This window comes from Psittacula echo, assembly GCF_963264785.1.
Source record: "Psittacula echo genome assembly, chromosome: 3".
Classification (NCBI taxonomy): domain Eukaryota; kingdom Metazoa; phylum Chordata; class Aves; order Psittaciformes; family Psittacidae; genus Psittacula; species Psittacula echo.
This window is the reverse complement of record NC_137736.1, coordinates 18,149,539-18,274,166: the sequence shown is the minus strand read 5'-3', so window position 1 is coordinate 18,274,166 and position 124,628 is coordinate 18,149,539. Positions and strand designations below refer to the sequence as shown.

The 124,628-nt window shown below is 48.1% G+C and overlaps 2 protein-coding genes across 3 annotated transcripts; one reads left to right on the top strand and one right to left on the bottom strand.

Annotated features, from left to right (window-relative positions):
- Nucleotides 1-4,033: 4,033 nt before the first annotated feature.
- On the top strand, nucleotides 4,034-106,615 carry IGSF3 (immunoglobulin superfamily member 3; the record flags this gene model as incomplete). The annotated part of the gene is made up of 10 exons (XM_080612630.1): nucleotides 4,034-4,076; nucleotides 39,152-39,529; nucleotides 72,901-73,311; nucleotides 74,069-74,458; nucleotides 76,112-76,513; nucleotides 80,138-80,542; nucleotides 98,585-98,995; nucleotides 100,410-100,817; nucleotides 103,488-103,913; nucleotides 104,681-106,615. 10 exons carry the CDS (start codon nucleotides 4,034-4,036, stop codon nucleotides 104,929-104,931), a joined length of 3,525 nt encoding a protein of 1,174 aa, XP_080468756.1. The 3' UTR covers nucleotides 104,932-106,615.
- A 1,401-nt stretch (nucleotides 106,616-108,016) lies between these two features.
- Nucleotides 108,017-116,814, bottom strand: ADPRH (ADP-ribosylarginine hydrolase). 2 transcript variants are annotated; one of them, XM_080613214.1, is made up of 4 exons: nucleotides 116,552-116,814; nucleotides 115,538-115,884; nucleotides 110,076-110,436; nucleotides 108,017-109,373 (listed from the first exon to the last, which is right to left on the bottom strand). In XM_080613214.1, the coding sequence occupies exons 1-4, from the start codon at nucleotides 116,623-116,625 to the stop codon at nucleotides 108,986-108,988; spliced, it is 1,170 nt and encodes a 389-aa protein (XP_080469340.1). In that variant the 5' UTR covers nucleotides 116,626-116,814; the 3' UTR covers nucleotides 108,017-108,985. The 2 variants fall into 2 exon arrangements, with proteins under 2 accessions (XP_080469340.1, XP_080469339.1); XM_080613213.1 differs by lacking the exon at nucleotides 116,552-116,814 and having other exon boundaries at nucleotides 115,538-116,094.
- Nucleotides 116,815-124,628: the final 7,814 nt, after the last annotated feature.

Sequence of the window (124,628 nt, the reverse complement as noted above, 5' to 3'; positions counted from 1 at the left end):
CACATCCTCCCCGCTCCCAGTGGTACAGGATACAGTCTTTAAACTGTTCTCCAGCTCTGGCTGGACTTGCTGCCCTCAGGGAGGAAGTTGCTCCTGCAACTGCAGTTAAACCTCCCTCTCCTCATTTTCTGGTATCTCTTTTCCTTGCACACAGGAACAAATCACTCCTCCTGACTTGTGGAGGAATTGGGAACCTTCTTCCTTGCTTGGTTGAGCCCAGTCCCCTTTTTGCTATACTCTGTAACCATTAGCCATGCAGGTCAGTGCTCGCTCCTGAAGGCTGCAAATCTGTCTTGTGCCTTGTTCCCTCCCCTGCTTGCTGATCAGAGAAGTGGGGTAAATACACACTGGGTCCAGTAATTGAGGGTGTGCAGTGTTTTGTCCTGAAGAAGAACCAGCATTCTTATTTCATGACACAAATGTTGCTTTTCTGCCAAACCTCTTTTCTCTGAGGGCCAGACAATCATCTGACTTCACTCTTCATCTGTGGCTCATGGGAAGCCTGTTCATATGGGGGAGCAGCATATCTGGAGTCTGGATGTTGACATCACTTTGATTTCCTAGGGCAAAGAATGTAGCTCTCACTCACAGCTGTTGTATTACAGCAGCCTCTGGCAGCCCAGAGGTTTGGAGACATCTACCCTGTCCCTTGGCCGCACAGCAGCCACCCAGCCTTGCCTCTTGCTTAGGCTTCAGACACCTGCTGTTTGTGCTTCTCCTGCTAGAGAAAGCAGGGCCAACAGGAATCACCTGTGACTGGGTATGAGCACAGAGCAGCTCAGCAAATGACAGCATAGGGAACAATTTTCCCTTTGCCCTGAAAGCGAGCTCCCACTGTCCGGCCTATATCCTTGCCTGCTGAGGCGAGCAATGGGAAAACAAGCCTGAGCACACTTCTGGCAGTCACAGAGCAACAAGAAAGACGATGGTGTGGGTTGCAACCTAACATGTATATCACATATTGAGTCACGCCCATCTGCCTCCAGCTACTGCAGGGATCCCACTGCCAAAGAGCAACCACATGGCCTGACCAAAATGATCCAGCTGCTGCTGAGGGCAGAGCTGCTGAATGATTCAGTTGTGCTGGGAGGACAAGGCAGCCCAGATCTGTCTTCCTGGAAAGCTGCTTTGCAGTAACCATGTGCTTGAAAAGATATTGTCCTTGAGGTGACTGTGGTGTTTGTTCCTGTTCAACCATGTGAATAAGCCGTGCAGATGGACAGACATCCATTGGGAGCCAGAGCCCCACCTTGAGAGCTCAAAATGCTGGAGGCAAGCCCAAGGAATGGCAGGCTGCCTACTTAGGGTTAGAAAAGCCACCCTGCCCAATCCTCAGTTTCCCCACTGATGCAAGAGCGAGTCCAATGTTTTCTCCAAAAGAGTGTTTGTGAAGTCCTCTGAAGAAGGGCGTTCTCATAAACACCACGCTATTTTTATTATTGGGGTCAGGGAGGAGAGCATGCGTAAAGGTGATGAAGCTTTTGAAACACAGGTTCCCATTAATAGTCTTTAAGAGTTCTTATTATAATCTAATTTGACTGAAATTGGATTAATCTTATAATGCTATAATGTCATTTCCATGGTCTTTTTGTATTTTTATTGTTACTATGCATTAATGCAATCTCTTACCAGAGCTCTGAGGAGAGGATGTGAGTTTAGTGAATCGCTGATAACATTTTTGCAGGGCATTTTTATTGCTCCTGTTGGGCTCATACACTGTAAAGTCACACAGTGCCTGGAAATAGCAGGAACATCCCCAAAGTCATCTTGAATTATCTTGTAACAGGCTCCACTGGTGAAAGCAATGTATTCAGAGCCAAGACACCAGGGGTCTGCTCCCAGCTGGTCCGTGACCTGTGCCAGGAGCTCACCTGAATCATGCCACTGTTTTTCTCCGCCTCTTCAGCTGGAAGTGGAAATAATTTGCCCATATAGGAATGTAGTGGGTCTGTGGTCTATATCCCTGACCATCTAAAAAAGCTTCCTTGTATCATCAAGCGTTAATGCTTCCTTTTCATTGAGTTTATCCTGGAAATAAAATGCTTTTTTCCTGCCTGTGTCCTGTATTTCTTAATTTGCTTTTTATTTTTCTTCTGCTATTATTTTTTCTCTAGTTATGCATCTTTTGAAGCATTGTCTTTATTCTGCATCCATTTAAAGATGCTGAAAGTTTTTATTTCGAAGTAGCCCCATGGTGCTTGCTTCATTCATGGGCCTGTCCATGAGGACTTGGAAAGGAGGCTGTACGTGAACAACATAAAGCAAGCTGAGCAATATTCCAGTGGATGATGTTTCAGCCCTCAAATCATCTAAAAGAAAAGGTAAATAGACTGGTATTTTCTATTAGCTCTTATCACCACCTGTTTCTTTTCCAAATCTTACTTGAAGGCAGTCTTGATGTAATTAAAGCTTAAGGGCTAAAGCGTTAGTTTCATTTTCAGTGCAAACGCAACGCTAACCCTTTCTCTCCCGTATGTCTCTGCTTATTCTGTTCCATGGCTCCTCTGTTCAAAGAACATGACAAAGCTGCAAATTAAACCTCCTACTCTGCAAATGGCACAGCTTAACATTATTAGCCCACAGAAAGAGAATTTGCTGGGTCACTGGGAGCTAGCTACCAACGCATCTGTCATGCCAGCCACATTGGGAAGCGAGTCCATATGGTGAGATAGCCAGCTTCTGACTTCTGCTGGCTTCAGCTTCTAAGGACTTGGAATCTTTTATTAGATGGCTTGGAACTGTGCTGGTTTCTGCCTTTCTGTGACACAGGAGGGTTGGGGCTCCTGCATTTGCATCATCAAGGGGATGCACTGGGGACTCCATGTGTAGACACAAGGGTCTCCTGCCAAGGGTTCTTGCACTAGAACAGGACCTCACGCTGCTATTGCTGTCACTTCTGGCCTCTTATTTTTGTGAGCAAACAAGCAACTGGGGGTTTTGTTTGCAAGGATGTTGGAACATCTGTGCCGTGGAGAAGGACTTTCTCATTCCTCTGTTATTTACAAACAAGATAAACCCCAGTCCCCAGTGTTGCCATGTTTGTACATTCCAGTGTTTCCTGGATGTACTTTCAATGCATTTCTGCTGTTGACACACTGTAATGTTGACTGCCTCAGCAGCAACCCAAGCGCAGCAGTGCCTGCACATGGCGAGGGCTCACATCTGGCAACCGAGCGTTAACGTCCGCCCTGGATTCGGGTCTCGATACCAGCGCATCGCAGCGGGACGGTGACGACTTGGTTTAAACTTGCAAAGCCCGGCTGTTATTTTTTGTTTGCGTGAGAACAAAGGAGAGCATTTATGCCATTTCCCAAGAAGCCCGGTTTCCGAGGATCGCCCGAGGACTCTCTTTTCTCCTTAAAACAAAGGAACCCGCTTTACCCCGGCGCTCTTTCCCGAGCCCGGCTCTACCGCCCCACACCACTGACTGTCACAACCACGCTCCGCACCCCTCCTCGACGCCCCCATCCCAGCAGAGCCCGCGTAGAAATAGCACCCCAAGCCCCGCTACCCGCCTCCCTCGCTCACCTCCCGTGTAAGGAGGGGGGAAGCGGTCGCTGGCGGCGGGGCGGGCCGGGGGAGGAGTTAGTCTGCGCGGAGGAAGCGTCGGGCACCCCGCGGCGGCGGCGGCAGCGCCGGGCGGGCCGTTGGGAGGGCAGGTGAGGGCGGCGGGCCGTGGGCACAGCGACCCGCTTATTGTTGTAACTTTTCGGGGTGGGGTTTTTTTGTTGTTGCTCTGTGCGCACAACCCCCCTCTCATCCGCATATTTATTGTTTTTCGGACGAGACGCGCTTTCTCCCCTTCCTCCCGCTTCTCCCCAGGGAGCCGTCGGCGCGGAGCGGGGAGGGGAGGCGCGGCGGCCGCCTCGCTGTGGGGGCGATGCCCCCGCCTGCCTTGGCGCCTCCCCGTGCCGGCCCCGCCGCCTTCCCTTTGTGCCACCGGGCCCGGCGCGACGCCTGTCCCGGGAGCCGGCGCCCCGCGGCGCCCCGCGGAGGGAGGTAAGGGAGGCTGCCTCCCCGCGCCCCGGCAGCCATGCGGACCCTGCGACCGCAGCTCGCCTCCCTCCTCCTGCTCGGTAAGTGGCGGGCGGCGGAGGGGGAGGGATGGGACGGGACGGAGGTCCCCCGGGCGGGGCGGGTGTCCTACCTCGCAGGGCTTCCGGGAGGGTCACCCTGCCGAAAATACCCAACGCCTTACCCCGGGAGTTGTCATTGCCCACTGCGTTCCTGCAGTCGGAGGGAGGAGGGGGAATGAATGAATAAAAAAAAATACATATATAAATGTATAAATAAAATAACTCGATGCTTCCGCTTCACCTACGATGTCCCGGTAACCATCCCCTGCCGAGCCCCGGGGAGCGGTGCTGCGTCCGGCCGGAGCAGGCGGCTGGGCCGTGGGAGCGTCGGGGCCGAGCAGGGCAGGGCACGGCACCTCCACCGCTCCGGGCTCCGACATCACCTTAGGACGCCGGGCAGCCACTGGGGCTGCTCCGTGAGGGAGTCAGGAACCGGCGGCTCGGAAGGGCACGGTAAGGGTAGGGAATCCCGGGTAGGTCGTGAGCTTGCACAGTGAAGGCAGAGGAAGTGCCTGGGGGATAAGGTAGGCTGCGGAAACAAAGTCCTCGGCTCTCGAAGAGTACGTGTAAATGTCGAGGGAAGGCAGTCCCTGCTGTCGTAAAAGGCAGTTTGATTGCTTTGTGCTGTCTCGCCGAACTCCTCCTGCAGTCTCTTCTCTTTCTGCCAGCATTTTGTACCCTGTGAACCGTTAAACGTATGTCTTTGTCCCATCCTGTAAGTACCTGCCCAGGAGGTGACTGTAGGCAGTTCTGTAAAGTAGTCTGGGAGGGACCCCACTGCTGGGTGAGAGGTGCTGTAGCAGTGCAAGATCCCTTCCTACAAATTTGGGAAAAGCAGAATACAAGGCAGTTAAAATGCCTCTTACATCTCTTGCAGTAGCCCATGTGTCTGGTTTAGTATTGAGGAGTTGATAGGAACGTTTATGGTAAATACAGTACAGCACTGTCACACTGCTTTCTGCCTGTGTATGTACAGAGCAGCTTCGAAGTTGTTTTGATTTGCCTTTTCGTTGCTAAGTTTTTCTGCTGGCATTAATGCTATTGAGGGAAGAAGCAGCAAGGCTGCTGTTGTACTGTCTTGAGAATTGTCACATACATTGGCTCTCCCAATTGGAGACAACATCTTCCCTGGAATTGCAGCGTGCTTCCATGTCTCTAATTTGCATGTGTGGTTTTTCATGCTGTCTGTCTTTAGGAAGAGAGAGAGAGAGATGACTCTTTGAAATGGTTTTGGAGAGGGTTCAAAGTTCCCTTAACCAGTAGCTTTCTTCCTTGGCTTCCCTGGAAAAAGCCATCTAAAAGCTAAGTTTATCCAGGGTGATTTAGCTGCATGAGTACAAGTGGTGTGTTGTAGCCCACAAGATGGGTGTAGACGAACGGGAGTTGCTTGCTGCCTTGGTTTTGTGTGCTCAATCTCTCCTGTTGAAGAACAATTGTATCGGTGTGGATTAAGGCTTCCTAATATGGAACGAGTGAGCAAGCGGCTGGTTTCCTGCACGCTGCTCCGAAGCTGATGCAGCAGCATAGCAGCAGAGGGCATCCATCGTCCTGCCGAAGGCTTCCTGCGACGGTACAGAAGTGGACTCACCAGGCCTGGGCTGGACACCTTGTGTCTGTGCTAACCCTACTGCCTGACCAAGGCTGCCCAACTTGCTGAGTGCAGGAGCTGGCATTCTGGGTTTGACCTAAAGCTGGCTCTGGTGTGGCTTTGCCCTCCCCGGGTTGGAGGTGAACTGCGAGGTGTCTTTTGTCACTCGAAGAATTGGTCCCTAAATCCCATGGACATTTCTAGTTCATAAAAGCATTGTGCTGGCCTCCTTGTATCAAATGTGGAGTTGTTGTTAATGGTAGGAAGCATACTATGTGCATGCTTGGAGTTAGTTTTCTTATGGTATTTTTCACCTGGGTTTCTTGAGACAGTTGATCTGCATTTGCCCAGTTGCTGATTTTAACAAAACTAGGGATGTGTGACCGCGCCTCAAAACCTCAAGGTGCACAGAAGTGCTTTAGGTTGCTGTTTGTAAAACTGAGACATCATTTGACTTGATGGGGAAGAGGCTGGAGAAAAAGGCCTTATTTTGTAACATAAATTGCTGACTGGCTAGAAAAGGACTGTTGCTTTCCAAACAAGTAATGTTAGTGCTAGAATACACTCAACTATAGGTTGTGTATGCAGAAAAAGAAATATAACTCAGTTTTTCCTTGTCCTTTTGCAGACTCATTAGAATCACTGAAAGAGGAGTTGTGGTTGTGGAAGGAGCCAGTGAATGATTTCATATAAAATATCAGGTATTAGCTAGCTACAAGAATCCAAGTAACTGCAAAACCAAGGTTTGAAAACCCACATCTGGCATGTGGGTGTAACATTTGTAGATCTCTGCTGGTTTTTCCCCTCTTGCTGCAGTGTTTGTTACAGGGTTCTTTAAACAAGTGGCACTTCATCACAGCAAGTGCAAAATGGGAAAATAGAGCAAGTGCTGTAAATAATCCTCATGCAGCGATGAGACCATTAATACTTGCGCCAGCCAGTGCTAATCTTGTGTGTAGTTTCAAGATTTACCTTCTTTCTTTTGCGAGGATGCAAAGTATGATACTCTTCATATTTATAGTGTAATATATAGGAAACACAATAGGCTTCTGGGGAGTGCTGAATTCATTCGTGTCAGTGACTGGTTTATGAATAGTTCTGCTTTTGAGTCTCTTGCAGGCTCCAGTATACCACCTGTAAATGCAATTTACAGCTCTTTGTGTTCAAACATTGCATATGTATATATATATACATAGACTCATTACCCTCTTCCTCTCTATATGCATAGTAATTGGTGATTTATTTGTGATTCCTAGAGGGGTGTAGAGCCTGCGTAAGGTCTTGAAACTGCAGCTCACTTGTAAATGGTGTGTTGGAGTGAAATAATGATACAGAAGTGACTCTTGAAGAAAGAAGGGGACATCTTGAAGGCCTGTATCCCAGAGGGGAAGGGGTGCTGGCTGGGAAGCAGCAGTGTGCAGTTGACTGCTGCTCAATTGTTTGGCTGTCAGGTGTCAGCTGTCACACCCTCCTGCTCTTCTGCTGCCTCTGTGGGCACAGAGGTTGAGGGGGTCCATATGGGGCTGGCACACAAGCCTAGGTGCACTAGAGCTGAAGGCTGGAGGGATAAAGGCAAAGGGATTGACAGAGTGGGTGTTGCAGACCCAGTGTTTGGGGTTGTTTTTGTTTACCAAAGCTAGCAGCCCAGGAATGTTGCTGGTGCCTCATCTGGTCATCCATGCATTGTTAGCAACAGTGGCCAAGATAGTGCTTTCTCCATCTGTGTCTGCCCAAAGCCCTCTGCTGCAAGCTTTGTTTTGCAAGCCCATCGTGCCACCATCACCCTTGTGTTTGCTGCCTCTAGGTCACTGTGCAGTGCCGCACCTGGACTAATCCCGAGGGTGACGGGGCAGCCTTTGGCTCTGCTTCTTTTGGGGAATGTGTTGGATGGGGTGGCCCTGGCTGCTGCCTCATTTCTGCATGTGGTTCAGCTGGCTCTCTGGGTTTGCTGAGTGCAGCTATTGGTGCTGGGCTGGCAGGCTCCACTCTTACACATCCCCAGATGTAATTCTTCATGGGGAGACTTGCTCCCTGCAGTCTTGGCCAGACTGCCTGACATCCTGAGGCTCCTGCAAATCCTGTTTATTTACACAGGAGGTTTTGGTTTATGCGAATTGTCGTCTTTTAGTTGACCTTCCGTCAAGTTAGATGTCTTTATTAAAGCAGTTTTTATCGTAAATCGAATGTATGCTTTGAACGCTTTTACCAGACCCATTATATAAAGTGAAAGAATAAACAGTGCTGCAGGCCACAGGGAGGGGGTGAAAGAAAGAGGGTCATAATGAGAGCATTGCTTCTGTGTTGGGAGGCGTACTGAATTTTTTGGACCAGGAAACTGCTTTTTCTTCAAAACTTTAAAAGAAAAGTTCTTCCTTTTGTCTCTCATGGCTTCCTTCTTACCCCTGCAAAATCAGTCGTGGATTCAGCCTTTGACCTAAAGGTTATACAGTCTAGTATGAAGCCAGAGGTATTTTAGTTGGTTTAACTTAGATGAATCAGAGTGCTGTAAGCTGAAAGAGTACTCCGTATTGTCTGATTGTTACTGATCTGCAGTCCCTGCCCAGAAACTTACAGCTTTTCAAACAGAATTGGGATTTATTCTTGTTGCTAGGGTTCCACTTCTTATGAATTGACTTGTCTGCTGATATCAAGGACATTTAGGCCCTCCAGCCAGTGTCTGGAAAATTGCAGTATTGAGATTTGCCTCTGGCTTTCAAGTTGCTAAATACTCCTTAATGATAGCCCACTAAATTGGTTTCGACTCCGTTTTTATATTGGCATCTCTTTCCTAGTCATATAAAATCCTCTTAAGGAATAGTTCTCTTGTTAAATGTTAGGAGACATTTAGCATCTGTTTCTTATCAACTATGGAGAGGCTAAAATGGAGCCTTTCCTGACAAGGTAGGGTTTGATCAAATTGCAAGGCAGAGAAGTTGGGTCTGTGGCTGCCTTCAGTGAGTATAGGATGTCTGTGTGCATATATGAGCTCTAACCTGTTGCACACCCTGTGTCCATCAGCATGCTAAAAACATGCTTCCAGTAATGTATGTTAGTAAGCTTTTTGTCATTAGGAGGTTTAATTAGGAAATGGCAATGAGACAAGAGGAAATCTTGCCTTTCTAGCTGCTGCTAAAGTCACATTTCAGTAAATAATTGAACATGAGCAAAAAAACCAAGGCTATCTCAGCTACATGATGGGAAGCTTTTCTCAAAAAGGGAGAGGCTTTGACTCTCAGGACTTGCACTGTTGATGCATACGCGCTTGCACAAACACTAAAAAGCAGAGCAGCTTCTGAAAGGACTTGTCCCAGTCTGGTTCCTGCCTGGCATGGGGAACGAAGGATGCAGGCCAGGGTGCTCATGTGAGGAACAGGTTGGAGGGACTTGCTTCGTTTGAAAACTAACTTGTCAAAATCAGAAAATACATAGAGGGATTGTGGAGGACTCATCTGACTTGAAGGTAGTTCTGTTTTTCACATGGCCCTGCAGATGTTTATGGGTGCCCAAGGGAAGGGGGGCTGCTTTGGAGGTGGGGGGCTGCTGTGGAGGCAAGTGGCTGGAGGGCACAGTGAGTTAATTTGGCTGGGTTTCCCTAGATTGCTGTTCATGCAACGGGGCCTCAGTACCATGGGTCCAGGGTGTGTGACTGATTGCTCAGCTCTGCCGAACAAGTGACATGAGTCCAGTGTTTGACTGCAGCCACTCTCTAAATTACTATCAGCTCCTGACAGAGGCTGCCTGCTCTGCCCTGCGTAGTGTTCAATCTGCAGCTTCTGGCTGAAGCCACTGCTTGCACCCTCCTGTGGCTTCTGTCTGATTTTACCACTGCTGGTGATTCCTCAGTGGTTCCAGGTCTGTTTTCCCACTCTTGCTGGGTGCTGTGAAGTGAGGAAAAGATGAGCCAAGGGAAAGTACTAGGAGGAGAAGGAAGATGAACCTAACTGGTAAGAAAGATAGACGAGAACAGGCTTAGGAGGATGGATTTTACCGAATGCTGGGCCTTCCACAACACTCATAGCTTTTAAAGCGTCAAAGACTCACAAGCACAGAAGAAACAGAGAGGATCATCTGTATTTGTTTTCTTGTTCCTGAGCGGTGTACTTGCCACCCTCTTGGCCGACTTCTTCTTTCCTACCAAGGTATTGATTCCATTTGGGACTCAAAAAAACATCTAGCGCTTCTCCTGGCTTTTTTGATCTTGACAGCTGTAAGCCTTTGCCAGCCAGGGAGGGCTGAGGCTGCTACTGAAGTGCGGGAGAGACACCTGTGCAGTTTATGGCCTCAAAGCTGGCCCCGTTGGGATAGCAGAAATGATCGGTATCCAGAGCGTATGCCACTGGACAGCTGCACAGCCATTAGCACTGCTGAGCATTACACTAATGCTGGTTGTTTGGTTTGAGATTCTGGGTTTGGTTTTTCTGGCCCTTGCAAAACAGCTCATCAGGGTCTGACATGATCGGAGGTGATTTCAACTGCTAAGTTTTGTTTTGCTTTAACTAGTGACAGAAGTCTGGAATCAGTGTCATTTGTTTGGTGTTCCCTACTCCACACACAAAAGCAAATAGCTTTGCTCTAAAGCAAATACATTCCCTTCTGGAGTTGTCATGATTACAGGGAGAAGAGCAGGCAATGGGTGGTGCATCTGGGTTTTTTTTGGATTATTTTGTTTGTTCGCTTTCTTGATGGTCATTTTTCCCTTCCTGCTGCATCCCTGATCTGTCTGCCTGAGGCATATTGCCACTTCTATGGCTTTTGGGCTTTGTATGGAAGTTGATAAGCTTGTTAAAGGGAGCTGGGAGCACAGGGTGGGGTAGATGGGTTTTACTATGGACTCTGTATTGCTAAATACGTATTCTGTGTTTGAGGGGAGCTCAGCACTGACCCACACTGCTGTGTGAAATGGTTTTGGAAGCTTTTAGAGAAATGGAGGCTTGAAGAAAGCCCAAAAAAGCAAAAGAGTTTTTGTTTGCCTCTCAGGGCAAGAAGAGCTCTGATCCCTCATTACGCATGGGTATCAAGATTTGGCTGCTTAGATAAATTGTGATTTTTGACTTCTTGGATGAATCTTTTGTCTCCATTCAGCATCATCACCAGGGATGTAGGAATCTGCCTAGGTTCCTCCAAATCTCTCTGAAAGCATAGCTGGACCTTGAGTAAGAGCCACAGAAGGTGGCAGGTACTTGTTGCCAGAAGTCGTCCAGAGGCTCTTTACTCCAGAAGACTGTACTGCTGGAATCTGGCACTTATTAACTCAAGTTACCCAGTACCTAGAATCTAGCTAAAGGGCTGTGGCTGACTGCCAGGCTGAAATTACCAACCTGGGTGTCAAGCCTTGTTGGTTCCTTCTTGCTGACTTAAAATAGGAGCTCCCAGCGAGCATGTGTGCCAGCCCTTCTTCTAGTCATGATTCTTCTTACAGCTTTGTAAAGTGTTCAAGGTAATTATAGTACTTACTAATATTTATTCCTTTCTCAGCAATTATCTGAATGCATTTGTCTCCGGTGTGCTTTCAAAGTACTCTGCCCCCTCTCACTGTATCATTTCATCTCGCTGCCTCAGTGCTTTCTGCTCCCTCCCTTCTCACACAATCACAGAAAGTCTCAGGGCAGACATACTGACTGCGCATGTATTTGACAGTGCATGTAAACATATTACTGTTTGGAGGCGGGGGGCAGATACAGAAATCCTAGACAAAACTAGAGCTCCTTCTCTAGAATCTACTCCATTTAGCAAAAAGCCACAGTCTCACCGTTTACTCCTTTTGTTTTTCTTGGTCCTCAGTTTCTTCTACCTCCTGAATACTCTGTCAAGCTTTGCTTTTCCTCTCCTGGAGATTGCTGTATCCTGTGTTCCTGTTCTGCTGTCTAATCCCATTATAGAGAAGAGGTGTTTGCTCTGTCTTGCAGGGGACGATTGCTTAACTGCCCTGCAAGGTACTAAGGTGCTTTGTGATGAAGAGCATGGATATCAAGAGAAACTGAGCTGGCATTGTGCCGTCTCCTAGCTTTCTGCTGACTGCCTGTGGCCTGCAGACAGTATCTTGAGAGCTCCTGCTGAAGGGTTTGACCTTTATGCCTGCAGCGTTATCCAGCGCCTACAGCAGGAGTCACAGCGTGCAAATTCCAGTGCTTTCTTCTCGCTGGTGATATAATTTTAGGCAGGTTGCTCTGTCTCTGCTCTCACCTTCTTGAAGTAGAGAGAGCGGTTTAAAAGGTGTCATGGGTGGTTTGTTTGTTGAAGAAGTGCAGTGTTAGGGATGAGGTTTTGCCTGCTGCCATTAAGCAAGCAGGCTGCTTTTTCTTACACATGCTGGGAGCGTAGCGTGGAAGAGATTGTTATGCCCTGATTGATTTTACTCTTGGTGTTAGGAAAGGAAGAAAATTGATTTTTTAGTTTGTGCTTTGTGGTGTTACTTACCTGCACAAGCTCTCTCACTTATCCTACATGAATGGGACTAGCCGCTCCTTGCCACCCCATTGCATTCGTGAGGCATAACCCACATGAATGTAACTTGGAGGTGCTGTGATTTGTTCCAGCCATCAGTGTTACAGCGGCACAGTTTATCTATGGGTCACTGGCATGTAAGGAGCTGTTACATTTAATCAGTCCCATGCCATGAGCTAGCTGGCAGTTAAATCTAATCCAGAGTGTGTAGCTGCCAAATGCTTTAAGTCACCAAGCACTTGCTCCTTTCTGCTGTAAATAAAGCAGACTTGAACAAGATCAGCTTCAGGTGCCCTGCCTGTGAGTGGGGATCAGAGATCAGCTTTGGGTGCCTGTGCTGAAGAGGGTTAGAGGTTGTCCAGCGTCTGTATTCTTGCATGTGTTTTAAGTCTTGCCTGAGATGCCTAGTTTTGTTTTGTTCTTTCCTTGCTTGTGCTGCTTTTACACCCCATCCACTCCTCTTGAATTTTCCACTTGTACCTGCAGTGTCCCTCTGCAGCTGCAGGTTAACCCCTTTCCCCTCCATAGCAAGAACTGTCCAATGATGTGCTTGAAATCGAGTACACCTGCTTCTGTTGCTGAAGATGGGAGAGGTGAGGCTAAAATCTTGCAGCTTCCTCTGCCTTTGTGGGGCAAATCATCGGAGATCACCACGTTTAAATGGAATAACTTTGCAAAAGTAAAGGATGAAGACTGCCAGTTGCTATGCACACAGGTTTGCCCTTGGTTTGCTTTGGCTTGGATGCTCCCAGGGAGCTTGGCAGAGGATCCTTGCTGCCCTGCAGCCACCATGTGAAGAAAGGACAGCACTTACTGCAGCGGTTACTTGGATACTGCAGATATTTAAACCTGATATTTACTGCAGCAGCCTGGCCCTGGTGCTCAGGCTGACTTTTTTTCTTTTTTTCAGTCTTTGCAGGTTAGAAGGTGGCAACAAATGCGTGGTTGGTTTTTAACTGGCGGAGGTGGTAAGGCCATCTGAGACAGCCCTGAGGTGTTGGGGTAGCATAGGGTGGGCAAGGAGTTAGTCTTGGAGACGTCTGTCATCTCTTCTCAGAGGGCTGCCCATGCTGGGCTAGTGCTACCCTACTTCTGACTCTCATCTGGATCACAAACCTGTGTAGTTTAGCTTGTCTCTGTCTTCTGGCTGGCTTGTTTTGGGGAAAGATGTAGGGTGAGAGGGGAGAGCATGAGGGAAGATTTACTGTGTATCAAACACCTAATAGCTGCTCTAGCAGATCCACTGGGATACATTACTAAAAGCATCCTGATGATCTCAAGGTAATGGGTTTGAGCCTTGGAAACCTGCTTGCTGGGAAGGGCAGCCCAGGGCCTTACGCTCGGCTCCTGGACGAAGAGGGCTGGGTTCCTGGCAGGGATTGGAGCCAGGAGTTGGCTTTTTGGGGTGCCGGCAGGTACCCATCCCTGTGTGAGAAGGAGCTGAAGGGCTTTGGCATGACAAAGGAATGACTTGGGAGGCTTGGCCCAGCACCCAGCTACTGCTGTTACCTCGGAAATTTAGATTACCAGCAATTGCAGCTGTGTGGAGACTGGCTAGGTCCCTGAAGGTATGTAATCTGAGGAAAGGGTAATTTTCTTCACAGAGACATCTGGGTGTTGATGGAAGAGAGGGAGATGCACAGAGGAACGTGGCGGTAGCTGAGGCTGGCAGCCTGGCCACTGGCAGCACATGTGGGAGAAGTGCTATGGGTTGTGACTCCCATCCCAGCTGCAGGAGGAGGACCTGGCTCTGCTGCTCCCGTTTCTTCTCACCCCTGCTGTTCCTGAGGTAGCAATATCTGTCTTCCTCCTCTGGGAGCTGGGGATGGCCTGGAAAAGAGATGGGCTGTTTCTCAGCTGAAAAATGATGGGAGCAAGGGTTGGGTGAGAAGGGGGGATCTGTTAGGTCTGGAAGTTGCCAGTAGAGCCGTGGAGACCCCTGAGGTAGGTGGGGGTGATGAGGAAGGGGCAAAAATGAGGATGGACAGATACAAAAGAAATGCATGCATATACATGATCCTGAAAGTGCTGCGTTAGAGGTTCTCTATCGTTACTGGGGTGATCAGCATCAGTTTCTAAATTGGCCTCCATATGTGGATGCGAGCCTTGAGTGTGGGTAGGGTGAAGTGAGGCTTCTGGGGAAGTGTGCTAGTGGGAGGCCAAAAATAAATGATCAAAAGCAAGAATTGAGAAATTAACAAAACTAAACGGATGTATACAGCTCTAAGAAAAGGGTGTCGTAGTTGAAAGCATATTTTTGAAAATCCATTTGCTTAGTCATCTTACAGATAACTTCGCTATTTTTACCTTCTTTGCTCTGATGACACTTTGCTGTCTATAATGGGTTTAGCATCTGCATTCTTTTCTAGTGTACAGGGGAAACGTATCTGTTAATTGAGTTGGCATTGTAGAGCTGCTATACCTCTTGGCTGTGAAATAGTTAAAATACTGTTCTTACAACTGTTTCAAAGGAGTATAGCTGGCATTACTTCCCCTTCTAGCCCTTTTTTTTGAGCCCATCTCCCATGTCTGCAGTCAAATTTGAATAGAGAATATATTGCCTTGCCTTTTCAAATGTAATAAGGAGTGTGCCCTCAAGTCCACCAAACAGAAGTAGTGATGTTTGGGTTCAGCACAGTAATCTACTGGGAAATTAACGTAAGATCAAGGGCATTTGCAGATTTTTATCTCTTTGTGCTTGCAGCGGCTGTGGCATTGCTAGCAGGTAGCTCACAAATGGTGGCTTAGATTACCTCTCTTGCAGGCAGCAAGATTTGCATCTTGGCGTTCCTGTTTGATCTGCAAGTAGTGATGAGAGCTGTATACTCGAATTCAGATTTTCTGAGTTGCAGTCTGCAGTCATTAGGGCAGTGCTTAGACCCCAGAGGCTTTCTTCATGTTTTCATCCTGTTTCAATAACTGTGTCTCTTGTTATCTTGTTCCTGAATGTTTTCTCTTGTAAGAGGAGACTGTTTGTTGCAGTTGTTAAACCTCAAATGTCTTGAGTCTCCCTTAGGGAAGAGGAGGAACAGTTCCTGAGGTTTCTGTGTAAGTGGAGTATAGAAACACCTACGTGTCTTTCCCGAGTATACAGCCAGGAGCTATTACTGGTGCTGTCCTAACCAGCTGGTGGATTCTGGCTGGTTCAGCCTTTGTTTCCTCCCTCTTGCTCACTTGCTGCATTTAGTAAGGGGGTTTAGTAAGGAGTTTAGTAAGGGAGCTGGAGTTTCTGTTTTCTTGGATATATAATGGTATGGGATGCCTCTGGTTGCTTTTGTCAGAGCAGTGTAGCTAGGAGGTGTCAAAGGAAATTATGGGTGTGTTTGGTCTCTTGGCTGGATATAGCCATGCAGATTTTAGTGAAATGTGCATTGAATAAACACTGGGTAAATCACCTGGGATGATCACTGCCTGGAAGCCGGGGTTGGGAGCTGTGCTTGTCTTCGGCAGGATTTGAAACATTTGGATGTGAAGAGTTTTTTGTACCCTGTATTTGGTTCCTATTGATTCAGTGATTTATAGTGTTCTCCTTATGCTCTCTTTAAAGCCAGATGGCCAACCTTAGGAAAGGATTATCTGAGTAGAATTCTCTCTGATGCATTGCCATCAGAGCTACTTCTTTCCCGTTCTTTCGCAGTGCTGGTGTGACCCATTGCCATATAATGTGCTGGGATCAACCCCTGGGCTTGCCAGAGCCCCTCGGGCCTGCCTCAGGAGACAGGTTGGGCCCTGCTCATGCGCCATGGAGGAGACAGCTGTGGTGGGCTTGGGGACACCTCCCCAACTTAGGATGGCCATGGCTTTGGGTGCTGGGGGTGGCTTTTCTGTGCTCTGGGACATGTACCAGAAGCAGCCACGCACCAGCAGTGCCCTGATGTTGCCTTGTGATCTTCTGCAGGGCATTTAATTTTGCTTCCCTGTCTGGAGGTAGTATTTCTTAGCTGCTGTGGGTAGGTACTCACCAAGCCATGCTTGTATGTGCTTAAATGCAGTCTGTGTGAACCCTCACATGCAGTCTGCTGCAGTAAACTGAGGAGGGAGGATGGCATCAGCAGCTCCTTTGGGCTTGCTCTTCCCAGCTTCCTGGCTCTCCCTCTCTTCCTCCCTTCTCCCTGTCTTTGGTCTCCTCCAGCTCTGTCAGTCCCCAACAGTTCCAGACCTGCATGTATGGTATTTTGGTGTCATTGCTGTATCTGTTCAGCTTGTTGTCAATCGCTGTTAAGGCTTATAATCAGTCTAAGAATCTCTGGAGTGCAGCTATTTACAGAAAAACCCCCACCCTTCCAGACTTGCATCAAACAAGAGTTTTATTCTCATTAATTGAATTCCTCTAGAGTCTGATGACTTGGGCATGCTGAAATCAGATAAATAAAAAGCCTCCCTCCCTGGTAGCTATGTAAGCCTTTCCTTAACTCCCTGATCAGAGGGGGCTAGGCTCTGCTAAGTAAGTAGCTGAAGATCAAAACTGCTGGGGAATATATGCACTGGGGGAATATATGCAGGAGGACGCTCAGTGTGGTGTATCAGCTGAGAAAGGGTTTACCTCCATCTCTCCCCCGCTTCCTTTTCTCAGTTGATTGGGGAAGATTTTTTGTTTAGTGACAAATGCTGTTTAGTCACCCTCAGACATATAATCTCTGTCTAGAAACTGGGACTCCATTTTCTTTCAGGCCTTCTGGTAAACCTGCACCCGTACAAAGGGGCAAGTCTGTTCTTGCTGGTTGGGCTGTATCGCCTTTGGAGCATCTCTTGGGCTGTGCTGCCCCAGCTCATCACATGGGTGCTGAGACTTGTTGCTCTGGGAGACAGAAGAGCATTTGGACTTGTGCCCAAGGTGGGGTGTTGCTGAACTGATGCTGTAATCCTGAAAAAATCCAGTTTACAGCTTCTTCCAGACTCCATAATCAAGTGAGACTGCGGTCACTAAGGTCATGTCCCCTTCTCCATTGCATCTGTAGTTCTTGTCTTGGTTCCAACAGCTGGGGCTCCTCTCATTCAGCAAGTGCTGTTGGTTAGTCCAGGATCCTTCTTTCCTGTGCCTAGATCACACATGCCATAGCGAGGTACCTTGCTTGCCAGCCGGGCTTTTGCTTATCTTGGTTTTCAGCAAAACCACTTTCCCCCTTCAGGGTCTTTCTGCTGTCTCCTTTCTCCTGCCATCCCTGTTGCCAGCTTTCTTCTTGCACGCTAGACTTGGATTTCCCCCCACTCTTGGATTTTCCCTCTCCTTCTGTCAGTATTTGTGTCCCATATCTGTTTACACCTCTGACACAGTGGCATCTGCCCGCACCCCTCTGGGACACTTTTTCCACCATCTCTCCCATGTCCTGGCCCCACCATCTGCTGCCTCTGCTCTGCTGTCATGCAGTGGCTTGAAGCCGGTGTGAATCCCCTGACTGCACCAACCTTGCTGTCTCTAAGAGTGCTCGGGTCCTTCCCTCTGCTTTGTCCTCATAAATGCTTTAACTTCTCCTGCCCTCTTGAATGTCACTAATGGTACTGGTATCCCCTAGCATAGATAGCCCTTTCTCCACCATCAGGTGTGCTCCTTAAACCTTACTGACTTTACAAAGAGGACTGGCATGCAAATAAGAGCTTGCCTTTACCTGGGGATTTGCTCTGTACTCCTCTTTTTCTCCAAGCTTTTCACAAGGGTGGATATTCTAACCCTTTTACTTGCTTTAAGGGTCCCAGCTCATTTTCCCTTGTCTCTGTCATTTGCTTTGCTATGTGTAGCCTCTCTGCCTCAGTGCAAAGCTGCTTTATCCCCTCCTCCTTCAGCAGCTGCTCTATCCTCTTGCAGAGGATATCCCCATGGGATACTCTGTCTGGAGCTCTTGCCTCCCAGCTCTCTGCCAGTTTAGTCTGCCTCTGTAATTTATTTTGCAAAGGTTTTCTTAGTAGCACCCGCTGCTCTACATCTCAGCTGCAATCCAGTGTTGCCTTCCTTGACTTCAAAATTGCCCTTGTGATAACCAGCTTTGGTCTCTTTCTCTAATGGTTTCCTGCAAGCCCTATTGTTTTGCCTTCTACCTCTCTGATGGAGCTTTTCCTACAACCTTATCAGTATACTATGTCCAGCTTCAGAATTTTTCTGGTGGCTGTAAGGGGCCCATTCTGTGATGCTGACTTTTTCTACAGTCCCTGCCGCTTGGTAATTTTATCCACTAATAAAAACTGGACTGGCCTCTCTCTGCTGATGTTACAAGTTCATGTTTCTGTTCAAATTAAAATCTTGACCTCTCTCTCTGGTACTTACATGCATGTGCATGCAGCTGAATCTCTCTGCTTAAGAAGTGTAAGCTGCAGCACTTCCTATCCATCTCTGCCTCTGAAATTTGTGAAGGTTTTTTAATGGCTGCTTGTTCCACTGAACTCTCAAATTAGTTCCTCCTTTTCTGCCCTGCCAAACACAAGATGCTTGTCTTCCCTTTAAAAGCCCTTCTTAGCCTCGTACCTTGTCTTTCCTAGCACTTCCTCCCTCTGTGTGGTTTTCCGTTCCCAGCCTCTGCCTCTCATTGGGTTTCCTCAGGCTGGGTTCTCAGAGAAAGATGGCTTACCTGATGGTGCTGCCTTGTCTGTCACCTCTTCTTGGATAACCCGACAGCCCTTTGGCCAATTTCATACAAATTTAATGGGAGTAGGGAGCTTGGAGACAAATGAATTCCTGCAAGTCTTGTGAAGAGTAGGAAGCTGAGTTGGGCGGGTGGCAGGGGGCTGAGGGAGCCTGTTTTCTTCAAGTGCTCTAGCAGTGCCTCCAAATGACTGTGGCAGCTGTAGGAGAAGCTGCAGCTGAAGCTTGCAGTCAAATTATTAGTCTAAGAGACAGCCTCCTGCCTCCTTCCTGAAGGCATAAGAAACTAGGCTTCATTAGGTCTCTTGCTCTTAGGGTTGTTAGTTAAAAATGGTGGCTTGGAGCCTTTATTATTTTCATGTGTGTGACTGGGAGTAACCTGCAGCACTGCTTCACCTGATGCCTTGCCGCAAGGCTTGTTAAAATCCTGCCATCTGTGTCTCCCAACAGAAGGAGACTACAGCACTTCCTTACATGTTGCCTTGCTTTCTCCTGCTCCATAGCTTCTCTTGACCCATCTATTGCCTGTCTGAAGGTGCTTTTCACAGTATGGCTGAGCTGGTGGAATATCCCAGCTGCTAATGAGAAGGGTTGTTTGCCACTTTTCCTGAGCACCAAAGAAAAAAATGTTTGTGCGGTCTTAATGAAACAACTCTTTCCTTGGGTCATTTTTGTTTCATCACGTATGTGAGTCAAACGTGAGGAGAGGAGTGTATGTGTTGCTGGGAATAAAGTGAATGGGGAAAGCAAGACTGCTTCTTTTTTTCCATGACAGTGGTACATTAATCAGCTTAACTGCATTGTGCAACCACATTTCTAAACTGAATTTCCTGGGATGAAGGTGTTTCTGCTGCTGTTTTCACCGTAGTGGAGCTGGCACAGTGAGGCTGCTCTGAGTAGGTGCTTGGTGCTGAGCTAAGGTAAGTCAGAGCTGATGGCAGCAGTGAATGCAATCCTGTTGGAGTGACCTTCATGGAATTGTTGAGGTTGGAAGGGATCTCTGGAGATCACATGCTCCAAGACCCCGGCCTTGAACACTGCCAGAACTTGCTTCTCTGGGCAACCTGTGCCAGCGCCTCAGCACACTCAGTATTTATTCCTTATATCTAATCTAAATTTCCCCTCTTCAGCTTAAAGCCGTTCTCCCTTGTCCTGTCATTGCATGCCCTGCTAAAAAGTCATTCTCCAGACTTCCTGTAGGCCCTCTTTGAGTACTGGAGGGCTGCTATAAGGTCTCTCAGGAGCCTTCCCTTCTCCAGGCTGAACAAGCCCAACTCCCTTGGCCTGTCAAAGCATCCTTTGAACTGCAGCAGTTCACACACTGGCTGCTTTCACAAACCAACAGGGCACACACAGTTAGCTGTACCCCAGCAAGCAGGGCTCCCCTGCAACCTGCTCCTCTTCAGTGTTTCTATGCCCCTAATCCAAACCAGGAGCACTATGCCCTGCACAATCCTTTGCTTCCAGCAAGTTGCTTAAGGACAGTTAACATCCTCCAGTCTCACGTTCAGTCTTAATTCAAATTAATTTTTCAGTCTCCCCTGAGCATAATGCTTCTCACAGGATGGCCCTTCCTTTCTCCCTTCTGTCCCCCAGGGAGGACACAGATGGCTCTTGCCAAGACCAGCCCCTTACTTACCTCTGCTGTGGAGCCCAGATTAAAAACAGGGACTGACATGCACAAACCAGTGTTTTGTTTCAAAAGGCTCTTCCAAGCTCACCATTGTCCAGCCACTGAGAACACCTCCCCAAGCAGCCGTCTTACTTTCCATCAACTGAAGACTAAAGTAAGAGAAACTCTGTCCCAAGAGGTAACATCAAACCAGAGACAATTTTCTGGCAACACGCACCTGCTATTTTGTGAAGTCTCCTGTTAATGCACAAATAAAAATTAGGTTCAAGCTTAATTTTTGCATAAATGAGTCACAGCAGGGACAATCTCTGTACACTGCAACCTGCTGCCAGACGGAACACAATCATGCTATCAGAAGAAAACATGTGGTAACCCTCCCCCCCCCCTTTATTACTGTAAAGCCTAATTCTAGGAAAATACAGTATATTGCTGCTTGTATTTTTTGTCATGCCAACAGAGCTCACTGTACTGAAAGGCTGGCTGAAGCCACCTGCAGAACAGCTCTGTCCCTATTCTTCACCCTTTGCTTTGATGTTTAAATCGTGCTACCAAAAGTGTCTGATCCCCTATCCTCCTCCTCTTCCATTCCTGCCACCATCCCACCACTCCTAGAACATGAACTGTCCTTCCTGAACTGACTCAAAAAGCTATTCATTCCTCATTCAAATTCCTCCCACTGCTGAGCCAACTAAGGATGGCTAAGTAGAGAGGTCAGCCAGAAACAATTTATACAATAATTGGTATGGAAATATCACAATCAGCAGGGAAATATCAAAGCACGGGCAAAGGAGACAGGAGCCGCCAGTGAAGCTCTTTGTTCTTCCAACACAACTGCCTTCACTCATCTCTCTTAGCTGCTCCGTCACACAGCCGCTCACTTCCACAGCAGGTATTTACTGTCTTTTAAGGAAAATGTTTTCAGTAAATATGAAAGAGATGACATTTCTTTTAATCACTACAGATTGTTGTGGCCTGTGACTAGCTTCCCGAGTTCTGATTGCAACAGAGGTCTTGTACCTCTGCTATAATTACGCATCCAGTCAGACATCCAAACCCCTTGCCAAGATCAGAGCCATTTATCCTCCTTGGGTTCTTCTCAGATCTGGTCCTTATATTGACAGATGACTTCCTTACTTTCCCCAGTACGGCATTGGTATTCTACAGTTGCATGGTGTTAAATGTGATCTGCCTTTGTGATTTTTTTTTAAGCAAACCTCATGCTATATGGATGTCACATTCTTCTAACTGCGTTTTCTCTGTATCTACAATTAGGCATGTTATATATGCCAGTTTTAACATGGGCTTAGAATGGCATATTCTTGAGCCACAAATCATCTCTACTACTGCCACCTTTAAACTTCTAAAAATGCTGGAAGGAATATGTTGTAATTCATTACCTATGCTGGACACTGAGAAGACAAGAAACAATAGGCTTGGACTTGAACAGCAAAGATTCAGGTTTGACATGGGGGCTAGGTGTATTTTTAACTTCCCAGAAGCACGGAACATGAGGCATCAGAGAGACTGCTTTGTGAGATTCAAGCCTTTCACGCTACAGTTCCTTCTGATGGACACTTACCTTCTTCAGGACTATCACACTCTTGTGATAGTCCTGAATAAGGAAATGAACCTGCCCCAGAGGATGCACAACACAAGATCTCCCTGCTTTTACAGTTCTGCCATTCTCAATCATCCCATCAGAAAGTAAATTTAAAGTTACGTGGCTGCACTAAAGTCTGAAATGATTCTTTAATCTAGTACATTTTTACTTTGAAAAGTCACAGAGCCAAGCATCCAGAAGCCAGCCAGCCACTCCTGTGGTCAAAAAAGGCAGCCTTATTAACAAAAGAAAGGAGGATGCCAGGGCAGCTGGACACAGCATCCTGAGCTGGGAACCTCATGATGCTCAGCTTCTTTACTTCACACAGGCTTTGAAGAAGCTGGTGGATCAAGGTGTACCTGATGCAAAAGGTGAATAACAATATGCTAGTGTACGAAGGAAAGACTGAGCTGACTGTAGTGCTGGTTCAGGTTCATAACTGCAAATGACTACCTTTGTGCAACACACCTACTGCTTCTTATAATTTGACTACTTTCCTGCAAAGATGCTGAGAAAAAGGTCCATTATAATCTGCAATCTTTGCACTCCCCAAACAGACTAACCCCACAGAACAGCAGAGAGTTCCAGCAGTACTATAGGCTCTTTTCTGCACTGAAGGTAGAGCCCATCCTGTGTATCTATTTAATCAACTATTTGTCTTCCTCCAAGGTCAGAGCAGAACCTTTCCAGCCCTTTTTCAACTCTCAGGTCAGTATGTTCTTCATACACCATACCATCATTGCTCTTATTAGGGGAAAAATATGCAAGCAGAAGCTCCTTGGGAGATTATACTTATACTGGGAATGTGCAGGTAGGAAGTGTCGGTTTGCCCACACACTACTTCTAACTCATACTGCTCCCTGTCTTATCCTCAGGAGTTTCTTCTTTCCTACAGCGCTCTGAACACATGCCCTAGTGACTTATATCACTACTGCCGATTCCAAGTATTGTTAAGCACGGTGCCGATTCCAGGTATAGTTAAGCACAATACACAGCAGCTGGAATGCCCAAGGCAATGCCTACTCACATCTTTCCCAATGAAAAGTAATGATGACTTCATTACTGCCTTCCCAGCCTGAGCTTCGAAGCCGTAACCACAGGTGCTCACTGTGAGATTTAGTGTAGAACTGCACAAAAAGTGAAGTCTCCCAAGATTTCTATGTATGTTTTTTCTTCTGTTCTTTTAGCTCTTAAAATACATATAAGGACACATCATTTACTCTGGCATCTGTAGCACTGCTCCCAGCCCTCTAAAGGATTCAGCATTGTCGTGGTAGTACCAAAGCATCAACACTTATTTCAGACTACTGAACTCTTTAGCTGGTATGTGCTCCCAGCCTATCAACAGCAGTGAGAGAAATGAAATTGTTTGAGCAATGAAGCTAGGCAGGAAATTTCTGACATAGTTCATTATGCCCTGCAGCCTCTGTATTTCTTTTTATTATCGTTCTTTAGTCTTTAGGTCCTACATGTTCAACAGCCAGGGTCACTCTCAGAACTGTCAAACGTTATTCCCCGTCCGATCACTCACTCTCAGACAGTAAGAAACTTCATTTTGTTTCACAGTCAATAATGTTTTAATGTAACTCCTTTTTTTCTATTTTCCTGCATGCTCTGAAATCCCTCCCAATATTAAACAACTGAATGCTCCTGTTATTGCTGTAATTCACCTCATAACATCCCAGATGCTTAAAATACTCTCCCAGGAAAGTGTAGAGTCTCAAATCTCACCTTCACCTTATCCTTGCCAGAAGGAAAGAGCATTTATTACCCAGACTTTCCTCTTTTTCATGAGGAGGTCTCTCAAAATACTTCTGATTCACAAAGAGCCTGGTTCCTTACCTTCCCTCAAATTTGTTTTTCCTTAAGAAAAGCAAGGCTTCTTGCTCTCTTCATCTGAAACAAATGGAGCGAGGGAGCACACACAGATGCCTCCCTTCACCTCCAAGAGAAACTCTAGTGTTTTGGCCCATCTTTCCATACTCCTGGAAGTTGCTTATTTGGCTTCCATCCCCTCCCCTTGCTCTGACTCCAGGTTTTCTCTTACTTTAGTAAGGATCACATTTAAGAGTTCAGCACATTGACTTTCTCTGAGACCTTTACCTGCATGCTTGTCCTGGGCTGGGCCAGATCATCTCCTTTTCAAACCTCCAAATCAGCACCCTCAAACAATCTCAAATATGAATTGCTTAACCTCAGCTCATTTGCTTTCTAAGGAGAGACACTTAACAATAATCTTAAATATTGACAGGTTTGACGAGCTGATGACAAACTGCCATGCTACACGTCTCTCCCTATCTCCCAAAGCACACCGTCCCTCCAGCACTACAGCTGTATCCTTAAGTATGGGCTCTGTACCTGCTCCCACCTCCTTTTGCACACACAGTTCTGCAGAAATGGCACTGCAAGGAGTTATGAAATATAATATCTAGAAATGAATGTGGCCACAAGCAATCTCTCCTGCTTCCTTCTGGCCTGTGAAAGAAACATTTATGCCCCTCAGCCATGGCCATTAGCATGAGAGAACATCTGATTTGTAATCCAAAGCTGCCATCTTGTACCTCTTCTTCAGCAGAAAGAGCTTTCAGGTAAACAGCAAATTAAGTTAATCCCCAAAGTCAATTGTATTGGCTAAAAGCGTGCATTTCTCTAAACCAGTTTGCCACCCCACCATAAAGGGTTACAAGAATACAAAGCATAGCTGTTCAAGGGCAGACTGTTTCCATTCACCCTCCCCCAAATTCTTCTGGATTATTCCCTGTTCACAAAACACCAGCAAGATGCTGCCTCTCAAAACTTCTGTGATTCATTAGACACCAAGCCTGAAAAGAGAGACAGATCAGGGAGATTCTTCAGCTACCTGCTGCCTCTTGTTGCTAATTAGGATGTTAGAACTCTTCGTCTCCTTACACTGTAATTTATTAGTCTCTGTAGCATGTCAAGCTATCAGCAGTTGTCACCAAATTACCAAGGCTCCCATTTCAAATGGGAGGACAGGTGCTTTCTGGTATTTGGAATGGAAAACAAGAAGATGCAGAAGCATTACGTTACTACTGTTTCCAGTCTGGGAGGAAGAAAGATACACTCATTCCCTTTACACATATTCATAACACAACACTATTACCAATGAGTAAGGAGGAGCAACCCCGTGTAGCAGGGGGAGTGACCAGCTGGAAAGCACAAGAAAACACTGTGTGCTGACACAGGTTGCCCAGAGAGGTTGTGGAGTCTCCATCCTTGGAAATACTCAATGGGGCTTGGAGCAACCTGCTCTAGTGGAAGGTGTCCCTGCCCCTGGCAGAGGGTTGGAACTGAATGAGTAAAGGTTCTCAACCCAAATCATTCTGTGATTCTATGCTTCTGCCCACCCTGCTGTTCCCTGTTGCCTGCTGCCTGTGAGCCACTTGCTGTGGCATTGCTCCACAGTGCTACTGTGCTTGTTTGTGGTGGGTTATGAGTATATGGGAGGCAGGGGGAAGCCACAAATTAACATCCCTGGCTAATGAAGCAATAGCACCCTTGGGCTGGATGAAAACCAATGCCTTGTGGGCACAGCATCCTTCCTTCACCCCACGGTCGGAGCGGGGTGCAGGAATGCCTGCTGCCTCCTGTGGTGTTGGGCCAGGGCTGAAGGCACCGAGCACAGCCAGAGGAAGAGTCTGCTGGCACTCGCCTCACCTCAAACTGTGCCGTGCCATGTGTTGGAGAGCAAGGGCCAGCCGGGTGGCGAGCCTGGCTCCTGAGTGAGCCACGGACCTGCAGGAGGGCAGCAGTTGCCATGGCCTGTGATGCTCTTGATGCTTGCACCTGCTCTTGGGTTGTGGATGCCCAGAGCATCTCTCAAGCTAGGAAGCAGACACTTCAGCATAACTGCTCTTTAGCACTTGTGTCTGAATTATCTTCATTACTGGGGACTTTCTGCCAGGTCCTGTGATCTGCTGCAGATGCTAATTTGTCACAGCCAAATAGGATTTATGCACACTCCCCTTCCTTGCACACTGGCACTAGCTCCCAGTTCAGTTCTGGGGTGTTTTGAAGAAACTGGTTCAGTTGTCCATGTTCAGAACAGAAAAAAAGCTGTAATGGTGCCTTTTATTTATTTTTTTCTTTTTTTTAACCGTCTGTTGTAGTGTAGCCAATGCATAGTCTGCAGTCTAGATGTGACCTGTATGGCTGAAGAATATGGCCTGCCATGACACAGGTTATGTAGGGGCATGAGGACAGCTATACCGGTTCAGACCAAGTGTCCTTTACCTAGCTCAGTATCACATCTCAAAAAGCTGTAGGCAGACAGCTGTGCAATTATAGGTTGTTCTGGGAGCCTCCCAAACCAGATATGATCTATCTATTTACTACTCCTCTTTCAGGTTCTTGTCCCATGCATGTTTTGACCCATGTGAACTTTACATATCCACAGCATCCCTCAGCGAGGACATCCCCGTGTCTGCTATGTGGAGCTGCAAGAACTGCCTCACTTGTTATAAAACTGAATCTGACCAGTTTTGATTGATGGCACTTAGTTTTCAAAATAGAAGAGATAGTAAATTTTTGTCCATCTTCTCCATGGCAATACGTATTTGTGTAGACCTTTACCGGATCCTCTTAAAGTCATCGTTTTTCCAGGCCAGGGTCCTCACCTGCTCCATTACTTCTCATGTAGAAGTAATTCCCTTGTGTTCTGTCATTGTGCCTGCTCTTTTCCAATGCTTCCTCAGGAGCACCTATAAATTAAACAAACAATAGTGACAACAAAAGACCCCCAATATGCGCGGTGTATTTTTGCAGGGGACAGGGAGAGGGATCTCTTTGGAAATGTTTTCTGCCTAAAAAAGGGACAAAGTAATTTTTAAAGGAAAGTTAGGATTAGTTGTTATCAGTTATTGAAAAATGTCGCTTTACAGCTAAGTGAAGGAAAACTGCTGTAAAGCGGCAGGGGTAGAAACATTCCCTAAGGCTATGTAATCCATTTGGTGTTCAGCACTGTGAGCTCTATGCTTCTGGAAGATAGGGGAAAACAGACTTCTTTTTTAATTGCTCTCTGATTAGAGACCCAGGATAATACTGCTTCTAAGAGCTCAAGTTTCTCTTTTAGATAAACATCTACTGGCAGTGATTATTGATATCTAAGATACCTTGGTGTGACTTGCTCTGGTGCTTTTGGGTGTGGTGCAGGCATAACCCACAGTCAGAAATGGAAGAATGTTTGTGCAAGGGGTTTCTTGTCGTTCTCTCCCAAATTCTTTTTTATTCTTTCGATGTGCCTATGCTGTGGCAGAGTTTCTGTGTGCACAGCCATCCTTTCTTCCATTGCACTTACCTAAGCCATAAGACTTGAATCAACATTCTTTGATACAATTTTGCATGCCTGTTTTTTTTTGTTTTCTTTTTTTTTTTCAGAAGGACCTGAAGGTCCACCTCCTTCTCAGAGAGTAAGTGTCTGAAATGGGGCATCTTCAAAGTATTTCAGATCAGGCACATGAAATGACCAGTTGTGTCTGGAAAACCCGAGCTCTGAGCTCTGCATGTCTCCCTGTGGAAAGGTCAGCTCTTCCCATAGTCAGCTGATGTTGCTGGGAGTGTGGGGGTTTGGCAAAGACAGAAGAGTACTCAGAAGCTGAGCTTACAGCACTTCTGGGTGAGATGCCTGGCTGGCAGAGATACTCAGTGCTTCTTTCTTTTCTGTAGGTTGAATGGAAAAGTATTGAAGTTCTGCCTGATGTTACAAATGGCCAGGTCACTCTGACAGTGCATTTCTCCTTACAGAGCTCCTTCGCATGACATTAGCTGAGGCACTGGAGCTTGCTGGGTAGGCTGGTGAAGGGAAGGTTCAGGGACCAGACATCTGCTGGTGCCTGGGTCCTGCATAGTCCTCTTGCTGCATGACCTTGAGTCTAATTGCCCAGCAGCACCATCCCCTCCTTCCACTGCTGCCTCCTCTTTCCCCTACACACCTTCTGTCTCCCAAATGGGGCCTGAGAGGTAGACAAGCCAGCGGACCCAAAGAGAGCTGCCTTGCTCTTAGCTCAGTAAGCTAGGATAATAGCCCTCATCTGTAGGGCATAAAGATCGGGGAGCGCTTCCTTCTTACTGCGGGGGATTTTTTCCCTTTTGGAAAAAACCCAGATGCACAAACGTATCATTTCTTATTAATTTTAAAGTAGCTCTTGGCTTACTGCCTCCTCCGTATCAGCCCTTGCATTGTCAGTAAATTATATTGGATTTGCAATTAAAAGCCAGCTGTGCCAGTGCAGTACCAGCCAAATGCGACCGTAACTGTCTCCTGGGTGTCCTAGGGGAGGTGTGGAGCACACAGCTCCTCCTCCAGTGAGCTCTTCACTCACTTTGAGAGGGAAAGATAAGAGTTGAAAATGGGATCTTGGGCACATTATTTTTGTTAATCAGAATGCTTGCTTGTTAAGAAATGCAGTTCTTTTACTGATACTGCATGTTTGTGTGTACAGCAATTCCCAGAGCTTGAAAACTGCCAAATACCCTTCACTGTGAAAGTTAACTGTTTGAGGAGAAAACTTGTAGTGGTGGATGTCTGTCTCAGGCTGATTGTTTTTCTTCTTCCTTTTCTCAGTTAAGATGATTTAATGAAGAAGTATCTCTGCTTCTGTTGTGTGAGCTTTTATAAGTATTGAAAAGCATTTGTGCCCGTCTGTGTTGGGGCGGGAGTTTGTGGCCAGGCAGGGGGGAAGAGAGTTGCGGATGTGCTGCTCCCTGCCCCTCTGGAGATCCAGTCTGTCTCTCGCCTTTCAGAGGCTCAACAGAAGCTTGCTGCAAGTTGAAGCAGAACCCGAACTGCTTTGTCTTCTTTCCACACTGGAGTTGGGCAGGGCTTTATCTGGGCTGGCTTCTTTTGTCCCTCAGCTGCTTGGCCTCCTGGACCCAGACAGGAAGCAAAAAGTTCTTTGGCTCTTCCTTCTCACTTTTGGCTGGATCAGGAAGGTACAGCAATCCAATGCAAGAGGGAACAGGAGAGAAGGAAAGTGGGTCTCTTCTGAACTTGGAGCAGGACTCCAGGCAGTGACATTACAGGCGAGGTCCCCTAAACCACTGGCAACGGAAGAAGGAAGCCCCACATAGCGCTGGCCATGAGGGTGGAGGGATTTGATGTCTGCTAAAAGGCTGCATACATCAGAGATCTGCATTGTGGGTCCCCGAGGTCGTGATCTTGGCAGTGAGCTTTGGAAGGTCCTGTACATGCCTTTGATAAAATTATGATTTTCGACTGGATAGTTGGAAAACTCCTCAAAGAATTCATATGTAAAAGGCATTGAAAGCCTGCAAAACAAGGTTGTGTGCTCAGCTGAGAAATGCCTGAATGGGTGTTATGTGCAACTTTAAATTCATACTGCTGCATGCTTGCCTTGTGGTGCAATTTTAATTGTGCCATTGTATGCACAGTGTTTGTAACTGCATTACTAGCTCTCTTTAGGTGTGCAATAAAGATCTTACCTTTCCTGCTGCTTTAAAAACAGTGATTCGAAGAACTTGCCAAGAACACGCCAACAAAGTTTAAGTTGACAAGCAGGTATTCTTTATTGCGGCCCTGGGAGACACGGGGGATATCTCCTCCTGACATGTCTCGTCCCAGCATCAACCAGGCTGTGATTATATTGTTGCTTAATATACATATTCATTATATTTCCAGTAAATAACATACATATTCATAACATTTCCCAGAACTACTTTACATGGGTTTACACCTATTTTTGCATGCGCACAACAACGTGGTAGTGGGCTCTGGGACTCCTGGTGGTCGTTTCTTCATCATCTTCACCACTTCATTCTTTGGCTGAACTTCAGGTTTGGAAAGCCCTGTTGTCAAGCACCCCACCACTAGTCCAGTTCTAACTGGTCATTATGAAACGCTTACCCAAAATGTTTCCTTCTTGCTATTATTACTTGCCATCGAGGTCGATGTTGCTTAGCTACAAAGCAGAACTAAAATTACTTCTGTACGAAAGAGTATATTTCATTTTGTACTTCCCTGTCTCAAATCCCCACTTTTTCTGTCCTCTTGCAAATTCTCTTGCAAGATCCTTTAAGTTATTCCATTGTGTCACGCATATGTGGCTTTGCATATATTCTCAGAGTCAAGCACAAAGGAACTTCATTTGCTCAGCAGCAAATGCTCACCAACAAATTTTAAAGAGAGAGAGAGAAAGAAGGAAGAGAGGGGAAGCAAAAGGAAAGAATAAAAGAGTTTACAGCAATAGCTACCACCCTGGAGCTGCAGTGTCTTGACAGTCTGCTGTTTCCAAGTCCAGGGGGGAAAGCATTCCTTCCAATGCAGGTTGGTGCCGTTCCTTCGTAGAGCTGAAACCACATTCTCCACCTGGCAATGGCACACGTCTTCCTTGGGGTTTTCTTCTCCCCTGTTGTTCCAAGGTTTTGGTTGGGGGGGTGTAAACATCCTGCATAAACATCTGCTATGGCAGTGGTGTCAGCCATGTCAGTTCTAGCCGACGCCATCTTCACCAACGTCTCTTACACCACCCTGTGGATCAACATTACTGCCTTAGGAAGTGTTATCCGTGGTGGCATGAACGATAGAGGTAGAGAAAAGGGGAAGGGAAAGAAAGAGCGTGTGACACAATAGCTAATAACATCTAATAACTAACGACATCTAATTAACTTTTGCTTAACAATTATATCTAACTTTATTAAGCAACATCAGAGGGCTCAGAAGGAGGAGGAGAAGAAAAAGAAAAAGAAAGTTCATGGGCAGTTACAAAGTGAGCAATTACAAGGCCAAGTGACCTGTATCAAAATAACAATTAAAGCAACAGCTAATAGAATGAAGGCTATACAATAAATTGGTACAAATACATCCAGGTATTCCATCATTGTCCACGATTTCAGTGGAATAAAGTTGAGCGATTGCAGACCTCGTGGTTCATGCGGCCTGCTGTCCTGGTCTGTCAGAGTCAGAATATGCAGCAGGAAAAGGGATTTCCACACCCCCTTAACTTAAGGCGCGTGTGCTATTTGGTTCTGAAAGCTTCTGTCCTAGATTTAGGAAGGTGAAAATGAGCTCAGTACTATTGATGATGTATTTCTGCACACAACACGAATTTGTTTGACACCGTCAGGTGAGACCATAGTCGTAAACTGCATTCTAACTGCAACATGTTGAATCCATTTAATAGTGTTTTAATTACTTGTCTCACCTTATTCACCCTACAAGGGAATGCTTCTGCCCAGCCTGGAAAAGTTTCCGTCAATGCCAACAAGTATCGATAACCTCCTTTTCTAGGTAATTTAGAAAAGTCTATCTGCCATTTTTGTCCTGGATAGTTTCTTTTTCCAATTGTTCTAATTTGATTCCTGTTTTCAGTTTTAGGGTTATTTTTCAAACACAATTGACATTGTTTTGTTATCAGTTTGCCTGTGGTATATATATTTCTTCCTGCAACTTGTCGGTCTAAATACTTGTACAATGAGCTGGTATCCCAATGGATCTTATTATGTTCTTCTCTTCCTAATTTTCATAGCTGATTATGCAGAACTACAATTCATCCATCAGGTACTTGAACCCAACCTTCTTTATTCCCCTCTCCATTCAAATCCTCAGTTAGCTTCCTATCCTCCTTTGAATATCTAGGTCTAGTCTGTTCAATTGCTAGTTTACTGTCAGGGATCAAGGACATAATTTCGGCCTGCTCTGCAGCTCGTTTGGCTTTATAATCAGCTAAATTATCCCCAATTTCTTGATCAGAATTACCTCTCCGTTGCCCTTTACAATGCATAATGGCTGTTTCCTTACACAGCCTCTGTTGCACAGCCTCTAGCAATTGCAGAATTTCTGTTTCATGTTTAACTTGCTTTTCTTGACTAGTTAAAGAGTCCTTGTTCTTTCCAAATAGCACCATGCGTGTGAACAATACCAAAGGCTTATTTAGAGTCTGTCTATATATTTATCTGTTTATCTTTTGCCAACTCCAAAGCCCTAGTTAGGGCTATTATTTCAGTCTTTTGTGCAGACATGTTAGCAGGCACCAGTTTTAGCATATTCCACCTTTCGTGTACTGTTCTTCATGAAGCTCTTACCATCGGTAAACCAGGAATTTGTACCTTCCAGAGGTTCCTCCTTTAGGTCTGGTCGGCTCAGGTATACTGTCTCTATGGTGGCTAAGCAGTCATGAACCAACGGTTCAGTAGGGGTTTCCTGAAGGAAAGATGTTGGGTTCACAATATTAGTGACCACAATTTCAGTATCATCTTGTTCCACAAGAGTGGCCTGATATTTCAAGAAGAGCAATGGAGATAGCAAATTAATCCCTTTTTGTTCCAGAACTGCTGATACAGTGTGTGATACCAACAGTTATCTTTTCTCCCAGGGTAAACCTGTGGGCTTCTTGGATGTTAATAACCACCACAGACCTCAGTTAACCTGGTCATCCTTTTCCTTACTTCATCAAGCCATTTTGGAAGATACGCCACTGCCCTTTTGTAGGGTCCTAATCTCGGAGCCAGGACCCCTAGAGCTACCCCTTGCCTTTCACAGGGATCGAATGCTTCCTCGGCTTGATCAGTCCAATTTAAACCAGAAGGATTTCCTTTCAATAGTTTGTATAACTGTCCATTATTCCATAATCATAGATCCAAAGTTGGCACCATCCAGTCATACCTAAGAATGTTCAAAGGTCCCTGATTGTGGATGGTCTTGGCGTTTGGCAGATGGCTTCCTTTTGGGCTGTTCCAAACTCTCGTAGTCTTCCAGTTATTTCATATCCTAAATAAGAGACTCAAGTTTGAATTAACTGGTTGCTTTCTGTTTTGGACCCTCGGTATCTGCGTAATCCCAGAAAATTTAACAATTCAACAGCCCATTGAACACATTCTTCTTTAGTTTCAGTAGCAATTAGCAAATCATCAATATATTGTAGCAAAGTTCCTGTCTGAGTGGGTGTATTCCATGATTCTAGTTCTTGAGCTAAACGATTTTCCAAGTTTTATCAGGCTATTTTTGAATCCTTGTCCAAGTTAACTGAGCTTTTCTTCCCACTTTGGGGTTTCCCCCTTCAAAAGCAAACAAATTTTGGCTTTCTTTGGCTAAAGACAGGCAGAAGAATGCGCCCTTTAAGTCCAAGATGGTAAACCATTTTTGGTTATTGTTGAATTAGGTTAATAAGGTGTATGGATTAGCTACTACTGGATGAATATCCTCCACAATCTTGTTGGTTGCCCTTAAATCCTGAACTAACCTGTAGCTCTTTCCATCTGGTTTCTTTACTGGTAAAATAGAGGTGTTATATTCTGATTTACATTCAATTAGCAACACATATTTTTAAAATTTATCAGTGATTTCCTTGGTTCCCTTCTGATCTTCTTAATTTTAAGGGATATTGTTTTATCCGAACTGGGTGGGCCCCCTTTTTTTATTTCTACTTGTAACAGGTAAAGCATTTTTCACCTTACCTGGAACTTCAGATACCCATACTCCCAGATATACCTGATTAAAGACTTCTTCTATTTCAGGGAGGTCGTTCTTTCTGCTTTTCTGTTGAATTAAAGATAAACTCAGGACTTCAATTAATTGTTCGTCTTTAACTTTTAATTCCGTTTCTCCTTCCTTAAACATTATGGTTGCTTTCAAATGTTATAGTAAATCTCATCCTAGCAAAGATTTTGGAGAATTCGGCATGTATAAAACCTTATGTATTCCTATTTATTTTCCTAGTTTGTACTCTAAAGGTTTCAGAAAGAACACTTTTTCTTGGCGGCCAGTAGCTCCTACAACTGTAACAAATTCTTTTCCCAATGGAGTCAGACTCTGATTTAACACCAAATAGGTTGCTCCCATATCTACTAGAAATTCCACCTCCTTTTCTCTGGTCCCTAGCTTTAATTTAACTAGTGGGTCTTCTAGGGTAGATGCCCAGGTCCCTGTCAGTCTAGCTCCAATTCAGTCATTGGAGCATCTGGAGATTCTTTAGGTTAGGGCAATATCACTTCCAGTGTCCAGTTTTCCTACAGTATGCACACTGATCTGGCCCCACAGACAAAGGATTTACTTTATCTTTGCCTGACATTCCTTTTCTACCTCTGCCTTGTCCTCCTATGCTAGTCCCTTTACCAGTTCCTACTTGTCCCAAAGCTGCCACTGTAGCTGTGGCTATGGTGCGACTCAGCTTTTTCTTCTCTACTTATTCTCAATTTCTATACGCTCTCCACGCTTCCTCTGCCAACTTTTCTATATCACAATTATCTGGCTCTTTAAACTTCTGAAGCTTTTCCCTAGTATCTTCTGATGATTGTCCTAAAAACAGATGGGCTATCTGTTACTTCCTTTCCTCTGAGGAGGGATCTAATGTGGTAAACTTTCACATCACTTCCCTCAACCTGTCCAAAAACTTGGTGTTTCTGTTTGCCCTTGTTTTACAACAAACAGGGATGACCAATTTACTGGTTTTGGAATTGAATTTTCCAATTCAAATTCTATCCAATTTTGATATCTTTTCAAAGCAGCATAATCCTTGGGCAGATTGTAATCCCAATCTGGTGTTGCAGTGGGGATATGATCTTCCACTCTACCTACTAATGCCCCTGCAGTAATCTGACCATGTACATGAGCGCATGGTTTTTAATACCAACTGTTCTTCTGTTTCAGTTAATGCATCCAGCATTACATCTGTATCTCCTCAGTCAGGATCTTGGCTTTTAACAATCAACTCAAACCTTTTTGCCACTCCTATGGGATCATCCTGGTACTCTTTCACGGCTAACTTCCAAACATCCAAATCTCCCATTGAAAAGTTCACCTTTGTTCTTGTCCAACCCTCCGGTCCCATTGCCTGTCTTAAAGGTGTCTGAGTTATTGGCCCTGTTTTGCTATGAATACGTGCAGCAATTGATAGAACAGAAGGACTGGAAAATGTTAACTCATCAGCAACTGCAACCCCTTCCTTCCTCCTCGTCAGTATTGGAGGGATACAGGGTAGGGGATGCTCCTCTCGGAGGTACCAGTGATGCATAATCCTCCACCCTATCTTCCTGATTACTCCTTTTTCTTAACTTCAGACATCTTTCTCCAATATCACAGGCTGAACAACATCTCTCCAATTTAGATCCCTGTTTTTCCCTGTCCATTTCCAAAGCTAAAATTAAGGGATCCAGCGGAGCCACATTAATCCCGCATTCCCTCTGTCACTCCGAGTGGTTTCTTAATGTAAAAAACATATCTGCATACACTACTTCATCCCATGTCTCTGGGTCCCAGTCGGGATCAGATACAAGGGCACAGACTCGTAGCCCCACTGCCTTTGTGCCTTTTTTATTGCTCCATTTGTTGGTGGTTTTTTTTCCCCTACATCTCTCACCCTGCTCTGCAGTGGCTACAAATGTCTGCCTCTGCAACTGCACTTCTGCTTTAACCCTTTCTAGCTCAGAATGTAAATCTGTTACCTGTTGCTCCAACTCTGTGTTGTTATCTATCATGCCTTTGTAGGCAAATAACAAACAGCCTCCCATACATCCAGCATGGCTCACTTACTCCTTCGAGTGGGTATGGGGGGTTGTACAAAATCACCCCAGTACTTTGACACTCCCATGGGGTCTTTGGCTCCCCACGGATCAGGTTCTATATTAGTGCAAGTTTCTGTTTTATCTCACAATGTGCTCCACAGGAGGAGACAGAGCCCGAGGCATGAAACATAACGATTGTATATTACAGAAAAACTTCAACGCGAGCCCAACAACAAAAATGCACAGAACAGCGTCTCTTGGTGCAGCTACATACCCCACTGACCAAGCCCTGCCCTCAACACACACATACAAGGGATCCCACAAGCACACTCCACACAACTAGAATACTTAGAACACAAATAAAATCCAGCTAGACAAACAACTATTAATGATTCAATCACAACATACCGTACAGCATTAACCACATCATATCGTCAATACCAAAATCATTACCGTGATAATCTGCAAAACTAGGTCAAATATCATCAAGTCACAAATAGAGATCCAAACAAATCCGAATGTATACCAGTCGGACCCTAGCAGTCGGGTGTATGCCTTGCCTACAAGATTTCTAGATCTCGATTTGCAGAAGGCTCCAAACTAAAGGTTAGCCCATCAAAATCCAAACTCCAAACAAACTCCCATGCAGGACGTCTCCTACAACTTACGGAATGTTAACCAAAACAAAATCATACTTACAAAAGAATACCTTCTTAAAGATGGTCCTTGTCTGCTCCTGCAGGGATCCGAATGAGTCGGGGGTCTCTCCAGGAAAAATTCCTGAGGGCCTTAGGGAGCCCCATCCTCAGCGGGTCCTGCAGCTGAGCAGAGAGGGTCCCATCTGGGTCACCAGACTGATTCAGTGAACTTGCCAAGAACTCGCCAACAAAGTTTAAGTTGACAAGCAGGTATGCTTTATTGCGGCCCTGGGAGACACGGGGGATATCTCCTCCTGACATGTCTCATCCCAGCATCAACCAGGCTGTGATTATATTGTTGCTTAATATACATATTCGTTATATTTCCAGTAAATAACATGCATATTCATAACATTTCCCAGAACTACTTTACATGGGTTTACACCTATTTTTGCATGCGCACAACAACGTGGTAGTGGGCTCTGGGACTCCTGGTGGTCGTTTCTTCATCGTCTTCACCACTTCATTCTTTGGCTGAACTTCAGGTTTGGAAAGCCCTGTTGTCAAGCACCCCACCACTAGTCCAGTTCTAACTGGTCATTATGAAACGCTTACCCAAAATGTTTCCTTCTTGCTGTTATTACTTGCCATCGAGGTCAATGTTGCTTAGCTACAAAGCAGAACTAAAATTACTTCTGTACGAAAGAGTATATTTCATTTTGTATTTTCATGTCTCAACAGTTCACTTCAAAGGCTGTAGTATTTGCTTTGTCGTTTGGCCTTTACCAGATGAGAGAAAACGTCTGCACCTTAGATGTGTTGGTCGTTGTTCTGGTTTAAGCGCAGACGGTAACTCAGAACCACACAGCTGCTCACTCACTCCCCACTTCTTCCTACCACTGCTTCTGGAGGAATGGGGAGAAGAATGGAAAGGATGTAACTCCCATGGGTTGAGATAAGAACAGTCCAGTAACTAAGGTATAACACAAACCACTGCTGCTACCACCAATAATAATAATGCTGATAAGGAAAATAACAACAGAAGACAATACAACCTCTCACCACCCGCTGACTGAAACCCAGCCCGACCCATGCAGCGATCTGGGCCTCCCAGATAACTCTCCCCAGTTTCTATACTGGCATGACATGCTGTGGTATGGAATACCTCTTTGGTCAGTTTGGGTCAGGTGTCCTGTCTCTGCTTCTTCCCAGCTTCCCCTCCTCCCTGGCACAGCATGAAACTGAAGAGTCCTTGATCAGGGTAAACATTACTTAGCAACAACTGAAAACATTGGTGTTACCAGTGTTGTTCTCAGGCTAAAGTCAAAACCACAGTACTGCACCAGCTACTAAGAAGGAGAAAAAGGACTGCTGCAGCTGAACCCAAGACAGTTGTCTCTAGCGGTATCTTTCCACTGGATGAAGAGATTGGTAGAGCAAACAGTGGTTGCTTCTGTTGTTCCTCTCCCTGTTTGTTTCGAACATGCTATCTTTCCTCCCTTAAATCACATTATTTCATAAAGAGTAAAAAGAAACATAATTTGGAGCAGCAGCAAGCTGAGCCCAAGTTAATAGTTTAAATTGCATTCCATCTGTTCAGCTGCATGGCCTGATGGATGTGCTGAACCCATTTTTTACAATTTGTTTTAAGCTGGTAAGAACCATCTCTCCTGGCTCTGGTCCAGGCTGGCTGTGGAGAAAAACTTCCTATCTGGACTTCCATGTCCAGAGCAAGGGATTGAGTCAGTAATCCCCGATGCCAGGCTACCTCTTCCATCTGCAGGTTGCTAGTTTTTGGAAGGTTAATTTCATCAGAGACTTGAACATCGTTGCCAAAAACTGAAGAGGGGGAAAACTCCACCCCCCATGTATGCACACACAGAGGATGAAATTTGCAAACATGATTACGCAGGACACGCTTTAAATCGGCTTATTGCTGTTTTATGATGGCAAGCAAGCAGTCACAGAAGCCAGGGTGATTGGCCTTGCCATGTGCGCATGCTGCTGGTAACTCAATAACCGATGAACACCCACTGTGGTCTCCAGACCTCGAGCCTTTGATGTAGCAACAAACAAGATAGATTGCTGTAATTTATCTGGCCCCTGGAGGGCTGTGCTGGTAATGTGCCATGAGCCCAAGGGCCAGCCATCCATAATCTGTGTAAAAATACAGCGGATCGCAGTCACTGTGCTGCAGGGTTCTTTGTTCCGTGCCGCACGAGTTTGTGTGTGTACAATGCCTGGTACTGGTCTCAATTTCCAGCAGCCAGTGGCTGTTAAGTGTTAGTGTAATATGTGCACTCCTTCCATTAACCTTAATTGGTTTTGTTATATAGTAAATATACTCCTTTTGAATAGACTTGAAGCGGCAGTGCTGGAAGTGTGATATTTCCCCGTATGCATTTACAAGTGTAACTGAGAGACTGGGGAAGACATGCTGGGTTTCAGGGAAAAAGATTTTGGACCAGCCAAAGCCTCCAGTGGATTTGCTGATGGAGGGCAGATGCCCGTGATATTGCAGTTGTGTAGCCTGGAAACCTAAGGGGAGAGTGTGTGGCCTCCTGGCTTGCACATGAGCCTCTCTCCTGGTAGAAGACAGTCCTGGCTGGGCTGTGCCAGGAGAAGAAGAAGTCGCTGCTGGATTCGGGAGCCCCAGCAGCAGCTCCCTAGCCACCTGTGTGCACTGGGGTGCCACCGAGTGTCCATGTGCCACCACCAATGCCCTCCTGCAGCAACCCCATTCCTGGGATCTCAGGGTCGTAGGGTTGGAAAATTAGAGTAGTACTGAAAACAAAGCCTTGTCAGCTTGAGTTTCTGGTTTGTTGCCATGTGGTGGGATACCTTTTGTTCCTGGAGCCTTACTGCAACCAAAGAAGGATTTTATGTCATCTCGATGCTGCTTCTTTCACAGGGTATCTTAAAAAACATTCCTCTTGTGTCAGCAAGGAAGTTGTGACATGGCTGGGAGGCTGCTGTGCCAGAGCCCGATGTGCCAGTTTTAAAATGGGGTATGAGGGCTTGCCTTGCTGAGCACAGCTGCCAAAGGGTAGGACAGGTACATCCGGGAGAAGGCACAGGGGCCACCTGTTGGGAAGTAATGCTGGGCTCTTCTCTTCCCACAGGCTTGGCCTTGGCCCAGCGGCAAGTGGCAGTGCAGGAAGGGCCCCTTTACCGCACGGAGGGGTCCCACATCACGCTGTGGTGCAAGGTGAGCGGCTACCAGGGCCCGTCAGAGCAGAACTTCCAGTGGTCCATCTACCTGCCCTCGGCCCCCGAGCGGGAGGTGCAGATCGTCAGCACAGTCGACCCGTCCTTCCCCTACGCCATCTACACCCAGCGCGTGCGCAGCCGCGGGATCTACGTGGAGCGGGTGCAGGGGGACGCCGTCCTGCTGCACATCACCGACCTGCAGGACCGGGATGCCGGCGAGTACGAGTGCCACACGCCCAACACGGACGAGAGGTACTTTGGGAGTTACAGCGCCAAGATGAACCTCGTGGGTAAGCTGTCCTGATAACAGCATGGCTGGGGCAATGGGGTATCTCCCAGCCAGCATGCAGCACAAACCCATGAACCCCTCCATGTGCAATGTAGTCCACGTAAGCTGTCAGAAAAAACACCAGTGAGGAAGACAAGGAGAAGAGGGCAGGCAGCATGGGTAGTGTGAATTGCAGGAAATAACCATATAGAGGCACAGGAGATATCAAGCTTTCTCTAGTAATAAGGCCCTTGTAAAGAAGAGACACCAGGTAGCTTAGCTGGGGAGAGGAACATTTGAAGCTCTGGCTGAAAGCAGGAGGGATGTGGAACTGATGTATATAGAGGAGAAAGGTGGGGAGGCTTCTCCAGATGGCATAGCTGCAGAGGAGAGAGCTGTGTGCCAAAGGTGATGAAATAGTGGAGTGGGGAAGGTGGAAGATGTAACAGGACAGATCATAGAATCATAGAATCAGCTAGGCTGGAAAAGAAGTCCATGGTCATGACGTCCAACTGTTACCCCAGGACTGCCAAGTCTACCAGTAAACCATGTCACTGAGGGCCTCATCTACATGGTTTTTGAGCACTTCCATCTTCAGGCTCTTAACAGAGGGTAATGCTGAATGCATCCTGAAAACACCACACCAATCAAATTGAGTTGTCTGTAGACGAATGCGGGGGAGTTGATTTGGGGTTTGTTTGGTTGTTTTTGTCTGTGTTAGAAAAATTGAAAGCAGGTTCTTTTAAAATCTGGAGTATTTCCACAGCACCTCTTATACTAGCTGACTTGACTGTTTCAAGCTTCAGCTTGCTTTCTGTATCTCAAAATGGGATTGGATTTGAAGTCTCTAACTCAGCCAACAGAAGTTTAATAACTTCAAGCAAACTCTTTGCTGAAGGACTCCTAAAAGAACTCATCTGCAGCAGAGACACCCTTCTAGCAAATTTAAGCCTACAGACAGCAGGCTTGCTTTCCTGTGAGCCTGCTGGTCTCTGGTTTGGAAGCCACTTTGATATTATCCAGACTAGCTAGTCAGGGTGTTGGCTGTTCAGGCCATGTTGACACAGGAAACCCATTGTGAAAGGAGTAAAGGTGTGAGTTTAAATCACAATAGCCCTCCTTTGGGTTGTGCTTCTTGCCCTCAGCTTGTGTGCACCTTGCCGCCTTCCCTTCAGAGGTGCCAGCCCAGCCGCTGTCCCACGTGAAGCCTCATGCTTGGGTGCAGGTTCTTACTTAGATGCCATCTGATGTCCATGAGAAGTTGGGGAGGCAGACACTTGAATACTCTTTTCTATGTGGGTTTTTTTTGTTTGTTTGCTTTGTAGTTCTTTGATCTGCTTCAGGTGCCCAGGTTTGTGGTTGCCCCTTTCGTTTGAACAGGACTGTGTCAGCACTGCTGCTCTAAAGTCACCTTAGGGAGTGAAGCCCGTTGAAAATCAACACCCAGTGGGAAAAAAAAGTGCCTGGGGGCAGGGTGGTTTGGAGCTGGGTTGCTCTGCCAGGGAGCTGTACCCTGTGGGCTCTTGCAGGAAAGCTGTACCTGTGTTAGCTGCTGGTGGTGCACAGCATGGGACAGGGATGCTGGTGAGTATAGCCAGTGTGCGTGATGGCTGTAGGGTACGAGGGAGCTGTTCCACCAGGAACTGGGGAGCCAGCACCCTCCTGGCTGATTTGATGGCCAGCCCAGGGCTTGCTGGCTTGGTATACTTTTTCTCTGTCTCTTGCCACAAGTACAAGGCATGTAAGATTTGGGATTCCATAGACACCCATGAATGGTGTTTTGAGGATATTGGCTTCAGGGCTTAATGTGCGTCAGGGATGTTAAAGAAAACAGATCTAAAGTAACTTTTAGTGGATTAGGTAAATCACATTATGCCTCTTCATGGATGCTTGCACTTAGAATTTGGGGCCCTAATTTGGTTTAGCTTAATTCATTTCTGGAAATTCACTTCAGAAATTATTTAAGGTCACTTGTGTTTTGAATGTGTATATCTGTGTAGGTGTTTTCTCTGATTTAATCAAACTCTTGACAGAAACTGACTTTTCCAGAGTGCCCCTTGTGATGAGCTGTAGGACAGCAAGCCCATTCATGTGAGCCGGTGTTGACTTGAACCCTACTGGACCTTTAAGTTCTGCTGGGGAAATGGGCTGTTCGGCAGGGCTGGGAAGAACATGAACCTTTTTATCCCCTGACATTTCAGCTCTCAGCTACAGGTCATGGGTTTTCAGGCTGGCTTTGTTGCTGTAGACAAGAAGAGGTACACAAGAGCTAAATGAGAGTTACTGTTCTCATTTTCTCAGAAACAGAACAAAACTTTTTTTTTCTTTCATCCAGTTATGAATTTTTAATTGACTCATTAGATTGAGTGACTCTTTTGGCAACAGCAGAGCCTGCAGGGAGGCAGGTTTGTAAGCATCTCTATTCTCTGTTTGTGTGTGAAATGGATGTGTTCTGAGCAGTGCTGATTCTAGACTTGCTGCTCTGAAAGCTTTGAGTTGTTGTGTCCTGTGTTTTAAGGGAAGAGATGAAGTAAGAGTTTCTCCCTTCTTCAACCAGGCAGTACAACTATGTGATGGGGGAGCTGGATGGGACACTGGTGCATCAGCACATGGGGCTGCTGTCTGCATCGGGACAGACTGACGGCAAAGCAGCCAGTGTGTGTGTCTCTGCTCCTGTTATCTGAGCAGCATTGAGGGCTATATATCCAGGGTTCTGCAGCTGCTAAAACATAGTCTTGTCATCTTCAAAGATGTGCTGGTTGGGCTTGAAAGTGCAGTTCTATCTGCCTCACAAACAGCAAGCATGGCTGGTGTCTCCAATTGAGATTTCTTTCTATTCACTGAGGTCTTGGCCAGGATCTAGTACCACTCCAAGGACCTGATGTCTCTGCACTAATAAATGCTCCTCAGGTACTTCATGGGATTCTTACCTGGATTTAGGCATGCAGTACAAGTGATAATCTCTCTAAAGCTAGGAATGAGGCCAGTAATGTGGTTCAGTGACCTTCTGCCGTGGGAGGAAATGTGTATCAAGGCTTAAACTTTTTCACCAGTCTTCAATTTCCTTCAGTTGCTTCAAAAATAAGTCTTTCTATCTTGCTACCCTTCTTCTCATCTCCTCCTGAGCTGTATCATTGGGAAGGAGGAGTTATACCTGGGCTGCAAAATGTGTTAGGAGGAACAATTTAGGGCAACTCAGATGGAATCGCTTGTGCTGAGGGAGGTGGCAAAAGGGAAGAAAATAATGGGTGCAGCCTTTTGGGATGTTGTTGAACTGTGGTTAATTATGAGAAAGGATTATCCCACATACGAAGTCTGCTGGCTGTGAAAAGTACATGGGCTGCTCCTTTAATTTATGAAGAAGTTAAGGATAGGAAAGAATTTTCAGGTGAAAGAAGGCAGCATCCCAGCATCACCACTGGCAGGGCAGCAGTATTTTCCAGTTTGTCAGTGGAATTATTCCTTGTCTTAATAACACTTGAAATAGGGGCAAAGAGGAGATTTCTGTGCAGTTATTTAGGTGGTGAAGCTGCAGGGATGCTGTGCAGTCCAAGATGCTGGTTTGTGCTTCTCAACTTACGTTAATGGATAAATAAACTTGTGTTTTGCTGTGGGGTAAAGAGAGCTCATAGCAGTTACTTCGGAGTTCATGAGTCGCTGCAAATTTGTACTCCACTATGTTTCTGCAACAAGTTGCTTGTGTGCCTGTACCCTTACAGCCTGTACCTGATAACAGCAAAGAGGCCCAGGTACAACCTCTTCAGAAGCTTCAGACTTTTCTCTCAGTGTTATTTTATCTGTGCTCTCACAAATGTTGAGCTGTTTTTCAGAGTACGTGTTTTGATGGAAGAAATCAAGCTTTGAGGTTTTTCTTGAACAGGCAGTGACAGAGCAGGAGGAAAGGTTTCAAAGCACTTGAGGAGGTGGCAGCTCTTGTACTTTTTATTTTGCGGGAAACAGCTGTACAGCATCGATCCTAAACAAGTTAAAGAAAATGAAAGGGTTTTGGATGGGGTGGGCAGGGGGAGAGACCACAACCTCCATGGTACCGCAGAGTGAGAAGGAGCAATTTTGGTGCAGAGTTGAGAAACAAGCAGCACTCGGACTCTGCTGTCTTGGAGGAGGGCAGGAGCTGCTGTGGAGCTGATAGTGACTGCAGGGAAAGTCACTGACATCTCCTTCCTGCCAGGCTTAGGTGAAAGGGGGGCGGAGAGGATCCGCACTAGTCAGGTACTGTTCAGTGGCTCCTCTGTTCACCCTCCCAGCCTGGCCACACTTCTTCTCTCTGCTAGGGCTCACCCTGCCCAGGTAGGCTGGTGCCTTGATCTCTGTCCTGTTCCCCTGGGTCCTGTCTGGCTGTGATGGCTCCCAGGGGCTGGGTGTGTGTTCTTTTGGCTGGCAGCCCCATTGTGGTGAAGTTTTGACACTGTGCCAGACTTGGAAGTGGTGGTGCGTGTGGACACTGATGGTATGAAGAGCCAGCAGCCTCTCTGCCTCGTGTCAGAGCTGGCTGCAGCTCTACTTGAAGGGATGCTGTCTCCAAATGCTGAGCTGCCTGACTCTGCAGACCAGAACTCAGTCCATGTCTGACCGTGTCTTTAAGATTGTGTCTTGTAGGAGTCCACTGTGACTGTGTGGCCAGCTGCAATCCTGTGGAGAGAAGGATAGCTGTAGGGTGCATCTGAGAGGCTTTAGTAACACAAGAGGTGGAAGAAAGACTTAAGGTTGATGCTGGAAGGGAGGGAGTTGCATAGGTCTCAGACAAGCATTGAAGAAAAGAAAGCAGGATTCTCTTGTTGACCTTGCAACCGAGAATCTCCAGAACGCCAGTGGAAAGGTAAAGGGCATGTAGCAGGAAAAAAAATAAAAAAAAAAAGAAATTTATTAGCTTGTACCAGCTGTTACTGCTTGTTACCAGCACCTTCCCCTCTTCTTTGTCAAGTGCTACCATACATGATCTGCCTGTGCACAGAGCAGAGGGGGGATGTCACAGATTTGCCATGGGAGATCACTGCCTGCTCCTGGGAACCTGGGGGCACTCAACCCAAGTGTAGTCACCTCTGCTCACATGAGGAGCGTGGACCTTGGTGGCTGCTGGTTTATTGCAGCTGTCAGATGGGCAGAACGTGGCTTTGCTTGAGGGAGGTGTCAAAAGTGGTAGTCTTGCAGACAAAGATCTGCTGGTTTTGATAGAAGTCGTTGGGAGTCTTCTTTCTATGCTGCCATTTTCTCTTCCTTCTGAGAGACAGGGGAAAGCGTTTGAGTGTTTGTCACTGTGCATGTGTCCTGGGGGGACTAGGCTTTTTGCAGATGAGCAACAGCATGCAGAAGTGGAAACTTCTGAAGCAGTTCAGACTGCCTTGAGGGGGTTGCACAGGCTCCATCTCTGGAGCATTTCAAGACCTAAAAGGATCAAACCCTAAGCAGCATGGTCTGACTTTATAGTTGACCCTGCTAGACCTGCAGTTGTGCTACAAACACCACCACCGCTGCCCCTCCAAGGTGCTTTCCAGCCTGAATTGTCCTGTGATCCCATAATGAATCTTTCGGCTGCTGTGCAGTAGGAACCACTGTTAGGCAGCAGTTTGGAGAGAGCATGTTTAAGGAAAGGTATAAAATGGTATATAGTGGGGATGTCAGTGCTAAATGATGGCATAACATTGGTGATCTCAACAAGGTGAGAACAGCAAGGACCTAGTGTATATCTCCATATTCTTTCTTCTTTCTGGCACATTTTTTTGTGTTTCGTATTTCGTTAGAGAGATTGCAGGAGTTTGTCTCTATTGCTTTCCTCTGGTCTACAAAAGGAGAATTTGAGAGCCTAGTGCAGATGTCCTGATCTGTCTGAGGCCGTCTCAGTGACTTTGCTACCTCCATGAAGCATGTGTATGCTTTATTTGGCCAAGCCATCAATTAACCAAAGTGAGTTCCAGGTTTAGTGTTGTTGAAATTCCTGCTTTGTGAGTTACATTCATCTTTGCCTGTTTGGGCTGTGCTTGTTGCAGTAATTAGCTCCCCAGAGGAGTAAAACGTCCTTCACTTTCAAATTACCCTTTAGGTGACATTAAAAAAAATTAAAGAAAAAGTGAAATCAAATACCTTCTCCTAGGTGGTCCTTTGCAGCTAGACACCAGGGTATTTTGTTCTAACTGTCCTTCTTTACATGCCTAAAGCTCTTTGTAGTAGCCTTGGAACAGAAAATTTGACCTCTGCTGCTCTGCTTTTTCTTTCTGTTCCTGCTGTGGATGGAAAGGGAGTGTTCGTCTGTTGCTGGGGGAGGAATGAGATGGGGAAAGCATATTTTACCTCTGGCAGTTCCTATGGGTACAGCCTGGGAATTGCACCAGCAAACCAGAGTACCCAGTTTCTTATGCTAGGGAGTAGTGGGGGGAGGCAGGCATTCAGGGGTCCTACCATGCTGCAGGCATTGGGTCTTACCATGCTGCCGACTCACTGTGTGTCCCTGGGTACGGCGCGCTCCGTCTCCCTCAGCATTTTCCAGCTGGTAAAATTAGCATACAAGCCTTTCATAAAGTCTAAGCTAAATAACTGTGAAGCACTTTGAGCTCCTCAGATAGCGGGAGTTAGAAACAAAGGCTTATCTTTCAGCTCTGCCTGGTAATGATGCTGAATAGGATTCATCTCCAGTCCTGCTTTATCCATTTCTGATGTCTTGGAAGTATAGCTGCTTAAGCTCACTCAGTTTTGCTCTTGCAAAAGGGCACTGCCGGGTTGAGGAGGCTGGTGGTCTGCTGGTGCAGGCAACCCTATGGCCAGTGGTTCTGGAGCTGGCAGTAGGGGCTGCTTCCTTACAACCTCCTCTGGCATGGATGTGCATGAAGCCAGTCAGAGGCTCCATGCCCCATCTAGATGTAATACTCCTTATGGTAAGAGGAAGGCACCAAGACCTATTTGAATTTCCAGTCTTTTTCTTTGTCCCTTTTTTTAAACCTTGGCTTTAGTCATATATAATCCTGCAATGAACTGCATGGGCTTAGTTATTTCTTGTGCTTTCTAAAACACTTTTGGGTAGATATCGTTCATGTTACAGCTGAAAGCTTCTAACATAAATCCCGGTATGTGTCCTCGCATTGCTAGACAAGATTCACTTATTATTTTATGTATCTTTATCTCATTTCCTGTTACTATTTAAAGTGCTAAACACTTCAAATTACGACAGTTTTGTTGCAGTACACCATGTCCTATTCTTTCGTGTTGGAATTGCTTGCCTAATTTTTACTTTTTCATTGTTGCATTACATGACATCACTTCTGCACCTCTATCTGTGCAGGAGATGTGGAACAAATTTTAGGCAGACCTGCCTGAAAAAATGGATAATCCATTGTATCTGCTCTCCCCCTTCTTTGCTGTTGAGCTTTTTCCTTCCCTTGCCTTCGTGCCCTGTCCCTTCAAAACCCCAGGTGACTTGGTGATGTGACACGCTTTGTGGGGAAAGCTCTCCATTGTGGAACTGTTTCTTTCTCCCCTCCTCTCCACCTACCCATTTCTCAAAACCTGGCATTAGACACATTTGGGGCACATCACCATATTCCATATGTTTTTTCCTACATTGTCCCTTTTGAGGTAGATACTTTTTTAAATTTAGCTAGCATGTGGAGGAGAATTACAATAAGAATACATGTCCCTTTTTATGCATGTCTGTACTCTTATACGTGTGCATTGTAAGAAAAAATGTATTCTAAAATGCATTTCTAAAAATGTAAATGAATGCAGCCACAGGCGATTGCACAGCCCTCTGCTCGCAGATCTAGGCTGGTCTTTAAAAGGAGCCCTCTCGCTTCCAGGCTTTCTATGTCTCTTACTTGTCAGGAAGGGAGGTGCAGGAGCCCAAATGCTATTTTGCCTTCAGACTGTGAAGAGCTGCAGCATTTTGCATGGGTAGGTTTCTGTGTAGCGCTGAGCCCGAAGAACAAAATCAGTCTGGTCAGTTGAAATGATCTTTGAAAACTAAAGCAGCCTTTCCTGCAAAAGCCTCTTTTCTAAAGACTCAGGGTCTTGCCCTCTATTCTGCCCCAGCCATGCTTGGCTCCACTCAGACATGCCTGTCTCAGGTTGATGGGACTGTGGCACTGGTTCTTCCACCAAGCCCTTTGCCTCTTCAGTGTCGGTGAGGCTGGAGGCTGCAAGGCTTGGGATTCTCTGCTACCGTGGAAGGAGCTGCTGCAAAAGCAACAGTCAGCCCACATGCCCTTTTCACTTGTCCTGATGACTCTTCCAATATACTCTGCCAGTTCCTGGTAAAATGAGGCATTTGGTAGTCTTAAATCCTAAATCCTTTCTTTCAAGAAGAAAGTACTCTTTATTTATAGGATGCCTCTTAGAATATCCTTCTGAGATCAATGTTACAGGCTGTTTGTGTATATTTCCATATTGTATATTGCATTTGAAGACGAGCTCTACCTCAAGTGTTTAAAAAATGTGTAGATGAAGCCTTTAGTGACATGGTTTAGTGATGGACTTGGCAGTGCTGGGGGTAAAGGTTGGACTTGAAGACCTTGATAAGGTCTTTTCCAGCCTAATTGATTCTATGATTTTAAGTGTGCTACTCAGGACCCGAGGTTCAAATCTTGGGCTTTCCATCTTTTTCAGGAAAGTAAACCTGATGTGTGAGGGAACTCGTTCAGGTCAGGCTCCGCGTGCAAATCATGGGAAGCAAAGGGTCATCTGGTGTTACTAGTCACTATGTTTATTAGTTACTAGTATTTCCACCCAGTGTGTTCTGGGCACCTCCCAACATCATGTTTTTTCCCCTAAGTGATTACTTTTTCACTACATGCACAAGTGAGAGAAGCTCTGGGAGACTGAGAAGAAAGGCAGAGCACAAAAGGAGAGCCAGAAGGAGCTGGGCTTGGTTGGGCGAGCGGGTGGGAGCCAGTGGGCTGTAATGTGGGATGGACAGAGCTTGGTACCTGCCCCTTGCATGCTCAGCAGCTTGCCAGGGGTTGCCTCCAGCTGTATCAGCCCACTCACTGGGAGGGTGTTTGAGGGGCACCTATCTCTTCTGCCTCCCCACTTGTGATGGGTACCGGCAGGGCTGAGGGGCCAGGGCAAACTGGTCGCTCCCTGGCATTGGATCTGCTCCTGGACTCACTGGCACAGCCTGCTGGCATTCCTGGCAGTGTTACTAGAATACCGGCTGGCAGAGGAGAGGAACAAAGTGTGCGGGTTTCTCTGCTTCTGTGCCTCCAAACAGGCTCTTGGCATTAAATGGGGAAAGCATAACTGTGAGTGCAGCTGGTAACATATGGCACCCGTCCCCTGCCTTAGCAATTGCTCAGTGAACTCTGAAAGTGGAATACGGTCTCCATGGCTCCAGCCAGCTGCAGCACTGAGAAACCCCACAATCTAGCGGCCCGTTATTCGCTTACTGGTGGAAATCTTACGTTCCACGTTGCCTGTTTTTCATGCTGGCTCCCGGGGGAGGTTTGTGCTACACTTACTCCTTCATCCTTCTCTTCTCTTTATTTTTATTTTTTTTATAATTCATTTCCCCTGGAGGATCGCTTTATTTATTCTTTAGTTCCAGCCCCTTAGACTTGGTTGCTCTGCATTTCTGTCGGTCTGCTGCCTTGAGCGGCAAGAGCAGCTCTTTCTGCTGTTGCTGATGCTTTTCTCACATTGCCTGTGTTGCCGCGGTAGGTCTGGTGATGAATGATTGAGTCCCCATGTAGCGCAGTGCCTCTAGCCAGCCTGCTTCTGTGGCACAAAGCTCTCTGCTCATTGTGGTGTGGATGCATGAAATTTTGTTGAACAATTGCAAAACAAGCAAGACAAAGTCAAACTGGTGGCCAATGCTCAGGAAGACCACAGGAAAGCAACAAACGCAAAAGCTCCTAGCAGCATTACCAGTTGTACATCAGATCCTTTTTGTCCTATCAGGTAGGATAGCACAAAAGCTGAAAGCTTACTGCTTCTGTCTCACCCTCACGAGGGCTCAGAAGACTAAGTGAGACCCCTCTGATTCAGTCTCCTTACCTGATAATTTGGAAACGCTACTATTGAGCATCCTGGGGGAGAGATTTACTCTAGTTTAAAGCATTAGAAGGTCTCTGCCCTGCTTCTGCTGCCTGCTGTGGGTGGGTGGGAAAGGGAGAGCAACACTTTAGTGCTTCAGAGGTGAGCTTTTGGTCCCAAAGCAGCCTATACCCTCACTTCCTCCAGGCAAAAGCTCTGGCAGGACTGGCCTTTCCCACTCCCTGTAGCTCCTCCCAGGCAGTGCAGGGTTTTGCTTCATATGCTGAGCAGGAAGCCTGACATACCCTGGGACGGTGGTGCCCCTCCGTAGGGAGAAGCTGGGAGGAGACATTTTCCATCATGGTTCTGTGTCTGCCCTGTCGGTTTAGCTGTATAACAGTTTTACAATCTTTATCTGATATAGGTTTAAGAGGATTTCCCTGGGTGCAGTGGGATTATTATAAGTCGGAGTGCAGTCTCCAGATGATACTCCTACAGCAAGTATTTATTTTAAGTGGGTTTAACAGTATTTAATTTATTTTCTTTTTTTTCATGGGTTATAAGTAAATTGTTTACGCTATCAGAGAAGTAGAGCCTGGATAAAATGAAGGAATGTATTACTGGTTTCCAGGCTGGGGGTGGTGAAAGAAAGCAGCAGCTGGAGGTGGGAAGGAAAGAAGATAAAATAGTAATGTTGAGGGAAATGTAACGTTATTCCAAGTGGCACTGATTAGTAATACTGCCAAACATCTGTTTATAAATAGGAGATGTAATGGGAAGGAAAGCTGGAAGGAACGTGAGAGTGATGCAGGCAGCACTGGCTCATCATTTGAGGAGGGGGTGGCTTCTGTCAACCCTGTATCTGTCCCATGCGGTTCCAGAGGCTGTGCTGCTGCAGCCCCCAGGAGCATGGGGGGTTGGGGTCTCCCATGCACCCTCCCAGCCCTCATGGGATGGCGCTCGGTCAGGTTTACACTGAAGTGTTTCCTCCATTTTAAGGTTTTCCACCATCTGAAAAAGAGCAGCAGTGGCGACCCTTGCCATTGGGAAGGCTGCATCTGTACAGGAAAAGTCTCCTTTCAAGCCATGTGCAGGCTGTTTCTTTATCTTCCCCCTGCCTCCAGCAGGCTTTATTGATAGCAGAGGACTCTGAGGCTGGATGTGTGTACACACAGCCTGAAGTCCTGCTGGGTTAGCAAGAGCAGCCTTCCAGCCATCTGTGCGCGGACAGTATCCATAGTCCTTGGAGTATTTCAGAGGATGCTAATGGGATGGGATTAGCCGCCCCACTTGCCCTTGCCATCAACGAGACATTTCTAGAGAGCCTACAAAGAAGAGCAAAGACAGAACTAACTTGAACAAAGGTGCTTTTGAATGCAGAAGAAAGCGTAATTTTACCCTCTGGCCTTATGGAGGCAAGAGGTGGGGCTGCTGTGTTCCCCATTTGATATTTGAATGAGCCTCTGCCTTAAGGGATAGTTGTTGGCTGAGTTAGTACTAATTGGCTGGATGCCCTTCAGTGTCCATGCTCTGGTTCTCTGACACTGTTTTTCAACATACTGTGCCCTTTATTCCTTACTGGGTACTAGTTAAAATGGTAACTTTGGGCTCTGCAAAGAAATGTAGCTGGGGAATGCCTGCCTTAGGGCAGTGTGTCATGGCAGGCAGGGTTTTGCAGGCAGGGATGCCTGTGTGCTGAGCATGATGTGCTCTGAGCACTTAACTTTCTCAGACCCTGTCATTCTTTGGTTTTAGCTGCCTGTTCAAGAGACCAAGATTTTCATAAAGCCGTTCCTTACCAAAAGCATTTCACAACTGTGACTTGTAATGCCAGACTTACTGAGGGTGAGAAGATTTAGAAAGACCAGATTTTTATGGTATTATGCTGTTGCATGGAAATGAAGAGAAGAGATCCCAGAGCAGCAGGTTACTTATTGGAGGGCTCATGTTAGGCTCTTCTGAGCCACGTCCTCTGAAGAGTTGCATCAGCATGCCACAGATGACCACAGGTGCTGCCGCAGTCTGGTGTCACCTTTGAGCTCTCTCAGGTGTACTGATGCCACCTGTCCACAGATAGGACTCCTTGCAATACTGCAGGTGATGGTTGCGTGTGCTGGATGGTCCACATGGCACTGCAGCTAGAAGGCAGGAGCACTGGCACAGCAATGTTGACCAACAGGGAAGGGAAAGCTGGTGGAGAGTTGGGGTTGGCAAAGGTATGAGCCATTCATTTGGAGAGACTTTGTGCCTCGGAGGAGCTCCCTGGCTGCAGAGGCAGCCACTCTGGGACAGCACAGAGATGCACTATGGCTACAGGCATATTTCCACTTTGCATGAAGGGCTCCTGCCTCCAAGCTGGATCCTGAGGTGCAGGGTAAGCTGAGCCGAAGATGGAGCCCTTTGGCTGCAGTGTGGTCAAGGGGACTCAAGAGGCTCCTGCCCTTGCTGGAGAAAGGAAGGTTGTGGAGATCCCAGAGCTGGACTGGGCAATGTGAAAGGGAGCAAATGGAGATACGAAAGGTGGAGAGTGAATAGGCTGAGGGAGACTGAAGGTGAGGGAGTTAAAAACAAGGAAAAGTGTAAGGAAAAAAGAAAGAGATCTGAAAAGGAAGCTTGAAGAAAAGCAAGAGCAGCAGCACTGGGAAGGCAAGAAAAGGAGGGAGTGTGGAAGTGGCAGGTGAAAGACTGGATGAGAGTTTTTGTGTTGTGAAGAACAGAGGTGTCTGTGGCAGGGTGGAATCCTGGAGGTGCTGGAGCAGGGAGAGCAGCACGTGTGGATGACCAGTGAGGGACTGTGGCTGAGGTGGAGGGAGCATCCTTGCTGCCTCCTGCAATAGGAGGAAGCCCCAAGGCTGCCAGAGATATGGGTCCCTTCTTCTTCAGCTGGTCTCCTTCTGCAGGAGCCATGTGGGACTCTTCCCTCACGCTTTTCCATACATGCTTCAAGTGCCCTAGATGCTGTTTCAGGCTCTTGACTATCAAGCAGGCAAAGGGGGTTTCAGTGCTGTCTTCCATCAGGGCTGTCAGGATGCAGTAATTACCTTCGTACTGCCACCTCCTACCCTTTCTTCCTCTTCCCCTGTGACTGGGAAGTCAGAGGCAGTTATGATGCTTTGAGAAGCTCTTTTCGAAGTGACTTTGTGAGTCATAAGGGATTGGTGAGTGGTGGGGAATGGGATGCTGGCACCCAGCACGCTCAGATCGTTTCAACTCTCTTGTGTCTGGCCAGAGCAGCATGTGCTTCGTGCCTATCCTCTGAGATACTGGTTTCCTTAGATCTCATCTGTTTGGACAGGCTCCTGCTGAGGTTGTGATGTGGATGGAGGGAAGAGGAGAGGAGGAACGAGGACACCAGAGGTGGGCTGGGGTGGACGGCAGTGCAGTGGCTTTTGATCATCGTGTCCATTGTGTCAGGCTTAGCCAGAGCCTGTTGCTGTAGATAAGCACAGTGCTGGCTCGAGGTCCTGAATGAGTGCTGAGCTGCTTTGTGACAGCAGTGGGATGCGTTTCTGGAGGAAGCCCTGTTGCAGACCATTGCTATGAGAAGATGGACTTATCTTCTGTGGTATGTTGAAGCCACGGGATGCTCTGGTGGAGTAAATGAAGCTGGATAACTGTGGACAGTTTCCACTAATATGATGGTTTACATGACATGTGCCTCCTGAGGACCCTCTGCTCCTTGGACCTCTCCCTGAAAGGCTTGAAGGTGTTTTCTGTCACTGCTAAAGTCTAATGAGTTTGAGACAGCCACCACAGTCCCAGTCCTATTGCTAGTCCATTAAGCTGATGCCCAAGGGGCCACCCATCCTGTCCTTTACTATCTGCTGGTTGAAGTTGTCAAGACCAAAATGCAGATTCTCCTGTTGACTGCTAGGATGTAGCGCTGTTGTTGAGTGTTCAGGGAGTGCTGTCTGGGACAGCAGGACAGCCAGCCTGACAGTGAAACCCCCGTACGCCAGCCAGAGCAGAGCCTGATTAAGCTTATGAAACCTGACAAGATCACAGCCCAAGGTGGTATTGCTGGAGGCTGCTTGACTGGGAACCGTGTTCCTGCTGCAGCAGCATGAGCGTTAGGGATGTGTCATTTGAAGCCTGTCACGATATACATCTAGCTGTTGAGTACGGAGCATGTGAAAGTCTCATGCAGTTATTAGGCTGCCAGAAGAGCCTCCTTCCAAAACAGGTACTGGCTGCTGCTGTTTGCAAATGAAGAGCAGCTTATTGTTCTGCGCTGGGTGATGCTCCATCTCAGCTTTGAATAAGTGGTCGCCTGGGCAAGCACGAACTGGCCAGGACACAGCTCCTCCATCTCTGCAGGTGCAGTGGCCCCACCACCAGCTAGGTGGGTGTGTGTGCCCCCCAAGATAATCAGGTTCAATGACCTGCAAAGGACATCCCCATAGCCCCGCAGCTCCATCAGTAGCCTGTGTCTCTTTGACCCCAAGCAAAGTTTGTCATTTGCCAAGGTATGGCAGTTGGTGCCCAAAGGCACTGCATGCTGCCTGCTGTAGGTCTGGCAGCCAGCAGAGCAGGGACTGGTGCCTGGGGATCTGTGGCCTGCTCACCCTCAGCTAAAATAAACTCTAAAGCAATGCATCCTACAGTATGACCTGCATAGGAGCCTATCTGGCTCGCCACTTCTGCCGTAATAGCTATTGCAGGGGTCTGTGTGCTGCTTGTTGTGGATCTGCGTAAAATCAGAGGCTTTTACTTCCTAGCAGTCAGTATTTCTCACGCAGGCACTGCCCTCATTCCTGCTGGTCAGATTTGTGTTCATCTGGGAGAAGCAGCGGCTTCTTAAACAGACCAGCTCTTACGCCTTTGTTTTGTTCAGTCCCACAGGGTTAATCTCCTTCTTGGCACCTGATTATTTGCCGCTGTGAGGAACACACATGGGCTTGCCGGATGCGTGTTTGGAATTCTCATTTTGCTGGCTTTAATCCCTGTCTGGGAGCTGTGGCCAGGTCCCAGGGGCAAGTTGATACCTGAGCCCCCGCAGGAACCATCTCCTGAGCCGCACTCTCGCCTCTGCCTCTCCCTGTGGCTGCTGGTTCTGAAGTATCTCTGAGGGGGAGGTATTGTAGTGAACACACCACTTCCCAAACAGTTATTAAGTGTTCTATGTTCCTTGGAGGCCAGTGGGCATCGGTATTGTCAGCTTAGCAGCAAGCCAGCTAAAAGACAGGGACAGGGGCTTGCAGGGCTGTTTCCCTACTCATGCTCCTGCCATAAGCTTCTCTCTCCTTCACCTCTGAAACACACCAGGTGTTGACATGACTGGCACAAACATCACTATACTCCAGTAAGCTGCCAGCTTCTCTCCCCCTCCTGCAGCTCCAGCTCTTTGCAGGAAAGAGCCCCCAAAACTTTTCAAGTCAGTTTTCCATGTTGCTGCCGTCTCCTTCTCCTGGTAATCCCAGCAATTGCTCTCTCAGCATTCCTTTGCCACCTTATTGCATTGCCACCTGGTCAATGCTGTCATGAGGTTCCCTTCCCCTCTTCCAGCACGCTTGCTGCTGTGGCTTAAGACCATTCCTAGTAGAGCTCGGGGTGCTCTCTGTCTGTACACCCATGCATTACCCCTTTTCCTCCTTGTGGGAAGGAGGTCTGGTCTTCCTAGCTCCTGACCCACCCCCCCCCCCCCCGGTAAGTTACCCATTGGCTTTATTGCTTGGTTTCCTCTCTTTGTGATTTGCTCCTCCTCCAGGTGATTTTGTTGATGTATAATTAGTTGGCACAGCACCGAGGCATGGATCCCTGGAGTGCTCTCGCGCTGACATTAGCAGCAGACGGTGACTAAAATGGAGACACGCTTGTATGTCTTGTACTCCTCACTGCTGTTGGGAGCTCAGAAGGGATCGCAGATGTGGAGTAAATGGGAGCACTTTGAACAAGTGGCGCTGTAATCCCTCACTGCCCCCACCCCTCTACCCCCTTTTTTGCAGACATTAGTTTGATTAAAATTGCATGAACCCACACACGAGTGTATTTTACTTTATTTATTTCCTCCCAGCAGGAGGCTGGTTGAGGTCTGCACTGTGGAAAAGCTGTGGAATTTGGGTTTTTTTTCAATAACTTTCCCTCTGTGGGGCTTTCAGCTGGTTGCTGTGGGGCTGGTTGTACCAGCGAGACCTGCTTTTCCTGCGGAATGCTGAACGTGAGCACCCTCTGATGCACTTGCTGGTGGTGCATGGGTGTGCGCCAGACAGGCAGGGGCCCATTCCAGCAACAACATCTGGAAGGGAGTGGTAGGCTTGCTCTAGCAAATCTTCACCCAAGGCTTTTCAGGTTACTGAGGACATCTCCATGACTGAGGTGGGTGTAAGCAGCTAATTTAAAACCTAGGTGACTGTGTGGGAATTAAAGTATTGATGAAAACAGGTACCTTTTGAGGGTTTTTTTCAGCCAGGTTTGTGCATCCAGGTTGGCAAGAAGTGAAGTTTTTGCTGCCATTTGCTGCAGCCTTCTGTCTCTTGTAGAAGAAACAGGGAGATGTAGTGATTGGACAAGGGGTTTAAACTTAAACAGGGAAAGTTCAGACTGGATATAAGAAAGGCGTTCTTTACTGTGAGAGTGGTGGGGCACTGGAACAGGTTGCCCAAAGAAGTGGTGAATGCTCCATCCCTGGGGGTGTTCAAGGCCAGGTTGGACAGAGCCTTGCGTGACATGGTGAGGCATCCCTGCCCATGGCAGGGGGTTGGAACTGGATGTTCTTAAGGTCCTTTCCAACCCCAACCATTCTATGATTTTATGGCATGGGGAATAAGATTACTTCATGCTACAGCCGTATTCCACTCTGGAAACACTATGTCAAAACTGTCATACTCCTTGATGGGCATTTATAGCATGGGCTCTTACTCCCTCATCCAGGGACATGTGCAATTTAGTTTTTGCATGTTTTCCGCTATGTTGGAAAAGGAAGATGCTATTTACTTCTTTTCAGGAGAGATTGCTTTTAATGAAACATTTGCAAGGTACAGTATGACCCTCAGCAAGGGCTCTGTTGTGTGCCAAATGTGGTTTCCTTGTCCGCATCCTCACTGTACCCTCCTTGTGCCTCTGCATTTTTGGCCAGGAGGAGCAAAGAAAGGGGCTGGCAGCTCCTGCATATGCTTGTCCCAAGGCACTGTGTGGGTTTAATCTTCCTTCTCAGACATCAGTGTGTGACACAGGGCTCTGGGGATTTGGGCCAGGGGGAGCTGGCATCCCAGGCACAGCTCTTCCGAAGGTGGAAATCTGGAGGAAGCTGTACCTTGCCAGCAGGAGACAGCTTCCTCTCCTCCTCCCTACCCCCAGGGGTGGAACAGCTGCTTGTACTCTTTGGAGGATAGCAAGGTTGCATGTAACAGAAGTGCAAGACCCCAGTGAGTGGTCTGTGCAAGGGATTCAAAACCATAGTGGGTTCCCCCCACTCCTAAGGCCAGAGGAGCCCCCTGCAGCTCTTCTTATCAGCTGGTGCAGATGTGGCCATCGCCTGGTATCCCCTGGCACTGAGGCTGGCCTGCTACTGGTAAATCTGCTACTGAACATGTTTCAGTATCCAGAGCATTGCTCTGAAATTAAACAATTCTTAAATGGAGTATGAGTGGAACCTAACAGATTGTTTAAGCATTTCTTCCCACACTGCCATCAGGCTGTGAATATCCTGAATCAGAAGTAATGTGTTTAAAACTCTTTCAGAAAAATGTTTAAATTACTAATAATCAAGTTGTGGTCCATTATCTGGCATTGTCATGGGTTGTATGCTATGACAGACAAATACCATCTTTATATGTGAGATCTAGATCACTGCTCAGGTTGGGCTGGGTATTGGTCGGCGGGTGGTGAGCAGTTGTATTCTCTTCCCTTATTATTTCCCTTATCATTATTATTATTGGTGGTAGCAGCAGTGGTTTTGTGTTATACCTTAGTTACTGGACTGTTCTTATCGCAATCCTGGGAGTTACATTCTTTCGATTCTCCTCCCCATCCCTCTGGGAGCGGGGTGAGGAAGAAATAGGGGAGTGAGCAAGTGGCTGCGTGGTTCTGAGTTACTGGCTGGCTTAAACCACGACAGTTCTTTGTGTACCCCATATCTACCTGCCTTGGGAAGCAGTGCCAATCCCTCTTCAGGCAGGTCTTGCTGCAGCCTACGGTGTCCCAGATTTAATGAGATTTTGATGGGAGTGCAACTGCTCGCCTACTTTCACCATGGACTGGAAATTTTAGGCCAGCCAGAAGAGGTTAGCATAACAAAGTGGCAGGTGAGAGGGAGGCATTGAATTTCAATAAACTGGGGAATGAAATCTCCGTGCTTATGAATTCAAGCTCCTGACTCAGACGTCCCTCTCACTTACCTTGGAGCAAATCTGCTGTCATGCATAGGAAACAGCTCAGCAACTGCAGTCCTGGCTGCCATTGAGGTGGAGGCTGATATTTATTAAAGACCTGCAGAGCTCTGTGGAATGAAAAACGTTGTTACGTTTTTGGACTTAATCATTACAAGTCAAATATTTGAATAGGTAGGGGCAAGCATTTTGCTGAAATTGGATGATCTCTTTCATAGTTATGCTTGGTTACGCTTGCTCCGCATGTATTTGGATGCTTGGCCAGGGGTGAGAGGGAGGTAAGGGATGAAAGGGGCTTAGTATGGAGGGGGAAAACATGAGCAAGGAGAAGAAAGCAAAAGAAACTATGGAAGGTTAAAAATAGTAACAACAATTAGGCTGAGGAGGGACCAAGAAGAGGCAGAAAAATAATGCAGAATCTTTGAAGAAAAAGGGGATAGACAATGAAGCCTCTTATGAAAATGTAAATGGCTGAGTCTGAAGATAAATGAGAAGCCTGAAAAGAAACAATGAAAATAATGAAAATTAAAAAAAAAAAAAAAAGTGGAAGACAAAAAGGAGGGAAATATTTAGAAGGGAAATGACAGGTTTTCGCAGGTGTGTGCTGTTGAGCATGTCAGCAGAGACACTCTATAATCTCCTCTAATAACGTGGTGGGTACTGGGGGCTTTGTAAAAACAATCAAAGCTCAAATTTTGCAGTTATTTCTTCAGTGAAGTGCAGTTTCTTGAGCATGTAAAGCTGATGGTGTTCTCCTTCTGTGGGTCTCCCAGCTGCGGATTATGGTCCAGGTTTTCCTTCCTGGGGACTATACACCAGGAGCTCTGCTGCCAACAGTAAGCACAGTGTCTCTCAGGGCACCACTGGCTTTCGCTCTGGCTGTGGGGAGGCTGTAGAGGCAGCAGTTCAGTGCTTGCCTGGGGTTGCACAGCCAACAAAGAGCTCCCTGACAGGCAAGGAAGGAAAGGGACTCGGATTTTACCTTGGGAAAATGTTGCCATTCTCCACCAAACGTGTTGGGCTTCGGAGGGCTGTTTGTCATGATTTGGTCTTTTTTGCTGTGTCCCTGTGGAGGCGGTTGGGGGTTTTGGGAAAGAGGGGATGTGATGCCCTGCTTGCTGAGGAGGAGCCAACCTCCTGTTGGGCTACTGGAAGAATTTGTAACATGGTCACTTTTGTCACTAGTTAAGTCTTTGGCACCATGGGGAGTTTCTTGGCTTGGTGGAATGCAGCTATGATAGATGAGGACGTCAGATGATGCTCTGGAGAGGTGTGATGTTGCTTGCATTTGTGGGTGGTCAGAGCTAACATATAGGCAGGCAGGTAGAAGAGTATGGTTACTCATAGCCTGCCTGGCATCTTTAGTGGTGACTGACTCAATGAGTAGCTGTGCACAGCAAAATGGGGAAGGGACTGAGTTCACTGACCTTGCCATTCCTCCTCTCCCAGTGAAGGAATTTCTTTCTGGTGCACCTGACTCTCACCAGGGACAGCCTTGCTGCCATCCACACTGTGCCTGCATGGATGGGGCTGCATGTCTTAGCCCCTCCATGGAGATAATGTTTTTAGGAGGGAGATGATGCTGCATAGTTTAGTGGAAAGTCCTGCCACAAAAACCTATCTAGACAAGGTATTAGTCAGTGCCCAGGGTAAGACCGTAGCAGTTGCTGTGGGCATTAGAGGTGGAAAGCAGATATATGACTCTTCCTTAAAGAAAAAAGGTTGAATCACAGGGACCTAATTGACCACAGCTTAAAATAAACATAAAAAGGAAGTAGGAGACTGGTGGGGATGAAACTCAGCAAGCCAATTATCACTGTTAGCCCCTGTCTGGCTGCACATGCATCCCCACCAGCCTCCACTGCTGCGCTCAGGATGAGGATGGTACATTGGTCAGGGTTGTGGCTGCCTTTTCCCCGCTCTCAGACTGTGTTTCCAGGGTGTAAACATCTCATAGGCCATGGGAAGGGGCTTCCGTATCAGACTTAACTGAAGCCAGTGAAAGGCTGTGCTCTCAATATGCTCAGCATGGTGGTGTGCACCTCAGCAGCTGTCGGTAAAGGAGAAGCATTTATCAGCCTTCTAGGAATTTAATTTTCAAATTTTTCTCATATTGGTTTTGGGCACTCTTGAGGGTTGAATTTGCATTGGTGGCATGAAAGGAATTAGCTTTTCACTTGCAGCATGTGAGGTAGCGGGCTTTGCATTTAGCCTCTGTGTTTTTTCCACAGCCTTATTTCCCCCCCACTTCTGAGGACACCCTTAAATTCTGCAAATTATCAAAGTAAACTGCACAGATTAAAGTCTGCTGCAAAACTGTTTTAGCAGGAAGTATAACAGGCTGTGCTTAGTTTAACTGAAATCACTTTGCTTGGATTTTTCTGGCATAAGCCAGTCCTTAATAGATCCAGAATGTCTGAGGATGATGGAGTACTCAAACTTGCAATGAATTTTAAGGGGAAATGGCTTTCTGTCTCTTTTATGTTGGGGTTTGGTTTTTTTTTTCAGTGATGGCTAGAAGAATGAACATTTTTCTTAAACAAGGGTGTTTATTTTTCTGTTTTTTAAATCACTTCCCTGCATATTTATTTGGGGGGAGTAGTGTGCAGTGTTGCTGTATAGTGCGTTTTGCTTATAGAGTGGTGACATTTGGAAGAACCTGCCTAGAAAAGCTGTCTGCAGCCTCAGGTACGAGCAGAGAGTCTTCTTCTATCTCTGCCAATGGGCTGCAGATAACTAGTCTTTCCCAAGGAAGTTTTCTTCCGAGTGTGCCTTTTAATAGGAACAAGCCAGGACTCACAGGCTGTAACGGAAGGGAGCTTCAGTCAGTTTCTTATTGATTCACCACTTTCTTCTGTGCTGTCGTGATTCCACTAGTTCTTCAGTCACCCTTGAGTCTGCCAGGGCACAGGAGACCTGAATACCTAATGTGCTCAAGCAAGGGTTTTGGAAGAAAAACAGAATAATTAACTGGAAAAAAAAATATCTTTCTTGCCATTTTAATGTAACAGAAAAAGGAACAGGCTAAAGCTCTTCCTTTTTGAAGGTCACGTTTACAGAAATTTAGCTGTGATGTGAAATATGAGAGCCTGTAAGACTGTCCCAATGTCTAGGTTACAGGGAAGAAAACACAGATGGGCAAGGAGGAAAAAGGAGGTCGTGTCCTAGCTGTGCTGCAAAACAAGGCTCCTGAGTCTACTTTTGGTGTGGTTTCTGTTTGAGTGGATGAGTGGGTCACCTGTTTTGGAAGGGATAGCATGCTGATACTAGTATGCTGAATTTGGAGAAGTTTTCTTTTGTGAAAGAAAGAAGAATAACTGTAAGCAGAGAAACTAGTGAAGCTGGGTTTCCTGTGGATTTTGCTTCATGGTTGAATTCCTAGGTATAGTACAATCATTGTGTTTCCTTGATTCGGGTATCCCCATGATTGTCTTCTAGATGACTTCTTTGGTGTCTAAGGGTTGACTGAACATTGCATTGTTCCCCACAAAGAAATGCTAATGTGTGGTGCATATCTCCTCTAGTTCTCCAGCTACTTCATGAAACCTGTGACACTTACTCTGAGACTGCTGTCCGTCTCTCAGTGTGTATTTGAGATCTTTAGTAGCTTTTGAAGCAACAGGCGCTTGCTAAAGTTAGGTGGAGACTGGCACAAACACCTGCACTGTCAGGTGGTGGTGTCTCCTCTGGAAGCCTGAGTATCTGTACCAAGAGGTCAACCTGAGAATGCCTACCAGCCAACATTAAGATGGACGAAGATACTGTCCAAAGATCCTGCAGTGCTGAGAAGCCCATCCTGAAGACTCCTGTCTTTCAGCAGTCCTGGAAGCATTATCTTTGGGGGTTGCTCTCTTATTTTTCTTTCATAGGAGGCCAGGACATGAAGAGATTTTCTCCTCTTGTAACTGCTGAGAAGAGCTTCCCTTTCTCTTTTCTGCTCAAGAGCCTTTTCAGGCTGCTCTGAGTTGGTGTTATTTCCATTACGCTGTGCTTTCCTCAATCTGATGAGCAAACAGCAACCAACCGAGTATCTGCTGCTGTTCCTGGGTATGCCTCTCTCAGTGTCTCAGCCTGTTAAACTCCAGAGCCTGCCTCGCCTGAGGATATTCCTGAGACGCAGCAGTAGCACAAGTGAAGTGCTTCGTGCTGGTCATTTTGCTATTTACCTACAGCGTAGTGAATAGCAGCTGAGAAGAGCCTTTTGCACTCAGATGCAATGGTGAAACAGGCACTGACTGGGAAAGCTGGATCTTCTGGAGACCTGGGGACAGTAGTGCATCAGCTGTGCTTGGCTGTCACTCAGAAACTTCACCAGTAAAAGGCTGGAAGTGCTATAAATAAAATGCTGGATTCTGCTGGAGTCAGTGGTATTGATCCTGTGCTGGAGACATCACAGGAACTTCCTATTTACTAGTTTATTTCATGACTTACTTTCTTTACTGTTTTGAGTAGGTTTTTTAATGCACTACTTTGATACAGTATGTGCCTTTTAGTTAATGATAGGTACACCGAAAACAACTTCTTATTTAAATGTGAGATTTATTTTATGAACACTTAAGTTTAAATGCCCACTGGTTCCTGCAAAGGATTTGAGGTATCCCATAAAACTTGGAGCACTGAGCCCTAGGAGACCTACCTGTATTTGGATGTTTTCCTCCTGACTGTAACCAGTGGTGTGCATCAGTGCTGCTGACTATGAGCAAGTCATTTTCCTATGGGTCTGCTTGCCTTGTGAGGATTACCTGAGGAGCAGGACAAGCAACTAGTGGCTGTGAAGCTGGAGAAAGTGTCCATCTCTTTCTGAAATGATGCTGCCATTTAGTGTGTAGCATGTCTTGGATGACCACCTGGTGATTTCTCTGTGGCTAACTCTGCTGTCAGTTCATTGAGGTTGCATGGAGCACTCACTGCTAGAGGAGAACAAGGCTTCGCCTGGGTAGTCATCACACCCCCTCCACATAAAAAGGGTCAAAAACCGTGTGGAATACAATTTGTATGGCAGGAACTGTTAAGTGAATCCTTTCCACCTGTCTGGATTAGGAGCTGCTACCATAGAGGTCATGAACAGAAGGGTTTCTTCATGCATTTTGCCAAGGCAGTGCAGACCTTCATGATGGAGAGCTGTCGTTATTTCCATCAACTGATCGTTGTTCATAGCCCCTTCCACTGCCTCTGCATGCCCTGTCACCTTCCTTATCTCCTTCAAATACAGCACGGTTTGTAAGGAAAAGTGATGTTCCCTTCTGTAGTTGTGCATGTGCATGCTGCTCAAGCCTTGCAGATAGTGCCCTTTTCCAGGGAGAGCAACTTGATGGTGGCATTCTGTCATTGGGGTGATAACCAGAGAGGTGGAATGGGAGAAGGGGAGGAAGGGAAGGGTACTGTGTGCTTTAAAATGCCCAGATCAATTAATATAAAGATAAATACATTTATTAAAAGACTTCAATAGAAAGATGCCAACCACTCTCATGCAGAAAGTCAACTGCATGTTTGCGTGTGCCAAACCAGCTTTTCCAAGCTAGCAGATGGCTACACTGGAGCAAGAGAACACCTATGTGCACTGTCTCAAAAGCTCTTCCAAGCACAGTATTTCTCCTCCCTTCTTATCCCCCAAATCCCCACCATCTGAACAGGAGGAAGCTTGGAGCATGAAGAGCTTAAAGAGGACAGATGACCATACCTACGTACACAAGAGGCAAAATTGCAGAAGTACAGTAGGATAAAAAACTCATCAGGAAAATAGATTTGCAAAAGTGGATGTTCCTGGTTTTCTCTCTGATACCTTGATCAGATGGTAGAAGTCTGTCAGTTGTTTGACTGAATTTGCATTATTTGTCTTAATTCTGCTTTCCACAGTCTCTCTAGAGCAGGAGGAGAGCAGGTGGTCCTCGTGGTTGGAGAACTTGGACTCCATCCTGCAAGAGCCAGAGCGTGCCTTTCATTCATCACAAGAGTGCCAGCTTCAGAGTAACAGTTCTGAGCTGCCAAAACCTTGTTGGAGGAAAGTAGCTTGGAAATATCAAAAAGAATTAACATTTTTCATTCCAGCTCCCAGAAATCCCTCCTCATCATGCTGACTTCTTGGCTCAGTAGATGGTTGTTGTCTAGTGAAGATGCATGTTTGTATAGTATGTTATGATCAATTTCCATGCTTTAAACAGGACTGATTGAGAAAGAGAAGATTTCAACTGTCTTAGTTTGTATGGGGGATTTTTTGTCTTAGATTTCAAACCTTTTTGTCATCTGCTTATTATCCACCCCATGTCAGTAATCTGCATCTGAAGATGTGATTCTGATCTCCTTCCCTGTCTACGCATCAGCATTTTCACTTTGTCTTCCCATAGTAACTTAAGACCCAGACATGGCCTGAACAGAAGTTTGGGCTGTAATAGAGAGTAAAACGTAATTTCTGTGCCTCCTTCAGTGCTTTGCTTCTGAGGGCTGAAATGCTCCATTCTCATGTTTTCAGCAGGAAGATGAGTTTTGGAGGAGATGGACTCAGATTCTCAGTTTGTGAGTGTTTAGACTTTAGTTCAAATACTGCTGCTGACAAAAGTTGTTTCCCAAGTGTGTCTTGCGCTGTGTCAGAGGCAAAAATAAATCATAGCTGCTAAGCTTAAGGAGTGACTAGCTCAAAGGGGTTGTTGGAAGCTCTAGTCCTGGGCTTTGCAGCTCTAGGGACAGGTCAGGTCCCCAAAGGCAGATGGACGAAAGGCAAGGTCCTAAAACCATCATCATTGCATAATTGAAGGAAAACCAGCTCTCACATGCATGCCTTGACCTCCTGTGTGATCTCTGCTGAGCTATTGAAGCTAGGGCACTAATCTCTGAAAGCAGCTCTTGCACTCTTATCTCGAGTGTTGCTCCTGGTCTTACTCATATAGCTGAAGTAGATGAGAATCCTCCCTGAAAATTGATTTTTGAGAAGGGCGACTCACCTGACGATAAAGCACCACAAACATAATTGTAGTCCAGAGGAATATGGCCTGAGATGCGTTGTTTTGAAATGATAGTACATGACCCTCCCTGTTAATGCCTGCCTGCTCACTGTGCCAGGTGGAATGAAAGAAGGCTTGTAAAAAATTGCAAAAAAGGAGATTTTTTAAGCTTCCCATTTCTGGCATTTCTTAACTTCAGCTTCAGAGGCGTGAAACATTAAGACAGCGTTGGATGCACAGCTTCAGAGGAGACCAGGCTGCATCAGCTCCTTGGCTCTGTGCTTGCTGGGGTAGGCTTTTTTGCTTTCTGTGCCTGTCCTGCAGGCTCCAGGAAGTTGTGGCTTAGCAGGTTGCCCTATGCTGGTTTAAGCCACAGCAAATACCCCGTGTCCCTGCTCTTAGCTCACAAGTGCTGTTAAGTAAAATGCATCAGCTTAACTCTCTGGAAGAGGTGCCTGCTGATGTGCTCTGCCCTCATGTTTTCACTGGCTTAGGCTTGCCTTAAGCTGCAATAGCTCGCTGGTGGTGCTTGGGATCAGCGAGAGAGCTAAATCATCACAAAGGTGAGATTGTAGAAGAGGGAGGGAGATAGAGAAGGAAGGATTTGTGAGCTGACTCACCTTGACTTGCTGCCAGAGGTTATTGCCTCCAGAGGTGAGCCGTTGGTGTGGTGCATGGGGGTCTTCCACCCACTGCTGCCCTCCCTTGTGTCTCCTCTGGGCTCTGTTTCAGACGTTTCCCCCTCTGTTGGGGATGTGCCAGGGTGTGAGTGACATCCTCAGCAGAGCTGCAGGAGCAGGGCAGTGCCACAGTGTGCCTGAATCTCGCCTGGGTCTGCCCTGGAGTGCCAGTCTGCTGAATGGGGTGTGCTGTGGGAATAAAGCCCACCAAGGAACCATGTTTTGTCAGGGGTTGAGTAGCAGAGCAGGCTGTCATGAAGCATGAGTTTCCCCACCGCAGGGAAGGAAAAACCCCTGTCCCTTTGGATGTCATCTCTGCCACTACCTCATGCCCTTTTTTACTTGCAGGCTGGTTTGCTTACTCCTTACAGAGAGCATCTGCCTCTCAGAGCAGGATGGCAGAAAACGTGTGCATGTGCAAGGGAGGAAAGTTTTTCCTCCCTCCAGAATAAAGTTTTTCCTGCCTGCTGTGGCTGGGAGATGGATGCAGATGTGAGGCCTGTTCACTGTCCCACCGTGCACCTAGCTCATTGTGCTCTTTGGACACCATTGCATCCCCAGCATCTCTGCCCCTGTTGTCAGGGTTCGCTCTACCAGTGCTCCAGCTAATTTTTGCTTGATGAGCAAACGCTGACTCTCACTGCTGGGCGCTGCCTTGTTCTTTCACCACCCCTCTCTGGTTTATCCTCTTTTTTTTTTTCCTTTTAATGAGGTCACTTGAACTTCTCCATCTAAATTAGCTGTCCTAATAACCAGATGTTCCTTGGAGTTCTTTGGGACAGGGTGGGTGGAGAGAGGAGAAGGAGCTTATTAGCAGGTGCCTCCTTTCCCTTACTCCCTGAAGTTGCTTTAGCTGGGGGCAGAGGGGCAATGAGGAACAACAAAACAGGGGCAGCAGGTATGAACGTGCGCCCAGCACCAAGCACTCTGCCTGCAAAGCAGTCAGGGACCAGAAATTTTGGAGAAGCATCTCTGAACAGCACTGTGCTGGCAGGGCTGGAGGTCCAGAATAAAGCCCAGGGGGAAAGGGAAGGGTGAATGCCGTCTCTCCTGGAGCTGAAGCACTCGTGAGCAGTTGAGAAAGTTGTAGTTCCCCTGGGTCTGTCAAGGACAAGCCAGAGCTGGGGCTGAGCATGTCCGTTCCCTTTCAGCCTGGACACACAGGGAAAGGGTTGCTGGTGGGCCCTGCTGCCAACCCCTGTGGGTCTGTATGGGGCTTGGTAGGATGCAGGAGAGCATTGCTGCCCCAAATGCCTGGGACAGGCATGCTGGCTTGTGATCAGACCATCTAGCTAGCAGGTCCCATATGGCTTAGGTGTGCAGCTTTGGCCAGGAAGCCCCCCTTCCAAGATGCACTGTGGAGCAGGAGCAGGCTGTACAGTGGGATCCTCTGCAAGGGAAGGAGCATAGAGACAGCATTGCCTGGGCATGAGGGGTGGGCTGGGAGCGTGACCAAGGGATCCTGCAGCAAGCAAGCAGAAGTTCAGGCCCTGGTTTGGAAAGGTGGCCTGATTTCCAAGTTTCGCATCTTTTGTCTCTTTATCTTTTCCCCTTTTTTTCTACATGAGTTAGTTTTGGTTTTTCCTGTGCCCTTTCTCACTGGCTGCTTGAACTCACCCTGTTGCTTTGGGAGATGCATTTCTATTCGCATAATTATTCCAGCCAGTAGTTAATGTACCAACAAGGATACTATTGTGATTGGAGGATTTATTCCTGCTGCTGTGAAACAACTGCCATGCCTCCTTGCTTAACTCTTTGGCTCCCCTCTTGCCTTCTGCCAGCAGCTGAATCAGTAACAAACTTTGCTTTTAAAAAGCTGCAAACTGGAGCTGTGTTATTTTTCAATTTTTATTTTATTTTCCTGTTCTTACTCCAGAATGCTGCAGTGATACAATTGCAAGGGACTTCAGTGCTTCACCATGCATTCTTGATTGGGCATCAACTGAAAGTGACTTCATAGTTCAACTTCTCATTTAAAATAAGGCTTAAATGTTTGCATGAGGATTAAAAGTATCCTCTGACTGTTCTTCTTCAGAACACAGACCCAGTTCTGCTCACACCTTCAGAAGCCTGAAGTTAATTCAGTAATTCATAAAGCATATGACTTCTTTCTAAATTTAGTTCAACAATTATTAGTCTTTTATCTGCCTTTCATTTAAATCTGCCTTTAACCATCCTTATTTCTCAGTGCAGGTGGGCTTTACCGAAGGAAAGTAACCCCCAAACCAACAAGATTATTAACACTTCCTTTGTGTTTTCCCTGTGGTATGTCTTGGCAGGTAAGAAAGAGAAGAGGGAACTTTGCACAGAGACCCCACACCCTCAGTCGCAGTAAAGATTTGCATCCTCATATTCTGGTCTCAGGTGGGACTTTGGGCAGTGGGGGAAACACAAGCAGCAACAACAGGATCAAAGCTTTCCTCTGCCTGCCTCACACCACCTGCAATTCTCTAGCTGGGACTTAAAAATAAGGCAAGCAAAGGATGCTACCAGCGGCATGGTCTGCTCAGTTTTGTCCCCTTGCAAAGGTGACATTTGAGGGTCTTCATCAGTTTTGCAGCGTAGCACAGTATGCATTTTCCTCCTCACCAAAGTCATTATGCAGACTTTTGATTGTCAAGAAGTCACAGTGTCTGATGTGCTGCAGCAGGTACGCATCATCATGTACAGCTAATTGCCAAGCACGAGGGTTTGGGAGGATTACATTGCTAATCTAGGTATCTTCCCTGCCTTATCGCCACCACCTTCCTCCTGCCACATGCATGCACCCGTATTTGGATCCTGTAAGGAATGGAAATCAGTAGTGATGTGTGGGAGGGATATAAGGAGCATGGCTCCCTGAGAGCTTGCAGTGGGTGGGAGAGGCCAGGTCCTTTCCATCCTTGTGCTCCCACCCGCGTTGCCTCTCATGGCGTTTTTCAGTGCTTGCCAGTGCTCACCTCTGGACTGGTGGCACTGGCACTGCGCTTGAACGCTCTTGAGCAGCTTGTTTCTGTCTTGCATGCACGACCAGAGGGGTTGGGGGAGGAGATTCATGGTGCTGAACTGGGATCCCTGTGGGGCAGAAAGATGTCACAGGGCAGATGGAAACATAACTCTTGCACTAATTCCCTGCAAAATCCAGAGTGATATTTCTCAGCCAGAAGCAGCTCCCCAGGATTTGCATGCTACACGTATTTGTTCTTCCTAAATAGTTCACACTTGACGCTTGGCAAGCTTAGCTCTCTGCAGGCAGTATGAAGTGGGCAGTTGGGAAGACAGGGTAGCACCATAGGATGCCTGTAAAGTGTATCAGTGGGTAAAAGCTATAACAAAATCCAAGGGAAGAAGAGGTTGGTGGGTTTTGCTTATCCTACAGCAGCCCAGAAATGATGCTGGTAGCTTGTGTAAGTTGTTTTACTCCTAAGGAGCCTCCAAGTGTAAGGGTGCCGTGTTGCTAAGTGACAGTGTTGTTTTACCAGCTCAAGTTAGGGAGCCTCTGACTGCCAGCCTGATGCTCCTTCTGCATCACTTAACAAGGAGACAGCACCTCATGCTGCCTTGCTTGGGAGTAGATGAAATGTTGGTAGCTCTCTGGTTTGTATCCGGCACATAAAAGCTCTTGGAGGTGATTGGGGTTTTGGACACCCAAGGATGAACCAGAACCAGCCTGAAAAGAAGGGAGACCTCTTTGTCCACATAGGCAGAGTTCAGCATGGCGCTGGGAGCTGCTGGAAACAGAGGTGGTCCTGGGGCTCAGAGGAATGGTGAGGCATGCACCGAGTCCAGACCTGGGAATTCGTCTGCTCCCTGCTTGTTTTCTGGGAGACTGTAAGGCAGTTCCTTGTCCTAGAGTTAGCTCTAATTAGTTCACCAAGGGCTCATTCATTGCATTTTATTGAGGTGGGTTTGACCAGAGCTGCGTGTGCAGGCTTCCTGAGGAGGGATGCCCATGGGCACCACCCTGGCAAGGGGGGAGCATCTCCAGGCTCCCTCCTTCTCCTTTTCCCAGCAGCAGGTCCCCGGGACTCTCCCTAGCTGGGTCCCTGACACCCTCTAGTGGCAATATTTGCGTCCAATATTTCAGGAGATATCTAAACGTGGTGAGGTTGGGGGCACCCTCTGCTTAGCATCCCACCCACCACTGAGGACCTGTCCCAGTGCCTTCTGCAGAAACCTGGGGCTTGGGGACCTAATAGGGAATGTTGAAAAGAGGGGAGAAACAGGTAGAAGCTGGGTAAGAAAGAGCAGACAAGAGGACATGTCCTGCAGCACTCCTCTTGGCTCCAATTCAGGTATGGCCTTGCTACCCTTTGTACAGTGACGACTGTCATGTAAGCTTACCCTTGCTTTCAAGTAGAGCTCAGCTTGCAGAGTGCCCTAGAAATCCTGGTGCATCCTGCGGCAGGCGGCTGCAGGATGCCTGGGAACAGCATGGCAGTGTGATGTCTGGCAGCGGAGCCAGGGCTCCTGGGTGGACACTATGTAAAGAGTTACTCATGTCCCGATACACAAACTGATGTCTTTGAAGCCTCAGCAGGGCAACTGGCTTGGGAGGAACTTCTCTTCTGATAATCCACCTCCCCGTGTGCGGTGTCGAGCACAGGGGGATTGGCGAGCACCTTCACAGCATTTTCTGCTTGCTTTTCTCTGCGTGTCTTCCAGTCCTGATCTAGCCTGATGGGCTAAGCCATGCCTGTAGCCCTCCTGTTGGCACAGGCCAGCCTGGTCTGTGCCCTGTGGTGGTGTGTAAGCCCCAGCAGACCTGCAGCCTTGCTGCAGGAGTCCCCGGCACTCCACAGCACTCAGAAAGGTATGCTCATTGGGCTTCTGTAATGAGCTGTGACCTGCTGCCATGTTTGGCTGCCTCTTGAGAACAGCTTTTTCCCCTTTCTCCCACCCACTTCCCCCCTTCCCAAACCTGGTACCCAATGTGCATCTTGCAATGTAACTGAAACAGTTGTTTGTGCATTGTTGGCCAAGCATGAGAGCAGTGGTGCAAAGCACAGAGCCTCACCACTGGCCTGGCCAGCTCTGGGCTCTTGCCTGTCCCTCTTGATGTCTAATCCTTTGGAAACTGGGCTCCCATTTAGCAAGCAGGTCTCTAGTCCTCCTGGTTGAGAAGGTGAGAACAACTAGGTGTATGTCTGTGTCAGGCTGACATAAGACAACGGCCTCAACGCTGCGTGCAACCCAGAAGGCCTTGCTGATTCTTCTAACTGGGAGGATCCTGGTTGGCTTTTTTAACCAATGGAGCAGGAGGAATGTAGCACAGCATGTCAGGTGTTACCACAGTTAAGTTAGAGCCTTTAACAACATGCCACCACCTACTGATTTTCCTCCAGGAATGCACTTTGCAATAGCTTGCCCATGTGGTGTAAAAGATGCTAACCCTCCAGCCAGGTTCTGACCTGGAAACACAAAGTAATGGTTCTAGCTGTTGAAATGGTGTCCGTGCCATTCTCCAACCTCCTTGAGGAATGAATGGCAAGGCAAGTGTTTGCTTGAGGCCCAGCCTTTCGACAGGCTTCCTGGTGTTCCTCCTAGGGAGCGGGCAGCTCCACATCTGGCAAGCCAAGTGCCTGCCCCTTTCTCAAGCATGACCTCGTTTGTCCTGCAGAGCCAGTCAGGCTCTTGGAGGTAAGCAGCAATTCACTCTCCACCTTGTGCTTTAGACAGAGAGCAGCTATGCTACTGAGCTGTGGGAGCACACAACCAACCAGTGGAGTGTGCAGAGCTCTCAAACTGGGGGAAGGAGAATAAGCATGCTTTCTTCACTGATACCTGCTTTCACCCCATAAGCTGTTGTGTGGAGGCTGGTGTAGCAGGGAGCTTTGCCTTTGAAGCAGCTCAGCAGGAAATAACTCCAGCAACGTGATGATCAGGTTTAATTTATTTAAATAAAGTAAGAAAAGTTACAAGAGCCCTTGGCTGGAGGGCAAAGAAAAAGCTGCATGGGTCTGGAAATTATTCAGGAAGGTCTGAAATGAGAAATTCAAATGTTATCGTGCAGGCGGTATGAACCAGCAAGGTTAGATGCTGCTGTCACCGCTGGTTTGGGAGTCAGAGGGAAGGGGAAAGGGCAGAGAGAGGCAGGATTCTTTTCATGGTCTGCCAGAGGTTATTGCTGGTGAGCAGAGGACAGGAGCCCCAGCAAGGAAGATGAGAGAAAGGGATGGAGGAGGAGACATAGTTACAGGGCACAAGCAATGGGCTGCGATGTCAGTGACCTTACCAGGTACTTCCCCTGTCAGGGGCAGTAAATTCCCTGGGTACTGAACACATAATAAAAGCAAATGCTTCCATCAGGCTGGACTTGGGAAGCTTTCCCTCTCATTTATGTCATCTCATGGGTTTTTTCTTTCCCCTCTTCTGGTTTTGATTTTTCTGCCATAAACAGTCGTAGCAGTTGTCTTCACTGCAGCTCATTGCTTTCTGTAGCAGTGCCTGAATGAAATAGATGCAGCTTTCAGCAGCTCAGCTAATTTCATCAAACCTTCCAGTGCTGTCAGTGAATCTGAACTAAGATACGTTAATCCACTGGTATGCAGTGAAACTGTGGGCATTAACAGGCTTTCTAACACTGCCTTGTCTGCAGAACTGGGGAGAAGGTTTGCATTCTTCCTTCCATGTGATGTTTCTTGAGACAACAAAGTCTAGAAAGGCTTCTTTTTAAGAAAGTCTATCTTCTGCTGGTAGAACCTCATGCTAAGATTAAGGTGCTTGGTAAAATCAAGCAAGGTTGTGGGGCTGCAATTTTCTTTTTCGTCCTGATTTTAGCGGCTGTACTTCTTTCCCTCTGGTTAATCAATTGGAAAAGTAGCCAGCAGTTTTATTGCTTTGACATGTCTGTGTCCTGAGCAGGCACTGGGCAGGCTGCAATTAGTGCATTGCTGCCCTCAGAGGAGACACTTTCCTCCAAATGTTCAAACCCCTTCGTTTAGCCTGAGGGGATCATTAAAACATGAAATGATATAAACAAAGGAGAGGGGAATTGAATCTCCTGACTCTTTTATGAAGGAAGATTGAAGGAACTATGTTTAGCTTGTCCCCACTAGTGACAGAGAGGTGAAGACCATGCCAGAGCTAAGGACTGGCTGCAGGATGTGGGCGGGAGAGGGGTCATGAAGCATGCTGAGGGCACACAGTGAAGGGGAGGTTGCCCATGAGATGAAATGCCTTAATGGAAAGTATTAAGCTGTGCTGATCTGCAGCATGATGGAAAACCCTGTGCATTTACTGAGGACACTGAGCAGGAATTTAAGCACAGCACTGGAGTATGTGCTGCAGGTCACGGTCTTTCCCAGCCAGAGGTTTGGGGAATGATTCTCCTCTTTGGGAGGGCTAGATGTGAGCTAACAGGCCTTTTCCAATACTTAACAATTAATTAACAACTGTAAAAAGAAACCTCTCTCCCAGCTCTCTGGGCTTTAGACTCAGCATTTTAGTATTGCTAACTCCCGTGTTGTGTTTCCCTATCCTCCTTTGCTGCAGTGATTCCTGACTCACTGCGAGTGACAGCGATCCCACAGACACTGAACAAAGTGGAGCACGACTCCCTGGAGCTGAAGTGTGAGGTGTCTAAGAGCACAGCCCAGCACAGCCATGTCTCCATTGCCTGGTACCGGCAGCGGGGCAGCGAGGTGCCTGTTGAGGTCATCTCCCTCAGCCGTGACTTCGTCCTGCGGGCTGGCAGTGCCTATGCCCAGCGGCATGCTACAGGGGACATTCGCTTGGACAAAGTTGGGGAGACCACCTCAAAGCTCACCATCTACAACCTCCATCCTTCAGATCAGGGCGAGTTTTACTGCGAGGCAGCAGAGTGGATCCAGGACCCTGACAAGTCTTGGTATGCCATGACCCGCAAGCGTTCCCAGGGTGCTATCGTCAACGTGCAAGCCACCGGTCAGTGTCTTCTCTGCCTCTTCTTGCTCAGCTGAGTGGTGGGAGGAGTTGGAAAATGGGGCTGTGCCTTGCTAGGTGTCTGGGAATTGGGTGGCAGGCTTTGTCTCCTGATGTGGTCACTGAGCTGGGACTGACACAGGAGCGAAACCGGATTTTAAGCACTTGGTTCTAGCACAGGCAGTGAGAGTTTTGGTAAGTGGGGAGGAAAGAGTGACACAGCAGAAAATAAAACTAAAACTTTGAGCAAGTGCTTCTGTATTGCACAAGGTCTATTTGCAAGTCAAAATCCTTCTCTCAGCCCAGAGCACAGGTTCCTTCTTAAGGATCTAAATACTCAGCTGAGCTCTTTCTTCCTCTCTGATATCCCCAAAGGCCTTGCCTCTTGACCTGAGCCAAGCAGGGTCTGAACAGGACTAGCCTCCAGGTCACATCCCACAGCACCCCTGGATTCTGGTGTTGCAGCAGAGCTGCTCCCAGGAGTAAAGTCTGGAGGAAAGGGTTATGATTAGGGAAGCCTTGCAGCTCCTGGCAGCAAGCTGCGTCTCCCACAGCATGGCCAGTCTGGGCTCCCACAACGAAAGCAAGCCCCTAACCCATTCACGTGCAGATGTGCATGTCCAAGGGATGTTGGCCAAGCAGGGAGGAACGAGTTGTAAATACCTTGCAGAGGTATGCTGGCTCTCTTGATGGCTTTCCATGCTGACTTTTGGGCTTGATGGGCTTTTCCATGCTTTCCATGTTGGTTTGTCTCTCCCAGATAAGGAGTTCAGTGTCCGGCTGGAGACAGAGAAGCGGACATACATCGTGGGTGAGCCGGTGGAGTTTCGGTGCATCCTAGAGGCGCAGAATGTCCCTGACCGCTACTTCTCCATCTCCTGGGCTTTCAACAGCTCCCTCATTGCCAGCCTGGGACCCAATGCTGTGCCGGTGCTCAACAATGAGTTTGCCCAGCGTGAGGCCCTGGGCCAGCTCAAGGTAGCCAAAGAAAGTGACAGCGTTTTCGTATTGAAGATCTACCGCCTCCGCCTTGAGGACAGTGGCAAGTACAACTGCCGGGTCACCGAGCGGGAGAAGACCGTCACGGGGGACTTCATCGACAAGGAGAGCAAGCGGCCAAAGAACATCCCCATCACTGTCCTGCCACTCAGTAAGTAGAGACTTGCCCCTGCCCTCCTGGGGCCATTGCTCTACTGAGCAGCTATGTGGTGAAGTTGTGATGGGCCGAAACTTCGGCGGTAGGGAAGAGGGAGGATCAGAGTTTGCATGCTGTTGAGGCTTGGAATCCTAACTGGCAAGATACTTTATTTTTTGATGGGAAGGGCATGATAGAGAAGGAGAGATATGTGTTGGGTTTGTAGGTGGTAAAACGTGCCCCCACCTTGGTAATGACTTCCTTGAGTTGAAGGTATGTGTGACAGCCTCTGACTTGCTCCTCACGCTCTCTCCTTTGCTTGCTCTGCAGAGAGCTGGGTGCTCTGAAATACTCTGCAAGCATTATGGGGAGACCAGCTTGGCTTTGGTTTATCCTAAGAGCTGCTAGGCTACTGCAGGCTGTTCAGTGGCTGTTGTTCAACTGTCTTGCAAGGCAACTGTACTGAGAGAAACCAGGGTTCATGTGATCTTCAGCATGGAGCTCTGCTGAGGTCACTGTGTGTCTGCCAGCCCTCGTGAAAACAGCCCTGCCAGAGGCTTGCCTGAGTGTCTTTTGTGTTTGTCAGACCAACAGGATGAATACAAAAATAACAGGGTAAGAGGAGAGGATCCACTGATTCATTCCTTGTTTTGCTCTCTGAAACTCGGGTAGCTGTGGCATGATGAACCACGCACATGTTGCTGAGGCTGCCCTTGCAGTGGGGTTTGACCAGGCAGAGGGTAGCTGCAAGAGGATTTTGTGCAGTGTTTATCTCCTATCTCTTAGATTTCAAGGGAAATGCAGCCCTTTCCTCTAGCTTTTTTTCCCCTCCTTATTTTTCTGAAAGAAATTCCATTTCTCTTCTCTTCTACCAATATTTGGTCTCATTTGTTTGGCTTTGAAAATTACTCTAGCTGGAAATCTTGCACTGGACAGAGGTTTAAAATGTAATAGTTCTAGGCATAGCCACTTTTCAGGCAGATTTCATTCTTGCCATTTGGTTAATCACCAGCTCTAGGAACAAATATGATGATTTTTCATGGGTGCTACGTGTCCGTAACTCCGATGGGAGACAGCAGGAGTAACCAGCACTCAGTATCTCTGAAAAACCAGACATAAAGTCTTACATTTTGGGAAGCTCAGGATATGAGGGGTTTTTGATGTTACCAGACATTAATAGTTATCTCTAGTGTCACTAGCGATGGGAGTTAGAGAGAGCTTCTCCCAGAAAGGGTTGTAGGAACGGACGTGGCAAGATGGTGATCATGCTGATGTGAACTGAAAAGCCCAGGGAGCTGGAAGCTTTTTTTGGCAGAGCCGTTTGCATGTGGCACATGTTGTGGCAGCACACATTCCAAGTTCTGCTGAGATCCCATCCTGAATCTGCGACCAGAAGACACATCAATGTCTCATGAGCCATAGGCAGAGAGATTTCTCCCGGCTTTGACCTACACCTGCTTTGAGTGTGCCAGTCACCAGGAGCAGCTCGCTGCCCACAGGCTGGTTTTGGATGTGGTCACGCATGAGGTTAAGACATGCCTGGACCCAAATCCGTGGGCAGTTTCTGCACCTGGTAGAAAGCCTCTCTGGCTGGCAGCGTCCTTCTTGCAGACTGAGAAGTGGCGAGTGTGTATCATCTCCCCTGTGTATATGCGTTTCTCCCCTTAGAGACCAGCATCGCCTTGGAGATTATCAACAACGCCAGCAATGTCTTGGAGGGGGAGAGCCTGCGCTTTGGCTGCAACGTGCGCTCGGGCTTTGGGCCCCAAAGCCGCCTGTCTGTTGCCTGGCACCTGGTGGACAAGCTGAACCGGCGCAGTGAAATTGTGCGTCTGGATCGGGAGGGCACGCTGCAGCCAGGCCCCTCGTACACCGAGCGCAGCAGCTATGGGGGTATCCAAGTGGAGCAGGTCCGGCCTGGCTCCTTCACCCTGGAGATCTTCAACAGCATCAAGGCGGACGAGGGCCACTATGAGTGCCGGGTGGCGGAGTGGACACGGATGCTGGATGGGGAGTGGCAGATGGTTGGGGAGCGGCACACAGGCACCCCGGTGTCCATCACTGCTCTGGGTGAGTACTTGAGGCGCGGGGGGCCATGGGGCCGTGCTCCCTGTGTGCCAGCACCTCCCAGGAGGTCACCTGCGAACAACTGGGGCTGCTCTTGGCACTGTGGCCTTTGCTTGCCAGCACAATGGAGGTACCCAGCAGCACCCAGTAGGCTGGTGCAAAATGCCTGCATGCTCTGTTGCATCTGGGGACAAAGTCTAAGGGGTGGCTGTGGCAGGAGCAAAGCCAGGGATGGCTAAGGACAGGGGCAGTGCTTCCAGTGCCCTTCCAAGAAGAGAGGCTGCTGTCCATACAGCACTGAAGCCAAGCTATGGGCAGTGCAGTGGTGGTGCTCCATCGGCAGCCTGTGGGCATCAAAGCCTCCTACATGCCCTGAGTAAACCTTACCTCTGCTAACCAGACCAGGAGAGCAGAAAGCTGTGGCAACTGTCCAGACACCAGAAATGATGAACATCTCTGACAGCATCAGAAGTCTGATGAAGACATGGGCCAGGAATTGTCCTCACTTCCTCTGCAAGGAGGCACTGAGCTTCTGGCCTGGAACCACAACATCGTCCATGATCGAGCTGAACTAGGACCTGGAATCACTGAAGCTGGTACTCTGCTCTGCAAAAGGGCTCCTCCATTTCAAACACAATGTGACCACATTGGTTTAGGAGAGGGCAGGTAGGGCATTAGGGATTTTGGATGGATTGTGAATTACTTTGGTCCTGCTCAGGGTTTGCTATGTTAAGTTCAGGACTGGTTCCTAAAGTGCTCTGCAGGAGGCTGAAGAAGGGATGACTACTTGTATGAGGCCGCTGATTTGCAGAATGGCAGGGCTATAAACAATCAGGGAGCTCTATTGAAAGGTCGAGATAGGAATTTTTGAGTTGGTTTTTTTTTTTTGCTGTTCTCTATAGTATTAATCTTAAGCTTTGGCAAGATGTGTGAGAGACCAGACTTCAAAGTTGTATCTTATTCTGATCAAAATCTTGCTTTTTCCTCCTTTCCTGCCCTTCACTTTTGACCTTCTTGCAGAGGCTGTTCTGTCTGCAGCTAGAAATCTTTGCTATATAATTTCCAAAAGCAGGTAGGGATGTTAGTTCATATAGAACTAAAGGCAGATTCCCATCTTGTTTTAACAGCATCTTCCTCATGAGGTCAGCAGCATTTGGCCTGCTGTAAGTCAGCGTATCAGCCCTTTTCTTTGCCATTTGCAGAAGTGATGAAATTAAGCGCTGAGATTTTAAAATGTATCACTTTTACTCTTGTTAAAATATAAGATGCTCGGAATTGCCCTGCAGTACCAGAACATGTGATGGAAAGGTAGTTGCCTGTCCTCCTCTGCTTGTTCTCACAGAGAAATTGCTGGCTGTTGGGCACATAAAGTCAAGTTCTAAGAAATTCCTAGGTCCTCTTCTTATAACTAGCAAAGCTGAAGTAGATCATGAAAATTTAGTAGAGAAAATATTGAATATTGTTTTGTTACTGCTGAATTATTTTTTGCTCATCGTAATGTTTTTGAAGTATCCTGAGAAACTCAAATGGAAGGTGCTAAGAAGGAGCAAGAGAGGTTTATGGCTATAGAAATTGCTAGTAAAAAAAATGTAGTAAATTTAGTGACACTCACATTTCAAGTTAAGGTTTAATCGTTTGCCAGTCTGCAAGGATAAGAAACTCTTCAGCTGAACCAGCACAGATGATGTTCCCCCCATAAATGTTCAGACCCATAAATCTATCTACAGGGTGGCTCGGTAGCCAGAAAAGAGATGTGGTGTTGGAAGAGACCAGATGTCCCTGAACTAAGGATCTTGAGTGCCCAGTAGGGACTTCAGTCCCTGGCTGGTATGGGAAGGAGGAGGCAGGTGGGGAGGAGCAGGGGCAGGCTGCTGTGTTCTTGAAGGGAGGTCTTGCAGAAAATCTGCCCACTTCTATGCATGGCTCCTCTCCTTTTGTACCAAGTCCCGAAGGAAGAAGGACCTTTGTCTTAGCCCTAAGTGCCATGAGCATGTTGGTTGAGTCGAGGACCTGGAAAATATACCTGGCTTTCGCACAGCAGTCAAGACAAGTCCCTTCATGAAGCTTCCTTGCCCAGGCCAACTGGAAATTAAACATCACAATATCAGCTGGTCTTGGTGAAATGAAGTTGGCTTTCTAGGGCCATCGCTGGTGTGGTAGCACTCCAAGCTAGGCCCAGTAACAGGCTTGCCAGGGCTGGAGGGCTGCCGCAGGGTCTGAAGGTAAGGGCTTACATGGGAAGGAGATTCAGCAGTCCTGAGAGGACACAGCCTGGGGTCTTGCTCTCCTCCCCTGGGTAATCACTGAACATGTTACAAGAGGTTTTAATCCCAAAGACTGACCTGTTTTCTGAGTAGTCACACATCCTGGAGCTCTATCTCGGTGGTGCCATAGGGCTGCAGAGGCACTTGCCAGAAGCGTGCAGATATGGTGGTGTTCATGCTGCAGTTGGTGCAGCTCACTGCAGCAGCTCTGAGGGTTACAGTGAGCTCCTAGCTCATCTCTCAAGTTGCAATGTCAAGCCAGTGGCAAGCTGAAGCTTCATGCTGATCCACATGTTCCTGTTTCTGCTGCACGCTGACTGGGGTCTCCCCCAGTAGCAGTGGCTGGGACAGTCAGGGGAAGGAAGAAGAGCTGCCAGCCAGCATGGGACACCCCACAGAGCCTTCCAGGAAAGGAGCACTCCTTGGAGATATTGCTGGTAGAAAACAAGGTCCCTTCTAAATCTGCTGACCACACTGAAGTTATGGGAAGAAAATATTGCTCTCTGTAGCTCGGAACAAATAAGCAATGGAAGCACTCTGACCCAAAATGTAAGCCCCTCAACTAGGAATATGTTATCTTCAAGTTACTCACAGACTGCTGGTTTTAAACTTCCCTAAACAAACAAACTGCTGAGGGTAGACAAGTCAAAATGTATTGATCAGCTTGCAGAGTGGTAGAAGTGAGGATAACTGCATAAAGCCATCCTGGAGCTGTGATCTGGAAGAGAACAAAAGCTATGCTGTGTGAAGAACAGGAGCAACCAGCTTCTCTTTTAGTTGCCTTCATCCTGGGGTTTTGTAACCACTGCCACCACTCCAGAGCATGAAAGAAGGCTGCTCCTTGCTTTCCTCATCATCACCTGCAGCAACCAAGTACAGATCCGGGGGGAGGAGGGGGTTGGGGGTGATGGGACGGGACAAGGTGGAGATGCCCTGCCCGAAAGGTGGATATGAATTGTGGGGTCTGCCAGCGGTCAGACTGGTGCTGGGTAGCTGCTCTGCCTGGTGCTGCTCCCTGGTGCCGCTGCGCTGCTGTGTTTCTGTATGGGGCTTTGGCAGCCTGCAGAGGCTGGTGCTCACCTCTGGGTCTCAGGGTATCTACTCCTCTGAGTGGAAATCAGGCATGATCCTGCTGCCGCTGTAGCCAGTGCTCACGCAGGCAGTCATCACTATGCAGCAGGCACTTAAGTGTATTTTTGCCACTGCTTTTTGTGCCCACTTTGCAATTGCAAATAATAAGCCAACACAACACAAGTGCCTGATTATTCCAGGCCCACGGCTGGATGACCACGCTGTAGCTTTTGCATGCTGACAGCAGGGCCTAGCTAGGCAGGTGTCTCAAAGCCCTTCTCTCTTTCTGCAGAGGCCGGCTTTGCTGTCACAGCCATCTCCCGTACCCCTGGTGTGACCTACAACGAGTCTTTCGACCTCCAGTGCATCATCAAGCCCCACTACCCGTCGTGGGTACCGGTGTCGGTGACGTGGCGTTTCCAGCCTGCAGGCAGCACCGAGTTTCATGACCTGGTCACCTTCACACGTGATGGCGGGGTCCAGTGGGGTGATGGCTACATTGGTTTCCGGACCCGCACTGCCATCGAGAAGGCTGAGTCCAGCAACAACGTGCGCTTGAGCATCAGCAGGGCGAGCGACACAGAAGCCGGCAAGTACCAGTGTGTGGCTGAGCTCTGGAGGAAGAACTACAACAGCAGCTGGACACGGCTGGCGGACAGAACCTCCAACCTGCTGGAAATCAGGGTCCTGCGGCCAGGTGGGTGGCAAAAGTGCATGAGAGGGGCTGGGGGTATGTGCTAGTACTGTGGTAGTCTTCCTGGAGTGAGGACTGCTCTCGTGGCTGTGATTGACATCTCACACTGGTATATGGCTCGGGTAGAACTGCTCAGCTCTTCAGCTGTGGATATGTTGAAGCTCCCTTGTCCACCTCTGGGGAATTGGGTCCTCTCTTTGCTCCTTGTGTACTGTTCATGGGGTTTCCTTCTGGGAAGCAGTGTTCATGCCCAGGTTGGACAGAGCCTTAGGCGACATGGTCTAGTGCGAGGCGTCCAAGCCCATGGCCAGGGGAGTTGGAACTAGATGATCGTAATGTCCTTTCCAGCCCAAACCATTCTGTGGTTCTGTGATTCTATGACTGAAGCTCAGTTCAGTCCTTGGGCTGTTCTTGTGAAATGGAGGTGGCTTTCAGGTTGCCACCTCCATTCATCAGAGCTGACTAACCTGGGGAAGAGGGCAATGGATGGGGCAAACAGGCTGAAAGAAGAGAGGCATGCTCCCACCAAAGCCTGCATGTGTGCATGCACCATAGGTGAGGTGCTGCAGCTCTTGTCTAGGAACTTGCTGCATCTCTCACTTTGCTGGAGGCATTTTCAAAAGCAGCTAGTGATCAAAGAGCCTGACTTTCATCTCCACCAGAAACTGAGCTCTTCCCAGCTGGAAGTCACCAAGGCTATGGGTGCCCACACAGAGTTAACAATGGCTAGGTAAGAAACACCTGGCTTGGCAGGGAGAGTCAGGTAACCTGCTAGGTGCTTATGCTCTCTATACAGCCAGTGGAGAGAGTTAGATGCCTTCTGTAGGCATTGTCACTGATATTATGGTTGTGCCTTCTACTGTCCATGAAAGGTGCAAAGATCAGGGGATCTGTAGGCCATCACTGAGCTGAACAGTTTACTGCTGTCTTGGCCTTACAGCTGGAGTTGATGTTTGGAGTGAGACTTTTAACACCTTCAAGATTTGGCTCAGGTCCTTGAAGCATGGTAGTCCTCCTTTTATGTTCCTGTGCAGAGGGACTCCTTCCTAGGGTCTGTATTCTGGCTTGAGCTTTGTGTTTTCCCCCTCAGTGGCCCTTTTCATACTCTTCACCTTCCCCAGTCCTGAGCACGTCTTTCAAAAAGTCAGGAGATGCTGTGAGCTCCAGGCACCTCATGAGCTCTCCATCATCTTTTTTCCCTCTCTCCTTCCTTGCTCTCATCTCCAGGTTAATGTCCTCCTTATATCTTGATTATCCTGCCTTGTAATACAAGTTTTATTGCTCGCAAGGTCAGGTTGGTGATACTCATTATTTCAGCTTATTCCCCTAGGAAATAGCACTGACTGGCTATGGTCCCTGGAGTAATCCGCTTTTTCATTGCACCTCTCTGTGCATGCATATGTGTCTGAGACAGACAGAGAAGGAGAAATGCTTGTTAACAGCTTCCAGAAGAGAGCCTCTGTGTCACAGCTCATGGTGGTGAGGGGGACATTTAAAGGACATATAAACCATAGTATTTCAGCCAATTTGTCTCTACCAAAGTAGTAACCATCAAGTGATGCTTCAACTGAACAAATTATCTAGGTCTCCATGGTTTTTTACCTTTCCCTATCTCCCTGCTGTTCAACAAACTACTGCTACACAAATCTTAGCTGTTAGTCCAGTGAGCCTTGCATAATGTTTGTGGTTTTATGTTTCACAAGGAGGGATGGAAGACAAGTTGAGGACACCTAAGAGTGTCTCCGGCAGCATGGTTGCACTCCCACTGTTCTGTTTCCATGTCTCAGACAGCCTCTGAGAGCTGAGGTTGATGTTCTCCATGAATGCAATGCCAGCAATCATACGAGCAACTGCTGTAGTTCTCTCTGGTTTTGCAGGCTGCAGAGGGTCATGTCGTTTCTTTGCTGGATCTTTGGCTGAATAACCTCCAGAGAGGATCCAGGATAATGTGGAAGGCACCTTGGACACCTCTGAATGAATGTCCTAGAGCCCCCCCAGTGAGACCTGTGCTGATGAAGCAGGTGCTGGGTTTTAGATTAATATCCAGGGCTTCTGCAAAAAGGGTCCTCTGCAAAAATTCAAGACCCCTGAACTACTGAATACTTGAGAGTGCTGCCACTCCAATTCTGTGTCTCTCTAGTCACCTTAATCTGAGATAACTTCAGTTTGCTATCAGGTATCTTAGTCCTGGCTTTCTTCTTTCCCTTGCCACTACCTATGGATTCCTGCCTTGTCCCATATGCCAGTGAGTTTGGGGTGAGCTATCTCTGTTACCAGTCCACTAATGCACACTGTAAAGAAGTTTTGTATGAAGGTGTTTTGGTAAATTGAGCCAGTGTGTGTTTCCAGGTTGTAAGTTAATGTTGGGATTTTAGTTTCCTTTTCAACCCCTGCTCCCTCTTTGTCAGAGTGACCTTTCTATTTGACAGGTTCCAGGTGCAGATGTGGCAATCGATATATGTCAGCCTGTAAAGTGTGTTCAGGTGAGAAAGGTAAAATAGTGGCTGCCTGATTGCTTCATTAATCTCTTTGCTCTGTGAAATCCCACATCCTCAAAGGACAGGGTGCTGAAGCTTCTCCTGGTGTATCGGTTTGCTGTTTCAATGCTCAGGCCCTCTCTCCTTGGCACTCTTGCAGTGGGTAGTATTTGTAGATGTCATCCTTTCTGAGTGGTAACTGCAGAGGTGGCAGCGCTGGTCTTTAATTGCATGTATTAATGTGGCTGCACCTACGGCTTTCTCATGGCCAACAGATAATGTTGAGGAAACAGCAGAAGCTTGAAACACTCCAGTCCTGTCCTATTCCCAGTAAGAAATGAGCAGTATTTGAAACATGAAAAGCATAACTCCTGAAGGAAGGAGTGAATAAGGCAGCCAACAGCGGCATTAACCCAGTTCTGAATACAAGGTCTGTAGATGGGATGGCACAAGTGTCCTGCAAGGCATTGGGAGCCAGATTTGGCCTTTGAATGTGACATTCCTGGCATGAAGCTGTTACAAGGACTAGCAGTGTGAGGACGTATAAAAGGTGCTGGCTCTATGTGTGAGAGCTTATAGAGAATTTGAGTATCATGAGGGCACGTTGTTCATCACTTGCTCTTGAGCGAAAGCTCACCAGCAGCAGTAGAAGCATCCGAAGCTCCCTTTCATGGCTTGCTCCTTGATGTCATGTAAGCCTGCACAGCTTGGGTTGCAAAGTAGAGGGAGGTTCGTGCACAGGTAGGGCCACCCAGTCCCAGATACCTCATGTGTGCCTTGCAGGGAGAGGGACCTCACTGCTGTAGGGTGAGTGCTGGGTTTTAACTTCTGTAGGCTGGGGCAGAAATCCAGGCTGGTGCAGGGTCTGTCAGGCAGGGCTGTGGACCAGACAGGCTAGATCACCTGTGGCAGGCTCTGTTCTGGCTCTTCCTTGGATTGTGCTTCCTTTCAGGGATGGAGCAGCTGAGACAGGATGTGCTGTCTGGGGGTGATGTGCATCTGTGTGGTCTGCAGGACTCAGGCAAGGGCGGAAGACATGATGGGGACTGTGCTGCAGTCTGGACAGGCTAGGATGTCTGGGTAGGATTCTTCTGGCAAGGAGCAGATTTGTGCTGGTATATTGAATTGCTATTGCCCTTGTCCACATTTTACTGCACTACCTTTCCCCTGCAGCACAAGTGAGGGAGTGATCTGGCAGAGCTTTGAGAGCGCCTGGGGTCTGAGCACTAGGGAGTCTCTGGCAATAGCAGGATAAAGAAAAGCAGGGCTTTCACACAAGCAGGTGGTTGTGGCAACCCCCTCAGCCCTTTTCTATTCGGGCACAGACCTCTTCAACCCAACCTGCAAGGCACCCACCTCCCCATTATTCTGTGCTCTTCCTACTCCTCCGTCCTTGCATTGTCCCTCAGCCAGTTCCTTCAGGACTAATCCTTAAGCAGGAGCACTGAGAGAAGCTGCAATTGTCTCTATAAATCTGCCATCTTGCTGATGGGTTTTTGACAGTAATGAATGTGGAGGAGGAATGGGGAGGGGTGGTGGGGGATGATAACCATGCATACACGAAGGTGCTGGACTCCTCACTGATTTTTTGCAAGCTGGGCTATAGCAGATTGATTGACCTGTGAGCCGACAAGCAAACAAGGCAGTCAGGCTCTTCATTAGAGCATTAACTAGCTTCCAGGGGCTCTTCAGGAGGTGCTTCTTAAAGTTTGGTTTATTAGGAGCTGTCAGGTTGAAACCATTGTCTTGGAGAGAGAAGCTGGGAGACACTTGTGCCTGAACCTTATTTTGAGAGTGAGGTGAGCCAGAGCTGTGCTTCTCCTGAAACCCTTCACTTGGGTGGGAACACAGCACTCTGCTGCCCTTCTGCTATCCATGAGAAACCACCACTGACAGCAGTTTGGCCGCACTGGGCTGGTGGTGGCCAGTGAAATCTAAGGAGTGGAGGGCAGAGGACCCTTAGTTTTTTGTCTGAGATCCCATCTGTGGCAGCTGCAGAGAAGCTGCTCAGTATCCTGCTTGTCTTCTCTGAAGACTCAGTGAGTGGCCAAGCAGGTGATGGTTGTGACTGCACAGGGTGGGGATGAGGCAGAGAAGAATTGGAAAAACAGGCTGCTGTATGGCACACTTAATGCTGGGGGAGGAAAGCGGACAAACAATTGCCAAGACACTTGTGGAGTATAAGGAGAGGCTTTCCCTAACGAATGAAAGATACTGCTGTTAATGCCTTTCTTCTGTCTCATTTCTTGGTAATGTCTGCATGTGAGGTATCCTCTTGTGGATGGATGTGAAAAATGCCTTTTCTATGATGAGTGGCCACTGGGGTACTGAGCACACTCTTAAATGGAGGCTCAAACAAGTGTTTTCAAGGGCCACAAAATGCCCACTCTAAAACCTGACACCATTTGCCTCTGGCAGCATCCGGCAATAAAGTTGAACAAGGAAAGCTAATGAGCTGGATACAGAAGTCTGGAAACTTAAGTTTGCTGCTTTCTTGATCCCAGAGTGTTTTTTCTCTGTAGGATAGCACTGCTTCCCTGTTTTACAGCACCTGCTCCATCTGGCAGATAGTTTTACTCTTGCTTGAGTGATGAAGGAGGTCAAAAAGTGCTCAGGGGAGACAGGAGGCTGTTCATCAGCAGCTGCCACTGCGACGCAGAGCAGTTTCCTCTCCCCTGGGTGCTCACGGACTTGTGCCTTTCCCTTCAGCACTAGCGGGGCCAGACCTGCTGTTCTGATTCAGAGCTGCTGCTCTTTCCTCTTGGCTTCCAGCACACTGTAAAGACAAAATGAAGGGGTTCAGTGTTATGTGACCCAGGGTTGTTCCCTTGCATAAACCTGCATTAGAGACCTAGCTGGAGCTCTTTTTGAGGTAGCATGGGTGAGTTTGCTGCTTCTGCCTCATACCCCTGGTAGTCTCCTACCCTGCACGTTTTCTTGGGAAACTCTATCCCCACACTTGCCAGGTCTCTGGGACAGCTTCCCCACTTAGACTTGCCGCTGCCTCTTTGCCATAGTTATTTATCCCATGCTGGCACTCTGGGGTGCCTTTTCTCCACACTTAACCATCACACTCCATCCTTGTCCCTCATCTTTTCCATATACTGTCACTGTCACGCATACCTGAGAGCCTTCTCTTGCTGCTTCTGTAGTGCATAACATACCCTCTAGTCTTTGGGCACTGGTTTGTGAATACAGGTTTGAGGTGGGGTTTCTCCTGCGAGGTGTTTCCTGGCTGGCTTTGTCAAGCAAGCTGTGGAATTGGAGAGCTGTTCTACCATATCATTCAGCCAGGAAACCTGGACCAGTGCAGGTCATACGTTGGTGTGAGCTTACATTAGTGTCACTAGAGCCAAAGCACCCACCTCATGCTTGCAGGCGCTTGTCCTCATGGGGGTCTTCAACCACCCTGACATCTGTTGGAGTGACGGTACGGCCCGGCACAAGCAATCCAGGAGGTTCCTCAATTGTGTGGAAGACAAGTTCCTCCTGCAAGTAATAGAGGAGCCGACAAGGAGAGGTGCTATGCTTGACCTCGTGCTCACCAACAGGGAAGGGCTGGTTGGAAGTGTGATGCTCCAGGGCAGCCTTGGATGCAGAGATCACGAGATGGTCGAATTCGAGATCCTAAGGACAATGAGAAGAGCGTGCAGCAAGCTCACTGCCCTGGACTTCAAGAGAGCAGACTTTGGCCTCTTCAGGAATCTGCTCAGTAAGGTTCCATGGGATACAGCCCTAGAGGGCAGGGGGGCCCAAGACTGTTGGTTGATATTCAAGGATCACGTGCTCCGAGCTCAGGAGTGTTGCATCCCAACTAGAAGGAAGTGCAGGAGGAGGGCCAGGTGACCTTGGATAAGGAGTTGCTGAGGAAACTTAGAGGGAGAAAAGAGGCTTATAGAAGATGGAAGCAAGGACAGGTGGCCTGGGAAGAATACAGGGATGTTGTCTGGGAAGCTAGGGACCAGGTTAGGAAAGCTAAGGCTCAGTTAGAATTGAACTTGGCTAGGGATGTGAAGGATAGCAGGAAGGGATTCTATAGGTATGTAGCAAATAAAAGGCAGAGTAGGGACAACGTAGGCCCCCTCCAGAAGATATTGGGAGAACTGGCTACCCTGGATTTGGAGAAGGCTGAGGTTCTTAATGACTTCTTTGTCTTGGTCTTCACTGGCAAAGGCTCTGACCACATCACCCAGAAGGCAGACACAGGGACTGTGAGAATGAGGACCTTGGGCCCACTGTAGGAGAGGATCAGGTTCAAGACCATCTTAAGAACCTGAACGTGCACAAGTCCATGGGACCTGACGAAATCCATCCGCGGGTCCTGAAGGAGCTGGCGAATGAAGTTGCTAAGCCACTGGCCATCATATTTGAAAAATCATGGCAGTCAGGTGAAGTTCCCAACGACTGGAAAAAGGGAAATATAACCCCCGTTTTCAAGAAGGGGAAAATGGATGACCCGGGGAATTACAGACCAGTCAGTCTCACCTCTGTGCCTGGCAAAATCTTGGAGCAGATTCTCCTGGAAGGCATGCTAAGGCACATGAAAAACAAGGAGGCGGTTGGTGACAGCCAGCATGGCTTCACTAAGGGGAAATCCTGCCTGACCAATTTGGTGGCCTTCTATGATGGGGCTACGAAACTGATGGACAGGGGCAGAGCAGTTGACGTCATCTACCTGGACTTGTGCAAAGCCTTCGACACTGTCCCACATGACATCCTTGTCTCTAAATTGGAGAGACATCAATCTGATGGGTGGACCACTCGGTGGATAAAGAACTGGCTGGATGGCCGCACGCAAAGAGTTGTGGTCAATGGCTCAATGTCCGGCTGGAGACCGGTAACGAGTGGTGTCCCTCAGGGATCGGTGTTGGAACCGGTCTTGTTCAACATCTTGGTCAGTGACATGGACAGTGGGATTGAGTGCGCCCTCAGCAAGTTTGCCGATGACACCAAGCTGTGCGGTTCGGTTGATACGCCGAAGGGAAGGGATGCCATCCAGAGGGGCCTTGACACACTTGTGAGGTGGGCTGATGCCAACCTTATGAAGTTTAACCATGCCAAGTGCAAGGTCCTACACCTGGGTCAGAGCAATCCCAGGCACAGCTACAGGTTGGGCAGAGAAGAGAATCAGAGCAGCCCTGCAGAGAAGGACTTGGGGGTGTTGGTCAATGAGAAAATGAACATGAGCCAGCAGTGTGCGCTCGCAGCCCAGAAAGCCAACCGTATCCTGGGCTGCATCAAGAGGAGCGTGACCAGCAGGTCGAAGGAGATGATCCTGCCCCTCTACTCTGCTCTCATGAGACCTCACTTGGAGTATTGTGTGCAGTTCTGGTGTCCTCAACATCAAAAGGACATGGAACTGTTGGAACAAGTCCAGAGGAGGGCCACGAGGATGATCAGGGGACTGGAGCACCTCCCGTATGAAGAGAGGCTGAGAAAGTTGGGGCTGTTCAGCCTGGAGAAGAGAAGGCTGCGTGGAGACCTCATAGCAGCCTTCCAGTATCTGACAGGGGCCTACAAGGATGCTGGGGAGGGACTCTTCATTAGGGACTGTAGTGGTAGGACAAGGGGTAATGGGTTAAAACTTAAACAGGGAAAGTTGAGGTTAGATATAAGGAAGAAGTTGTCTGTGAGGGTCATGAGGCACTGACACAGGTTGCCCAAGGAAGTTGTGAATGCTCCATCCCTAGTAGTGTTGAAGGCCAGCTTGGACAGTCTTGGGCGACATGGTCTAGTGTATGGTGCCCCTGCCCATGGCAGGGGAGTTGGAACTGGATGATCTTAAGGTCCTTTCTAACCCTAGCTATTTTATGGTTCTGTACTGCAGGCAGTCTTGCTTTTCAGCCCCCTGACAAGACTGACAGTGCCAGGACACCTGGGCTGTATTCAGGATATGCTGCTCTGTTCAAATTAACTCTCTTCACGCTTGCTTTTTTAGGAGCCATTTTTTCACTTCAGTTTCAGAGCACGCTCTGCTTCTCCTCCTTAATATCTCCTGAGTGGTTTTCAACTCCCATTTGCAGCAGGCATACACAGAACCATGGTGTCAGCCTGTTCGCAGTCTGTGCACATGCAGCTTCTTTGATGTCGTCTTGAACATCTTTTCAACACACACTTTCGCTTCTCATTGATTTGCTGTTTGCTCTCCTTGGACTAAAATACTCTGCAGTGAACAGTACTTAGACATTGTCCAGCTCTAAAGCTTTGTGCATCCCTGATGTCCTTGAAGACTTCAAAAGCAGAGTCAGCAGGGACATCCCTTGGGGGAGAGGAAGCACTAGTGATGAGTGGGTTTCCAGCCAGGCATTGACCACCGTTCTCCTTCCCCAGCCTGTGTATGGAGCCCCAGCCCCTCGGCTGTCATGCTGGTCTCTGCAGGGTGAGAGGCCTCGGAGTCAGCAGGCTCAGTGCTGCAGCAACATGTTTTTTCTCTTGCTGCATCCTCAGCCCTCCAGTCAGAGTGGTACCCAGACAGGTATCCTTCCCAAAATGCCCGAGCAGCAGCTTCAGCTGTCTGTCCTTATGCCTGGAACCTTATGCTTCCATATGGCTTTTCCTGGGATGAGAAACTATTCTGTGTAAGTCCTTCGCACAGCCAGGCTATGTCCTGTTTTGAGAGCAATGCTGAAAAGCAGGCAGAGAGATGGCCCAGTCCAAATTACTCTTAAGTCCCCTGCCTCTTGCCTTTGTGAGCATTGGCTTGACTGATGGTCTGGGAATGGGACACAATGGCTTTGCTTTTCAACAATGCAGCAGTGACCTGCATAGCCAGGTAGTGCAACAATGCCAACATAAAGGGAGCAATTTCAGTAAAACAAATCCAGCCATTTCTTCTCATGGTGATTTTATCTTGTGAGATTAATAACGCTGTGTCAGAAGAATAAACAAGGACAATTTTTATCTGAATGCTTTTCCAGAACATAGGATTCATAAAGGGCTGAGTATTGTGGGGTTTCTACCTGTATTGACATTGGTGAAAAACTAAATTCCTGGGTTCACTGAACCTGAGATCTTCTTCCTTAGAGCAAAATGGCAGGCTCCAGACATGCTGAACCTATGATTCAGGGTCTTTTTATTTAAACATGTATAATGGAAGTTGGCTCCCAGGGCCATCTTACTTGCTTAAAAAGGAATTTGGGATGCTGTTACAGAAAATATTTTCCCTGTCCCATGTAACAGAGAAGCAGGGAGTGCAGAGTGACAAATCTGTAGCCCATCCTGCTGTAATACTTTCTTGGTCCATAAGAAGGTCAAGACAAATTTCTTAAGCAACAACAGATGGCTCATTTCACTTGGTTGGTCTTCCACACAGAAGTTGAATGCGCTGATTACAAAGGCAGTAGCATCATGAGTATTTTGAGTGCAGGTAGAGCTGATCTAGTGCTTGGTTTCACAGAAGAAATTGATCCTCATCCCTGACACATGCTGCTGGCTGCATGGTCCTTGTGCCAGTGTTGATGCCACTGTGTACCAGCTCAGTTTACTAAGCCTGCAGAAAATTAAGGTGGTGGAAGAGGATAATTAAAGGTGAGTAGAGTGCTTTGGATGGATGCAGTTGTGTCCTTTTCAGGGGACTTCATCTTTGCACAGAGGGCAGCACTGACGACCTGGGCTTATCAGGGCTGGTGTGGGCAGTGTCCAAAACACCTCATGATCCTGCCTGGGGGCTGTCTGGAGAGCTTGCTCTCTGGATGGCAAGAAAATGGCATTTGCTGTCACACTCAGCATCTCATCTCTCTCTGCCTTGCAGCCAGCTTTTCAGCAGTAGCTGCAGGAAACTCTCAAATGAAATACAATACATGCAGAAGTCAGCCATGCGCTACAGAGCGCAGTTGTACTCTTAGTGTGCACCTACGCAAACTTCTCAAATATGTTTCTGGCAGCCTGCTAGGAGGTTGAGCCAGCCTCCGGAACAGCATGGGAGTTTGTGTGTGGTGCTGCGGTGTGTGTGAGAACTTGCTCTTCAGGTACATTTAATTACTTTTTTTTTCTCCCTAATTGATGGAACGTTCCTTTGTTTGAAATCTTTCTGATGAGGACTTGATTAAATATCTCAGTATGTTACTTTGTTTTCTTTCTTCATCCTCATTGGCTCTGGCTTGGTACTGAATTTATCTTCCAGTGATCCTATCTCCATATTTTAATTTACAAGTGATCAGTGAGCTGTATATTGTTTTCTGACAGCAGGCACAACTCATGCTAGAAATCTTTTATTCCTCCCTCCCCTCCTCTCCTGCAGAACTTTTTCGTTCATTTTATTGGCAGGAAGGTTTCTGGTTTTAGTTTTGTAGGGCATTCTGCTTTGGGGTAGATTTGTTTCTTTCTGTTCTTTAGAGAGACATGGTTTCTCTTTCTTGGGGAAGTCCTTGCTTTTCCCAGGCTAGCAGCACATCACAGATGGAGATCTCTGGCTTATCCATGACCAGACCTCGGAGGCTGTGGACTTTCCAGCTTTCTTCATCCCTGAAGCTACACACTTGGCCTTTTCCATATATGCTCAAGAATGTATGGCTTCTGGGCTTAGAATAGACTTTCTGGGTCACATATGCATGCCTCCCCGAGGCCACACTTGGTTACCTGTAGTTTATTAGCTGCTCCAGAGACTCCGGCATGGCGTGGCTGGTAATCCCATGGCTGAGCAGATGTCCTTGTCACTGCCTGCATGCAGTCTTCACACCACAGCATGAGGCATGCAGCGATGGACTTGACCTGCTACCTATGTGTTTGGTAGGTCAGCTGTCTTGACTGTGCTGCTTTTGGGAGTGGGGGGGCACCAGGCTGTTTGTCAGTAGGTTTGGATGATGTGGTGCTCACCTTCTATAGGGCTGGAGCCAGGAAGGGTACAGCAGAGAAGGCAGGTCCACCTCAGGGTTTGAGGGGCGATGCCTGTTCTGTTTTGCCACAGCACCCTGTGACAGCATTTTGAGTACATCATGCTGCACTTCCCCAAGCTACAGTAACACAGTGAGCTTCAGGGCACGAGCCAGTGCTTGGGGCTGAATTCAGGGCTGGGCTTTTGGTATAGGTGGTGGTCACCATGGATGTGCACGGGTATTTAAGTGCTGAGCGCATCTTGCTGCAGCAGCAGGCTGTGAGGATGGGGCACACCTGTGTCTGATGGGCTGTGGACCTTGCAGCAACTTGCTGAAATGCAGGTCACTTGGTTTATTCCTGGCCTCTTTCTGTCTCTGAGAGGAGGTGAGTCACACCAGCTCCTAGGCTTGCTCCTGGGGCTGGGAGCACCCACCAGTCCATGCTGCAAGAAACACTTTGCAGCATCATACAAAGAACAGTAAATGTGGGCAGAAGTGTCATGTAGCTGGTATTTAGCAAAGCATGAGCGGTACTTGCAGGCAGGCTAAAGCTTCTCAGATCCCAGGGAAGAGGAGTAGCATTTCAGTGGCTCCCAGGGTGATGCCAAGGGGCATGGTAAGGGCGGGTGAAGGCGTGCCAGCTCCTTCCCACTCTGCACAGGGTCTCTGCCCTGGCACAGCCCTCTGTATCAGAAAGGAGGAGCATGGAGAAGTGAGGATTTAGCTGTACAAAATTAGTAGGCTAGAGTGATTTCAGGAAGACCTGCAAGAGGTGGGAGAGCTCCAGGTGTGGATCTCTGGTGCTGCTGCAGACAGACATATATTTTCTTTTTTTTTTTTTTTTGCATATCCAACCTAGAGCAGCATATTTGCAACCTAGACATGAGCAGTTTGGGGGCTGTAGAAACTTGGCGTTGTTCTGAAACCAGCACTCCTGAAGGTCAAGATGGTAAATTAGTGTTCAAAGGCTCTCTGCCTGCTTGGGAGGGGGCAGCAGCTGAGCCTTCCTGAGGAAAGGGTTAACACTCTCTGCTTCCCATGGAGCTGCTCTCTCAGTAATTCAATCATGTCAGCCTGTTTGCAGGCAATAATTCATTGTTATAGGAACACTACAGTAAAGTGACAAGTTAATAATGGCAGTAATAATGGCAGGCAAAGTCTAATGCTATTTCCCTTTTCCCTGCTCCTGTTACACCAGCAGCCTCCCATGTTGGCTAATGCAGTTTGCAGCTTTGCTAATCCAGTTTCAGAAGGAATTGCATTCTGTTAAAAAGAGAATAGCAGGAGTCGGGAGCTGCGCTGCCATGTTCCTGCCATCTCGGGGGAGACCGCCCAGCGCTTGGAAGTCTCTGTCTTTACTTTGCAGTGATTTCTATGCCAGATAAGCAAAGTCCTCCTAGGAGCATCTCATCCTCCCTTCTATGAATGCCATTCTTTTCTGAAAGGGCTCATACATCTTTCCCTTTTGAACATGGTTTGCTTTCAGCTAACCTAGTAACCTGAATCACCCACCCCTTGTCACACTGAGTCAGAAGGCTAGTGTGTACTTGCTTGATTCCCATTGCCCCATTTCTCTACGGTCATTAACATGGGTGTCCTTGCAACTTGTGGAGGTGGAGGAGGCTCTTCAGCCCTGCTTTGTGGAAGGGAGAAGGGCTGGCAGAGTGTTAGGGCATGTCTAAGTCTGTTGCAGGGCAGTGACCTACACACAGGTCTCTCAAATACCAGGTGAACATCACCCAAGAGGAATTTGGGCACTAAGTGCTTTTCAGGCCCTAGCAAGGAAAATGATGAGACATGTCTGGGTTGTGACTGCAGGCTGAGGAGTCAGGTGAGTTTGCGCCAAAAGCCCAGTCAGTGTCCTTCAGGATACTGGAGAGATAGAAGTTCCTTGCAGGAAGTCACCTTGGGTCTGTGCTCCTGGAAATGAGTCACTCCTGACCAGCCTGATAAACCCCATGTCTGGTGTTAAACTGGGGCTGGGTTCAGGTTGGGTTGGCCTTGTTTCTGCTCACACCCCCCACATATACACACCTCAGTGAAAATCCCAGTGGAGGCTTTTAAAAGTAGGACATTTCCCAGGAAAACTTTTTGCAACACTTCATCAGTTCTCTCCAGGCAAGAGAATCTTCTGGAGGAGCTTTCCCCAGAGAGCATCAGCCTGCAAAGTGGGACAGTGCCTCCCCGCTGTGGTGAGAGGGCTCCCCAGGGGCTCTATGGGCTGCAGGGTTTTCTATGGGGCTGTTTGGGAGGAAGGCATCTTCAGCTGCAATTAGACATTGTCATTCCCAGGACTTGGTAACAGTGGCTCCCAGGTGGGAAGTAAATTCCCACTGTTGTATTTTCTTGCTGTCTACAAGGGAAGATGATGTAAGAAGTCTGAAATACAGCACGTTTTCATCGCAGAACTTTAAGGTACAGATTGCAAAGTGCTTTGATAAAGGTAAGTGTTGTAACCCCTGCTTGATAATTAGGAAACAGAGGGCAGGGAGCCAGGTGGCTTCACCATTGCAGCGAGTCAGCAGAAAAGCTGTGAATCACATCACTGCCTCTCATGACTGCTTTCCCTTCCCCCGATTATTTGTACAACTGTGCTTACCACATGTCCAACTTGAGGAGACTGATTGCCTGCTTGATGGTGTATGGAAAACTGCTACCGTATATACCAGCTTGGAGAGCACCTAGCCATGTAGTAGCCTGCTGTGGTTGTAAGGTGGTGTCTGACCTGGCCCCCAGCCCAGAGGTGCAAGCTTTGAAGACCAGGGACTGCCACAGGTATCCTGAGACCGTGTGTGTCTTCTGATGTCTTCTGTCCTGTGCTGCCTGCAGGGCCCCTGCCCGGGCACCGCTGAAGAGTTCAGTGCCTGTACTTGTTCTTCACAGAGCCTGCGCTGCTTCACAGGGGCTGCTAGACCAGGGTAGCTTAAAAAAAGAGAAGAAATATGAGGATTGTTATCATGACTTGTTGCCAGTGTAAATTGAAAGCCCTTAATAGCGTACGTAGGGCCAATTATAGTACATCAAGGTATGATATCATCTTTACTGGCACACCCCAGGGAGCCAGGGGACGTCGTGGCAACAGGATTATGGTTTGCAGATGATGTGCATGATAACTTCACCTAGATACATGCACCTGTTTCCCTCACTAAGCAGATGTTCAGGAGGCTGTTAAGAGAACATCAGTCTCTTGACAGTGCAGCAGAAAGTGCCACGTAGCCATGCCTGTTCACATCATTGTGCCCACCACCTCCGCTGCCTGACAGAGGGCTGAAGCAGCTCTGCCCAGGCACACCGGAGCCCCAGCCCCTGGAGCAGAACACATCAGTTCAGCATTTGAAGGCCAAGCCCTTTCCTGGCTCTCTGCCCAGGCAAATCCCTAAGCTAGGAAAGGGAGTTTCCCTGTGTCAGAAGGGCAAGGTTTGGCTGGCTCAGTGCCTGGGGTCTTGCAACCTCACTCATGCACCAGCAGCTACAATCATTTCCATGTCATGGCAGGCATCTTTAAACATGACCTGGCAAGTTGCATGGGGCACGGAGAGACCCACCCTGTGCTAGAGTAGACTTACTACCAGGTTGGAAAGAGTGTTGTATTGTACCATTACCCTCACCATCACCCTGGACCACCAACTTCAGGATTATTTCTCCCCTCTCCTTTTTAAATCATTTTACCCAAATGCAAAATGAGCCTTTTGGATTAGTTTGCGTATCTGTGAATGATGGCTGATGATCATCCCTGTGGGAAGGCAGAAGCACAAGCTGCCTCAGAAAGCTTCCCATGTCTTAACCAGACTGTGGCAAAGGATCTCTCCCCTGCATGAGCCTGAAAACCCAGCTGTAGCCCAAAGGTGAAGCTGCCCCAAGGTAACCTGTGTGCCACAGTGCTTCCAACTCAGCAGTTTTCAGCCTGTGGTCTGTAAAAGCTGTGAATTATTTCTATAGGATCTACAAAAGGTAATGAAGAAGAGGTAGGTATGCATTTGCTATGAGGAGCCAGTGCCTGGGCAGGAAAGCATTTGGTGTTCACAGACTGGAAAAGACTGAGAATGTCCTCTCTAATTCTGTGGGAGGGAAACAAAATCTGCACTTGCATCTTCCATGGTGTGCCTCCGTTAGGAAAATAAGTCATGTTAGATGAGAAGTGCATTGGCAGGAGTGTCGTTACCTATTCCAGATACCTCTAATCTAGGGGAAACTCCACACATAGTGTAGGAACCTCTGCAAGTGTGTGCAGTCTAGCAAAGGGAAGACCTGTAATTCCCTGCCAGGACCTGCTGCTCCAGCTGGCAGCAAGCAGGAGAAGTGATCATGTCATCAAGATTTGGAGGGTCTCTGTACATGAGTACACAAATTCCTGGATGCTGGCTGCAGTGGCTGCCAAGGAAGGCTTGGAGAGCTGGGGGCTTTAAGATCTCATTTTTGCCATAGTTAAGATTTCTTCCCCATCACCCTCACCCCCACAATAGAAGACATCTTCCCAAGTGTCAAATGGAAGCAGGAAGAGCTGCACGGAGGCCATCCAAGAGCTCATGGATGATCTCAGGGATCCATGCACAGCAAGAATTGCCATGATTATGGTGTGGGAACAAGCTTTCACTGCTTCAGTGAAATACATCTGTCACGTGTGAGGTGCAGGTCTGCTGCCCCAAACACTAGGCTTAAAATTAGTCCATGCCCATCCTCCTTGTTTTCATCTCCTGGAGTTGCCATGATTTGGGAAGAGCACTGGAAGGGGTGCTTGTGTCTCAGCTGCTCTGTGCATACCCTGGCTTTGTCTGTGTGTGCGTTGATATTGAGCAACCTCACCACACACTGCATGTGTATATACTGCATTTTAATAGATATAGGACTACTGACTTAACATACATGGTTGCTATAGTAACAGAGGTTTCCTTAGTAACGGTTGCAGAAAATAATCTGGTACCAATTAAAAATAAACTGTTTGGAAAGGGGGCTGGGGGAGAAAGGAAACTGCTGAGAATCACCTTCCACTTTATTGGTTCATCTCCCAGGGACTTGGAAGATTGATTAATGCTCAAAATAACCTTTCTTAACCAGTGGTGAGCTGAAAAGGTGCGATGAGTGTGGGTGCGGTGGCTAAAGCTGCTGTCCTGGATGAAACAAAGGGGAAAGAGCGTGTCTAGGGTATGGCAGAAATACAACAGGGTGATGCTAAATCTCTCCATTAGGTTGAAGTCTTCAGAGTGGAAAAACAAGGGACTTTTTCCCTTCTTCCCTCTGTCCACTCTCTGTGTGCCATACCCCTTACACAGACATTGGGTCTTTATTAGCATACTAATTAAAGCCCACGGGCAATCAATTTAACAGGATGCCTATCTCATATGCTGTCTTAGAGCAGAACTTGTCACTGTGACGGGAGTTTGTCCCTCCCATTTGAAGTTGTTTGCCTGTGCCCATCCTGTCGCTTGTCTCTGTCACTCATTGCTTGTACTGACAGGCATCTGAGACCCTGGGCCCAAGGGGAGCTGGAAGCAAAGCCGGGATGCAAAGTGAGGAGCCCATGTGTCGGTGAGAGAGAGGAGACAGCATTGCTTCCTCGCAAACGGAGGATGCGTGGGTTGGGTTTCCAGAGTGTGGATGTGCACAGCTCCCCTGGCAGCCTGCAACTGTTTGTGCCTGTGGTGCCACACTTGTGTTGTGCCACTTGTGCCCAGGGCGCCCGCTATGTTAAGAGAATCACCAGTTGTCAGCAGAATCCCTTCGCTCTGCAACAGGAGAGCATGCCCCCTTTCAGAGGGGAGCTGCCGTGCGAGGGGAGGTGAAGGAGGAGAGGCAGTGTGTTTTGCCAGGAGCTGCTCCTCTCCTCCGGTCTGTAGCCAGCAGCGCTCCCAGGCAGGCCAAGCACAGGTGTCACAGGAGGGCGCTTCGTGTCCTCCCTCTCAGACTGGAATGCCCTGGATCAACGGCTTGGGTGACAGGCGCAGCCTGAGCACGCACAGTGGAGGCTTCATCTGCTCCTGCAGGGAGAGAGGAATGGGAAAACCAGTGTGGCACTCTTCGTGCAGGGACAAGAGCCAGTGACGCCGCTTTGTCATCCTCGACACTGTGACTGGTTAGCTACCCATGTGGGAACCACAGTTGCTCTTGGGAAGCCAGGGTAGGTGATACACCTGTATCTTGTCCTGGAGCAGTCTGTGCTATACCTGGAGCCAGATTTCCTGGCTGCTGGAGCTTGCTCCCTGCTGATCCCTTCCAGTCTGGTGCGTGCTGTTCTTTGCTAATTGTACCCATGTTTGGTCCCCTAGCTACTGCATGTCTGTGGGTTACACGTCACTGACATGGTTGGCGTGTGACAGCAGTACAGTCTCATTTAATTCACCCTTCTTGGAGATGGTTTTCTTTGTTGACCAGTTTCTCTGTTCAGCAGTTTATTGCTCTGAGGTGCAAGTGATATGATTTCTCCATTAAAAAAAAACATTGAATATGGGTGTAGTCTTCTTGCTAGATTTGGTGCCTTAGATCACAGTGAATTAAGAAAGGGAGTCTTTTAAATGTCAAACTGTGAAAAGGCAGCCTCTTGCTTAGGGACATGGTGGGAGCATCTGCAAGTAGAGCCAGGGGTGAAAGAAGAGAGATTTGGTAGGAGAACATTGTCTTAAAGGTACAGGTAAGACCCAAGCAAGAGCTGCCATGCCTGTAGTTGGGGCAGGGCTCTGTGGTCCTCCCCAGATCAGTTCAGTTTCTTTTCCATGTTAGTGACCCACCTCTCCTCATCCTTCCCTGTTCTTCCCTTGCAGTGACCAAGCTACAGGTGAGCAAGTCAAAGCGGAGCATCACTCTGGTGGAGAACCGTCCCATCCCACTCAACTGCTCAGTGAAGTCCCAGACCAGCCCTGACTCACACTTTGCTGTGCTGTGGTATGTCCACAAGCCCTCCGATGCCGATGGCAAGCTCATCCTGAAGACCACCCATAGCTCAGCCTTTGAGTATGGCACCTACGCAGAGGAGGAGGGGCTGCGGGGCCGGCTGCAGTTCGAGCGCTCAGCGTCAGGAGGGCTCTTCAGCCTGACGGTGCAGCGGGCAGAGGTCAGAGACAGCGGCAGCTACTACTGCCACGTGGAGGAGTGGCTGCTCAGCCCCAACCACGCCTGGTACAAGCTGGCAGAGGAGGTGTCGGGGCGAACAGAGGTCACCGTCAAGCAGCCAGGTACCATGTGGGGTCCTCTTGGACCTTGCTGTTGTGCAGGGCTCATGAGCTTGGCAAGCTTTTCTGGGGAAACAGGGATGCTCTGCACTTCTTTCCACTACAGCCTTGTCACCCCCTCCTTGCATCCTCATGCCTGCATAATTCCTGCACAAAGAGGGATGTTTTCCCCCTCTGACGAGCCCCTTCTCCATTTAGGCTGGGTTGGCATGCATTTGAGTGTCCCCACATCAGGGTTGGCCATCCCCCATGATCTATAGGGCTGCTGTGTCCAGCCAGGTTTCTTTATCCTCAAGAGCATCACGTAGCAAGAGTGTCGACTAGCGACCTAGTGAGAGAGAACTGGCGTGTGCCTACCTGAGAAAGCATTTTATGCTTTGCACACAGTTTAATTTTACTCCGTGCCTGTATCCTGGCAGGCTCAGGGAGCCTTGTCTCTTTTCCCTCTGTGCTGTGCGCATGACATGTAATGAGTTTAATGAGGTGGGGAGCTGGCTGCCAGGAAAGGAGAAATCTGCTCTGCTAGTGTTTTCCTTGACAATGGACATCACTGGTAAAGGTGGGCTGATGGAGGAGCATTTTTAGTGCCCACAAGCCCCCACAAAGCTGGGGACAGGGCTGCTCACTGCTGGTCCCAGCTCCTCATTTCTGTGAGATGGCTGTGGAGTTGTTAGGGAGGAGGGATCTGTGATCTGTCCCCTCCTTTGCATCACCTGCCTCTCTCTGGGAAGTCCAGTGTGGGTCGCTGCAGAGGCTGTACCAGGGAAGTCCAGACTGCCCGTGGAAAGAAGTCATGAAGGAGTTACGAGTGACACATCATTTCGCATAAAAAGGCTGATTGCAGTCACCCACCCTCCACCCTTCATGTATCAATGAAATTGTGGAATGAAAATCAGGGGAATTCCCAAGACAGCAGAACACCATGGCTGACTTTGCCCTCCTGCCACTTCTCATTTTCCAGTGGTGGTTCCCTATAACGAGCCACCCACCCTCTGACTTATTTCTGTTTTCCCACAACAGGAGGGCTTACTGGTTGGGGTGTGACCAGGCTACTGCCCTGCCGCAGGAGGAGGGTGAGAAAAGACTGAGGTGTGACCTCTCCACAAGGTGTCTGCACTTAGGACCCCCCAGGTGTTACTGGGAGATTGTGGGTTTCCAGTTCCTTGTGCTGAATGAGGCATTGTTGGTGGTTAGCCTGAGATTTTCAGAAGACCCTAAAAAACACAAATCCCATTTTCTCTTCCTCTTCTTATGTTTGGTTTTGGGTTTTTTCCCCCATGGATTTTTTTTTTCCTTCCCTTCCTCATTTCTTTCATCACACCCCAGGACTATGGCCATGCAAGAAGTTTTTGTGGGGAGACAAAGGATCCCTTGCAGCCCTGAGTCACCTTGCATTTCTCATGGCCTTTTCCCACAGATAACCGCCTGCAGGTGAACCAGACCCACAAGAACATCACGGTGCTGGAGAACCAGTGGGTGACCCTGGAGTGCGTGGTCAGCAACCGGACCAGCCCCTCATCGCAGCTCTCAGTGGAGTGGTACGTGTGGCGGCCAGGCCACCCAGAGAAGGAGGTGGTGGCCCGGCTGAGCCGGCAGAGCATCCTGCGCTACGGGGACCTGGCGGCACTGGGCAACTTGCGGAGCCGGCTGCACCTGGAGAGCCCATCCCCGGGTCTCTACCTCCTCTCCATCCAAAACGCCACTGTGCGGGACAGCGGAGCCTATGATTGCCGTGTGGAGGAGTGGCTCCTCGACCCCAGCGACCGCTGGTACAAGCGGGCAGAGGACCTCTCCGGACTCATCACTCTCACTGTCAAGCAGCCAGGTGAGAAGGATCTCATGCCAATGGCTTTGAGCAGCACTCTGCCATCTTGGGTCAAACACACAAGTCACCATCTGTCTGTCACTGACAGCAGGTCCTGGCAGAGGGCAGGACCACCGAGCTACCGGCCATGCTGATAATTTTTTGCATGTCTTCTTGGGTGCACTCTTGTTTCTGTGGAAAGAGCATAGAGCAAGCCCTGCAAACAGCTAGATGGGCTTGGGATTTTGTCACCACTGCATCTGCAAATGTATTGTTTTCACAGCACTTTTGGCAGATTTTGGTAGGATGTGCTTCCAATTTTACTCACATTTTGATAGTGAGATGGGGGAAGCTATCTGTGCTTCCCAGTCATGTGCCTCAGGGGCAAGGTTCCTGGCATGAAAAGAGTGTAGCAGAGGAGATCAATACCCTTGCTGGTGTCCAGCTGCTTCTTCGTGTTCTGTGGGTGAAGAAGCAGATGTGGGCTTTGCAGCTCCAAGGGTTTGTCTGTTGGTTGAGATGAGGATTTGGGCTTTTTGATGGGGCAGGAGTTGGCTATGAGGAACCTGCTTCTATATGGACAAGAGAGTACTTGAGGGCTTCCTGTTTACCCTCTTGCCAGTGATAGTGGTTCAGGTGGATCCTGCTACCTAACGCCACCATTTTGGCTATGCACAGACACAGGCAGGCATCAAGTATCCAGATGCTTCTTGTTCTTGCTAGTATCTAGTGGAGAAAAAAGTGCTACAGAAGTAGTCTGTTCTAACAACAGATAAGCTGCAAGGACAGTTTACCTTGGAAAATAGGGATTCGCTAGGTTTTGAGACATGACTCAAGAGTAAATGTTTTAAAGGCTGTAGGTTAAATAAAAGTTATGGTCCTCATTTGCTGGATATTTTCCAGCATGTAAAGCAACCACTCTGCAAGTTCTGCTGTGGTGCTTTATGCCTGCCCATTCCAGTGAGGTGACTCTGCAGTGGAGCTGGCAAAAGGGTAAGATTCTGGAAAGGTTTTTGTGGTCATTTATGACAGAGGAGATTTTTACTGCAGAGGAGGAACTCACTCAGGACAGCACAGCTCTCTTCTGCCAGGTCCTTGCTTGGAAAACTTTGCTGGCCTAGATGGCTTGAGCGGAGGATAAGGCGTCCCCACGTAATCCCTGTATCCTCAGTGCCCGCATGGTTGTAAGTGCAGCTCTTCATCCAGGCTGAGAATTGCCAGCCCTGATGGAGGAAGAATGAACAGCAGGGGAAATCCTTGAGGCTCATCTTGAATTGCGGAAGGATGTGGAGTGGGAAGAAGAGAGGGATAATTCAAGACAATTTTTTCTCTAAAACTGCTTTGTTGTTGTTTGTTTTTCTTTCATAGCAGCCAGTACTTAACAAAATGACTAAACTTGCTTGTGACTCATGTCTCATTAGTAAGGATCTCTGCTCATTTTTCAGGACTATAATCGTGAGCAAAGAGAGGACAAAAGAACCTCTCAGCACCTTCAGACAGCAGTTCTGTTTCTGCTTAACTTGCAGAGGTGGGGAGGCTTTGTGTTGGTTTTGACCAGCCATTTCCTTCCCTTCCTCCCGTTTTCCTCAGTAGTCCCGTTTCTGCTCAGGAGTCTTCCTGGGGAAACTCTGAACTGAAAACACTTGTGTTGCCTAAGGCCTGAAGGGCTCTGGCCTTGAAGATTCTCGTTATGGGACCATTTAAAATGTGTTGGGCAGATTCTATAATGAGAAGCCCTGTGGCTGATGAGAGCTGGGGGACAGCAGCCCCCTCCTGCAGGGACACCCAGAGGCTGCACAAGAGAGGGTTTGCCTAGCTATCTTCACTGAAGGAGAAAGCTCTCTACAGTGGGCTGTCAGCTTGCCCTTCCTGCTCAGCTCTTATGTTGGAAAGGGCTTTTTAATCTTTAAATGAAAGCTTAGATCTGGACTGATTGTGATCCCTGGAGTATATGTGTGTTCCCTGGCAAGATGACTAAACCAAATGTTAATTGCTCTTGAAGTCAGTGTTTAATCAACCTATCTTGGGTCTGGCCGCTTTATCTCAGTTAGGTAAAAACATCTCTTTAGCCATGCAGCAAGCACTACAACAAAAATAATAAAAAAAAAAAAACCAAGAAAATGAGACTTTTAGAAGTGTCCCCACTGTGTCTGTGCTGGGGACATCTCCATGGAGATGTTACCTAAATAACTTCCCAAATTGCCAGAGAAAATCCTCCCCTCTTCTGTTACACTGTTTTTCAAGACCTTTGAGCGCTCTCAAAGAAATAAAAAGTAGGCATGGAGTGCAATGCTTTTTGCATTGGTAGCTGGGGAGGAGTAGTCCTCAGCACAGGCACCGAACTCAGTGTTTCCTGGCATGTTCTAGTAGCATGTCTGGGTAAGCTGCAGCAGCTTTCTCCTCTCACATGTGCCCCCATTAGCTGGTGCCAGGGTCTATGTGGGCAAGGCAGCAGTACAGTGCTTGCAGACAGCTCCTGTTTGACCCTGCGCCAGGTGGTGTGTGGCGAGGTGAGGATGCTGCACCTGTGGGGTTGACCACAGAGGTACCTGTGGGACCTGGCAGGCTGCGTCAAGCCTTTGGATATTGCTTAGACTGTGCTCAGTACATAGCAGAGTTGTGACAGTCAGTTTACACTGGGGCAAGGGTGGCTTTGACGATACTCAGTGCTCACATCTCCCCTTATCTCAGATCCCACTTTGCAGGTGGAAACAGCTACCGCTAACCTCACAGTGCAGGAGAAGGAGTCCTTCCCACTGGACTGCAGTATCCTGTCCCGCTCCAGCCCAGAGTCCCATTTCGCAGTGACATGGTACAACATGCAGGCTAAAGAGGCGGGTGGCCAGACAGAGGAGGACGAGGAGCAGGAGAGGGAAGCAGTGCTGACCGTGGGCCCTGATGCCATCTTCAGCACTGAGGCCAGTCGCTGGGAGGGGCGCCTGCGCTTCCAGAGGCTCTCGGCGGTGCTTTTCCGGCTGACGGTGCTACAGGCCAGCGGAGCCGACGCGGGGAACTACTCGTGCCATGTGGAGGAATGGCTGGCGGACCCCAGCGGCGTGTGGTACCGGCTGGCAGAGGAGGAGTCGGGCACGGTTGCTGTTCATGTGCAGGATGCAGGTAAGAAGAGGCGACAGCCCTCTTGGGGGCATGTCCCTGGCATCTCCTGCATCTTTGGTTCAACCAAGATAAAAAGGCCAAGGAATGAATGGGCCTGGGTCTCGCCTGCACCAGGGCAAGTCTGTGGTGCCAGTGCTTTTCCAACCAGGTCGATGGCTTATAGCCCATCTGTGTCTTGGATTAAGCACTGCACTTAGCTCTGTGCTGAGGCTGCCCATCCCACAATACCACCTGGTGTGTCTGGAGTCAGTGGGGACAGACATTGTCCCCCACTGGGGTTTAACCCTTCCCTTTGGGAAACACCCTGGAGTTTGGCTTGGCTACACACAGAGGTGCAGGCTGTGGCACAAAGGTTTTCCCCCAGCAACTCCTGAAGCCATTGGATGGTTTAGAGCCCCCAGGGATAACTGAGGTGATGAGAGTTTTGTGGGCCCTTAAGGGACATACTGGGGTTCTGCCTCTGTGTACAGCCACTGAGGGAAACAGTGCTTTGCAAAGCTCCCTGCTTTGTAAGCTATCATAAAATCTGCACCAGGGAGGACTCTTCTCTAGCACTTACGAAACTCATGATGGGGATAAAGCCAAAACATGCCCTGCAACAACTTTCTTCTGCTGCTCTGTTCTGCAATATTGGTATTTTTCTCAGAGCCCCACCTCCTCCATTGACACAGATTAATGAGTGTCTGGGTTTTTTGTTTCTAAAGAAGTTTTTAGGCACTATGTTGCAGAGGAGCCATGAAATGTGACCATCCTGTGTCTCTTTACAGGCTCCAGCCTGCAGTCTGTCATCTGCTCCAACGACGCCCTCTTCTACTTTGTGTTCTTCTACCCCTTCCCCATCTTTGGCATCTTGATCATCACCATTCTCCTGGTGCGGTTCAAGAGCCGGAACTCTAGCAAGAACTCTGAGGGCAAGAACGGGGTCCCCTTGCTGTGGATCAAAGAGCCTCACCTCAACTACTCTCCCACCTGCCTGGAGCCACCAGTCCTCAGTATCCACCCAGGAACCATGGATTAAACAGGCAGAGGCACCCAGGGGGACAAGCAGAGAGAGAGAGAGAAGCAGAGACACACCAGGAGCCCTAAGGAACAGAGTGGGTTTTGTTGTTCTTGTTTCATTTGTTTCAGTGTCTGTGCTCTGACGTGGCAGCTGAGCTCTGTGGAGCACCCAGCCAGCAGGGACGGGAAGGTCCGAGGCTTCCTCCAGCACCAGTGGAGAACATCCCACCTCATCCTTATGGACAGAAAGTCCCTGCTCTTGATGTACATAGCAGATGTTCCTCTCGGATTAATTTTGTTCCCATCAGTTGCTGTCTTTTTGGCCATTACTATTTTGTCATTTCTTTTTTGGTCACTGAAAGAACTGTAGGCTTCCCCTGCCTTCCACACAGCGAGGAGTTCCAAGGGGGCATTTGGTCCTGGGACGATCTCTTTGGAAGTAAATATGTATGTTTTCCAAAACAGCCTGGTTTTCCTCCTCAGACTCAGTGCCACGGTGAAGAAGGTCTTTTCCCAAGGTGTGCTGAGCTAGTTCCTCCTTCTAAAATAGATAAAGCCAGGTCCACCTATGGAGAGGTTAGCTGAGCTATCAAGATGTCCATCTCAAAGACTGGCTGTAGTCTCAGCATCTTCTTGCCTCCATCTACCGTTTTCTCAGGAGGGAGCAATTCACCTTTTGGAGTGTTTCCAGGTCTTGGAGTGAATATTGAGCACATCAGTGATCAGGACAAAAGCAATTTAGTTTGTCCCCAGGAACTGAAGGGAGAGATGGAAGGAGGACACCTGAAAGCTCTGACTTTGTTGATAGCAAAGAAGGTCCTTGTACAGTTCAGCTTACCAGAGTTGTGCTCCTCCCTGGTGTCCATGCTGCAACCTCTGACGAGGCGGATCCCCTCTGTGCCCCAGACGCCTGGGGACAAGTGGCTGGAACCAGTCTCTGAAGACTTCAATATGACCAAAGTAATGACTCTAGGAAGGGGGAAGGGAGAAGGTCCACGGGTTGGGTTCACAGCCCCTGGATTGCTCCAGCCAAGTAGCCCAGCTGCAGCCATGCTGTGCAGCGAGGACATGCAGTTAACCACCGTGTGTCATGAGTTTCCCTGTGGCTTGCACTGCTTTCTGGTGTGAGCTTGGACAGGGTGAGGAGCCTGCACAATATTGACACCCTGGGGGCTTCCTTGTCTCCTTGGGCTGAGAGAAATCTTCCCTGTGTGTGCACGTGCATCTGCCATTTTGAGTTTCTGGGGCTTGAGGAAGAGAAACCATTTCTCCATCAGCTCCCCATCCTGGCAGTCATCTGCTCTTGTAGGCAGTCGCTGTGGCGGGAAATGCTGTTCTTTCTGTGAAAGATATGGCTCTCATGAACCAAACCAGGGCTCTCGCCACATGGGGCACCTGAGCTCCCGTGTACCCCTTAATGCCAAGTACCCCTGCCCTGTCCTGTGGGGGAATCCGCCTCCTCCCATATACGCCCGAAGTGTTATGTCTGGCGGAAGAAAATGTTTGCCAAAAATGGCCTTTTGTTGTCTTCCTTGATGTCTTCCTGGCAAATCCAGCCATTTATATTTTGCAGCATGGCTGAAGCCAACCGGGATGGATGGGCACAGCCACAAGACTCCCTACACCTCACATATGAGAGGTGCCATACCCACAGCCATTGTCCTCTTCAGGCGTGTTGGACTGCTCTTTGTGAAGAGACGAGGACCTCAGCAGATGCTCTGTAGCACTAGTTGGTTAGATCCTGATGCCTTGATGTTTCAGAGGTGGTGAAGCCTCAGGTGGAAGATCTGCAGCGCATATCCTCTCTTCCAGCTGGGAGAGGACCCATGTGGCCGTGGACTCTTCCATGCTAGGGCATTTGAAGTCAGCCACCTCTGCTCTTCCACTAGAACAACATTGGTTTCGTCTTCCACTGGGAAGCCCAAATTTCACTCGTCCCTCTGCAAAGTCTGCCTCCTTGAGATGTAACTGCTTGCTGACCGCAGCATATGCATAGTATCACACTCCTATATATAGACACACATGTATCACACACCTGCACACTTGTCCTCCCTTTCTGGTTACGACATCTGCAAAGAGAGGAGTGGGATGAGAAGTGAATGGAAACGAAGAACCAAGGAGCGAACAGCAGCAGCTGCAGCCAGTGGGTATTGTTTTGTAAATGTAGTGTCTCCTGTACCTGCTGCTCTGGGGCAGCAACTGCAGTTCACTTCAGCTTTAAAGGAAGGAAGAAGAGAAAATGAAGTCAGCAGGAGCTGTTCTTCCCTGGGAGAGCACTGTGCTGCATTCAAGCCGTGCTCCTCATGAGCCAGTCTGCCCTGGAGCAGGGCTCTCGTGGAGAGCTCTCCATGGCCCTGTGCCCCCTGGCTGGATTGGGTCCCTTCCCAGCCCTGAGGTTTCTGCACAGAGCCCAGGCTTTCCTGGGCTTCCAGGTGGTCCCTGAATGTACCTTGCCGGTGGCGTTTCTCCATTGCTCTGGCACATGCTGCCCAGTCTCAAACTTCTGTTTTTATAAGGCAGGCTTTTCCTGTAACGAGTTTTAACATGAAGCTTTTCAAACCACTCTCTCTGCTGTAACTTCCTGTAACAAAGCCAAGAAGAAAGAGAGATCCTCTATCCATGCATGATGTGGAAAAATATTTGGGATTTTTTTAAAAAAAACAGACGTTTAACAAAAACTTTGTACTATGTTGCACTAAAACATGTTTTATACAACACACCGGAGAGCTGTAGTAAACTGTGTTGAAATTGTGAATCCTACTGCCACTGGTTTTTATCAGATTTGGGCTTTCATTATGCCTTTATGCACACTCCCTGCATAAAGGTGTGCTGAACACCCCCTTTCAGGCAGCCTCTCCCTTTCCCACTGCCCATTCCCTGATGCATTAACTCTTTTCCCACCCTGGTAGTGCATCTCCTTTCCTGCATGCTGGAGCTTGCAGACACACCTTACACCCTCTGGCTCTTCATACTTCTCCCTCCCATCCCTTAATTCATCCCATAACAGAATATAACATTTAACCAAGGTACGTCAGGTCTGTTTATTGAATGGGATACACCATTTTTTAAATTGCTTTGAAAACAGGAAGTACTTTGCTCTGCCGTAGTCTGGATTTGAAGAAAAAACTTTTTATATAGAATTATCCATAGCAAATGTTAAGCAGATAATCTTTAGTAACATTGATGTAAACGGAAGAATATTGCTCACTACAGAAGCTGCTTAAGATCAACCTGTTCATTTTCATTACCCACTTTTACCTTGATTAAGGGTTTGGTTAGTAGTCTTGAACTCCCACGTTAACTGAAATAGGGAAATAGTGTGATACATTCTTACCTGTATAGCAAAAGTGCTGTGACATTGTGCAAAATGCACTGCTGACACAGCTGTGAGGTTGGGTTTGGTTTTTTTCCCCACATTCATTTAAAACAAAAAACTCTGCTAAAACAATTGTATGAGACAGCTGCTGTCTCCAGACACAACTGGCTGTTTGCCTGCTCCCCTTGCACCCCCCCCAAGCAGGTTGTCTTGGGCTGCATCTGCTATAGTCTCAGTGCTAGATGGCAAGTGCTGTCCCCAGCACTCCCTGGTGACAGTACCAGGCAGGGAGCTTGGGCTAGCTTAGGCTTGCTGGGAAGCATCTGCAGCCCATGTACACTCCCTGCAGTCAGGTGTGCATCCCTTACCCTCTCAGGCATGCTCATATGGGCAGGACCCTGGTCTGGGGCAGCTTGAGCGGGTTTTGCTGCTGGGGCATGGCTGCAGCAGGTGCCCCTGCTCCCCTTGAGGGCCAGGCGATGTGTAGCCACCATGCAGCGGAGGAGGGATGTCTCAGGGCTTGGCTGCTCCCATCAAACTACCTTGTAAGTGCTTCCCCCACCCACCATCCCCAAGCTGCTAGCTCCAAAACAGCCCCCCACTGAGGCCAACACGCACACAAAAAAAGCAGACCTGACCCTGGCTGATGCTCCTGTGCTTTTAACTCAGCAGGTTTGCACATGGAGTTTGCTAAACCTTGAGTGAGCAGAGGGTGGCTGTGAGGTAAGAGCACCCCTGGGGGCCCTGCTGCCCCCATCTAGGTGAGGCGGTACAAGGCCTTGGCCACCTGCTCCAGGCGGTCTCTGTACTCAAGTTGGGCATAGAGGGAGTCATTGACACCCTGGAAGCCATGCATGGCACCCCACCAGCAGGCTGCAATGGCAGCAGTGGAGTCGCTGTCCCCACCATGGAAGAAGGCCCGGTGAGCCAGCTCTACCCATGAATCCCCTGCGCCCAGCACCGCGTCGTAAGCGATCATAGGGGCATCGTGCCCGCTGCTGCCCCCCCAGCCATCGTAGCTGAGGGAGGTGTAGAAGGAGTCTCTCTCTTCCACACCATACCTTGGGGGGAAGGTGGGTGGGGAGATCCCATCTGCTATGCCTCTCTCTGCCAGGTATTTTTCCCACTGCTCTTCAAAATAATGCCTGCAAAACAGGATGGAGGGATTGTAAGAGACATCCCATGGCAGAAGCATGTACCTCAGCTCCCTGCTCGGCACCAGCTGAAAACGTGCTGCACCAAGAGCCCGGAGCAATGGCTCAGCAAAATGGTAGGCGTCCCCCCATTTGTCAAACTAAGGACATGATTTCCAGTAAGAGGCCCAGGGACATGTTTCAGTGAGTTAGATTTCCCCTCCCTCCAGCCACATGGGAGAAGGCAGCCCAGCACCTGCTGCTGTCATGCTGCATGGGATTCAGAGGCTCAGAGTGAAAACTGAGTCATCCTCTGAGATCCAGAGTACCCTGCCTGTGTGTGCCCCTGCACACACAGCCCCACTGAATCTGCAACCAGATTTGGTTATGACTTTCTAACTGAGCTCAGTCCTGAAGCCTGGTGCTCTTCCCCTGCTTCCATCTTTCATCAGGTCATGGTTGCTTGAGATGACAAATACAGCTACCTCATACTGGATCCAAAAAATGGCATAACTGCATGACCCAAACACAATGGGCTCGGTTTTGTTTTAGATTAAGCTAGAGGTACTCTGAATCTATTCAGTCCCATAGCAGGCATGAGCTGCTCTGGGACTTTATGTGGTTACTGAAACTTAAGTATTAGCAGAGCTCACCCTCTCATACATGAGGTTTATTCTAGTTTTAGCAAAGCCCAGTGCTGGAAGCGCAGCTCACCATTGCCCCATGTTCTCCTCCATGAAGAAGCCAGTGTCCCGCACGTAGGCTTTTGCCTTTGGAAGCACCTCCAGCAGCTGCTTCCCCCAGGCCGGTGGGGGCACGCCATTCACCGCAAGGGCTGTGAAGAGGGCTGAAGCCAGGGACCCCAGGTAGCCAGTAGGATGGTGGTGGGTCATTCGGCCGCTCTCGATGCTGACTTGCACCAGGGTGTCCAGCTCACTGGTGTGGCAGAAACGTAGCCCGATGCACATGGCACGCATGGCGGCCCCGCAGCCTCCTGCATGGGGGCTGAATGGGGTCCTCCAGCCATCCGGCCGCTCCGGATCCAGCTTCAGTGCATTCGCCATACTCATGGCACCTGGACAGGGGGGACACAGCCCAAGAAAGAAAAGAAACATGCATCAGTAGGAGACAGGGTCATGTAGCTTGAGAACTGAGAGAAGACAGGCTAGGTAGTGGAGAAGGAGCATTACTCTGCATAAGGGATTTGAGCTTCCCTTTAAAACCATCGGTTATATGCTCACACATGTATCCTGCATTAAATTGCCAGTGCACCACGCATATACCCAAGCAGACTTGGTAATTCCTGTTCATGAAAATAATTAGGGGGTAAGAAACAAGTCTACTGATGATTTATTTACATTAATTTTATTTACATATCATGTTGTTTAATAACTTCTCTATAAAATACTATATATATTAATACATGCTATATATAATACATACTATATATGTTAGGTATATTATGTACACATACATGTAAATACCTAGATAGATATATATAAATAGAAACAGAAAGGAGGTTCCCTGATCTGAGGCAGGGCTAAGTACCTCTGCTTTTTTAGTTGTTCAGCCTCTTTACTGGACCTTTTAAAGGCAGAGACCCCACAAGCTCCCAGGCATCCTTCCCATTGCATCACTGGTAGGAAGTGTTTTCCAGCTCTCTCTTGCTGCAGTTTAAGTTTGTCAGAAAGTGATGAATGTGTTACTTCTCACTGCAACGTGGTCTGCATAACTGGCTTTACTGTATTCCTCTTCAATAAGCTGAAGAACAGCTGTGCTAGGTGAGACCAAAGGTTTGTCCAGCCAACTAGCCTGTCTTCTCAGTCACTAACAGATAACTATGGAAAGACTATAAAAAATGAGGCAAATACAACATTATCCCAAGAAGACCCGCCTGGCTTCCAGCAGACACAGGAGTACAAGCTTGCTTGAGTCATAAGACAGAGCCAGAGTGGTGTGTTCAACTCCTAACATACCCAGCCACCAGGAACCAGCCTCCTCAGCTTGAACCCATGCATGTCTTCAGACCCCTTCAACATCCCATGGTAACCAGTGCCATGATTCGGTTATGCAAAGCACTTCCTTTTGTTTTAAACTGCCATTTGACAACTTCCCTAAATTCCCCCCCTAATTTTTTCACTACAAAAAACAACTTTTCATGCTCCATGCTATTCAGGATTGTACTTTATCCCCCTTCCTCAGTTTTCTTCTCCTCCAAGCTCATACCCTGGTCCAATTTTGCCTCTCTTCTGGTGGGAAGCCAGCCAGCTTCCCCAGCCAAGACTTTAAAACATGTTTTGAGAGCTAAGCCCAAATGCTTGTGTGCAAGGAAGAGGAAACAGTTTTGAAACATTAAATTATCTTCATTTGTCTTCTACGTTGCCTTTTTCTCCTAGTCTTCTCTTCTGGCCAAATCTGAAATGCTGCTCTTCCAGATGAAGCTAAATGAAGGGCAGGTTTCAAGCAGCTTCATTTAACCTTTAATGTACTGGACAATGGCAAAAGTGGGACTCAAAAAAGTAGTCTTTGCCCAACCCCAACTTGCCCAGTCCTCTCTCAGATACATAGGGTAACAGCAACAGTTGGCATGCTCTCACACCCAAAATTAGACCATTGCTTCTATGCTTTGCTGGGACATGTAGCTGATAAACTTGAGGGTGCTCTGTTACTTTGAAAGTCAAACTAAACAAAATAGAGTAGCAAGGAAGAAGACTGGTCAACAAACTTCACCTAACTCTACAATTCAGTTCCCTTTGGTGCAATTTGATCACTGTGATCTGGGACCTTGCTCATCACAGGTAGGTACTGCAACAAGTACTTTGCAGAGCTCTTCACTTTGCACTTTCATGTATATGTTTGGCAGTACGATTTAGTATATGGCAGCCTATTGGACCTGCACATAGCATTTACAGCACCCTTGTAACTGAAATACCTTCATATCCAAACACAGCTTGAAGATTGGCCTCTGAACATAGGCTGAAAGAAATAATGGCTGGCTGCTGTCAGTAATAGGTCACATGCTGCTCTAAGTGTCTTGAGCATCTTTCTTTTCCAACAGTATTGTTATATCACATGTTTACCAGATGAGAGCAGGACACAGCCCTCTGTGCAGAGGGAGGGGGTGGACCAGCTCCCCATGAATGGCTATCTCAAACTGAGAAAGCCGCTTGATCCTGTGGCTGTCGGGCTATTTGCCCTGCAGCCTCTCAACTGAAATCAGCTTTGAGAATGGAAACAGCTATGCGAGTCTCCCCCACAGGAAAAAGCGGGCTGCCGATCAGCGCAGCCCACAGTGTCAGGCCACTTCAGCTCTCATGAATTCCCCACAGCATGACCCAGGCATGACCCCGACCTGCCATTGCAGCAGGGTCATCCGTGCTTGCTGTGCCAGCACACCAGCCTTTGGCATGACGCTGCTGTCACACCCTGCCCAGTAGATGAGACCTGTTGGTTTTGCAGTGCCACACAGGCAGCCAACCCCTGGGATCGGTCCAGATGGTTTTGAATCAGGAAATTATGTTCTGGAAATCCAGTAAATCCTGGTTAGGAATGCTTTGTGCTAACAACAATAAGAAGCTAAAAGTAACCTCAGGAGGGTACTTGTCTAAGGAAAGAAATACGAGCAAAAAGCAGTGCATGAAGAAGTTTCAAGTGCAACTGGTCACTATTCCTGGAATAGGCTTCCAGTCCACTCATTTCAGACTCTTCCTGAGCACAGACAGTAACAGTTCATCAATCAATACACATAAAAAAGTGAATTAAAACAACCACATAGTGGTAAGTAATCCCACACACTTGGACCAAAAGGCAGAGTTCCTGAAGCACGTGGTTTCCTGGAGAGCTGTACCATGACAAAAGAAGTATGCCCGTGCTTGTGTCACTTAATTCACTGACTTTGTTACCTGCAAAGAACAAAGAATTTGGGGCTGTGGCACATCACAAATAGCAATAACGGACAGAGAGATTATCTTGTCACTGAATTATGACAATGAGCTCTCTCCTGGGGACCCTGCTGTGGCTGTCTGATGACTCATTACATTGTGGGAATCCCTTTGTTGCTTCAGGTTTTGGTTTTCAGGTCTGACTCCCTCGTGTGGGTGAGCAATATGACTTCCCCCCACCATTCTGGGGAATCTCATCTCTGTTGGGTGAAAGTTGCAGCAGCAACTTCCCATTCTCAGCCTTAAGGGCTACAATTCCCCAGTAAATACTTGCTTTGGCCCCAGCAGCATCACTGTGGGTTATGTTCTCATTTAAAATCCATGTACTCTAAACTGCCAAAAGAAGTTATTGACATGCAACTTGTAGCGTTAGGATTGACCAATATGGCATAGAGACTGCAGACAGCTTTTCAGGACATGGATTAGGTATTCCCTTTGTAGTTCGTCAGTGGGCATTAAACTCTGAAGTGTCAGGATTTATGCTTTCAGAGCTGAGTGCCTTTCCTGTGGCTGCAGCAGGAGCACTCCAGAATGCTGTTGAAAGAACATTCCCAGCAGATGTCCATTTTTATCACATTACTTTCCCTAAGATCATACAAGGTTGTGTTCATGGACACACTAAAGAAGTTGCATTTCTATCTTTAGCTAGATAAGCTGACCTTTCATTGTCACTCAAATTAGTGTACATACCAAATTCACTTGAAAATCCTTCACTTCCAAATGGGAACTGCTTTTGGGCATACTGCAGCTCAGTTACTCACAGAAGGACTGCAGCAGGTGTGCTATTATCCTTCTCTATTAATTACTAACAATGAAATTTTAGGTTCTCCTTTTCATCTAGGGTTTTAGTCTCCAAGCTTAAATAGTGGAGGCAAAACCAGCTTCCAGGTGCTGTCTCACTGCCATCTGTGGTTAGTCCACCTTTGCAGACCCCATCAGCAGGGGGAACTAAAAGAAGCTCCTTTGCTAAGACAGCAGTGAGTCTTAGAAGTTTAACCTGCTGACTCCTGCTATTTTGGCAAGTATCATTTCCCCTTCCTAAATATTTTACTAATTAGGCCACTCCAACAACTGAAACTGTGTTAAAGAATACTGATAGTTTAGTTCTTTATAGGAGAGTAGGAGATCACTGTGGAAAGGTAAGCAGAATAAATTCCTGCTCAAGTTTCCAACGTGGTTTACCTTGGAAATGCACAGCTGTGACACTGTGCTCAGTGGCCCTAAGACAGCAATGCAGGATTTCGCCTTTCCCATGTTTAATGTCAAGCCAGAACATTCTTAATATATTCTGGGCATTCCAAATAGGCACGTGTAGGACATTTCTTTTTGATGTATAAACTTTGCATAGGATTGAGAGTTTCCTGGATACTTCACACTGCCTGCACCTCTCAAATTGGAGGCCCAGCCTTAGCAGCTCCAATTTAAGTTTAACGGAAGCATCCAGAAGAGGCTGGGCCATGAACATATTGATGGGGAAGAGCTGGGTCAGCAGGCCACAGTGAAACAGGAACTACAGGAATATGTAGTATATGGCTTGGCTACTGCAGCCTGTCAAGATGCCCTTCCTCAATACTGCCACACACTGCCAGTCCCCGCTGCCTGTGACCCAAACTTAGCAAAGTTGTGCCAAGAGAGGTAGTACAGAGTTCAGACAATACAAATGTGGCCTGAACACCCTGTTGCAGAAATCAGACATGCAGAGCTAGCCAAAAGTAGACTTTGGGTTTAATAACCTTTATTCCAAGCAAGGATCTTTGTGCCTTTAAATATACTTTATGTGTAATTTATTACAAAAAGTTCTTTGTTAATTCTCTGTTTTTATGTGTTGCTTTAACACAGCATCTCAGGGTGTGCATTATACATGGTTGAATTTGCATTTTTCATCCTCTGAGTGTAAGAAAAGACACATCCCCAGTGCAAAAGCCATCATGCTTCCCCTGAGTTCAAGGTCAGGCCTGAAACTTGCCTGTAAGAATGTTTTGTAGATGTAGGCAAAACAGTATCTTTTTTATCTAGTTCAGAGGAGCCCAAACTACTTCAGCTTGCCTTCTTTTGTTGTCTCTAGTTCATCCTGAAACAGGTATTGAAAAAAACTCTCTGCCTTTTCATGAAATACAGTTAATGTTATAAACAGCCAAAAGCAGACCCAGGGCCAGCCTCAGTTCCAAGCTGCAAGAAAAGGAGAGACATTAGTGAGCACACAGCCCTGCCCAGGCAGTATTACAGCAGGCTTACCTGGAGCTCTGCCCTTCATGTCATTCATGCACTCCTTGTAGTTCTTTGCAAGCAGGGAATAGAGATGTGCTAAATTTGGGGTTTTCCCAGCAGCTACCAAGGCTTCAGCTGTGGCCAAGTGCATCACTGTATCATCACTGACTTTCCAACCTTGGATGCTCAAGTTGCCAATTCCCCCCATCTCCGCCAGCTCCTTGTGGATGGCTGGACCACTCAGCAAGAACTCCCATTGCCCATTCTTGTAGCCCAGCGTGTCACCAACTGCACCCAGCACCATCGATGCCACATAGTTTTCCATCGCCTTAGGACATATTTTTTGCCCCAGGACTGCTTCAATGCAGAAAACACTATAAAAAAAAAAAAAAAAAAATAAGAGAGGGAGATAGAAGACAGTGTCTTTCGCAGTTGAGGATGAGCCTCCACTGCTAAGCGCAGGCTGGATACTCAGCCTGGCGCATGCACTTTCCTCAGAGGGCATACTTCTTCAACCCAAATGCCTCCCCAGGGACTTCTGGCCACTTGGGTAAGTGCGTGGCAGTCCAGCTCTGGGCCACGGGCAGCTGGCCTTATCCTCCCTGGGGCTGTGGCAGAAGCCCAGGATGACGCTGCTCATCATAGCTGGGTCACAGACTGACAAGCAAGGGCAAGCCTGCAGAAACGTGTGCAGGTTATGACTGTACCCATGGCCACTGCTTCTCTGAGTTCAGCCCACAGCGCAAGCAAGGAGGTTAGATCAGCTTCTAGCAGCTTTCCCACCCTCGGGGTAATGTGAGGCTGAGCTCGGTCAGTTTCAGCCAGGCAGTAAGCACCGGATCCCTGGGCAAGGCTTGGCCTCGCTTCATCGGCCGGCTACGGGCCAAACTGGCGATCCCAGCGGGTACTTCCAGCGATACCCCCCCACAACCCACGCTTCTCCTCAGGCTTCGCTGCGACACAGGGCGAGGCCCTTTGGTTTGGCCCTAGCAGAAGCAGGGAAGGCCGTTGGGGCCGCCCCCGGGCCGCAGCAGTACTTACGCTGCCACTCCTGCGAGCAGGACCGGCCGGGGCCTGCCGCACCAGGGGAGCTGCAGGAGGCTCCGTGGGGACATCCGGCGCGCAGTACAAGCCTCGGCGGCGGGCGCTGCTGGTGGCTGCCCAAGGTGCCTCCGGCCGGCCCTCCCCTTTTGTGGCTTCCCCGGGGCGGTGCGACCAGACCGGCAACGGAGACTCCTCCTTGGCAGCCGCCAGGCCCAGGGCGCCACTCTTCCGGCGGGACCCGGCGCTCCGCCGCCCGCTGCCGCCGGTCACAGCCAGGCTGTCCTCGGCGCGGGCGGAGGGCCAGGCTCCCGGGGCCCAGGGCTGGGAGCTCGGGAGGGAGGCGGGTGTTTTCGGCCGTCCTCGGGATTGTGTCGTTGCTAGGCTTTGCTATGGCCAGTGGTGCTGCTTTACGCTGTATCCCGAGGTGCTAAGTGATCCCACTGCCTTGCTTTATCGTTTGTTTTTAATGGTGGTGGTGGTTAGGTGGCTGAGGGCATCTAGTGAATGGGCAACGAAGGGACAGCAGCAGGAAGCAGGAGCAAGAAACGGGAGCACGGCTGGAGTTTGGTTTTGCGGAGGCTGAACTTGTTCACCTGGTGGTCACTTGACATGCTGCACAGCAAGTCTTCAGAGCCCCAGTTCACCCTTGAAGGTACCAACCAGTGCCCCTTCCATGAAGGGACACCCCAGCCCAGCCCCCCTTCCCCGTGCCTGTGAAAGACCATTGGTAGTTTCTGAGCTGCAGCCCTGGGGGATTTCAGGGCAATCACAGATGTAGCACAGAGTCCCTGGGGAATTTGGGGGCTATTGCGAGCGGGGTCTGGAGCAGGGCCCGGGGGATTTCAGGTAGCTGAGAGTGCAGGGCTGCATGGGAGCATCTCCCTGGTGGCTGTGGTGGTTCAGTGTGCCGTGCACAGTCAGGTGTCTGCGGCTCCTCTCCACCTCGCTGCTAACGTGGAGTTTGAGAAGAAGGTGGTAGAGGACATAGTACTAGAAGAGAAATGAGAAAAGAAGCAGCTGGTGTCTGGGCACTGCCAGCGGTGCCTGCTGGCGTTTTGTGCTTCTCCTCTTAATTTTGTTTCTATATAGAGCAGCTCTGAATTTACTCAAGTTGGCGCACTGCTTGAAAGCAAAGCAGGATCGTAAGGATTAGGCCTATGAGAGGGAACACTCCTGCCCCCTGCCATTGGCTGTCTATCTATGAGGAACAGCTTCTGCTGCAGCCTGAACAGCAGAGAAGTGGAGAGGAAAGAGGCAGGGTTCCCCAAATAGACAAGAGGATGGGAGAACACCTCTGCATCATCACAAAACACCTGCAGCACTGGCATCTTTGTGTCTCATCACTCTTTCCTGGTTCCTGAGCTCTTTCAGCTTCCTAAGAACTGAATCCAAGACGCACAGTTCAGTTAAGTGACATCTGAGACATCACAGAAAAACATCGAGAGCTCCTTGCTGACAGACAAGTGGATGATGACCCAGCAGCAAGAGCCATTGGCAGGAGCCTGCAAACTTGGGGTGGGGATTGCAGCAGCCGTCAGTCTCAAATGCATGCATTGATCCCAAAAGGATCTCCTTGCATGAATCCCACGGCGGGTGAGGAGTGCATTCTCCATTAGGGAGCAACTCCTCAGCATTGACTCACCCCGTGGTGCGGTGAGGCGGGCACAACCAGTTCGCCTTTCCAAGGATGGCCTTCTGGTACTGAGCTATGCAAAGAGTTAAAGACGCCCCATGTTGCACCTTTCTGGGGGTTTTGTTGTATTTTTTTAAATGAAAATTTAGGCTGCAGCGGGCCAATGGCCAGGATATGCCTTCTGGAAAGTACCACCTTGGAGCAGCTTGCTAACATGCCCCTGACATGTGCTGGACAATGTGGTTAGCACTCAAACTCAGAATTTTCCTCTATATTCATCTGTAACAAAAGGGTAATTCTTTCTGACTAAACAAAAAAATCTGACTTTCTAGATAAGCCCAGGGTTGAGGGCTCCTATTTGGAGGACTGTGAAGGCTGGCACTGCAGCACTGGAGCTACTGCGTGATTTAGACCCAGTGAAACATTTCTTCAGAACTACATGAAGCCTTCAGGCCAAGAAGACTTAGGAGAAGGTGAACATTAAAAATGCACAATGTGCCTTCTTAAACATGACAGTGCCCCTGTTCTAGCTGTCCCCAAAATGGGACTGCAAGGGAACATCTGTAATTCTCATTTTTCACCTCTCCTATTCATCTTCTCTTTGTCCCCCACGTTCAAAGATGACTTTCTGCAGGATCTTCTGGGGCCCTCAATCATGTTCATTTGGGACCAGTGCCAACCTCTTAACAGTCTCTCATTCCTTTAATAGCACTTTTTTCTCTGTAATGACAACAGGCATTTTTTTGAGTGGGGAGTATTTCTGGGCTTACACTAATTCTCAGTCCCCAGGTGCATGTCTGTCTTTGTCACTGGCCAGCAAATAATAATACACTATAAAAGGAGTATTCAAAATGGGCAACAAGCACCATGTGAGGTCTGCCTGGGACCTGACTGGCTTGCTGTGAAGAGCCTGGGCAGTGATTGCTGGTGAGGCAGCACCCCGCATACACGTGTGAGGGAAACACTCGGCCTTGCAGGATGCTCGGGGCTGCTGCTCTCACTCTGGCTGGATGTTTGCAGCAGGGGATGGGCACCCAGCAGCAGTGGGTGCTTCTGGCTCTGTGCTTCCTTTGCCCTAGGAAAGGAAGGGGCTTGCTTCACCCAGGGGCTTGCTAATGTTGCTGGGGTGGTGATCCTCACTTCTTGTGGGCTTTCCAGTGTTAACACTGGACTTCAGCCTCTCATTCAAGAAACCAGACTTCACTGTAGAAATATCCACCTCTTTCTTTTCAGGCTTGCCTCCTTCCACGAACTGTCTCAGAGCAGGTCCAGCTCACTGCCCAGTGTGAAAAGGAAACAGTGGAATATTAGTGTGATCTGGTCATTGTGGCACCGGCCACTCTCCTGAGGATGCTTCCAAAAACCCTCTGTAACACAGGTTTTAAAAGAAAAATTAAAAAATTGCAACCTGCCCCCAAGTCTGTTTCAAATAACCATAATCCTGCAGGGTAGAAGCTGAGCAGGATAATTGCATTATCACAGAGAGAGGCACTGCAATGCCAGCCTGGGACAACCAGCAAGGTCAGTGACGCAGGGAACATCTGGGTGAGCTGAAGACTGTGATCACCTCTCCACATCTAGCCAAAGGAACTGCAAACTCATGTTTATTGCCCCTTTATCAGGTTTATAGCTAGCATGTTGGTAAACAGGAGTGTGAGGGGACAGGGACCTCTTAAGCCTGGGGACATGAATGAAGCAAGCCCAGCCATCTCCTGTGGACCTGGGGTTTGGCTTGGGCGGTGGATCTCAGGTCCAGGGCTGGCAGGCTGGTTTTTCCTTGATGTAAATCAAGTGATGTTTTCCTTTTCAGTTGTGTGCCGGTGCTGGCACTGTGCTCCCCCACCTGCAGGCTGACTGCCTGCTGTCTGTCTGGTGACCTGCGTTGCTGTTCCTTCTGCCACCTTCTTTCCATGAGCTCCTGACAGTTGTATCTGTGTCTTTTCTGAGCATATCGGGGCAGGGGAACTGGGGCAGCCCATCAGAGAGGTGTCATGCCTGCCCATCAAGCCTGCCTTTCAGCCACTGTCAGCCACCAGGAAGCTAAATTTGGAGGTTCTTGGCACTTACCATTAAAGGTAAGCCTTGGCAGGATGTGGCGGGTTGAATGTGGCCAGAAACTTGGGGGCAGGAGGGCAAGAGGTTTTATCCTGGTATAAGTTTTGAAAGAGTGATGCTCTTCTTGCATTGCAGAAGCAGCAATGTTTCTCCTTTCTGTGTGAAAAGATACAGTCTGGGGAACATAATTGCAGTCCATGCTGTAGAAAAGATATGTCAAGTACAAATAATATGAAAAACAGCCCCAGGAGAGTGAGTTCAGCCTTCTGGGACAGGAAGCACAGCACATCTTGCAATCCCAGCCATAGCTCTGCTGGGGCTCCTGGTGTTGAAACAGCAGCAGATGTGGCCAAGCACATGTGATGCACACAGCAATGTGTGCTTCTACACTACAGCAGAGGCAAATTAACTACTGGGATCCTCCGAAAACTACTGCTCGTCCTCCTTCTCTTTCCCATCAGCTTTCGCTCCTTCCAGCTGCATGCATACACTTCCTGTTATGAAGGTCATCTGCCTGCAGCGTAATGCCCATTTGGTCCTCAATCCTGCCAAAATGGGGTTAGGCAAAGGTTAGAAATAGTGTAAAAATAAGGGTGAGAAAGGAATCAGCCTGAGGAGCAGGGTCTCCTCTTTCTTCTGACAGCAAGCTGCAAGTGTACTCAAGCTGTCTAAGGAAATCACAGGTTCTGATGAGGCACGAGAGCTAAACTGAGGGAGAAAGAGCTGGAGGCACTAACTGAGGAAAGCAGGTGGAAGGGCATGATGCTCAGAAAGTCCCATTAGCTTATTGGGGAGCACTTATAGCACCAGGACCTGCCAGGCTGAAGGGTGACTGCCTCAGCTTGAATGACTGAAACTGAGACTAGGCAAAATCCTAGGTATGATAGGTTAGGAAAAGCCCTGTGGTGACCTCGGCTTATGTGATTAGGTGGTTATTTTCCAAAACAGGGATTTCTCTGATGCTGGGTTGTGACTTGAGCCTTCTCTCCTGTCTCTGTCTTCTAGCTATTTCTTCACCATCTCCCTTTAAGACTGCTGTTCCTAGGAATGACTCCTATTTTTGACCATATACCAAAAGAACAAAGGGGCGTGAGAATTAGTGGGAAATTGCTTAGGGATAGCAAAACATGACATTTGAAAGGTTACTTCTCCATTTGATTCTTCATGAATTGGATTTCAGAGAATTGGGAAGTGCTTGTGTGTGACAGAAGAGGAACATGTGAACAAGACCACTCAATGCCTTGTTTTATCCATTAGTCTGCCAAGGCTTAAAAATATCTGGCTACTTCCTTTCTGTACTTACGCGCTTTGATGCAATTCAATGGTGACATTGCCTTGATGCATGGAGAAGGCCTCCTGGAAGGAGGAATGGGGAGGTGTTGCGAGCACATCTACTGCTGGCCTCCCCTCTTCCGGCTTCACCTTCACCTGTGCATGTACCCAAACTTGCAGGGGAACAAAGCCTTTGAAGGAGGCCACCAAAGACACCGCTGTGCTGTGGTTAATCCTCTGGTGTGTTCCCACCATGGTCTTGGTCTGGCAGAAAGGTCAGGAAAGCTCTTGACAACAATCACTAGGCAAAGGAAGCTGCTAACTGTGAAACCCTCTTGTTCTTAAAGCTGAGATAGCAGTGGAGATCTGGGAGGAGATCTCTCACCTGCCAGGTAGGTGGCTACACAAAGCTGCAAGACATGGTAAGATGATCTAGTCTGAGGAAAAAACAAACATGTGATTGGTGATATATGTGAGATCACATGTTGTCAAAAGTACATTGACAGTTAAGAAAATCACAACTCTAGGAGACAGAGGGAGGTGTGGGAAAAAGGATGCTACCCCTGTTATAGGCCCCATATTGCTGCAGTCCATACCTTGCCAATGACAGCAGTACCTGCACCACCTCTGAGCAGTCACTTCTGCTTGGAGCACAGGAGAAAATAATACTTGTGCTTTCATTCTGTATTGAAAACACCTTCCCTGTGCTCTAACCCAAACCTTCAGCAGCAGGAGCACAGGGCAGCTTCTTGTTTGAGATGGATGTGACAGGAGCATGAGCTCAGGGGTCAGGCTTCGTGTCAGAGTAAGCATTTGCTGGGTGTGGGGAATGTGTTGGTCTCTGGTCTGTCAAAGCCACCATCGTGCTGGAGTATCTGGGAAGCTGTAAGAGACTGAGGATCTTTCTGCATGCTGTTCAGTCATCTGCTTACACTGGGACTGGTGCTTGGGAAGTGGGATGTCGCTTATCCCTTCCTCAGTCTCCAGAGCCTTCTCATTTTTTTCCACTGAATATCCCTGACATGCCAGCTGCTTTGATGTAACCTAGCCGTGCGTGGCTTAAGTTGTCTTGGCTGTGATAGGAAACATGTGAGGCCACGCTTGAACTGACACAAATGTTCCAGCTGTAAACTGGTATGAGGAACCTGTAGGTGCCTTGTGCTGTTGCCAGGAGGAAGGAAACCAAAACAGCTGATTGTGCTCCTTTTTGAAAAGGGAGTGGTTGTATGTGTGGGTGATGGTAGAGGAAAATGAGAGGCAACATAATACTCAAGTTCAGGAACTGCCATGAGAAAACACAGTCCGATGGTAAGGATTACTACCAGTGGAGAGGAGTGTAGCCAAGGTCATTGCTATCATGATAGGCTGACGAGGTATGTGAGCTGGGACCTCCCAGCAGCCAGCCAACTAGCCTGACTTCAGTAAATGGGAAATTATATAAAGTGCAAAATAGTTTACCAAGGCTATCTCATGCCAGGCTATCGTAGTAGGCTTATTTTTATAAGATAATTGACTATGCAGGTAGAGGACTTTAGAAAGGGAGTCCTTACAGTGCTACAGGCGAAGCCATTAAGCTGGAGAAACAGGGAATTAATGTGAGTGTTGTAAGGATTTACCTGAAGAAGGGATGTTAGGAGGTTGCGCCTCAAGGGAGGCAGGCAGGGTGGAAGGGGTTATTAATGATCCTCCTCAAAGGGGTGATCTTGTTTACCCAGAAGGAAAACAAGCTCTAGTCAGTTTCAGTCAGATTTGAAGGGCTAGTCACTGCAGAGATTGCACAGGCTGCAGCACAAGAAAAGCTGATGGAGCTAAGGACTGGAATAGGGAAAACAGGATGAAAGTCAGCAGCACAGAGTGCAAGCTTGCACATGCAGAGAGTAGATGTAAAACATTTTGCTCTCAGCTTGTCCCCTGCCATTCCAAGCAATTACAGAGGAAGGGGGGTTTTGATTGATTAACAATGAGTTCTCATCATAGGGCAGCCAAGAAAAAGAAGGTGACCAGAGATGAGATCTCCCTCCCCAGCTGTTTCAAAGGCACCTTTGAATGGCTATGGATGTGCAGGGCCCTGCAGGGAGCATGCAGGGTGGTTCCTGGCAGCCCTGGCAGGCTGACAGAGGACAGGGCAGTGTGGGGAGAGACCAAGACAGCATGGCCAGTGCCCAGAGGTGTGCAGGGACTTGGCTGCTGGGTGAGAGAAGCACTATGGCAGTGACAGCAGGGTGCTGATGCCGTAAAGTGCATGGTGCCCGTGTCTCACCAGGGTGCAGGACAGCCAGTCTGAGCCTGTGCCTCTCCACAAGCTCACTGCAAAGCCACATTCATGCCAGGTCTCTACTGCTCAAATTGCCACCTTACCCTGGGGTAGATCTCTTCTGTGGTAGCAGAGACAGGGCTGAGTGCTTGGAAGAGCTCTGCCAGACATATTTGCTTCAGACTTACTTTGAAAGGGTATCCTAGTGGTGATGGAGGAGCTGAATTCAACAGGCAGCCTCACAGCAAGTGGATGGTGCCCCTGAAGGAAGGCACAACCAAATAAAAGGTACCTATGCCCTAAAAGTCTGAGCGTTTCCATCAAAAAAGTGACACTCATGTGAAGGGGAAAGTCCCACGGCTCGCACTTACAGAAAATCACTTTTTCTTAGGTTCAAAGGGAAAAGAAACAAACCAAAGCTGGACACCACATTTAGGTTTGAGGTTCAAATGTTTTCAGGTTTGGTTCTTGTTTCAGGTTTTGGGGGCTTTTGCTTTTGTCTGTTTTCTCCTGAACTCCCCCTCCCACCTTCAACTGTCAACCTGACAGGTTTCTGGAATTGAGTCCTTTTGAGCTTTGCTTCCTGAAAGCCCTGACTTTGCATTTCCCACGTTGACATCTCATTTGTGTGTACACTAGAGTGAGCTATGCCTGTGGACGCATCAGCAAGGACAAATACATGGCTGTGTCTAAATAAGCAAATCAGGCAAAAAATGTTGGTTTTGGCAAGAAAACCACTCCAACATGAGGAGTGGCCAGTCCACGGATTGTCAGCACAACCTTGCTGCAGATGGAGGTTTTGGAGGCTTTCTGTACTGATCTCTCTCCTGAGTACATGTACACTGAAGCCAGCTAGTGCT

What these genes read in the sequence shown, in the direction of transcription:
- ADPRH (XM_080613213.1), bottom strand. Translation starts at nt 116,015, where the DNA reads ATGCCCTCTGAGGAAAGTGCATGCGCCAGGCTGAGTATCCAGCCTGCG. An exon ending in CATGAAGGGCAGAGCTCCAG is followed by an intron (nt 110,437 to 115,537) that starts GTAAGCCTGCTG and finishes CCCCCTGTCCAG; the next exon opens with GTGCCATGAGTATGGCGAAT. An exon ending in GAGGAGAACATGGGGCAATG is followed by an intron (nt 109,374 to 110,075) that starts GTGAGCTGCGCT and finishes CCTGTTTTGCAG; the next exon opens with GCATTATTTTGAAGAGCAGT.